General features: G+C 37.3%; 7 protein-coding genes and 1 pseudogene across 11 annotated transcripts; 4 read left to right on the top strand and 4 right to left on the bottom strand.

Annotated features, from left to right (window-relative positions):
• The first annotated feature begins 9,745 nt into the window (after positions 1–9,745).
• a1cf (apobec1 complementation factor) lies at positions 9,746–20,432 on the top strand. Of its 3 annotated transcripts, none has more exons than XM_059531798.1 (12): positions 9,746–9,894; positions 12,653–12,796; positions 13,206–13,340; positions 13,549–13,679; positions 13,763–14,001; positions 14,269–14,433; positions 14,818–14,915; positions 14,998–15,277; positions 16,391–16,584; positions 16,685–16,821; positions 18,478–18,620; positions 19,205–20,432. In XM_059531798.1, the coding sequence occupies exons 2-12, from the start codon at positions 12,698–12,700 to the stop codon at positions 19,342–19,344; spliced, it is 1,761 nt and encodes a 586-aa protein (XP_059387781.1). In that variant the 5' UTR covers positions 9,746–9,894; positions 12,653–12,697; the 3' UTR covers positions 19,345–20,432. The 3 variants fall into 3 exon arrangements, with proteins under 3 accessions (XP_059387781.1, XP_059387780.1, XP_059387782.1); XM_059531797.1 differs by having other exon boundaries at positions 16,367–16,584; XM_059531799.1 differs by having other exon boundaries at positions 16,367–16,584; positions 18,478–18,629; positions 19,205–19,343.
• Positions 20,433–34,489: 14,057 nt separating this feature from the next.
• On the bottom strand, positions 34,490–71,760 carry sgms1b (sphingomyelin synthase 1b). 2 transcript variants are annotated; one of them, XM_059531791.1, is made up of 6 exons: positions 71,600–71,760; positions 46,457–47,249; positions 40,537–40,654; positions 37,105–37,258; positions 35,828–35,994; positions 34,490–35,742 (listed from the first exon to the last, which is right to left on the bottom strand). In XM_059531791.1, exons 2-6 carry the CDS (start codon positions 47,068–47,070, stop codon positions 35,569–35,571), a joined length of 1,227 nt encoding a protein of 408 aa, XP_059387774.1. In that variant the 5' UTR covers positions 47,071–47,249; positions 71,600–71,760; the 3' UTR covers positions 34,490–35,568. The 2 variants fall into 2 exon arrangements, with proteins under 2 accessions (XP_059387774.1, XP_059387775.1); XM_059531792.1 differs by lacking the exon at positions 71,600–71,760 and adding an exon at positions 47,753–48,138.
• On the top strand, positions 60,478–80,028 carry LOC132122004 (alanyl-tRNA editing protein Aarsd1-like). Of its 2 annotated transcripts, XM_059531796.1 has the most exons (4): positions 79,010–79,103; positions 79,226–79,280; positions 79,379–79,473; positions 79,769–80,028. In XM_059531796.1, exons 2-4 carry the CDS (start codon positions 79,248–79,250, stop codon positions 79,905–79,907), a joined length of 267 nt encoding a protein of 88 aa, XP_059387779.1. In that variant the 5' UTR covers positions 79,010–79,103; positions 79,226–79,247; the 3' UTR covers positions 79,908–80,028. The 2 variants fall into 2 exon arrangements, with proteins under 2 accessions (XP_059387777.1, XP_059387779.1); XM_059531794.1 differs by lacking the exons at positions 79,010–79,103; positions 79,226–79,280 and adding an exon at positions 60,478–60,984.
• Positions 80,029–82,189: 2,161 nt separating this feature from the next.
• g6pc1a.2 (glucose-6-phosphatase catalytic subunit 1a, tandem duplicate 2) lies at positions 82,190–84,564 on the bottom strand. The gene is made up of 5 exons (XM_059531789.1): positions 84,277–84,564; positions 84,093–84,202; positions 83,883–83,991; positions 83,652–83,767; positions 82,190–83,131 (listed from the first exon to the last, which is right to left on the bottom strand). The coding sequence occupies exons 1-5, from the start codon at positions 84,504–84,506 to the stop codon at positions 82,629–82,631; spliced, it is 1,068 nt and encodes a 355-aa protein (XP_059387772.1). The 5' UTR covers positions 84,507–84,564; the 3' UTR covers positions 82,190–82,628.
• A 7,321-nt stretch (positions 84,565–91,885) lies between these two features.
• Positions 91,886–96,215, top strand: LOC132121850 (glucose-6-phosphatase catalytic subunit 1-like; annotated as a pseudogene).
• A 4,961-nt stretch (positions 96,216–101,176) lies between these two features.
• ptges3l (prostaglandin E synthase 3 like) lies at positions 101,177–106,122 on the bottom strand. The gene is made up of 8 exons (XM_059531793.1): positions 106,103–106,122; positions 103,108–103,475; positions 102,835–102,948; positions 102,541–102,607; positions 102,185–102,283; positions 101,806–101,895; positions 101,613–101,672; positions 101,177–101,517 (listed from the first exon to the last, which is right to left on the bottom strand). Exons 2-8 carry the CDS (start codon positions 103,134–103,136, stop codon positions 101,509–101,511), a joined length of 468 nt encoding a protein of 155 aa, XP_059387776.1. The 5' UTR covers positions 103,137–103,475; positions 106,103–106,122; the 3' UTR covers positions 101,177–101,508.
• LOC132122000 (histone acetyltransferase KAT7-like) lies at positions 104,592–114,877 on the top strand. Its single transcript, XM_059531790.1, has 14 exons — positions 104,592–104,797; positions 105,197–105,344; positions 106,117–106,362; positions 106,543–106,625; positions 106,843–106,926; positions 107,207–107,305; positions 107,473–107,583; positions 107,918–108,109; positions 108,226–108,315; positions 108,484–108,624; positions 111,950–112,043; positions 112,828–112,974; positions 113,084–113,190; positions 114,099–114,877. Exons 1-14 carry the CDS (start codon positions 104,783–104,785, stop codon positions 114,198–114,200), a joined length of 1,659 nt encoding a protein of 552 aa, XP_059387773.1. The 5' UTR covers positions 104,592–104,782; the 3' UTR covers positions 114,201–114,877.
• LOC132121849 (protachykinin-like) lies at positions 114,742–117,583 on the bottom strand. The gene is made up of 6 exons (XM_059531598.1): positions 117,469–117,583; positions 116,891–116,987; positions 116,628–116,660; positions 115,326–115,376; positions 114,882–114,953; positions 114,742–114,791 (listed from the first exon to the last, which is right to left on the bottom strand). Exons 1-6 carry the CDS (start codon positions 117,580–117,582, stop codon positions 114,742–114,744), a joined length of 417 nt encoding a protein of 138 aa, XP_059387581.1. The 5' UTR covers position 117,583.
• Positions 117,584–121,927: the final 4,344 nt, after the last annotated feature.

Here is a 121,927-nt window from a genome sequence, read left to right as displayed (position 1 = left end):
TGGTGGCCTATAAAACAATATTTTTACATTCAGCGAAATATGTTATCTCCAGTCTCTGAATGGAAACATTTGAGATATCATATTATGCATATTGTGGTCTTGGCTCAGTACCCAGTCATCCAAGAAAAGTTCAAGTTAATCTTTACAGACCCATTGATGTGAAGTATGGAAAAAGCTCTTGCTGTTCGACCTTATAGAATAAGATTTCAGTGCACAAAATCTATGTTACTGGGTCAGTTTTCCATTTTGACTTTATTAATTTATTCTCAGCAAAAACAGTGTAGCCCATTTTGTTTGTTTAGTTATTTGTCTCCTCCGTCTGACTGATCAGGTCACCTTGACTTCTGTTCTCTCTGCTCTGTTTATGTCACATGAGTGTAAACCTGCTGTGATTCACAAAATTTGAGCATGGCTGGTTATCTCATCCCAATGAGGTAATGCCATCCGCAGCTCTCTAGGGGAAGGAGTATCAGTTTTCAGGCAGACATTCAATGGTCTGACAGTCAATGGTCTTCCTGTAATGCATTTGATTTCTCTCATAGAAACTGTAGAGCGTTCCTAAGTGAAGACAGGATGTTGCAAAATCAATAATGTTTATGTCATCATGCGCCCCTTCAGCGGGATTTATCTAAATGGAGTGAGGAGGAGACGTTGCCTGAGCTGATGTTGCTGAGAGACTGTGATGGGGAAAGGAGGGGGCTGGGACTATTAACTACAGATTTACTCAATATGAATGCAGAAGAGCACTTAAAGGGATAGCTCACCCAACAACAACAAAAAATATTCTGCACCCTTATATCCTTTCAAATAGGCCATACACACAAAATGTGAAATATATTCAAATTTACATTAAAGGTTTATGTGACAATCATACCAAAATTTAAAGGAATTACATCACTTGCTCACTGATGGACCCCGCAGTGTGAATGGGTGCCATCAGAATTAGCGTCCAAACATCTGATAAAAACATCACAAAAATCCACTGAACTTCAGTCCATCAATTAACATCTTGTATGCGAAAATCTGTTTTTTTGTGGATTGCATCTGGATATGGATCTATTAATAAAGCAACTTTAAACGGTATATTCTGGCCAAAACATCAGTCCATAATCAAATATAACGATTCCTTCAGTTAAAAAAAAAATTTCACATTAAAATGTATCAACACATTTGTTCAGAACTGTTTTGGACTGTTTTTGCTTGTAAACTGTGCTTGATCTGTGCATATTTCTCTCCTGATTCAGGCGGGGGAAAAAATTCACATAAAAGAAGCAATATTATGGATAGAGGACTTGTATTTTAGCTGGGGAAAAAAAACGGTTTGGAACTAAAACATCTTAATGATGGTTTTGTTTCCTAAAAGCATGCGGCTTTTGTTTCCCAAGACATTAATTGATGGACTGGAGTGGTGTGAATAACTTGTGGATTACTGTGGTGTTTTTATCAGCTGTTTGGACTTTCACTCTGACGGCACCCATTCACTGCAGAGGAGTGATGTAATGCTACATTTCTCCAATTTTCAGATGAAGAAACAAACAAATCTACATCTCGGATGGCCAGAACGTGAGTACATTTAATAAAAAATACTTTTTTATTTTATTTTTTGGGGACAACGGAACCATAAGTCATAAATACTAACTTTGTTTTGGCCTGCAAAAACACATTATCCATGCTGCATTCTATTTGTATAGACAGTCCATTATGGGTTTTCTTTCCTCTTTGGAGCTTGACAGGCATGTGTGAAATGTTGAATGGATGAAAACTGCATGAAGATTATTCAAATATTCTCCCCATTATTTGAGAATGAGTATGATTTGAATACTGATTTTGAACTATAGTCTTATACTGTACATCCTATAAAGAGTCTGAACTATTCTTATGTTCCCCAGAGAGACTTAAGGAAAGAACTACTGCTGAAAGTTACCACGATGTGGGCATTATTTGTTATTTTGCAGCTTTTCAATGGGACTTCAATGACAGGGATTTGTTTATAGGTCAACACCCTCACTCTGATCCCCTGTAGTGGAACAGATTACTTCCATGGTTGTTATAATTGCCAGGGGATGAAACTTGTCTTTTCAACACCTCTCTCATCCGCTGAATCCGCAGTGCTCGGATCTCACTCCTGCCAGGATGTAACTCTCAAGTGCCCTCACACAAATTCCCGGAGACTGGACCCAGCTGAAAAAACTCACAGAAAATGATGCCTCTTTTCTACAGCTGCATTTTTTTTTATTTTATTCCTGTGGTACAAATCTGAATTTTCAGCATCATTACTCCAGTCTCCAGTAGTGAAATTTCAGCTTTGAATCACAGGAATAAATTACATTTTAAACTATATATAGAAATAGAAAACAAACAGGTATTTTACATTTTAATAATATTTCATAATACTACTCTTTTTTTAATCAAATAAATTCAGCTTTGTTAAATATAAGAGACTTCTTTCAAAAACATTAAAACATTTTGACAAGTAATATTTTCTAACGTGTGTGCGTGCGTGCATGTGTGCGTGCATGTGCGCGCGTGTGTCTGTGTGTGTGTGTGTGTGTGTGTGTGTGTGTATGTGTGAGACAGAGAGAAAGAGTAAGAGTGTGTCTTGATGCTGTGCCAATATTGTATGCAAAACAATCATGCCAATAAATCTGAAATTCAAATGTAATTTTTTGCCTCACAGAGCTAAGAAAGAACAAGTGGTTTGACAGCAGATGGTAATTCTAATCTTAACCCAGCATATGTGTACTTCCACCTCCAAAACTCAGCCCTCAGGCTGCAGAGATTTTCAAATTCATCAGAGGTCCTTCAGTGTCTGTCTCAGTCCCCATCATCATATCCATAACCATGGAGCGAGTGTACGGATGAAAAGGTCAGGGCACTTGTATCATACTGGTTTCGACAAAGCAATAAGAAACTGTCAGGAGAGATAAGCATCTGCACAGTGCACCAGAAAAATGGGGAGAACCTTTTGAGGTATAATATATATATATGATACATTGAATGGTACATATAATAAAACATTGTTTAACCAGAACTGGAACAACTTTGGATGGTAATGACATAGTGATTATTAGACACATGACCATTGAGCAGCCTGGGGTGACTTTTACAGTCTTAAAGGGATAGTTCACCCCAAAATGTAGTTTCTGTCACCATAACTCATCCTCATGTCATTCAAAAATGATTTTTTTTTTTTTTTTTTTTTTTTTTTTTTTTGGAACACCAATGAATATATTTTGACAATTCTCTATACTGTTGGACCTCAATGACTTTCACTGCAAGTCAAGTCAAGTCTAATAAAATCAAATAAAAATTGCACTTTATTCAGTTCAGTTGAATAACAGCGTCAATGTTGAAAAGTTAATCGATTATAAAACAAATTCAACTGAGCTACAAGCAGCTCTACAGAAAGCAATATTATTCAGATCAATTCAGTTCAATGTTGATTGGATTCATTATTACCAACAGTGTCAATGTTGCAAATTCAGAGTAGAAAAAAAGAGTAATTTCCCACCTCAATTCAGTAGAAATTTGTTCTCATCTGATAGTGTCAGTGCAGCTGAATCAATAAAATTCATCTGAACTGCATGCTATATGGACAAAACAGTTAAACGCTGTAGATTTTCACTACATAATTACTGTGGCCAAAAGAATATATCATAACATATGTGTCAGGATATACACTGGAGACAGAGGTAGTTGAATTTAACACAGTTTTTATTATTTCAAGTGTGTGTGTGTGTGTGTGTGTGTGTGTGTGTGTGTGTGTGTGTGTGTGTGTGTGTGTGTGTGTGTGTGTGTGCTCTTGTTTTTGTGACATATCAGGACACAACTCTGTATAATGACATGGGTATGACACAGGTATTACAAGGAGAGGGTGACTTATGAGGACATAACCCATGTCCCCGTTTTTCAAAACGCTTATAAACCATACAGAATGAGTTTTTTTGAGAAAGTAAAAATGCACAAAGTTTCCTGTGAGGGTTAGGTGTAGGGTTGGTGAAGGGCGATAGAATATACAGTTTCTACAATATAAAATCCATTACGCCTATGGGATGTCCCCACTTTTCACAAAAACAAACATGTATGTGTGTGTGGCCCATGAATCACACTATTGCATACACTTAATAGAGACTAAAATGTGAACCATTTTAAACTAACTTGCAGTATAGTGTCAGTCAGTCAAGAAATTATTTTATTTTATGGTATTTTATACATTGATCAAGGCTACATCAATTAGCATTGCATTATAAATATACATTAATCTTATGAAAAATACCCAAGATGGCTTGAAGAACAAAAATGATCCATACTGTCGAGCTGTGACTGTTTCCTACACATACAGGTTCTTTTTCAGCAACAGGAAAGCTGGACGTCTGGTCACCCTAGTGTGTGTGTGTGTGTGTGTTCTTGTATATGGTTTATGGGGACACAAATATCTATAATGACATGGGTATTACAATGTAAACATGGTTTATGTGGACACTTCCTGTGCCCTCGTAAATCAAATGGCTTAAAAAAATACTAAACAGTGTTTAATTGAAGTTTTAAACATGCATTTTTTCCTTGATGGATAGAGGTAATATATAGGGATAGAATATACAGTTTGTACAGTATAGAAAACCGTTACGTCTATGGAGAGTCCCCGTAATATACATATGCGTGTGTGTGTGTGTGTGTGTGTGTGTGTGAGAGAGAGAGAGAGAGAGAGAGAGAGAGAGAGAGAGAGAGAGAATTAAAAAGCATGGTACACACTGCTAGAAACATCATACAGCGCTCGCTGTTCCTGCCAGAATTCAGGGAGTTTATCTTCCTGGTCAACTTCAGATAGATCAACAAATTGGCTTGTTCAAACACACACACATCACAAATTCAAACCGATGGCTCACAAACTTTTTAGACATGTTTAAAAATGATCGGGAGGTTGGGAAGTGCTCATAAGGCACTCTGCTCGGCTCATAATTCCTCGCACATGATACAAGCCGTGACCATATGAGCACACATGATTCCACACGATTGAAAAAAATTGCATGCGAACTCGTACGACAGCAAAAATTGCACCATGTACGCCCGCCCTAAGACACATTAGCCGCTTTCACACTGCACATCGGACCCGGCAAATTGCCGGAACAGTGCCGGGTCGCCTTCTGTGTGAAAGCAAACATGTCCTGGGATTGATTCCGGGACTGATACCGAGTCGGGGACCTAGTAACATTGTCGGGTTCAGTCCCGGAACAAGCGCTGCGTGAACAAAAGCCAGATCTAATGCCGTGTGGTAGTGATAACGCACGACTCTTTTACCAGGTATTCTTTTACCACATTCTCGCCGGAAAAATATATGCAAACTGTAATGAAGCAGAGACCAGTTAGTTCCTCACTTTCCGCGCTGACGCCGAGATCGTTCGCTAGCTTCAGTGAAAGTATAACGTGCCTAACGTGCCTAACACCTCTCTGCTCTGAACAGCTGGAAGCCCAGCAGATTGAGCATGTTGTCCGGGCGAGCGTGATTTCACCAAGTACAACATGTTCCTGGATCTACATCCTTGTTGATCCTGGTACAACATTCCAATCAACCAATCAAAATTGTGATGTAACTTTTCAGGAAATATCTGTTTTAGGCTTACAACCACAGTTAGGTGCTTCTCCACCCTTGTTAATCAACTATCATTTCCCACTGATTTTAGGAATAAATTATGGGTAAGTTTAGGTTTAGGGGTAGGGATTGGGTTAAGTTTATATTTTTGGACAATAATGTTGATCCAGGATCATCAGAAGATGTTGATCCAGGAAGAAGTCTTACTTGTCAAAATGCTTCACTCAGACCAGGTTTTAGTGAAGCACAGTTTGAAAAGTCCTTATTGCGTGTGAGGAAAAATTTAAACTTGGATGCACAGTCCGAAAATCGCACGTTCTGAGCTTCAACAGGGCACCAGTTTCCCTCTTCTGCATCTGTCCACGCGTATGAACACCACCACTGTACCTCCGAATAGAATGTCCAACAAAACATCCGAACAATCAATCAAAAATCTGAAAAATATTGTCTGGGATGTGTTGCTTAAGGTCATCTCTGGTAAAATGTGTAGAAGAATAACAAAACACAGAACAAACCAAAACATCAGAAGAATTGCGAAGCTCAGCATCCTGGCTGCCATTTTGTCAGGGTTTGGCAAGGGAGGACCAAGATGCAGAATTAATGTGGAGAACGGAGCTTAATAACAAGAATGAGAACAAACAGATGAGGAAGGAAGACAGTCCACACAATAGGGGAGGGCACATGACAGGAGAACAGGCTAGTCAGGGATGGGGGTAGCTCCAGACTCTGTGGCAAAAGGAGACTCAAGGAACCACAGGCTTGGCCCTGTGAATGAATATGAATGAATAATGAATGTATTAATATACACACAAAACAAATGTTTTTTCAGCCAATATGTTTCAAAGAAAAGCATTGAAGGTTTATTTATTTGGCTAATCAGCATAAATAATAATTCTACAGTTTTAAAATAATTATATTCGACATATTTATTAATAACTGCCCATTTTACAGAAATGTGACCCTGCAGAACAAATCCAGTCTTAAGTCACTAGGGTATATTTTTAGCAATAGCCAAAAACCCTGTATGGGTCAAAATGATCAATTTCTCTTTTATGCCAAAAATCATTAGGATATTAAAGGCAGGGTAGGTAAAAAAAATGTATAAAAAACTTTTTTTCCAAATTTGTTTAAACTTTATTTATATATCAATACATAATTAAAATGTAAGTACTCTGAAAAAGAAAGTATAAAAATCGAGTGTCTGTAGACCTCTCACGACTGTTTTAAAGACAGCTCATTATTTCCATTCACTCCACCCCCTCCCTTCTGGGCTCCTATAGATTATTTATCGTCTCTACTACGGCTCGCTAAGTAATGTTATGTTAGCTATATTACGCAGCTACGTGTGCTAATGACACATGCTTCATGAAAAAATAAACAAAAAAATATGTATGATCAAAATACAAAAAGAAAGATTTACCTGTCCAGAAGAAATAAAGTCATCAAGGAGTCACTTTTCCACCCCTTGAGTTCCCTCAGTTCTCGCCATCGCTGGAAAGCCACGCTGATATTAACTCTCATTTTATTTCTTTGTTTATCCAAAGACTTTTTGTTCATTGCCTTTTCTTGTACTGTTACTGTCTTCCTTTTTTGCCTGGTTTGCCTTCACTAACTGCATAGGCTGGTACTGTGAATTTTGCTTGCTGTTTCTCTGCCATTGTTTTGGTATTCCTAGGATCCGTGCCTGTTGAATTCCTCAAATCAAACGTGCACGCGCAAGTGGGCAGGTCATGTGTAGCAAAAGGGTGGTTGCCATGGTTGCGAGAGAGTGACAGTCGCCTAAGCCAATCCTATGTTTCGTCCCGAAATGGAAATAATGAGCTGTGTTTAATACAGATTAAACGGTCTAGAGTCACTCGATTTTTATACTCTTTTTATCAGAGTACTTACATTTTAATTATGCATTGATATATATAGAAAGTTTAAACAAATTTGGAAGAAAGTTGTTTATACATTTATTACCTACCCTGCCTTTAAGTAAAGATCATGTTCCATGAATATATTTTGTAAATTTCCTACCGTATATATATCAAAACTAAATAGCAGAAAAACTGCAACTTAAAACTGGTTTTGTGGTCCAAGATTAAAGGTTTAGTGCAAACATTGTTAATTCTCACTTCATGCTCATATTGATTTAAATCTAACATTATATCTTGTCTAGCAGTGGTCTACCTACACAAGTTTTAATATTTTGATTCTCCCGAAGGTCAGATCCAATCAGAAAATTCTACATTCATCAGAACTCCAAGCAGCTCCCATACTACTCTCCACTGAAAATGAATAATTTCCTGTCTATCATTTGTTGGAAATGGTGAAAGGCTTAAAATTCTGCATTGTATGGCTTTAGAGGACTACTAATATAACTCATAACTCACATGAATGACTTTTATTGTGCTTTATAGTGCCTATTTGGAGTCTGGCAGCATGAAGACATTCTGCCCAGCATCTCATTTAATGTTTTATGGAAGGAAAATAATACTGGGTCAGAGTTTTAGGTGCACTAATTTGTTCAAATGATGAGGTCCCTCTGACATTTTGCTGACTTACTTCCTGCTAAACTTTTTTCAGCCATAGAAAACCATTTCTTTTTTTTCTTATTTGTACTATATCAGGAAGGAGTTTAAAATAAGGCCAGTTTTCACCAAAATAGTTATTTTGAAACATTGCTAGCTTCAGAGCAACATCAGAACTTAATATATGCAGCTCATAAAGTGCATATTAAACATATTAAACTAAATTATTTTATTTAGAAGAAAAACATATTTTGTTACTGCATCGATTCTCTCCTCCCAGTGTATAAAGTGTCAGCGAAGGTCATCCTGAGGAGCACAAGCCATAAAGAAGAACACCACTAATGATGCAAGACAAACTGGACACTCTCAATGGAATTCATAAGCGCTGCCTGTTTAATTCAGAAAACAGTTACATAACACAATATGGAGAAAAACACACACTTCAGTTAAATGGAGTTGTGTGAAGCATTATGGTGGGATCTTGAGTGTGTGTGTGTGTGTGTGTGTGTGTGTGTGTTACTCTTTTTGTAGGCGGATGCTGACAGAGCTTGAGTAAAGAAAGCCCAATTTGCACATGGACCAAAGAGAAATCAATAGCACTCTGTAAAAGAAGCATTTTAAGACTCAATAGCTCTCAGGCTTTTTGCTGTGCTGCTTTCTCTTTGTCGCTATCTGTGGAAGTGTTTTCAATATATCTTAGACTATATGTCTTTCCATAGCCACATTTGCATTTAAAGAGGCAAAGAGTTGTGTGAATCACTGAATGAATCACCGGTCGCCACTCTGATTGGCTGAACCTGATAAAATTAGAAATAATGCCCTTATCCACCCCATTTCCTTCAGCTAGCATAGGTGCTTTCCTTCACAAGGGGGCGCTCTTTCATTCACCGTGCCATTTTGCTTGCTAAATCTGAATCGTGATTAAAAGTGCTAATAGAAATATAAAAGCTTTTGGTCTTCAATTCACATTTAGTGAACTTCACAGATGTCAGTTAATGCTGTATTCACATGAAATTCAGGTCAGACTCTATGTAGTGCACAGCAGAGTTTGTCGTGAGAGCACAGGGACCATGGGACCACTTGCCCATATCAAAGTCAAACAAACGAGTCGGGAGGCAGCAAACACTGGGCCTTGACAACAAGACATCAGCAGTAGCATGTTTACTTTGTCAATACCTGGTGTAGAAAGAAAAGTAAGAACAATCTAGGTGGTAAAAACTGAAAAACAAGGCAAATTTGGGTGATTTTTTTCTTCTTCCAGACTTTTTTTAGACTCTCCAAGGCTCAAGGTTACTAATGGTTTTGTTACTAAAATATAAAGGCAGCTAAAGGCTACATAAAGTTGAACTGCTGAGGCTCACCGATACAATTTAATCTCAGGCCCCTTGAATTCAAGTGAATATGTTAATTTAAAGTTTATCTGTGCATTTGGTTGGCCTGTATCTGTATTTGGCTGAAAACAAAAGATCTGAAAAAGAAATATATCAAAATCTATTCATATTTGTGACAAAAAAAGAGCAGTACAAGTGTTCTGCAGCATGATCTCTGGCTCAGGAGTCTCCCTGCAGCGGGCGAACTGTGATCGCTGTTCCTGGTCAAAGGGCTGGCCTACAGAGAGGCAGAGATAGAGCTGGTTAACATTTAACCACGCCAGTTTGTAAAGCAGCCCCAAGACAGTGAACCTTTGGAGTTTGATATGATGTGATTACAGAATCACCCCAGTGACACGTTGCCAAATTCAGCAGAATGAGGGTCTAAGTCTTCCGGGTGGTGATCTCTGAAATTGCTCAGGTAAGTTGCTTCTTAAATACCAAATTATGATATATAAGAAGCCTTGTCAGGTAGCGGCAAGAAAACGGCTGTGTTGAAAAAACGCTTTGCTCATTCATACAGCTCTGTTGCCTGCATTTACACACATTAATTTAACTAATTATTTTAGCTAAATTTTAGCAAAGATATTTCGATTTTAAGATTCAACAACACAAACTCTATTATGATAGTGTTTATCAGTGTTTACAATGCAGAAACGAATCATGTCATGTTGATTTCAACATGAAATATATTGACTATATATTCAACATGTGAATTTCAGAATAGTTGTAAGAAGGTCAGCTGTAACATAAACCCAGAGCTAATCACTGTTTCAATATGGTACTTCTCCAACATACAGTATTTGTTAAACATGGCATACTGAACCTCACAGATGGTGTTTAACAGCAACACAGTGTACATGTTTGATTGGGGTGGGGGTAAAGTGCATATGATATTGTTTTAGATTTATGGTCTTAAATACAGAGGCAGGCAGCAAACGTAACATGCAATTGAATCGCAATTACAAATATGATATTCCCTGCAATAGTGCTGCCATTTCTGTCCAGCAGAATGGCCTTCAGAACATGTTTATTTAGCTTCAGTCAACATGGGCTGAAAAGCAGCCATAGATCCAGGCATGATAAGCGCACATCTAGTTATCTTGTTTATGCAAACGGTAACCAGGCTGTCCAGAAGAGAGCAGTGGATGGACTGCAGACTAATGGAGACCTTTCCGTACTGTCTTAAAACGCTCTCTTTAATGGATTCCTAATGTTCTGCCATCTCTCTTAAATCCCTGACGTTTGAGCTTCAAGAAAATCAACATTTGTGACCCATCCTAAGGGGTTTTGGTCTCATGCACTGGATTGAATTGAATAAAAGGCAGATTTGCCACCTGCAAAGCGTGCAGTAATAGCATCTTGCTCAATGAGTCATCTGTGACAAGTCCTTTCAGTCTAGATAAACTCTCTGTGCTTTGCACAAGCTACTGAATTTGCAGAGGTGAACACATTAGCGCTGTCATTGCTGTTGAGATGCATTGTAAAATGAATAAAACTAGAAAAAAGAAAACTACAAAGAATTTAAAAGAGCACACAGACTCCCAGGGGCATCTTGCACCTTTTTTAAGGTGGCACCGATAGCAGTCCTTGCTTACTCGATGCAGTAGGCAATATAAAACTTGAAAAAAGTATATTTGATCAACTAAGTGTTTATATATATATATATGTATATATATATATATATATATATATATATATATATATATATATATATACGCCAAATAAAGGCAAGCTTGTGTCCATCTTTTTTGAGACACTTAGAGACAATGATCATTGTACCACGGTATCATCATTGCTGTCATGATTACATGCAGATACTGGCGAGCTTTTGAAAATGACTTATCACCTTTGACCCCTATTTTGCACTCACACTCCTTTGTTGTCTTCAACATCTCTCTTTGATCAAGTGAAGCTGAAAAAGACAGACAGATAGAAACTTCACTGATGATTTTAAAGACCCGTGGCCATGTGATTCAATCACGCTTGATATTTCATCTCAAAAGAAAGAACAATCACAAGGGAGATCTTGATATTAGATTGAGGTAAATGGGAACTTTTGCTTAATTTTTGCTTCAGACTCCTGCTTGCCCATTTTTTTTTCTCCTCGGAAAAAGACATAGTAATCTTGCGTCTCCAACGAGTCTCCAAAGGGAGCTCAACAAGTGTGCTCAGATTTGCTCAGTCTGCAAAATAGAATTTTATGTGAATTTAGTATCAACAAATAAAAAAAAAGAATAATAATTATCAGAGCAGCTATTTACATACTTAGTTCAATAGTTTAGTAATTTTATTTATACAAAGAACTCTCCTAAAAGAGACAGTTTGAAAAAGAAGACATTATTTTGTCTTCTAAGACAGTATAATTTATATGTATAGTTTTCTGTCTAAGCAGTGCAAGTCAGTGGTATCCAAAGATTTTGCTCCCAGCTTTCACTGTATTTCATCGTACAAAAAGCGTTATACACATATTTTGTGTTCCACTGAAGAAAAAAGGCCATACAGGTTTGGAACGACCTGAGATTGAGTAAACGATGACAGAATCTACATTTGTGTATGAACAATCACTTTAGTCTCCTGTGCTCTGAGCTATTTATAGATCACTCTTCTGGTTTAATAATATAATTATGCTTTTATATTTTCTATATTATGATTGAGAGAAACAACATGGAAAAAAAAGGTGTGAAATAAAGGTGGGACACAGATGTCCTCCAGTTGAAATGTATGTGACTCAATGATTGTCTGCTGTTTTAATTTGCTCTCTTCAGTTAATAATTACACCGCGGTCCTTGACCTGGAGGTGGGGGAAATGTTTTTCCCCCACTTTTTTGCCAACGCTGTCCAGCAGATAAAAAGCCAATATATATCCTAAGCTTTCTCATGCAGTTCAAACAGACTTTGATCAGACACACTGATTAAATTAAGATGACAGATGCCTACTTTAAGACCAAATAATCATGTTTCTCCTCTTTGTGATAAATTATATAAATTAAGAAAAATTGCTATTTTCTAATGAACTAGTGTTGTTCAAAAGAGCATTGTTAGGACATATGAATTTCTTACCTTTGAACCTATCTGTGAGAAACATGTCTTGGCTTCTTATCATGTTCAGATTTAAAGCAGGAGTATACTATCTTGCCCTGTAATTTATGTCTGTTTGAACTTTGATTTAATTTCAGTGAGCACCCCTAATTTTGCTGATTTATTGCTGATAATCACTCACAATGGAAACCAATCAAAAATGCGGGGATGGACTGACTGGCATGCAGAAAGAGACTGCGCTGCGTGATCTGATCGAGCGCACAGGATATCATATACACCAGGTAATAGTTACCACAGCCTCAGGTAACCGGACAGGTGCCACTGTGGCATTATGGAATACGAACACTTGCTTTATTTGACTCTTACTTTAGACGGAAATTCAGTGCTGCTGGACCATAAGATCCATTTATTAGATTTTTTCATTACTGGGGATAGATCTGTGTGGTTGTCTTCAGCAGTTTTTAGTTTGTAATATACTGGCACCATCATGTGGTGAAAATGGAAAAACTCCTACCTTTCCATCTATGAAAAAAGCAGCATACGTCTATAGATCAGTACAATGACTTGTCCATTCCTGAGGTCTACTGTATTGTAGTAGCATATGCATTTATGGTTTTACTTAGTCCACATCTCAATGTGCACGTTAATTTGTGATATATTAGAGAGTCATCACAGATGATTTCTCCTCAGGAAAATGGCCAGAGGAGGTATGGTGGTCCACCTCCTGGCTGGGAAGGCCCACCTCCAGAGAGAGGTAGTGAGATTTTTGTGGGAAAGCTTCCTCGAGACCTCTTTGAGGATGAACTGGTGCCGCTCTGTGAAAAAGTAAGGGGAAAGTGGATTTAAAATAAATCAATAATGAATTAAACAGCTAAGCCTGTTCCCAGAACAAACAAAAAAAATGTATTTGCTTTGAAATTTCAGTAACTTTTTTTATTTTACTGTATTTTTTTACTCTGGGATATAAACAATCTTCCATAGATATTTCAGTGTGGAGTAGCCTTAAAACTGTTACACTTACCTGTCTTTGCAGTTTGGCAAAATTTATGAGGTACGGATGATGATGGACTTCAATGGCAACAATAGAGGCTATGCATTTGTTACCTTCTCCACAAAACAAGAGGCCAAGAATGCCATGAAACAGCTCAACAACTATGAAATCCGGTGAGTCATTGCTCAAACTAGACTCTTGTAGACAAAGCAAAACCAAAAAAACTGATGGAAAATTCTCACATATCTTCACACAGGAATGGAAGACTTCTTGGTGTGTGTGCAAGTGTAGACAACTGTCGTCTGTTTGTGGGCGGTATTCCAAAGACCAAAAAGAGAGAAGAGATCCTGGTGGAGATGAAGAAGGTGACGGATGGTGTCATGGATGTCATAGTTTATCCAAGTGCTGCTGACAAGACCAAGAACCGAGGTTTTGCGTTTGTCGAGTATGAGAGCCATAGAGCTGCCGCCATGGCCAGGAGGAAACTTCTGCCAGGTAACACCCAATACAACGAATAATTTAAGCTACATCACATTATATACTATACCAATGGTCTTATCTAAAACCATCACACTTCTGCTTCAAATGTTCTGACATTTTTAAAAGCAATCAAAAATCAGTTTCCAGAGCCAGACAAGATTTTATTGATTTCCCACATGCTGAACTCATCTTGAGTTCAAAGATATTTAGTTCATTGCCCAAAGAAGATGAGTGAGAGATAAAAGACGAGCCACTGACATGGTTTTCTCTATCTCTTTCCAGGGAGAATTCAGCTGTGGGGTCATCCTATTGCAGTAGACTGGGCTGAACCTGAAGTAGAGGTAGACGAGGACACCATGGCCACAGTGAAGATCCTCTATGTTCGCAATCTGATGTTGCCCACCACAGAGGAGACCATAGAGAAAGAGTTTAACAGCATCAAACCTGGTGAGCTAACAAAAAGTCTCTTTAATATTCTGGTCTCTGGATATGCCTCAGTTCACTCCTTCAGTGAAAGTCTCTTTTTTTTTTTACTCTTTCTATCATATTCCAGGTGAAATTCGTAAACATAAGCACTTAGAAAAGTAATTGTGCAACAAGTCACATAATTAGAAGTATCAATCATGTTCATAAAACAGAAAAAGTCTGGATGGGTTATGCACCAAAGTTTACTTATAGGAATTGATATTTTGAAGAATTTTTTTTTTAACAACATTGGACCCCACTGATTTTCACAGTATGGACAAAAAATACTTCTCCGTCTGAACTCTTAATCATTTCATTGTTTTATAGGATTTTATTGAATTATTTACAGTGTTTACTAATCTACAGGTGCTGTTGAAAGGGTGAAGAAAATCAGAGATTATGCTTTTGTTCATTTCTCTCAAAGAGAGGATGCCATCAATGCCATGAATGCACTGAATGGAAAAGTAAGACGGCGTACAATCTAATTAAAACTCACTTGAATCATTCTGAAATTACGCTGTATAAAAAACTCTGATTTTCCTCCAGGTCATTGATGGCTCTCCCATTGAGGTCACACTAGCCAAGCCTGTGGATAAGGACAGTTATGTTCGGTACACCCGAGGCACAGGGGGTCGTGGCGGGACTGTGCTCCAAGAAAACTATGCTTACACCGTAGGCCAGATGTACGACCCTTCAGCAGCCTACCTAGGAGCACCAATATTCTACGCCCCGCATGCTTACGCAGCCATCCCTAATCAGTTCCGCTTCCCCAGTACCAAAGGGCACATAAGCACCAGGGGACTGGTGCACTCTCCCTCTGTGAGAGGTGGGTAATCTGATTCACTTGTTACAGAAATGTATATTTAAAGGTGTGACAATCATCCCCAAAGAAATCTCAATCAAGCTTGTGAAGAATCTGCTAAAAATGAAGTTGTTCTTATTGAATATATGAAATTGCTCTGATTATTGATGACCAAAAGATCCACTTCATATAATTAAGTATAAGAAACAAAATTAATGCAGACTAGGCCAGTCTACAATTATTAAAGTCAACATGAAACACTTTTAACATATTTACATTCATAATGTGACAATTATGTAAAAAAAAGACATTAATTGTTTGGATAAAATCAGAAAGTGGGTGTTACATATCAAAATGAAGGCAGGTCGCTGACATCCAATGCTGTTGGCCTATGGGCGTCCCGAGTTTGAATCCTGACTCGAGGGGGCGGGATCAGCCTCTTATCTCTCTTCCACTTTTCTTCCTCTTAGTTCTGATCTATCCTATTGTAATAAAGGTGAAAATTCTTTAAAAAAAAAAAAAAAAAAGGAGGCCAGTGGCTGAAATGATTTTAAATGGGATTTTGCGATGTTAGCTGAAAGGGAACATTGTTTCAGAGGGATTGTATCAAAAACAAATAATACAAACCATTTTTGCAATATAGCACTGATGAATGGTGCACAAATAGGGGCACAATTAAGTAAATCGAGAACATTTTTATTTCATGTTGACTTTAATAGACTACAAATTACTTATGTAAAGTTATTTAATTATTGTTTTATTATGGCAATTCAACCATATGCTTCAGCCATATCTTCATTTGCATGTGACCTTGAACACAATGTATTTTGCTATATTGTTCTTGATAGTTTGCTTGTCCTATCTAGCATTTGAATTTGTTATCCATGCCTGCATATTACAGTCCACTAAAAATATTTTAATATTCTGATGGGGTCCAAAAATCAAGTCTATCAAATGTATAAATTAAATGATCTTGCATGAATCAGAGATGCAGCATCTGTAATGTGCTGTCTTGGAATGTATCTACATAATGATCAGTTTCTCTAAGCATTGATTGAAACCCAGGTGATTTCTGGTGATTTGATTCGACTTAATGCCTTCTTGCATTCCTAGAAATTTACATGAATGTACCTGTAGGGGCAGCGGGCGTACGTGGTTTAGGTGGGCGAGGATACCTTGCCTATGCAGGCGTGGGTCGTGGCTGTGCCACGTACCAACTCAAGACAGACAAACGCCCCGACGACAAACTCTATGACCTTCTTCCTGGCATGGAGCTCACGCCCATGAACCCAGTCACTCTGAAGCCCCAAGGCATCAAACACGCCCCACAGGTACACTCATAGCCTCACTGAAAAGATCACTTGTGGATTTTAAAAGGAGGAATATTTCAAAGAAACATTTTTCCAGGGATGATTTTGCCTGTTCTTGCAGATCTTGGAGGATATTTGCCAAAAGAATAACTGGGGACAACCGGTTTACCAGCTTCACTCTGCTATAGGACCAGATCAGAGGCAACTGTTCCTTTACAAAGTCACCATCCCTGCTCTGGCTACTCAATATCCAAATATGTATGTGGCAACTTCAACCTCGACAATACACACATCATCACAAAGCAAGAACACTCGCATTAACTGTGTCACAAAACATAGTGAGCTGCCTAGATCATTCATTCCCAACCACATTCTTGGAGGAACCCCAAACACTGCAATGTTTGCATGTTTCTTCTGTTAGACAATCCCATTTCATGTCTCTACAAATGCAATTTTTTCTTAAAAACTTTTTTCCACTTTTTATGTCATTTCCAGCAAGAAATTAGTATTATAGTGGTTTAATATATTTGCTTTGTTATCAGCAAAGCTCTCTCTGTTTTGCTGTAGATCTTTAAACCTTTATGCTGCCTCAGAAGTCTGTACCTTCATGCACAAACGCTGCCTGCAGAGTCAGTTGCCTAAGATTTTGGAAGCGGCTTACACATTTTATATGTATTTGCATTGCTTTGACCATTCTCTGTAGATCTCAACTTCTTGTATGTCACGATTGGTCTGCATTTACTTTTAAAGGCATCCATCTACATTTAAAACTTTCGGAATGTATTACTAACACATTGTATTTTAACACAATACACTAGAATATAATATCTGCTAAAGTTCAGGGGTGTCAAACTCAGAGTATAGCTTCAACCTTAAAAGGATAGTTCACCCAAAAATGAAAATTCTGTCATTAATTACTCACCCTCATGTCATTCCAAACCCATAATAATCTTCATTGTTCATCTTCAGAACACAAATTAAGGTATATTTTTGATGGAATCTGAGAGCTCCATTTTGGGAAGTACCCCAGAACGTAATCAACATAATCAGTGTTGTTTAATAACTCTAATACTTAATAGATCTAATACAACTAATTGCAGAATAAATAATGTTATTATTGCTTCTTTACGCAAAAAGTATTAAAAAGTATTCTCGTTACTTTGCAAAAAATTACGGTTGAACCCCTGATGTCACATAGACTATTTTACAGATGTCCTTGCTATGTTTCTGTGCATTGATAGTATTAATATCATTGCTGTCTAGGGAGGGTCAGAGAGCTCTCAGATTCCATCAAAAATATCTTAATTTAAGGGTTTGAAATGACATGATTAATAACATAATTTTCATTTTTGAGTTAATTAACCATTTAAATAAACGCACCTGATCCAGCTAATCAAACCCTTCAGGTTTATTTGAAAACTAAAGGTATGTGTGTTGGAGCAGGTTTGGAACATTTGAGTTTGAGTCCCTGCTAGCGATAGTTAATAATATAAAAGGTATATACAGTAAGTAGTTGTGATTGCCAGTTAGGCCGTTAGAAATATGAGGCTATGAGAACGTAGAAATACGTGGACAGTCGGCGTGGATACAGTACGTGCATTACACAAGCGAGCTCAAATCTGTTATTTACGAGGTTACTTTCTTAGTTAGCACGGTGCCTGTGTAGACAGGTGCCAATGTAGCCATTAGACATCTAATATGCTCACAATGTTTTGGGACACAGCAATAAATTAGAACTTTTCAATCAGAGACGACATGTAGCAATGCATGATAGACACTGCACTTCCCAGCTTCTGTGAATGTAAACATAACTCACCTCCTCACCTCTATTCTTAATACATGAATCTACTTTGAGAAATCTATACATTTTCAACACAATATTTTACCACTGATGTTCTCTGTGTGTCCATTCAGACATCCGTTTACCCCTGCCAAGCTCTGTGCATCAATGGATGAGGCGAAGCTCCACGCGGCCGAACACACGCTGCAGATCCTCGGTGTTCAGACAGAGGGCGCTGACGCTTCCGCTGCTGCGGCCGTCGCTGCTGCATTCCCAGGTATGTGAGGTCTGTAAGACTGCTCCTTATTTTACTGTGATTCCAATTCTGTTATTATGGAGTAAACACATACCAGAACAATTATTTTAGTCAGTTAATTACTCTGTAATATGACTGTGGCATAAAAATATGTTTTAAACCTGAAACTCCCTGAAAAGAGAAATAGGCTATTAATAAAATTATTATATTATAATAGTAAATTGTAATAAAACTGATACATAATATTAATTTAGTTAAGTAGTACGCACTTATATTTAATATTTAAATGAAAATAGTAATTCCATGTCTCAGGGCTTCTGCAGTTTTTATGAAGGCAAATGTATGAATGTTTAAGAACTTTTAAAAACTAATAAAAATAAAAAATAACAATTGAGACCTGCAAAAACCCTGGTATTTATAGAAATATAGATTCTCTGTTTCTACTCTGGATTAATTATCCAAAACCCATCCATTTTTTATTTATTCATGTCTTTTAAATGAAGTGGTCTTGTTATCTGATGCCCACATAGTTATTTTACATAGTTATTAGCCCACATAGCCCACACAGTTATTTTGACCCGAGTCCATTCCTTTTATTTTCACAGGTTATGCAATTGCCAGCACCACTGCTACCCAGCTGAAACAGGCTGTTTCTCTGGGTCAGGACCTGACTGCCTATGCAACCTACGAGGGTTACCCTGCCTTTGCTGTGGCAACCCGTGGGGATGCATATGGAGTGTTTTAAAACCTTTAACTAACAGTCTCTGTAATGTCAATGTTCTTCTGTTCCATGTATTCTGTCATGTCTATAGGTTAGTTGTGATGGTATATATAGAGTTATGATAACATTATTTCTTCCCAGGTATTTTGAGCATTTTTGCGACATTGAAGAATATGAGTCATCTTTTGACTTAACTCAGGAAGAGGGTCGTCTGAAGGCAGCCAACAACTCAATCCCAAATGTTTCTAAAAATGTCACATTTTATGTTTTATTGCTGTTTTTAAGACTTAAATTCCCTTGATTTGAACATTACTTGTGTCATAAATTGTGGTCATCCAGAATGTTGACCCTTTTTTTATATAGAAATATATATATATCGAAATTCAGGCTGCACCATTGTTCAATGCTGCCTGCTGCCTTTGAACGATTGCCTTTAACAATGAATCATTACAATTGAATGTAATTTCGAAACACATAGGCCTAGTAATATTCCATTGTGCTAAGTTGTGCCAGACATTTACTTTAGTAAGTTTTGGTATTGTATTTAAAGTGGTGTGTTTTTGTGTTGGTTTTCTTTCAGTATTCATGTTAACACCAAAGTACAGAGAGTTTCAACAGATGAAACCCATTCATACTCTTTTGTATGTATCTGCATGTTTTAGGATCATTTTAGATATGGTTGACACTTTGTATCTGGTTCGTTTATTAGTAGTTTTGCTATATTTTATGAGATAGTTGCAGGCTTGATACTATTTTCCCACTTACTACATTTTCTAAGTGGAGAATGGAAGAGCATTGTTTAAAAACACATTTTTGTTAAATATGAAGATGCCTTAAAGGTGACAGTATTAAAGTTTGTGTAGCACTTAGAACTTATTTTTATACCTGACTTCGAACTCTGTTTGGAGGAACTTTGTTATGCGATCATAGAGTTTTTGAGATTATTTATTGTCTAAGTGATCGGCATCAGATCTGGAGGGAGAATTAGACGGGCATCATCAGGACAATAAAAAAAGCTGAGATCTTCATAGTGCTACAAAGAAAGAGAATTGTGAAAATATAATTCTAATAAATCAACTAACCATTAATAAATCAAATTTACTTCTTGACAAGTCTCCCGACTTTTTATGTATTTTTTTTTCACGTTTTAAAAGATCATGAAACCCTAAAACACATTTTTGTCATAATAAGCATATGTACAGGCTGCACATTCTGTAGTTCCTCTTCAGGAACTCGTGCTGCGTTCAGATGCTTTGGGAACGCCTTTAGCGTGACCACACTCTGAATCACATGTTTAATCAGTCCATTGAATGGGCGAGACGTCACGGATGGGCTGACGTAGCGAACAGAAAGCAATAAAAGCACATGCAGTGGAAACAGTGGCAGCTTCTGTCATTCAGTGAAGTGTTCTGTGTGCATGTCTTATTTACCATTGTCTCCAACAACTTAAGAATGCCTAAGTCAAAAGCTAAGACATATAAGGGCGGTGATAAAGGCAAACATCAGTTTAAGCTGTGTGTTCCTCCCTGCCCTTGATACATAATGGGTGGGGATATGCACTGCCTTTGTGTTGTTTGCCTTGGAGTGAAACATGCTGAGTCAGCTCTCAATGGGCCTGACTGTCCGCACTGTGAGCGCCTCTCGCTGCAGACACTTCGCTCCCTGGGGGCTCTCTTCGAGGAGGGAGCCCTCGGCAGCGTTCCTCGCAGCTCAGGCCCCACTGCTGCAGAGGCAGAGGGGCAGCGACAGTCACGGGGATCGCAAATGGATCTGCCGGAAGGAATGGAGATGGCGAGTCCCTTTCTTCTTCCTCAACCTCTAGATCCAGTGATCCAAAGGGTACACAGCAGCAGGTCAGGTTGGTGCTTGCCTTCACAACATGGCATTACTACAAGCCTACCAAGCGCACCTGCTGAAAGAGTTAGATCAGGGCGAGGAAGTGAAAGCTGTCAACATCAAAGAGCTTCGCAGAACCGCTGATTTATCTCTTTGCACCACGAAAAAGACTGCCAAAGCAATAGGGTGGTCTATGGCAGCCTTAGTGGCTGCAAAGAGACATCTTTGGTTGACCCTGTCAGAAATAAAAGATAATTTTTATAACAGGACAGTGTATGTGGATTTTTTTATTTTTTATTTTAGTACTATCACTGTATGAAAGTTTAAAGACAGTGTAAAGAACAACAACTTCAAGTGATTATGTTAATTGAAAACTCCGGGCAGCAAGTCCTTTAATCCAGTGAAACCTGATTACACAAAACGAGGCTACATTACAGTGCCTATTGATTTTTCATTCTTAATTTAAGATTTAACATTTTGACATGATTTTTCTCAGTTTTGAAAGTTAGGTTTGTCTCTGTGCTCAAAGAATTGAAAAAGCTGATATCAAATAAATCAACATTCAAACAAAAAACTTCAATGCCCTTTTATCAGTTCCAGTTTTGCTGACATGCTTACTGTGCTTTGCCTTTACATAGTATGTCAGACTGTCTAATCTAGAAATCCTATAGGGACCACACATGGATTTTAGCCCGAGGGTTGAACTGGCTATATAATAAATGATAAGACCTTGACTCAGCGTTTGTCTTATCGGGGATAACTCAACCTCTAAGTAAAAGTATAGTATAATACAAATGAATATGATAACATTAGCATTTAAAAAGCATAAGAAATGCCTCTTTCTTTAGCATGTACTGTATATCTGTAGGAAACACATTACCTCATTTCCCAGGATTCATCTGTATGAACTATTTCCCATGAGTTGGTGTTGTTGTGAAACCTCTCCATTGGGACAAAATACTTATCTCTCTGATATCATAATCACCACAGATTAGTTACATCTCATAAATAAAACAGCATGTTTTGCAAGAGATTATTGTACAGTTACTGCTACTAAAGAACTCACAACATCTCCAGACTGTCTCCGGTTTCCAGCTACAAATGTGATGGATGCAATTTCTCCCTTTAGAATAAGTTAAAGTATAGTCACATTTTTCACAGGCAAAAAAAGTCCATTGTCAACAGCATAAAAGTTTTAAAAAGAAGTCCCATTCAAACCAAGCATCTTTATGTTGGCCAATGCAGCAAAATAAATTTTTTTTAATGTTATTTCCTGTATTTTTTTCCTGAAACTCCCAAACATGTGGACTCCTATTTGAAATAATTGATTTTGCCCACACAATTGCACCAAATAATAGTAAATGTGGCCACACCTTTACAGTACTGTTTGTGAATCACAATTATTGACTTACCAGTTTACAGACAAGGTTAACCTGCTCTAAGATGTCACCAAATATGGTGTCAGCTGGTGCTACATCTGCCACCGGGTCCTTTACTTGATTAAAAAGTTTGTCTTCATCAAAGAAAGGGGGTTCAGGAGCTTTAGGCAGCTCTACTTTTGATCCCTGTGGAAGATTGTTTTATTCATGACATCAACCAGGCTGATTCAGTTCATCAAAATGTCCCAAATGACTGTAAGGCAGCGGAGAGTTATATGAACTATAGCTTTACCCATGACTCTGTAGCACTGGATATAAGTTCTAAATCACATCCACCTGATCCTCATCACCAGCCTATCACCGCAGCACCATAAAAGCCACACACACGCACTCAAACATTGTCCGGTCAAGTCGCAACAAGATCATTCCTGTATGCTTACTATAAGGACTAACTCCTCTTCTACTCTCTCCAGCAATTCTCTCCGAAGACCCAGTTCCCCAAGTGTGCGTGTGTGTGGCTCACCGTCCCTCCAAGAAGTCTTCACCCTACCTTCACGGATCCATCCTCATTGTCACTCATCACTACCTGCTCATCTGCTTGTGTCTGTGTATAATAATAAACATATAATAAACAACGCAACATGAACATGAGTGATCCGTAACAGATGACCGGACCTGCACCGCCAGGCACAAGCATGAGCCTCACGGACCCCTTTCAAGATCTGGTTGATGCACTCCGACGAACACTCATGGCAACACCAGCACCTCCTACACCAGCGAGCACTTCCGCCGACCCTGTCATCACTTCCTCACCTGCCGTTCATGCCAGTCCCATGGCCAGGCCGGCGCCCTACTCTGGTTCGGCGGAGGAATGCAGCGGATTCCTCCTTCAATCTTCGCTGGTCCTGGAGATGCAACCGCACTTGTACCCCACTGACCGTTCAAAGGTAGCCTTTATTATTTCCCAGCTGCTAGGTAAAGCACTACTGTGGGCAGATTCTCTCTGGACTCAAAATAACCCAGTAATCCAGTCTTATTCTAGCTTCATCGAACATTTCCGTGAAGTTTTTGGAACCCTGAGTGCGGTTGCATCTCGCTGCATACGAGGATACCATCGGACTCGAGCGATTCATCCAGCTATCCATCCGCTTCGCCACTCGTATGCAGTCGTGCTTAGAAGAGAACCAGGGCCAGTCGCATTCCTCCACACCACTCTGCCGACCAGAAAACGTCAGCCCCCCAGAACCAGCCAGTGAGCCTATGATCCTCGACTCCTACTGCCTCACTATGGCGGAGCGTCAGAGACGGCTGGTCCAGAATCTGTGCCTCTACTGTGCAGCCCCGGGGCATGCTATAGCAGTGTGCCCCGTCCGTCCTCCTCGTCCTATGGTGAGGGCCATTCTCCCTTTAAGATACCAAATGAAACCACTCACCACTGTTGTGACACTTACTGCCGCTGACATGTCTCTTCCAGTTTCCGCCCTCCTCGATTCTGGGTCAGCCGGCAACTTCATCTCCGGCGCCCTCTGCCGTCAGCTCAAACTCCCTACCACGGCTACGCGTCAGCCTACCAGTTCCACACAATCACCGGCAGGCCGCTAAGCAGGAAGTGCGTGCGCCATAGTGTGGGCCCCATATCCCTCCAAACTGGATTACTCCATCACAAGGAGATCCATCTGCTGGTTCTGGAGGAATCCACCGCTGACGTTATTCTAGGGCGCCCATGGCTGGAGCAGCACAACCCCGTGATTTCCTGGAAGACGGGCGAGATCCTGAAGTGGGGCGAAGCCTGTTTCCAATCATGCATCTCCAGTTGTACAGTTCCGTCCCCTGAACCTCTCCCAGTCTACTCCACGTCTATTGAGAGCTCAGTTGAAAATCAGTCCATCACCATTCCTCAATGCTACGCCCCCTTCAGCGACGTCTTCTGCCCTAAATGGGCCTCCAAGTTGCCTCCACACCGGTCGTGGGACTGTGCCATCGATCTGCTTCCGGGTGAACCAGTGCCAAATGGAAGGATATATCCCCTATCCATTACCCAAGGAGAAGGCCATGGAGGAATACATCAAGGAGGCGCTGGCCCAAGGGTATATTCGTCCATCTACCGCCCCTGCTGCTTCGAGTTTTTTCTTCGTAGAGAAGAAGGATGGAGGCTTGAGGCCATGTATTGATTACCGAGCACTCAATAACATCACTGTAAAATTCCGGTACCCACTTCCCCTCGTCCCAGCTGCCCTGGAACATCTCTGTGGTGCCACTGTGTTCACCAAGTTGGACCTCCTCAGCGCATACAACCTCATCCGGATACGTGAGGGGGAAGAGTGGAAGACCGCCTTCATTACCCCTACTGGTCACTACGAATATTGCGTCATGCCATATGGGCTTGTTAACGCCCCCTCCGTATTCCAGGATTTCAACCACGAGGTGCTCCGGGATTTCCTCCACAAGTCCGTCTTGGTATATATCGATGATATCCTCATCCATTCCTGGAGCCTGGCAGAACATCAACGCCATGTTGCGGAGGTCCTGCAACACCTGAGGGACTACCAGCTCTACCTCAAAGCCAAAAAAATTTCCTTCCATCAGCCCTCAGTGCAGTTCCTTGGCTATACCATCAATCGCAGTGGCATCCGGATGGACGAGGGGAAGGTGAGCGCAGTCAAGGATTGGCCCACTCCAACCACCATCAAAGAATTGCAGCGGTTCCTCGGCTTCACCAATTCTATAGACAGTTTATACGCAACTTCAGTACCATCACCAGTCCTCTTACCAATCTCCTCAGCCAGAAACCTAAGTCTCTCTCCTGGACTCCAACTGCCACAGAAGCCTTCTTAACCCTTAAACAGGCCTTTACGACGGCCCCACTCCTGGTCCATCCTGATCCCGATCGGCCCTTCGTGGTGAATTGAATGCCTCAACCACCGGAGTGGGAGCGGTCCTATCCCAGCAGCAGGGGAATCCCAGCCGCCTCCATCCATGCGCCTTCTTCTCCCAGAAACTCAACCCGGCGGAGGTAAACTACGACATCGGAAATCGGGAATTGCTAGCCATCAAACTAGCTCTGGAGGAATGGAGGCATTGGCTAGAGGGAGCCAAACACCCATTTCAAGTCCTCACTGACCATAAGAACCTAGAATACCTTCGAGTAGCCAAGAGACTCAATCCCAGACAGGCCCCCTGGGCGTTATTTTTCACCCGCTTCCAATTCACCATCTCGTACCGCCCAGGGGTGAAAAACGTAAAGGCCAATACCCTATCAAGATGCTACGCTCTCAAAGAGAAATCTGAAACTCCAGAAACCATCCTCCCAGAAAATATCATTGTCTCTCCGATTACTTGGTCTTCTGACACTCTTCCTCCAGCCGAGCCTCCTACCAACACCCCGCCGTGTTGCCCACCGGGACACCTATACATCTCCAGGACAAGGCGCACCCCACTCATCCACTCCACTCATACGTCACTTGGCACTGATCACCCGGGGGTCAATGAAACCCTCTCGCTGCTAAGGGAACGCTTCTGGTGGCCAAACATGGCCTCGGATGTCAGGAGGTACGTGAGTGGATGTACCAGCTGCGCCATGTCCAAAAGTCCTCGCCATCTACCATCTGGCAAGCTCCATCCTCTGCCCGTTCCTAATCGCCCGTGGTCACACCTAGGGGTGGACTTCATTACTGACCTCCCGCCTTCAGATAACAATACCTGTATTTTGGTTATAGTGGATAGATTTTCTAAATCCTGTCATCTTCTTCCTCTAAAGGGCCTACCTACAGCCATGGAAATGGCTGAATTACTGTTCAACCATGTCTTCAGGTACTTCGGCATCCCAGAAGATATCGTATCGGACCGAGGCCCCCAGTTCATCTCCCGGGTGTGGAAACCCTTCCATTCCCTCCTAGGTGTGGCCATCAGCCTGTCCTCCGGGTATCATCCTCAATCAAACGGGCAGATGGAGAGGAAGGTCCAGGAGATCGGACGCTTCCTCTGTACCTTCTGTCACGGCCACCAGAACTCCTGGAACCAATTCCTGGGGTGGGCCGAGTACGCACAGAATTCCCTCCGCCAACCCACCACCGGACTCACTCCCTTCCAGTGCGTTCTCGTTTACCAACCACCTCTATTCCCCTGGTCAGGTGAACCCTCGGATGTCCCCGCCATCGACTACTGGTTCCGGGAGAGCGAGAGGGTCTGGGACGCGGCACATCACCAACTTCAGCGGGCACTTCGCAGACGCAGGACGACAGCCGACCTTCGCTGATCCGAGGCTCCTAACTACCAACCCGCTCAGAAGTTCTGGCTGTCCACCCGGGACATCTGCCTGCATCTACCCTGCCGCAAACTCAGTCCCAGATTCATTGGCCCATTCACCATCACCCAGCAGATCAATCCGGTCACTTACAAACTCCAGCTTCCCCCTGAGTACCGGATTCACCCCACATTCCATGTGTCACTCCTTAAACCTCACCATCCTTCTGTCTCTCCCTCCACAGAACCTGGTGAAGCCGAAGCCTCCCCTCCTCTCCTCCTAGATGACGGCGCGGCCTACACAGTCAAGGACATCCTGGACTCCCGGCAGCGGGGTTGGGCAGCTGGAATACCTAGTGGACTGGGAAGGTTGCGGCCCAGAGGAACATTCCTGGGTCCCACACAACGACATCCTGGATCCCACCTTACTCGATACCTTCCACTCCACTCAGGAGCGGGCCGTGGGGAGGGGGGTACTGTCACAAACACGCCAGGTTCCACCTCCACACAATCACAATGCACACCCTCACCGGAGTTCTAAATCACATCCACCTGATCCTCATCACCAGCCTATCACCGCAGCAGTGTGTGGCTCACCGTCCCTCCAAGAAGTCTTCACCCTACCTTCACGGATCCATCCTCATTGTCACTCATCACTACCTGCTCCTCTGCTTGTGTCTGTGTATAATAAACATCTTCATTCGGTTACTCCTCAGCTTCCCGAGTGATCCGTAACAGTACTGTAAATACCATGACTTTTTTATGTTATGTTTTTTCAAAGTGTTTTCTAGTATACACACACGGTACTCTTTATATGTTGTATATAAATTTGATGTAGTGGGTGTAGATGTCACAGACCAGCAACGACCACTTCTGCATTAGCCAAAGACTTTTTATTTTTTTTCTGTACCCCTGAACATATTTAAAAATAAAAGTTTTTCAGTAACACATTGTTTGAAGAACAAATTCTCACTATTATCTGGTTGCTTATTAGTATGTATATTACTACCTTATCAGCTGTTTATTAGTACTTATAAAGCACATATTAATGCCATATTCTGCATGTCCATATTTTAAATCTCTTAATCCTATCCCATAAAACTTAAAAACTACCTTAATACTAATAAGCAGTGAACTAGCAAAAGTTGTAGTTAATAGTTTATTAATAGTGAGAACTGGTTTTAAACAAACTGGTCAAAGGTTTGGGGGAAAAAATGATAAAGAGTAATAAAAAAAAAAAAAAAATATATATATATATATATATATATACACACACACACACACACACATGCACATTTAAAAAAAAAAAGTTTTCAATGTAATTAAAAAATATTTTACTCCTGTGATGCAAAGCTGAAATTTCAGCAGACATTTCTTTAGTTTTCAGTGTGTGACATTCCGTGTTTGTTTATATGATAGTGTTAGTTGTTACGTACTGCTGTGTGCTCTTTCTCTGTCTCTCCATGTGTTACTGCTGCTCAACCAGGTGCAGAGGAGAGAAAGGTGATCACTCGCACCTGCAGCTTATTACTGTTCAGAGATTGCAAGCTCAAAAGCTGTTCAACATTCCTACCACACTGAAGCTCGATTTCCAGAGTGCTGTACTTCTCGCCTGCCCTGTGTTGCTCTTATTGTTGTGTCGGAGATTGACATTGTGTAAAACGTACTCAAGATACAGCTTATTGTAATTTATAAAATTATTTTATTAAAAAGTTATTTTTCATTTTAATTACATAACATTACATTTTAAATACAAAATTACTATTACTGTATTTTTGATTAAATTCGTGTGTGTTTGTGTATGTATGTATATATATATATATATATATATATATATATATATATATATATATGCAATGTGTACAGTTTATGTGTATATTTATCAACTGTGATGATTGAAATGTTGTTGTTGTTGTAATTTACAGTAACATTTTAGAATGGACCCCAGGAAGACTAGCTGATTGCACAGATTTTCAGCTAATGGGATCCATATAAATAAACAAATATGATTAGATATGATTAAAGCTCATTAAAGTTTAATCCCAGGAATCATAATAGTAAAATATGTGGCACATGCTGATTTTAAATCACAATAAAATGGCATATAAACACTGCAGTATTGGAAATAAATTATATTTAAACCCAGTCACTAACTAGTGAAAATATGCCAGAAATGATCATAAGGAGAAAATCTTTTATTATATATGCGAGCTCTTTGTACAAATTTGAATCTCTCCGATTTTTTTAAATCTATATTTTATCTAGAAATTTGATTTAATCATTCTGAAAAAAAGGTCAATTGGTGTACCATAATGAAATAAAAGAATAATAACGATACAAAATCCTGATAATTTTAATGTAATATTTCATAAAAATAAAAAAATCTAAAAGATTTTCAAAGTAGAAAGTATGTAAAAAAAACTACTTTACAAACTTATAGGGCTTATTAATAACAATCTAGTACTATATATTCATAATTTCTAGTGCTATATATATTATATTTTCTAATAAAAATAATAAATAAATATTATTATTAACATTCTTTGTATTTGTGAAATGTACTAGCAATTTTCCTTCACTGGGTCACTGACAATGCATGCGTGTGTGTGTGTCTCATTCCGTTAGGGTCATTTATATATATATATATATATATATATATATATATATATATATATATATATATATATATATATATATATATATATATATATATATAATGACCATTGTCAATGACCAACATGCTATTATAAGAGAAGTGCTCTATGCAAACTTTTCCCGTGACTACAAAAGAAACCCATAAGTGTGTGTGCTACCTGTAACCTCAGTCTCTTAGAGACCATGCCAATACTGTATCTGCAGTGATGAACACCACTCTTTTACTGCCATCGTTCACAATGAAGGTTTGGCTGAACAGACTGCTCAGTATTACCGTAACCCATCTTTTCCACAAACAAAAAAACTAAATTAGCATTCACAAAAATCTTAAAGGTCGTTGACATTGATATCCATCCTTTATCATCACATCTGATATTTCATAAACATTATCAGTCACTAACAACTGATGAATATCAATTTCCAACTGTAAGGCCTCACCAATAATCAAACAGAACAGCTGGAAATAGTCAGAGTTAAATCAAATAATCAAAATCTAAGAAATCAGCTGAACAGAAAGAGATTGAGAGATATTAAACTGACCATAGGCAGCTCGACCCACACCAATCAGATAAGAGTTCTCTGGAGGATGCACTGATGGGCTCAGCTCCTCTGGAGTCACTTCCTCTGGTGCACAAATAATTCAAAACAGACACAATATGATTTTTCAATAAGCTTATGAATGGAAACAATTACATTGAGATTCATAAGTCTGAGTAAAAAAATGTCTTAAAGTAAATCCTACATCAAGTAATCTGCACTCCTCCCTAATAAAAAATAAATAAATTAAAATAAATATTTCAAAATATTAAATGTATGTATATAAAATCATATCTTTTACATAGGTCTTACAATGTGTAAGTGCAATACGATGAATACATTATAATTTACAAGCTATAATTTTCTTGTAATTAAACCATGCGAACAGCTCAGAATTATGTTAAAACATGTAATTACGTTTTTCTGAATCTAGTTTGAGGGCCAGGACTGTTATTAACCCCACTGAGACTGCTGTCATCAAAAGGAAGAGAACTATAAGGGGGATCTCCAGACCGTTGAGCCGACAGCTCACCCTCCTCTGAGACACACACACAGATGCTTGTCATATAAAATATATACACATATAACACACTAAACAACTCAGATCAGATATGTAAGAACATTGTCACTTAAACACAGAAAAGCAAAGATCAAGTGTGTGTGAAGTTTGAAGCAAGAATCCATATTTCTATGTTGCTAAATGTAATAAAACTACACTTCAAATGTTTGGGGTTGATCTATTTTCAGTCTAATATTTTAAAATAAGTTTTTTTCTATTTTTATATATTTTTAAATGCTATGTACTCCTGTAATGGAACAGTTGAATTTTCAGCAGCCATGATTTTAGTCTTCAGGGTTCACAAATCATTCAAATATGCTGATTTGCTGCTGAAGAGGCATTTATTCTTGTTATTAATATCAGAAACATTTGTGCTGTTTCATATTTTTAGGGAAAAAATCATAGGTTTTTTTAAATACAAAGCTCAAAATATCAGCATTTATTTGAAATAATAATAACAATAAAAAACCTTAATAAAGTAATAATAGTACATTTTGATCAGTTTCACAAACCATTACTAAATTAGAGTAGTAATTTGAACTTGAAAGTTTGACTTATCATAAGTTTACATACCCCTTGTAGAATATGCAACAGTTGTTGAACATCTATGCAATAACACAACATACTAAAATTCAAGAGTATGTAAAATTTTTGAACTGGTTTATTTGTGTAAATTAAGTCAAATTCGGTTTACTTTATGTAAACATCTCTATGTGAAACTGCTTATTCATTACAGTACTAAATAAAAAATAACATGCAATTTTTATGGTCTCTCTTATTCTGTTTAAATTATTAACATTTTGCTTATTCTGCAAAGGGAAACATATTAAGAATAATATGAAACAGGTGAAACATTTTCCCGCTTTATATAATAAGTGGAAAAAGTACTTACTCTGGTCTCAAATTCACAGAAAGGTGTAGATTTTGTGCAGAGGAAAAAAGCAAACAACATGTGGAACAAGTGCACACTTATAGTGTATAGAGCTCAATGACAAAGGTAATATTTATAGTAATATTTCATGTTGACAGTGTGAAACCAAACTCTCAGATTAGATTATAATTTGCATAACATTAGAGATACAACAGACCATATCAAGACATTCATTTTAACTACAGAGAGAATTTACAGTAAATAATAAATGTAAGAAAATAAATACAAATGTTAAGAGTACATTCACAAAATAAATAAATAAATAATAATAATAATAATAAATAAAAATGATAAAAGATGCTGAATGCTTTGATATCTTCCAAGGTATGAAGTACTTCAATCTAGAAGGTTCAAAGTGAGATGCAGCAAATAAAATTCATTATTGCTGTGCAAAATGGTGTAAATATTACTAAATATCTATAATAGAGCTTTCTTGTCCTGTGTTAAGCTACTATATGCTTTTCATCATGTGTATACTGCCTAAAAATTTAACTAATTTAATTACATAGTTACTTTTTATTGAAAGTAATGCGTCATGTTACTTTTTCTTCCACACTTTTTCATTCCACTCAACTTTCTGTTAACATGCTTGGATACAGCACTCTGTGAACAGCCAGCTTATTGCCAATACATTTTTATGACTTACACTCCTTGTGAAGGGTGTCAATGATTGTCAGAGACCATTTTGAAGGCTCAGGAAACCTTTGCAGGTGTTTTGAGTTGATTAGCTGATTGGCATGTCACCATATTCTAATTTTTTGAGATAGTTAATTGGTGTGTTTTTGTTAAATGTGAGCCAAAATCATCACAATTAAAAGAACCAACGATTTAAACTACTCCAGTCTGTGAGCATTGGATTTATTTAATACATGAGTTTAACAATGTGAGTTGAATTACTGAAATAATTAACTTTTCCTCTACATTCTAATTTACAGAGAAGCACCTATATATATATATATACAACCCGAATTCCGGAAAAGTTGGGATGTTTTATCAATTTTAATAAAATGAAAACTAAAAGACTTTCAAATCACATGAGCCAATATTTTATTCACAACAGAACATAGATAACATAGCAAATGTTTAAACTGAGAAAGTTTACAATTTTATGCACAAAATGAGCTCATTTCAATTTTGATTTCTGCTACAGGTCTCAAAATAGTTGGGACGGGGCATGTTTACCATGGTGTAGCATCCTTTTCTTTTCAAAACAGTTTGAAGACGTCTGGGCATTGAGGCTATGAATTGCTGGAGTTTTGCTGTTGGAATTTGGTCCCATTCTTGGCTTATATAGATTTCCAGCTGCTGAAGAGTTCGTGGTCGTCTTTGACGTATTTTTCGTTTAATGATGCGCCAAATGTTCTCTATAGGTGAAAGATCTGGACTGCAGGCAGGCCAGGTTAGCACCCGGACTCTTCTACGACGAAGCCATGCTGTTGTAATAGCTGCAGTATGTGGTTTTGCATTGTCCTGCTGAAATAAACAAGGCCTTCCCTGAAATAGACGTTGTTTGGAGGGAAGCATATGTTGCTCTAAAACCTTTATATACCTTTCAGCATTCACAGAGCCTTCCAAAACATGCAAGCTGCCCATACCGTATGCACTTATGCACCCCCATACCATCAGAGATGCTGGCTTTTGAACTGAACGCTGATAACATGCTGGAAGGTCTCCCTCCTCTTTAGCCCGGAGGACACGGCCTCCGTGATTTCCAACAAGAATGTCAAATTTGGACTCGTCTGACCATAAAACACTATTCCACTTTGAAATAGTCCATTTTAAATTAGCCTTGGCCCACAGGACACGACGGCGCTTCTGGACCATGTTCACATATGGCTTCCTTTTTGCATGATAGAGCTTTAGTTGGCATCTGCTGATGGCACGGCGGATTGTGTTTACCGACAGTGGTTTCTGAAAGTATTCCTGGGCCCATTTAGTAATGTCATTGACACAATCATGCCGATGAGTGATGCAGTGTCGTCTGAGAGCCCGAAGACCACGGGCATCCAATAAAGGTCTCCGGCCTTGTCCCTTACGCACAGAGATTTCTCCAGTTTCTCTGAATCTTTTGATGATGTTATGCACTGTACATGATGAGATTTGCAAAGCCTTTGCAATTTGACGTTGAGGAACATTGTTTTTAAAGTTTTCCACAATTTTTTTACGCAGTCTTTCACAGATTGGAGAGCCTCTGCCCATCTTTACTTCTGAGAGACTCTGCTTCTCTAGGACAAAGCTTTTATAGCTAATCATGTTACAGACCTGATATCAATTAACTTAATTAATCACTAGATGTTCTCCCAGCTGAATCTTTTCAAAACTGCTTGCTTTTTTAGCCATTTGTTGCCCCCGTGCCAACTTTTTTGAGACCTGTAGCAGGCATTAAATTTTAAATGAGCTAATTAAGTGGATAAAAGTGTAAAATTTCTCAGTTTAAACATTTGCTACGTTATCTATGTTCTATTGTGAATAAAATATTGGCTCATGTGATTTGAAATTCCTTTAGTTTTCATTTTATTAAAATTTAAAAAACGTCCCAACTTTTCCGGAATTCGGGTTGTATATATATATATATATATGTGTGTGTGTGTGTATACAAGTTCTATTTTTGGCAAATGTAAAAGCCCTTCACCAAAATTGGTGAAATGAATAAGCCTCAGGAAATGAAAAAAATAAAATTAAAATCACATCAGTATTTCAGTCATTGGAATACTGATGTGGAGATGAGTCCATATGAGTAAATGCATGTTCACATTTAGTCTAAAACTACAGTAACATCATGATCACACAGGGGACACAACATCTCTGCACTTAATTAATAGAGAAACATTTTATTTCACTATGTAAATTGCACTGTAACAATGACACCTTAAAATAAAGTATAAAAGAAGCAATTGTCTACCAAAATAATTTAAAAAGCCTTTACATTTTTAAAACTTATTTTTATATCATGACAAATATTGATAATTCAGACTGTCTATATGGACACTTGTCACACAAAAAAAATTATCAAATAATGAAGCAAAGCTGTTTTGTGCTGATATTTTGTAATTTATTTGTTTGTCAATGGACACCTCCTACTATTACGTCTTAATATAGCAGCTTGTTGTATTGGATGGTCAATGGGGCAGATCATCTGTTTCAGCTCATGGAGAGGATGGATAATTTTGTCAGTCAAACACAGAACTGAAGAGACCCGGATTTCAGTCAGAATCATAAAGCACCAGCTGTCTGAAAGACAAACAACATGCCAAAAAACAATTCCAGAAACAAATACTCAATATAACAGAACAAAGACTTAAATAAATACATTCGGAGAAATGGTAATTGACAATGAAATTAGCTTTGCTGACACGGTCATGGAAATACACTTTCAAAAGGAACAGTATTGTTACATTCGAGCGACGAGGTGAGTTCTGTTTCAAGCATAGGTGGTTCAAAACACTGAAATTGTCTTTGAATAAACATAAAAACATTACTACAGTTGACTGTCAGACCACTGTTCGCAATTAACTATTAAGGCACTGAGGAACATTAGATTTTCCAAATGATAAACATCATCTGTAGCTCTGGATGTAAAGAATTAATTTAAAAAATAAACCTTTTCTGACAGCAAAGTGTTGTTTAGCAGACAACTAGAAAAATGCAAGGCTGTACAAAACTGATTCTTGTTCCTTCCAAACAGAAAAATGCACTTTTTATAGTTTGTCAAATTGCTTACTTGAGTTAACAAAAAAAAAAATTGCTTGAAAAGATGGCTTTGTGCCTGTAAACAGGGGCAAAGATAATGAAGATACAAATAAATAACTTGGCATTTAGTTTGCTCTTTCACATCTTTTGTGAATTTTGTTGGTGCAATGTAGGATGATGCTATGGGCCAACACAAGCCCAGTAACACAAAATCACTTACAATGGTTTCTTCTAAAGCCATTATTGTTTTCAGCCCTATATGTGCTAAGTTTTACATCCAAAAACCAATCCTGGGAGGACATCACAGGGGAATGAGATACTTTGGATGACTGGTTTTGTTAATTAAAGGTTTTAGATACAACTCCAGGCTTGTTTCGGCACTTTAGGCACATATTCCAAATGTAGCATTTGCACATTGGTCAATCTGAGTCTATTCGTGTGTACTTCACATGGCCCCAATGCAGCGATCGCCATGAGAAGGGCTTCTGGAAGCTGCGGGGGACAACGTCGAGAACGTTGCTTTCCAGGTACCGGAAAAATCGGTACCACCATACGTGGGTGAAAAAGTTGGTCTGGGACGTCTCTTTGAGAGCCTAGAAAAGATACAGATGTAGAAGGTTTAAATAAACCATAAATGGGTTGATTGAATGGAAATTTTAGCCAAACAGACAGACGTACTTGTTGGTTGGCCATTGTGTGATACCACCAGAAGAGACGTGTGGTGATGAAGTAGGCCACGACAACATCAATTGTGTAGTGGTCATGAGCAAGAAGGATGCAAAACACTCCTATTGCACTCAGAGCCCAGCAGCCCCAGTGGTACCACCAGAACCTTCTAGGAGAATCTGTGAGGAGCAAGAAAATCAGGGGTCTTCAAATGTAGAACCTAAGATTTTTAGTCTACCTAATAGATAACTAATGGCATAAGACAAGGGTCGGCAACCTTTTGACCAAATTTTCTTATTAAATGCTCTGCCACTAAAATTAAAATTATATATATAATTATATATATATATATATATATATATATATATATATATATATATATAAATTCAGTGTCTCACTGATTAATTTAATACTTAATAAAATATATGTAGCCTCTTTCCGATATATCACAATGTTTTGGGACTGAATATTGATAAACATGAATTTGACCCCTACTGAACCACTGTAGCATGAAAAATGGATGAAAAAGTGAAACTTCATGCAAGTACAATGAATATATTTTGTATGAAAACAATCTAGAGTAATATGCATGTTATTTTGTTAGAAAAGGAATATATAGGTTTCATAAATGTAGATTTTTTATACATATTTTGAATATCGTGTTGAACAAGATAAGTTAAAATATATTAAAATCTATTGATTTTAATGGAATTTAATACACATCTAAAAATAATTCTCAAATTATGTTTTCTTATACATTTTGTGCTATATATTCAATATTTTTTTTTACGTTATATTAATGGGCTTTTATGCCTTTAATGGCCAGTACAGTAGAGAGTAGACAGGAAAGCATTGGATGGAGAGAGGGGAGCGGGATCGGCAAAGGACCTCAAGACAGGAATCAAACTCGGGTAGCCCCGATCACAGTTGCGCTATAGCGGCGCACTAACCACAAGGCTTAATTTGTTTTTTTGCATCAGATTTGGTTTCCTGCAGTTTATGTATAATTAAAAAATTTTAACTTATTTTATAATGGAAAAAGTAAAAACATGGTAATAACAAAAATATAACTGTGTAATAACAGTTATGTTTTTCCTTTTTTTAGCTTTCAATCCACCTGATCCAAACAGACCCAGGAATGCTAAAATCATCTAAAGCAATAAAATACTTACACTTTTAAATGCATCTCAATATCCAAATACTTTTTGGTACCACTGCATAATCAAAACTTGTGCTTCAACTGTCCACTAGGGGACGGTGTTGTCTCAGGGTCAGTGTGAGGTACTCACACTCCTTCGTGAAGAGATAAGTTAGGGTGAGCATGACCGTGTGGCCGCTGTACAAATAGTCTCCACACATGTTGTGAGAGCCTGTGATGGTCAGACCTCCCCCTGCAATCATTTTCATCACCCGCCGCATCTGAGATTCCCAGTCACCATACAGCTGCCAGAAACAACAAACGCGCATTAGCATTATGACATACATGTCTAGAGCATACATCAACAAATAAGCCTTTTGATACATACTCAACATAAAAGCAAAAAATGTTCTTGGTGTTTCTTTCCGGGATTTCTTTCAGCAACTGCATTCAGCAGGAAAGCAGATATTCTAATAACAAGAGTGAAAGAGTTGCTGGGCTTGATACGTTTTTCCTGCAGGCCCGTGGTGTGTATTTCCTGCCTTGTGTAGCTAGTGTGTGTGTGTTCACTCCCCATCATCGACCATATTGAGTCTCTCTCTCACACAGTTGTGAAAGGATCACCAGTGGACTGTCAGCATGGTAACACTAGAGGAGTTCCTCTCGAAACAATCATTTCATTTCACAACAATATTGCTCATTTTTCTGGTACATGCAGATTTTTTCTGAAGATTCATGCAATCCAGAAAGAGGGCCACTGATGGGGAAAACAGTTCCTTATTCTTTGCTATGGGGAAGTTGTGGCCTAGTGGTTAGAGAGTTTGACTCCTAACCCTGGGGTAGTGGGTTCGAGTCTCGGGCTGGCAATACCAGGATTGAGGTGTGCTTGAGCAAGGCACCGAACCCCCAACTGTTCCCTGGGCGCCGCAGCATACAGTGAATGGCTGCCCACTGCTCTGGGTGTGTGTTCACAGTGTGTGTGTGTGTGTGTGTGTGTGCACTTTGGATGAGTTAAATGCAGAGCACGAATTCTGATTATGGGGGTCACCATACTTGGCAGTATGTCACATCACTTTCACTCTTATGTAGAAATTACACATTTTCAAAAGTTTTCACTATTTGACATTTATTTCCTTTATTTTCTTATTTAAACCTTAAAGGGATCCCTGGGTATTAAGACATGTATAGCTTAATATAAAAATATATGATGTCTCGTATTGAAATATGTAATAGAAAACCCATGAAAGATATGTTATTTTTTTTAAAAATCGACATTGTTTTTACACTATGGGGGGGGGGCACAATTATTTTATGTGCACAGTACATTCTGTGTTGATGGCGTCAAATGGTTGCACTTGGTGAGCTACTGGTGCTTTTTACCGTGACAACTCAGAATACACAACTCAAGAAAATAAAATACTGATATGATACCACATTGTGCGGCTTTGGGTTGTAATTTTCAGTCAGAGGGCAACAAGACAAGGTAAAAAGGTAAAAACTGTTAACTTGAATGCACTGTAAGTAGCTTTGGATAAAAGTGTCTGCTAAATGCATAAATTTAATTTTTAAATTTAAGACAAACACTATAAGACTTCACTGATTTCCTAGCGATAAGAAGAGGGGAAAAGAGTGGAAAGATGCATGTGGATGAATAAAACTTCCTAAAGACCCGCTTTTTTTTTTATCTCTACTTCAGCCCCGATGTCTTTGAGGAGTTTCTCAGCGCGGATTTCCCTCCAGATCTGGGGCATTTAGACTCCTTGTGGGGAAAAGCAGATGATACGGCATTTGGTTTAAGCCTATACTTAGATCCATCACCACATGTAAGCTCTTTCAGTAGCTGTAGTCATCATATCAGTATTTTATTTTTTGAGTTTTCTATTCCGACTTGTGTTGTGGTTACACAGCAACAGTAAGCAGCAGTAGCTCACTGAATGCAACCATTTTACGTCAACAGAATAATGGCGCCCCCCATAGTCGGCAGCCATATCACCCTGGAGCCCAAGACTGGTTTCCCACTGAAGCTAAGCAGGGTTGAGTCTGGTCAGTACCTGGATGGGAGACCTCCTGTGAAAACTAAGTTGCTGCTGGAAGAGGTGCTAGTGAGGCCAGCAGGGGGTGCTCACCCTGTGGTCTCTGTGGGTCCTAGTGCCCCAGTGTAGTGATGGGGACACTATACTGTCAACAAGCACCGTCCTTCGGATGAGACATTAAACCGAGGTCCTGACTCTCTGTGGTCATTAAAAATCCCAGGATGTCTTTCGAAAACAGTAGACGTGTGACCTCGGCATCCTGGCTAAATTCACCCATTGGCCTCCGACCATCATGGCCTCCTAACAATCCCCATATCTGCTGATTGGCTTCATCACTCTGTCTCTTCTCCACTAGTAAGCTGGTGTGTGGTGGGCGTTCTGGCACAATATGGCTGAATATGAATCAAATTTGTACGGAACTTTTCAGACATTCACAACCCTAAAAATATTATTTAAACAATATTTTATTCATTATAAAGCAAAGAGAACAAAATATAATTCAAGTAATTTTCACACTTTTTACAGTAATGGGAATAATATGGTCTTGCATGACGGTAATGATCATAGAAGTAAAATTTGCGCTTAATTGTTATGAAAATATTATTATTATTTATTTATTTTTTATTTTTTTGCATTAGAATAATGAGAATAATATTTTGTTGTACTAATGATACTTTTTGTAAAATTGTCCTAGTGAAATTATTATTAAAATATTGATTATAATTATTAATATATATTAACATATTATTCATATAACAGTAATTAGAAACCAATATTTGGGTTTAAGGGTGGACCTCCATGCTTATGTTTTTTCCTAAACAAACTTACATTTCCATATAAATCCCACCATACAAATTCATACGAAATCACCACCTTGGTGGTTACTTTTTCTCATGAGATGGGGTTGGCAGATCCCATAAAAGTAATGCAAATTACAAATTTTGAAGAAAACAAATCCTGTCAACTTCTTTCTGACACTATACCCCCCATGCCTTCCTCAATATAAATGGTTTGCCAGAGCATATAGAAAGAAAAACAGATGAAAATAGCACATTTTCCATGAAATGCACTCTGTGCAATGTGAAATATGTCCCTTTGTGACCTCTGCTCTGAGGACATTTATAGAACACTGACAAATACTTCACATCAACTGCTCAAAACATACATGGTCACCTCAACTATCCTGTTACACTACACTTCCAACAATATTTCACATATAAACAAATAACATTCTGTAATCTGTCCCAACAATGGGACATTATACAAGTACAGCTTCGTTCATTAAAGGAGTCAGGACACTTACATAGTCTATGCCTGAACGTGCGAATCACGAACAAGATTTTAATCACACTTCTATTTTTACAGCTTTAAAGGGAGTTCTCTATCCTGCTCCACTGTTTTCTAAATATTTTGGGTGAATTATTCATTTAATTGGCCAATACGTCTACATGTTGAGCATTGCAAAGTTAGTTGTGCTGATTATGATTATTAACAATACTATAAATAATATGGGAATGGGAAAAACAAAAGAGAGATGTTGTTGTTTTTACCTTAGGAGAGCATTTGAAGTGCATGCCAGGCACAGGAAGAGTAGTAATGTACATGGTGATGCACCTGTAGAGGTAGAGCGTCCCGACTATGAAAAAGAAGCGTCGACCTACAATTGATCTGTGAAAGGAAGATGTGCTGGTTAAATATTTTAACCACACTACTGCCAAAACACATGTCCAAGCAAGTCATATTTTACATTTCACCCTAAAATTAACAGACATAAATAAGAAATTAGGGTTAAGGGTTAGTTCACCCAAAAATGAAAATTATGTCATTAATGACTCACCCTCACGTCGTTCCAAACCCGTAAGACCTCCGTTCATCTTCGGAACACTGTTTAAGATATTTTAGATTTTGTCCGAGAGCTTTCTGTCCCTCCTTTGAAAATGTATGTACGGTATACTGTCCATGTCCAGAAAGGTAATAAAAACATCTTCAAAGTAGTCCATGTGACATCAGAGGGTCAATTAGAATTTGTTCAAGCATCGAAAATACATTTTGGTCCAAAAATAACAAAAACTACGACTTTATTCAGCCTTGTCTTCTCTTCTGGGTCTGTTGTGAACGCGCTTACAACACTGCAGTGTAGTGATGTCCGGTTCGCAAACGAATCATTCGATTTAACCGGTTCTTCTTGAACCAGTTCACTAAATCGAAATGAATCGTTTGAAATGGTTTGCATCTCCAATAAGCATTAATCCACAAATGACTTAAGATGTTAACTTTTTTAACTTGGCTGAAACTCCCTCGAGTTAAAATAAACCAATATCCAGGAGTAATTCATGTACTCAAACAGTACACTGACTGAACTGCTGTGAAGAGAGAACTGAAGATGAACACCGAGCCGAGCCAGATAACGAACGAAAGATTGTCTCGTTCTCGAGTCAAGAACCGGTTGCATCGGTTTTCGGATCACCAGTACACTGAACCGAGAACCGTTTCTGTCGGACACGTCCGATTCGAGAACTAAGGAGCTGATGATACTGCGCATGTGTGATTCAGCATGAAGCAGACTGACACACAGAGCGTCTGAACCGAACAGATTCTTTTGGTGATTGATTCTGAGCCCAGGTAAATCGAAGGCTTGAATGAAGGGCAACCATCGCCAATGACGTCATTATGTCGAGCACAAAAGAACCAGTGAACCGTTTTTTTCAACCGGTTTATTGAATCGAACTGTCTGTATTCACTTGTTCCACTTCGTGGAAAAGAACCGAACTTCCCATCACTACTGGTGATCAAAAAACCGATGCAACCGGATCTTGACTCGAGAACAAGTCAATCTTTCGTTCGTTATCTGGCTCGGCTCGGTGTTCATCTTCAGTTCTCTCTTCACAGCAGTTCAGTCAGTGTACTTTTTGACTGCATGCATTACTCCGGGATATTGGTTTGTTTGAACTCAGAGGGAGTGTCAGCCACATTAAAAAAGTTAACAGCTCAAGTCATTTATGGATTAATGCTTATTGGAGACGCGAACCGTTAAACCGTCAAATGATTCAGTTAGATTTGGTGAACTGGTTCAACTGGTTCACTTAGAAGAACCAGTTAAATCGAATGATTCGTTTGCGAACTGGACATCACTACACTGCAGTGTTGTGAAAACACTCACAACAGACCCGGAAGAGAAGACAATGTTGAATAAAGTCATAGTTTTTGTTATTTTTGGACCAAAATGTATTTTCAATGCTTGAACAAATTCTAACTGACCCTCTGATGTCACATGTACTACTAAGATGATGTTTTTATCAGGGCTTGAAAACGAAAAGAAAATTCAATCGGTTCACTCCGAGCAGAATCGATATTTTAACGTTTCTGTTCCTGCGTTCCTCTGAATTATTACCGTTCCGAAACCGGTTCGGATGGAAAAAATACCGGTTAATAACATTATTTTTTAAAAACAATATTATGTGTCTATAATTTCCTAATTACAAGTAGCGCGCGTCGTTTCTATATGCAGGCTTTACAGTTCTTACCGTGCACTAGGTCGTTGGCTTTGTTGGAAGGAGGACACCGACAGGGAGCTCGGCAGATCATAACACTTGATTTATTAAACATGAAGAGGTGAACATTAGGAATTAGCCACATCTGATTACACAGTGTGCGTCATCTCTCTCTCTCTATCTACCGCTCTAGTGATGTGTCGTTCGTGAATGAATCGTTCTTTTTGAACGAATCTTTTAGGTGAATGAATCATTCTCGTTCACGCAATCCACTGACTCATATTTCTCGTTCAGTGAAGTTCCTCCCTCCACAGCAGCGCGGCGCTATTAGCAGTGCATGCGCAGCTCAGTGAACCGGGTAGCTCCGTGAACTGTTTCATCCTGTTACTCAACCTCAAGCCAATAGCCTTCGAGTATGAGATGTGACAGAGTATGTGATTTGTTGAATGTAGTGAACAAATACGCCCTTCACTGGACGAGTTTCATATGAGTCTGAACTAGATCTAGAGACCTTATCGTTCATGAACGAAATGACTGAACTGGTACCCAAGTCGTTCGTGCATGAGTTGAATGATTTAGTACATCTCGTTCGTGAATGAAATGACTGAACTGATACACATGTCGTTCGTGAACGAGCTGAATGAACGGATACATGTCGTTTGTGAATGAAATGAACTGGTACATAGCTTATCTTGTTCGTGAACGAAATGAATGAGAGTAAACCGGGTTAGTCTGCCATTTAGCATGTCAATCTCGGAAAATGCAAAGCGCAGTTACAGGTACTGTGCACATACGCTTGTTTTGATATTTTTGGCAACTCCACGTTTAATCCCCGATTTATGAATGTGAATATATAATATACAAACTGTCTTACCAAACAATTAAAATGATGATTAAGCAAGAAAACCTTGTGCTTTGTTCATCTGAAAAACTTAATTAGACTTTATATATTGAATGCGATTATACACATTTTAATAAAGCCAGATAAGTTTTTGTAAAAAGTGAATACGTTTGTTGACTAAAGACATAACACACGACACTTTTTTTTTGCCACCTGCTGGCATATTTTGTGTAATACGAAGAAATGATCACTGAATGAATCAGTGAATGATTCTGAACGAATCATTTTGGTGAACAAACTGAAAATGAACGAATCTCTTGAAAGAATCATAATTTCCACCCCTACCTCTCATAAATGCGCGGAGTGTGCGCAGACTAGTCTCTCCCGTGATTCTAATCGCGGGTCTCTGTTCTCCCTATATTACATTCATATCTTATTTAAAGTTATAGAACATTAATTTTAACCTTAAATCTCACTCTCTACAATAATAGTAATGTAATAATAATAAAGTACAGCGTTTTATTTACTCAAAAAGAAAAATAAAAAAATAGAGATCTAACGTTAAGTCAATAACCCGCTGTGGTTAGTCATCTTTTCTAGATTTTGGCCAAATGTAGGCTACTAAGAAAATAAATCTATCAACACTAGATATTAAAAAATATTTTTATAAAAAAAAAAAAAAAAAAAAAACGGGATGAAAGATTGTGTTTTGAAAGTGAAAAAAAAACTAAAGTTGCGGCATTGCATTTTATTAGCCCTATTACTTTACGAAATAATGAAGGCTAAAATGCCTGTAGTCTAAAGCAAAATGTTTACAAACATTCTTAAAACAGCTATTAGTTTCTCTCGAAACAAAACAAGTTTAGGCTATAAAAACGTCAATCCAAAAACAAATTAATTTAAGCTGAAGCTGATGCCTGCATCTCTCATCCGGCACGAATCCAAATGTTTCCATGTTCCCGATGTATCTGGATGCTAAAATATTATTTATTATATAGTGTTTGTACTTTTATCTACATAAAACATCATCCTTCAAATCGGCTTTATCAGCACAGTGAGGTGCGGTCACTCTGAACGCAACATGTACAACGGAGCAGTCTAACTTTTTATTTGTTTCTTTAACTCGATTTTATTTTGTTAATGTACAGGCTTTAATAAAGCAAAATGATTTGTCAGCGCGATGGTCATACCAAAGCTGGTTGATTATATAGAAGCAAGACATTATTCAAAGCTGTCAGCTTTTGCAAAATAATTAAAACTGGAAAAGCTTTTGCAAAATAAAGAAAACTTCTCTCTGCAGTTTCGTTTTCCTTTCCGAAAACTTTGGAACGCGTCACAATGAACCGTTATTTAGCACACTTTTTCTTTCATTTCGTTAATCTGTCAATATGATTTAAGTGAAATATATTTAGTGTATATGCCTATATTCCTCTTTTTTGTAAGCCTATATGGGTTAATTTTTCAGTTTTCTCCATTCACAGAAGTGCTGCATATGTGTGAACTGTTGAATTCATTTCACACTACCCTCAGATAATCTCTAAGTGTGGTTCATTGCCATTGAGACTTGCCTATGATGAGTTCACAGCTGAGCGGACATTTCATTCGCTGAAGCATTTGCATTCACATTTGCATATGCGTACTACTGGAATTCGTGATTCATTGACAGCAAATTTCAAATATTAAATGGAACGATTAAATAACGTTATTAACCGGTTAATGGCCATTTAAAATTTTAGATTCTGTTCGGAACTATACAATTTTATTTTGTTTCTGTTTCTGGTTCTGTTCCTGTCAAAATTTCGTTCGTTTCCGTTCCTTGAACCGGTTCAGAGCACTGATTTTTATTACCTTTCTGGACATGGACAGTATACCGTACATAGATTTTCAATCGAGGGACAGAAAGCTCTCGGACTCAATCTAAAATATCTTAAACGGTGTTCCGAAGATGAACGGAGGTCTTACGGGTTTGGAACGACATGTGGGTGAGTCATTAATGACATCATTTTCATTTTTGGGTGAACTAACCCTTTAAGGTTTTTAATTTTTAAGGTACAGTTACAACAATTAAGCACATTTTCCCATCAAATTCTCATTAATATAATTTGACATACAGACATTTAACATGATGATTCTCAATGATGATTCATACAGTGAAATACAAAGTTATTTACAGATATTTATTTAAATTTACACTACAGTAACGAGAATAAGTTTTTGCATTATGGCAATGACCTATGAGGGGGAATTATCCTCAAGCATTAAGTAAGATTTAATTAATATTTAATTCATATTACAGCAATGAGATCAAAATATTGTATTCATTGCATAATGATCATTAAGTTAAAATTGTGGTTAATTATGAAAATGTAACTTAATATTTTATTTGCAAATATTATTTTTATTACAGTTATGGGAATATTTTCTTGGATTAATAATCTTTGTTGTGAAAATGTTACTTATCTGTAATTAAATAATATTGTAAGAATACGTTTCTCATAAAACAGTAATCAGAAGAAAAGATCACTTGTTTTGCATTACCATAATATTATAGTGAAAATTGCGTGCAACTGTAACAAAAATATAATTTAAATAAGACATTATTCCTGTAACAGTAATCAGATGAAAATTTTTTTGCTTTACTGTAATGCAATAAATATTCTCATCACTACAATGCAAAAAAAAAAAAAATTCTTTCTGATTACGGTTGAATTTCATAAATAATATATTATTTTAATAATATTATGTGACAAAGAAGCACAAAACATTACTGTAATACAATATTCTTATTACCACAATGCAAATAAATTAAATATTTCTTCTGATTAAGGTTGAATTTCATGAATAATATATTATTTCAATAATTTATTGAATTAAGCACAGTTAAGCACAACTTATTACAGTAATGCAATAAAATATTATTCTCATTTAAGTTAAAATGCTTAATTGTCATGAAAATAATGTCAAAAATCAAAATTCTCCCCACTGTCTTTAAGCAAATTATTTTATGCACTTCTTTTAAATTTGTGTAAAATATGCCTGTGACATTACAGGATTTATGAGAATCACATGTACAAACAGCATTCATGCAAGACTCTCAAATGATTCACATACACAGTGTGTGCTACTCAGAAAACTCACTTATGTTTTAAGAGACTCAGCTGTATAATCCACAAGACCATCAGTATCATTCCGTTGATCTCGCATATAGTGAAAGCCCACTCCACTCGATCAAAAAAGTCAAAGAACTTGTCAGGGAGAGGTGGAGAATCCTCCTTAGGAGGCACACGTTCATGGACAACAGAAATAATGACGGTGGTCAAGACGAAGCAGCATAAGGCATAGACAAAAGCCACGGCGGTCTTTCCCCACTCGGGAGGAAACTGTGGAGAAGCTGGTTCTGGTATGGGAATCTGCACCAGTTCCTTGTGGAAGCCATTCACCATGCCATTCCGGTGAGCCTTTCCGGCACTCCCAGCATTCCCGTTATGATTCAACACCATGTGCCCGTTGGCATGTCCATTCTTGTGGACGTCGATATGATGCTCGATCTTAAGAGTCTCAATCTTTTCCAGAAGCAGACGACCACCTTCCGACGAGACCCTGGAGAGGGGTGACCTCTTGAAGTCATCCGTCGTAAGACTTAACAAAGCCAGTCCATCGTAGTTTCGTAATGGTTCAGAGTATTCCTGCAGGCCCTGATCGGTGAGCCAGAGTGAGACCTCCTCCTTTGACCACAATGCTACTTTATTCATATCACCCCTTGACCTTGTAGAAATGTAATGGAGAATCTGACATAGGCACACACTGCTATGAAACACAAAGTCCTTCTCTGACCATGCTCATAAAGGGCGTTGGGGAGGAACGGCTCACAATTTCCAGAAGTTTAATCCAAATATGATTCACAACTAAAGCCTCTTCAGAGATGTCTCTCCTGTAACAGAAAAGACAAAAGTGCGTTATTCAGACAGTACTCTACAATTCTGTATTTTATTTTCTTTGTAAAAAAACCAATTCTCACTATTAACTAGTAGCTTATTAGCATGCCTATCATTAACATATTGGCTGTTTATTAGTACTTAGAAAGCACATATTCTGCAGGACCATATTCTATTCATCTACAAAACTAATGTCAAGCATTTAAAAATAAATCTTTAGTTCTTACAGTATTTCACATTAGAAATGAACTAGTATACAGTTTTTAATCACTATCTGCTAAATACATAAAAAAATAATAAGAATTTAAAGCATTTGAGAATAAACATTTAGACCTTAAATATCTTGAAGATGAGAAATAAATTCAGTCCAATGCGTTCTGACTAGTTTTTACAGGCAAACGCATGAAAACCGTTCAAACAGTGCAACAACGTTGCATAGAGGTATATGCGATATGACAAAAACAGACAATGGTTAAAAAGCACGTGTAAATGTACTCACGAGTTTCACTTTCCTTCAGAGTTTAGCATAATTTCCCGTCACACTAGAAACTCTTTAAAAGAAACTTTTCCAAACTACACAACATCGGAGCCATACAGTCAACACAGGAAAGTGAACCGCTAGAACTGCCTGCTATATTTAATCTTCGTCTATTTACAGAAAGAAGCACATTTAGTTCTCCGAACGACTGCGAGCTGGAGCAGAAACACACCGACCAGGACCACATGCATCGTCTGACTGAAAGAATTCCAGGAGCTCTTGAGAGTTTCCATGGGTGTGGCAGGACTGTTTACATTACAGCAGTAGGGGGAAGGGAGGTATCTATCACACACAACATCTGGTTTGCATTAGTAAGGATGTCTGCCATGAGTTCACTGGTTACCCCTACATAAAGATTGTTTTGAAACTGTGAAAAACTTTATCAAAACTCTATCTGTTGCTTGCCCAAGTAAAACTGCAGGGCATGTTGCCATGAGTCAAAAAAATAAAAAAAACACAAGAAAAACTACCCCTAGGTCTCTATAAAAGGGCTCTTCAGGCTTTTTCATTAGTTTAAAAATAACAATAGTCAGTGGATTGTTTGTTTAAAACTCTTAATCCAGGATATCACAGTCCCTAAATATCGCAACTTCTAAAAGGTTGTTCTCTGATTTTCAACCAGCTTTGTACTTTAGTATTATTATGAGTAAATTAACAATGTGTAAAGTCCACAAGATGTCACCTTTTATAACTTTTGACAGCTCCAGGGCTTTTCTGACAACTACAGATCGTACTTCTGCATCTTGTAGCCCTGTTCACTGATCGAGTGCATTATGTTTTCATATATTAATACACCAATTAAAAATAACTAACTAAATACAAATTCACATAAACTTTTAAAATTCACAACTCTAATTGAACATTTCTTTAAATTATTTGTTATGTTATTTAATGGAAAACCTTTTATTTTTGGCCTTTCATTTACACAACAACACCATTTTAGCGGTGTGAAAATTCAAACTTTAAAAAACAGGTTTTAAATCATAAGTATTTGAAAACTTGTGTTATTCACTTCACATCACATATTATGTGTTCATTCTATAGGGCCCTGTCCCAAATGGCGCACTTCATGTGGACTTTTGGTCTCGTAGACTTAAATTGCGCGTGCTCGCCGAGTCTATGAGTCTATAGGCCGTCCCATTCATTATTTTAACGCTCTGAAGTGTGCTCAGCAGCGCCCCCTTTGTACCCTTGAAGCAGTATTCCGTGAAGCCCGCATAGATGCAGGCTCCGCACACTTTAACTACCCAGGAATCCTTGCGAAATGCCAATCAGAAAACAGATGGGAGGAGATTTCGCTCAAAAGCAATTGATGACGTGGCTGAGAAGAAAATATTTAAGTGTAGGTATCATTACAGTTTTTATGACCTAGGTGTACATTTTACCTGTTGTTACCTACAGTTTATACAAACATTATGGTCATTGACCAGTGGTTGATATCTCAAACATAATAATAGCATGTTGAATAATACGATCGCATTATGATTCATTAAATAAATAGAACTGAATGTCAGGGCTTTACTGAGTCATATGTAAACCTAGTATTTATATTTAAACCTGTAAATTCATCTGAAACTCACACACATGTTTATTTTGTGTTAAAATTTTAATCTTAGTTCAAACTGAACATTAAGTATTATTACAACTGTATACATTATTTAAATAAGGATGTATTATTTGTCTAATGCCCAGGTGGCATAAGCAAAAGCAACCAGACCGTTATTTCCGGCGTGACAATCGAGTCTGTCCCAAAAATACCTCTCAGTGCGCCCTCGTGGGCTCGCGCCAAGGGCCCTATAGGTCTGCACTACATGATGTCACCAAAGTGTTGACTCTGAGGAAGTCCACAAGTCCGGAGTATGCCATTTGGGACAGGACCTAGGAATGTGCATAGATGCGAAGTGTTAAAAATGTGTCTTTACAAAGTGACATCGCCAACTACTGGCCTGGCAAGCAAAATATGGCATTTTTAGTCATTCAGGTCCATGTGAATGGAGTTGTTATGACACAGGAAAAGCGCCAGAATCTTTTCTCTACCGGTGCTAAGGTGTGGCTAGACCAATATGTGGGGGTGCTAAGAAAATAAGTTATATTGATGACGTCAGAGTTTCTTCATAAAGAAATGGGGCTAAATCGGGCTATTAAAAATTGTGCCGGGGCTATAGCCCCCCTAGCCCAGGCGTAAACCCTTAAAGGCATCAAAGACACGTTCCGTATGAAAACTAAATGGAACACAGTTTGTCCCATATCTAAGGCATATGCTGTATGACCAACTAGAACATACCTATAAACAAACTCTAAATTGAGAATTAACCATTCTTTTTTGACAAGTGCTTGATTTGAGAACATAGCCGTTCGAGGGAGGCTTTAAGACCAAGTGGAATCCTCCGCTGGCTGGTTGCTCTTGCTTCACAGCGAGTGGGACTCTTGCTAACGGAGTTAGTTTTTTTAACGTCCAAGTTTCGACTTCAGCAAGTCAGTTTGAGCGAATGCAAATAACGTGATTCCAGCATCCAGGCACGTAAGAAAACATGCGTTTTACCTGAGGGAAGATGTGATCAATAAGGAAAGTCATCTTTCTCTAACGTGCACCTAGATAAAGCAATTTACTGTATTCTTAACCTTGAATATCATTCTTAAAACAAAATGACTAATGAAGTGTCAAGTACCCAAAGCAGTCCATATTCATACTATAAGTTCTCTTTTAGGGAGGTAAACAATTAATCGATGATCGGTTAATTGTCGATAAGAGATGCAATCGATTAAGGCTGTCGATGGTCGGTTAACCGATTTAATGTTGGGCTACAGTACGTGCGAGCGGCTGTGAGTGACGGTGATGGTATATAAATGCATCATCATTCATTCATAATGTACAAATTAAGCTTTTAATGTGATTTAAACTTTAAAAATACATTACAATAGAAACAATGCAAAAGTTCTTCAACATGAAAAGCAATAGAAATGTAGTAACCAAGTAATTTTCATCAGATAACTGCGCTGTGCAGGGCTGCGGGACACAGGCCAGATAGTCTATTCATTCCTACAACTTAATTAGTTCCAAAGACTTAGTAATTTGTGGCAATTGTCCATGTTTCATTAATTTTGTTCCCTAAATAACCCATGATTTAACTGAAATAAGAAAACAAATTAATAAATTGAACAAATCCTTAATTCATGAAATCATTAATTTCCCTTCCCATGTTTAGCCTACCACACACAGTAGATGCGATTAAAAGTGAAAGATGACAAAATAAACATGCGAAATTAGAGGGTTAAACTGTGAAGCTTTAAGAAAAGAAACAATGCCTAGATGTTATGGAATTTGTGGAAATTCGTGACCAAGCCGCAAACCAGAACAAAGCCGCATAGCCTAAATGAAGGCTATATCTCGAACGGCATCCAGAGGCAAAGTCACGATCTAACATTTTCCTAACCCTATAAGAGCACAAATCTTCTGTTTTTATTGTGAGTGTGCACAAATGAAAGTAAACACTTTTGCGAAAAAGGTTTTTTAATTTTTTTAATGTCTAAGCCGTTTCAATCGCAACGGAGCCTGGTGCACACGTATATTCTAGCGATTCAAACTTACATCGCAGTCTGTTCATTATCAAAATAAAATACAGTCTATGCATTTAAAAGGTTACACTGGTCAGTTTAAATAGACCGTAGTATACCGGTTCACTCTGCTGTTATCCCAAGGATGTTTTTGCTCTTATGAAGACGATAATCTTTTTCGTCTATGTGCGAATGTCTGTTAAGTAGTTTACATTATGAATAATAGTTTAACATTCAAATACATTGCGAATATGGAAACATTTGGATTTGTGCCGAATGAGACATGAGCAGTAGCCTAATCTCCAATTAAATCTAGCCAAAGCCGCGCTCACTCATCCTCGTATGCACGCACGCACTGTCATGATCTAATGCACTGTATGCCGGATTTTTAAAAACAACTAGTCTAGGCCTACCAGAATGCAAAAATTCAAAATCAGACATTTTCTAGAACAGAGTCCAGCAGGATCAAATTAATGTGAGCAACAGTGTTTTGTTGCAGCAGCGCCGATGAAAGTAGTTCACTTAATGCGCAGCGCAGTCACACGAGCGCCACAGTTACGTTTGGAATAATTTTATTTTAAATGCCATCATGTCAGTTGAAAGCATTGCAATTGTGTTTTAAAATACAACAACGGGCACCACAGAACCATTTGAAGAGGCTCGTTCAGCGGTCTCCGTGCCAGAAAACAGTCAACAAAGTAAATAACCTCAAATGAATGGCGCGCTCTCTTCATTTTATCAAATGATCATAATCACATCTATTCATTTTATAATCCTGCTACTAGCATTTTATTCAGACTAAAACCCCATTAATTCAAGTGAGAAAGCGTTTTGTGTGTGTGGCTTTTACACATCCTGTCATGGCAGTGACTGTTGCCTGCAATAGATGCATTTTGCAGAATTATGGTTAACGATTAATTGATCGTTAATTTAAACGACAATCGATCATGGAATTAATCAATATTTTACATCCATATTCTCTTTAATTGAAAAATATGCATTTTCATATCTATTGTAGAAGTCCTTCTGTAGGCAATATTAAACACACCCATATCAGAAGTCAGAAAGAGCTTTATTGCCAAGTATGTTTGCACATACAAGAATTTGTTTTAGTGTCACAAGCTTCCAGTATACAACAACAACAACACAAAAAATAAAAATAAGTTTGAATAAAATACTTGTATGTATAAATATAAATAAAGTGCACACACAAAACTGATAAAAATGTAAAGGTGTGCTATAGATAAAATAATGTAAAATATGATAGAATAAAAAAAAATAAAGTTGTAGGGATGAACTAGGATGTAAATTGAGAAATAGTATAAGGTTATAGCACATATTTGTATTGCATAATAGGGAAACATTTTACTGTTCATGAGGTAGACTGCCTATAGCCAATATGTATAAAGTTTGGGATCAGTTCGATTTTTTTTTAGAGTTTCTTATGCTCATCAAGCCTGCATTTATTTAAAAAAAAAAAAAAAAAGAATGAACAGCACTCTTCCACCCTCAATACCCATGACTGAAGTGGCCTTGAGCAAGGCCCTGAAACCCCAGTTGCTCCCCGAGCGCTGGATCTATAGCTGCCCACTGCTCAGGTTGTGTGTTCACAGCATGTTCACCACTTACTGCTGTGTGTGTGCACTTGGATGGGTTAAATGCAGAACACAAATTCCGAGAATAGGTTACTATACTTGGCAAATGTCACGACTTTCACTTTCACTTTCTATTTTAATATACTTTAAAATATAATCCATTCCTGTGAAGCAAAGCTGAATATTCAGCATATACACTGTAAGCCAGAACAGTACTACTAGCTTATAAAGACTGAGGTCACTAAAGTTAAAATGTCTTGCTGAGTTAATCCACCTTAAAACTATTAATGTCTATGAACAAATATGTATTTTTATGTTTGTATGCCTCAACATTTCTGAGTGAATACCGCTGGTTCACTCACTATTTTTAAGTCTACTGTCGATCACGTGATATGACGTCATGACGTGCTGCCCTAACTGACGTTACCTGAAAAATCTATCCAAGATGGCTACCCTCTCGAGCGACGTGGTATCAAGTAAGAAACAACTTGTAAGTAAACCAAAATAGTTCAAAACTACTGTGCTTGTTGTAATATTGTAAGAATATCATATTATACATGATGTTTGACTGTTAGACAAGGTTATTTTTAATATATAAGTTGCAAGCGCGGGCGCGATTAGTTACCGTTAGTCTGCGTGCTAGTTCCAGCTAATATCGTATGTGTAAGTTACTGTTAATGTCGTGGCAGGGCAATTATGTTAACGTTAGTCAATAACTCTTTTCAGCAAGAAATAGTCCTTCTGTATTTGAGTGTGTTGCTGCTGTTTGTGTTAAGCACCCTACTCTGGTAAATTCAATGTGATGTTATTCCTACATGCACCCAAATGAGTTAAGTTAGTGGCTAACGTTAGCTGTAACTTTTTACTCAAACAAAGTTAAGGTTATAGACATAGTAGTTACCGAATGAACTCTGCAAGTTTTTATTTAACCTTTACAAATGTCTTTTCATTATAGGTTGACGTGGAAGAAGTGTAGTGAGCATCCCCCAAAATCAAGGTGACTCAGTAGTTTAGGCAGTAACTGTTACCCTTTTTTCACCATTTCTTTTATTTGGAGCCACCCTCTTTAAGTGGAAAAAACATGGTTTCTGTGTTTTCAGACAATTCATTTAAAAGTGTAGAATGAGCGGACGCAGACACACTCTGTGTGATTTCATAATATCGAAGCATAAAGCAGATAAGACCCCACCTGTAGGGGACTTCTTGCGGAAATGGCTGGCTCTTCGTATTGAATCACAGGTAAAACACACTCACTCATTTCTCTTTTCTGCCACTGTTCACACATATTTATATGCCACATTTTGAATATGTATCACATTAAAATGGAACAGCAAATGCCACTATTCACTGTGGGTAAGAACTATCACTTTGCATGTCACCATGTTGCTCAACAATGTATTTTAATGGAACATGTTGCATCACAAATGTGTTTTCTGTTGAAAATCGAGTATTAGTCTTTTTATATAATTATGTTTGTTTGTTTTTGTTTTTTTAGCTTTGTGCTGAGTTCCAACACATCACAAACGTCAATCTACGAAGCCAGTTCTATGCTGTGCTTGACCAACATACACCTGGACATGTGGCCTTGTATAGGCAGAAGATGGCACAAACCGGAAAGATATCAGAGGTGCTGCATGACATCTTAAAGCTTTATGAACACCAGGTGAGTTAAAGATGAACTACCAACTGGACAGCAGGGCCTCAGTGTGTCATTGTCTGTCTAACACTTTTCCAAAATGCCATGAAATGTGGTCAGCACATCCATACTGAAAGAAGAATGAAATCTGTTATATTCATTTTTGCTTGTTCTTCCAGGAACTGCACGATGTCAATATGAAGCATACTGTAGCCCTTCGTGCCCACCCGGTATACCTGCGTGAGGAGGGCCCACAGTTCTTCAAGACTTTGAATGTAAGTATTCAGTATATTCACAGAACTATTAGTATCTCTTAGCCACTTAACTATATCTAGTTAACCCTTAGTAAACCTTGTGTGTAGGTGTCATTGTAATGGTAAATGGATTGTACTTAGAGTGCACATGGATATACAGTATGTGCATGTAAGCATACATATATGTAAAAGCCCTAATCTCATGTAATCCAAAACCTTAATATCTCACAAAGCCCTGACCTAACTTCACCCAGACCTGGAGAAGGCTAATAATTTGATTGACCTTTTGGCTTAACCTCTCACGAAATAACACACATACTTACGCTCTCTCTCTGTAAAAATTACTTAAAAATACCTTTTATGAGATGCTGTACATTACATATATTAATACAGCACCCACTACTATGTAATACCTAACTCCATATTAATAGCCTGTTTAATACTCCGCTGCAAAATACCTACCTGGGTACATGTACCTATTAAATGTGAAAGTGACATGACATTCAGCCAAGTATGGTGACCCATACTCAGAAATCGTGCTCTGCATTTAACCCATCAAAAGTGCACACACAGAGCAGTGAACACACGAACACACACACACACACACACACACACACACACACACCCGGAGCAGTGGGCAGCCATTTATGCTGCGGTGCCCGGGGACCAGTTGTGGGGTTTGATGCCTTGCTCAAGGACACCTCAGTCGTGGTTTTGCCAGCCCGAGATTCGAACCCACAACCCTAGGGTTAGGAATCAAACTCTCTAACCACTAGGCCACGACTTCCCCAAATAACAACCATGTATGATATTTTATGATGGGCTGTAGAATAGAAAGCTGTAAATACTTACCTGTTATTCCTACCTGTGGATTGTTGGCCTGTAGAATAGTTACTTGAGATATACCTACTATATACTGTACTTACCTGTTGAGTAGGGCTGGGTATCGATTCAGATGTTCCAGATCGATTCGATTTCGATTCACAAGCTCTCAAATCGATTCGATTCCGATTCTCGATTCGATTTCGATTTTCGATTCGATTTTCTATTAAGACCGACAGATTAAAAGTTAAGACCGACAGATTTCGGTCCGAGCCCGACAAGTACATTTTGATTGACAGCTTTTTAAAAGCCCGAACCCATTTACAGCCCGACATTATTCAAATGTACACGTACGCAGCTCTTTTGCCTTTTGTCAGGAATGAGTCATTTTACATGGTTTAACATAATTTATACATGACTAACGTAATAGGCCACTTGGAAGTTTGAACAAAGAAATAAAATAAGTCCTCTGTAACATCTCAGCATTCTATAAATAGCCCTAGGTATAGGCTCATTTAGCATATAAATAGGCCAATGCACCAATAAATACAAGTCTTTCTTTAAAAATTTAATTAAGATAAATTCTAAATTAAGATGGGTATTTGGCAATAACGAAATGAATTAGATAAAGGCTCTGCCGGATTTGCTTCGCCATAGCAGCTGACATAATAAAATAATAATGCCAACATTAGCTTATATAGCCTACTCTGTCTACATTATGCATTTAAGACTCAAATAATATTTAGTTATTATTTGAAAAACATTTTACTCACCAAGATTAGGTAAGGCCTACCTGTTTTTGTGGAGGAAAATGATTGAATCCACTGTAGATGTCTTCAGCGCGCTCCTGCGCTCACTGATGGTGCGTCATTATTCACTCATTATTCTCATTATAAACAAGGTCAAAACTTTTCCAAACCTCATACTTTGCTTTAGTTGCTGGTGCTACAAAAAAACGTAATTGTCAGAGGAAAGCCTCCGTTTCATCTACTCAGCATACATTTTCGCATCTTTCTCGCGCTAATCGAAACACATTACATGACCGCTCATTTACCGCACAAGCCCAAGCCCGAGCCCGGCCCGATTGGCAATGGGCTTCTTCACACTGCCTGAACATGTGCAATTGTGCTTTTGAAGACTACTGACCACGCGCACCTGTCCGCGCGGTCGTCTGCTCAGAGCCTCGGTACACACTCTCCGATGGCGATGTTTACATCATGCCTGCCTAGCGGTCCATAGCGGACTCGCGGTGAGTTGCAAAAGTTGTGTGTGTGTGTGTGTGTGTATGTGTTCAGCAAATGGTGGGCAGCATTTGAATTCGTGACGGGCCGCGGGTTGAGAACCACTGCTTTAAACTGAAGGAATGAATGACAGGTTCGTTGGTAACATCGCACAAGGCACATAAGAGGGTGACATCTAGTGGAGAAGATTTGTAATTAGATTAACGCTAATCTTACGTTCAATGTCTGTGGAAATAAATATGGGAAAAAAACGATTCATGACCTTTGAGAATCGATTTTGAATCGACCACATTTTAAAAAACGATTAATCGAAAAATCGATTTTTTCACCCAGCCCTACTGTTGAGTAATCCCCTGTAATATACACTCTTTCATTAGGTACACCTGTGCAATATAATTCAATCAAAAGTAGAAATATCGCCTTTCTGACAATGTCAACAAAAACTGAAAATTTATAAAATTCATAAACGTAGAATTCAAAGGAGAACTGTTGTATTGGATTGAATTGGGTTACACACGTGTACCTGATGAAGTGGCCAGTGAGTGTACATGCAGTTGTTGTGTTTCTTCAAGTTAAAGTCCAAATGAAATCAAAATTGACCCTATTTACTTTGTTAGCATTTATTACTAGTCTTGTTCTGTAAACTTAATCCATGCAAGTTAATACACAAAGAAAAATTGTTTGCCGTGGTAATCTTGAAAGTCTGTAAAGTTACTTCCGGTCTGTAATGGCGTTCCTTTTCTGATGATGCAGGTTTGATGGCTTGGGTTGGGAAATGCTTAACCACTCCCCTTAAACCATTAGTCTGCTATGAGCAGAGGAGAAGTGATAGAGTAAAACCCAAACCTCTGTTCAATATTCCCTTTCACTGGGAAATACGTCACAACACTGGAGAAAAGTAATTTGTAATTTCTGGTTCACATGGACTTTAACCTAACAGTTGCACCCTCTGTGTCTTTCAGGTGAGCCAGGCATCTTTGACACTCCTGTTGCTCTTGTCACATCGGTAACAGAGGAAACTGAAAATCCAGTTCATTTCAGTCCTGCAAGCATTTCTATTGTTGTGGAAGACGATGTTTTGATGAGTGATATCCCTAACTTGGCTGATGCATTTGCATTGTTGCCTTGGGTTGATGTATGCATTGCATTTGGACTATCCCAAGATAATCATTTACACTTTTACATTCATCCAGAAAATCCTAATGGGTCTTGATGATGGTAAACCACTTAAACCCTGCCTACTGAGTCTCAAAAATACCTTTTAAGGCAATAGTAGGCAAATCTAACGTTGCTGTTTATATTTATGGGTTGTACACCAACTTGGTGCTCTGAATCTTAAAGCAATGTGAGATATGCCTTTTTTATATTTTGTTTTTCTACAGGATAGATTTGATGTCTTGATTTTATGTTTTGATAAAAAAAAAATTTTTTTAACTTTTTTTAAAAATATATTTTTTTATTCCATTTACACTTTGATGGTCATGGCTGTTACTAATGTTGTTTTAAGAAATCAGGCCATACGTTTTATTTTAAGCACTTTAAGATGCTCAGTTCCTGATTATCTTGTTCCTGTTTGATATGAAGAGATACATTTGTACACAAACACACAGCAAATGCACATCCATACACTAAATGAGTCTAACAAGATGTTAGTTATATTTGTAGCTAGAGCAGCATGTAGGTTTTCATTACAACTAAATATTTCACCAGGTAATTTCACTGGTTAACACACTTACAGCTATTGGGTAGGTGGTGAAACTAGTCTGTGACTTGAGTCACTTAGAGCATCATGGCACATGGTTAGACACCTCTGAACTCTTGAGCTAGAATTTATTACAAGAAAAATGCTGTTGATGTTCTGACATGATTGTATAAAACAGATTTATATTTAATTAAGTACCATTGGATCAAAAGTATGGAGAAACAAAAAATGTGAGAGTGTTAATCAATATTTTTAAGCAAGATGCACTTTAAAAAAAATTAAATAAAATTAAAATATTTAAATTTGATTAGATAGTAACTTTTAAAAAAATCTAACTTAAAAAAATTAAGTTAATTACCTCAAAAGTTATTACGTAATCGGTTTCTACAAAAGTTTTGAGTACTATGAATTTATTGGGGTTTACAGTGTACTCCAGACTTTGGTGTCACATGATCCTTCAGGAATTAGTCTAATATGCTGATTTATAATCAATGCTGAACATTTTTTATATTTTTTCAGGATTCTTTAAAATCCTGTTAAAAAGTTAAAAGTATTTATCTTAAAATAAAATAAAAATTCTCTCTTAGAATACTTTTATTCAGCAAGGATGTGTTAAATGGATCAAAAAGTGATATTGTTAGAAAAGATTTATATTTTGAATAAATTCTGCTCTTTTTAACTTTTTATTTTATTTATGGAACCCAGGTTCCAAAAAATATTAAGCAGCACAACAGGTTCAGCACTGATAATAAATCAGAATAAGAATGATTTCTAAAGGATCATGTGACACTGAGGACTGGAGTAATATGATATTATATTAACATTATATGATAATACGCCAATATTAGAAATTGCAATATTTCACAATAGTACTGTTTTGTTTCTGTATTTTTGATCAAATAAATACAGCATTGATGAGCATAAGAGACTCCATCTTTTAATTATTTAATAGACAGAGGAACAAAGGAGTTCTTAAAAAGGTTAAGCCTACACTGAGGAATTCTGAACCGTCTTCCCAAAGGAAGAAGTTGGTATTCAGAGTGAAGGACATGAGTGGGGTCTGAAATAATAATAATTACTATTATGTCTCCTAATTTTCTCATCAAAAAGAGTCTGAAGTGTGGGATGCTGCTTAACTCCTATAATTTTTATATGGCTCTCTGTGTTAGCTGAGTAACCTGAGCTGTCTTATGTTCACTGAGATTGCCGAACCAGGCTGAGAAGCCGTGTCAAAGAATGCTTTCGATTACGGCACCCAAAACCCTAAACCTAAGAAGAAAGTATAGTCGCTGTTGGACCCTAGTACACCTTTTCCACCTGAACACTCCATGTCAGTTTACGGTCAATGTGAATGCCCAGATAACTGCAAAAGTCCACCTGGGCTATATCCTAACCATTAATTACCACTGGTGAGTGGTCTCCAATGGATTTGGGGTCAAACATCATCTCCACTGTTTTCTTTGTGTTAATAATAAGGAAATGTTCATCACACCACTGAACAAATTTCTGAACCTCATGTTTGTAAGTTACAACATCTGATGTTCCAGATATGAGAATGAGACCTAAAATAGCTGTATCAGTACTGCATTTGCATTCATTAGTGTATAATGTGAACAGAACTGGAGAACTGACATACCCCTGTGGGGCGCCAGTACTGATAATCAAATTCAGACAGCATCCTTTTCACCCTGACCTGCTGACTACGATTGGAAAGAAATGAGTGGAACCCCTTAATAAAAAATGGGATGACATTCATCTGCTGCATTGTTTTTTTTTAAAAGAATGTGAGGCTGCAAGGCGTTATAGGCTGAACTAAAATCTACAAACAACAGTCAAGCATAAGCCCTGGGATTCTCAAGATGTTTAGTCACTAAGTGCACTAAACTGTTAATTGCATCATCAGTACCTCTCCGATGTCTATATGCAAAACTGATAGGGATCTAAATGTGGACCTACTTCCTGTTTTTATTAACTTCCTGTTGTTACTTAAAGTAATGCTTGACTTCGTTAACAAAAATGGAATGAAATGTCATTAATTAAAAAATTTGAAATTTAGAAATGTCTAAATGCGTGTTACAAAGCGTGTGAATAATTCATCCTTGATTTCTTACAAAAACATTTTTTACATCATACGTTTAATCAAAATAAACCTGCCCCCTACTGCAAGCTCACATTTATCTGCCTCGACTTTTGAAGACTACTCCCACATCTCAACATCCAATGAACAACAACTAAATAGAACAAAATCCATGCCCACCATTTTTTAATAGTCGTCTTGGATGTGCATCACCATACCGGAGAAAAGATCAGTCGCTGTTCAGCCCACTTTGCAGTTTATTTGGTATGAGAACAATCTACATAAACACACAGACACTGTTCAACAGACATGTAAAGTGACCAATAATGGTTAATTTTGTTTACATGCAGGGTAGGGATGGTAGATTTGTCTGTAACTAAAGAAATTAACCAGTGTGGACAAAACACATTCAAACACTTCAGTAGTCTCTGTGTATTTCTATGTATGGAACTTGTGCTCTCATTTCCGGGAAAATCATAAATCAAGTTACAAATGTGTACAAGAAATAAAGGGAGGGGTTCTTATTTCAACAACGACACACACTTGCAAGAGCCTTGCTTCCTGTCACAACTTGTTGCTGACTGCAAGCTATAACCATACAAGAGTTGTTATAGCTATGAAAAACCCATTTTGCAGGAAACAGCAGTATATATTTATATATATATATATATATATATATATATATATATATATATATATATATATATATATACTGTATATATGATCAAATTAGGGGTAAAGAAAAGTACTAAATTTGATCTGAAATTATTATTCTATTCAAATCGCACTAAAATAAAAGAATATAGCTCACCATGCAAAAATTATATCAGAGAGTAACTGTGGTTTCCGGTGACATTTTTCACCGCCACAAGCAAACGAATATAATATATATACATATAATAATGTATATGTTGAGCATAAAACATTTGAGGTATGCAATACTGATAACTTTAAAACAAGTTGTAGCAAAGAACATTCTTTGGAAGAACATGAAAATGTTAAGTGATACAAAAAAAAAACAAGCAAGTAAAAGTGGCTCTTTTATGTGGATAGAGGCACAATAATTGAACTTTGTTTACAAAAAAACAAAACAATAACGAAATATCAAAACATGAGGGGTATGTCAGCCCATAAAATTGGATTAAGTAAAAATTGGAATGATCACATAACATTTCTTCCATGTTTTAATTTTAATAGTAAATCCCCATTGTTTGCCAGAAAAATAAAGTTTGCTTCATTTTCAAACATCTGCAGTTTAATTTAACCGTAACTCATAAATTATAGAATAACTGTAAAGTCACCAAAACTATAATGTAAAACATTCTGACGTATGAGAATCATTATTTTTCAACCAAGGTGCATCCTGGAATGCTTTTTATACAGTATTGAAGGAGTTCACACACTTCTTGACTGCTTTTCCTATAAGTAACCCCTCCAATTTATTCATTTCATGATGATAATTAAAGAAGAAAAGACCACATGTAAGTTTAGGAAGTTGCTTCATTCTGTAATCCGTAGCAGTGAATAGGCTAAGGTTCATCAGAACTAACAGTACTCATACCATGTGATTGCAAAGCAGTTGCTATAACTAATCCTGATTTTATTTTAGAAATGATGCTAGGTACTCATTTGAGCATGGCAAACACATCACACTTTCAGTAAGATAATATTCAAACTGAAACTTTCTGTAAAAGGAACCTCATAAAAATGAAAATCTGTAGATCATATGATTTCTTTAACCCATCTATTGAATTCAGACAGCCTTTGTTAACTGAGGTGGTTTTAAGTTACTTAACAGTTTCTCCTTTGCAAAGCAAACGAGGTGTGAGACTGAACAAAACTCCCATCGGTATTGTGTATCAGCCTTTTTTTTACCACTTTATCTAGATTTATACAAGAATGTGGTCAGAAATTTTTTGAATGGCCCACTGAGTTTAAAAGATAAAAATTTGAAATTCTGTTTTGATAACTGCAGCTGTAGCCACACAAAGCGCAAAACATGACATAAAAAATGACATATGATATTTCAGCAATTAAATACCTATTTTGTGGCAAGTTTTTAGTTCTCTATCCCAACGTAACTGTCTGAGACATTAAAGGAGACTCAACAAAGTTCATTCAAAATTTAAATTCAATCATCATTTACTCTCATGTCCTCATGCCTTAATTCCATTAAGCAGTCAACTGAGTTCACAAAACTGTTTTGAATGAATTAGAATGAATTTGTTTTATTTATCATTTTTACTTAAAAAAATTTATTTGCATCTTGTTTCTTAAGCAGGTATATTAGTCTGCTGTCACTTTAAGACCTAATACACAGACCTATACACATAAAGATACACATCTGTGTTTACATGAATACTTGCCAAAGCTGCTATTTAAAATAAAAATGATAATAATAAACTTTGTGTGTTTTTGCGTTAAAGTTGACCTTCCCAAACATTTTTGTCATAATTGTTGATGAAAAGGTCAGTATATTTTTGTCATTCAAAACAAGTTTTCATTAAGTTATTGTCTCATTTACATTTGTGACAAAAATTTTGTAGACAAAAACTATGGTGGAAATTACGTCAATTAAATTATCACTATATGTGTGTGTGTGGGTGTGGGTGTGGGTGTTTGTGTGGGTGTGTGTGTATGTATTATAGCTATATACAGCCCGTTTTCACCGCCAGAGACAGAGTGACATAATCCCATTCATTTTCAATGGAGAGCTGGCTACTTCCGGCGACACGAGCGACAGTGACCATTGGCGAAGGTATGTGGATGTGTCAAGCGATGCGAATCAAGCAACAACAGTTCAGAATATCTCCAAATTTATGCAAATAATCAGTGAATTTCACGAGCGACAACCAATTGGAGTGAAGTCAGTGGATAGCACGTGATTCATCTGCTGTAGTGGAGTGTTATGGGGTAACTAGGCAACCAGTAGTGGGAACACCCAGAAGTGACCTCAATTGCCAGCCACAAGCGACAAGCAGCGAAAAAATGCTGGCGGTGTGAACGGGGATTTACACAGTGTCTACACCGGACGCGTGTCTTGTGGTGCCATGCTGCATCAGCTAAAGACGGTCTACACTGGACGTGACAAAGCGACTGTTGAAAATCATTAGAAATTTGTGTCAGCACATCATAAATAGAAAGCAGCAGCAGTTTACTGTCAGGGATTTGTGGTGTCACGCTGCGCCGCATCTAGTGTAGACAGCATCACTGATTATAATGAGTTATATTGATTGATCTATATATTATGAATCTCTATTATAGATCAGTGGTTCTATAGTATTTTGACATGCCAATCAATCGCAACATTTCACTGTAGACATCGTCTGATACCAAATTTGAAGACATCGCCCTATCCTAATTATTAGGATGAGGGATATAGAGCCTTATGAATTCCTTTTTCTTTTCTATTTTTATTGCTTTTTTATTATTTAAAAAGCATGTCTTAAAAGCAAGTGTTCCTGTAGCTCAATTGGTAGAGCGCTGCGTGATCAAGCGCAAGGTTGGGGGTTTGATTCCCCGGGAACACATGATATGTAAAAATTGATAGCCTGAATGCACTGTAAGTCGCTTTGGATAAAAGCGTCTGCTAAATGCATAAATTTTATTTAATTTTTTAATTTAATTTATGTCTAATTAATTAAAATCATGAAACATATACATTTTCACATCAATTTATTTAAAGTTTAAAGGGGTCATATATGAAGTTATTTTAAGTTTTCCTTTCTCTTTGGAGTGTTACAAGCCGATTGTGCATAGATAAGATCCCTGAAGTTGCAAAGACTAAAGTCTCAAAACCAAAGAGATATTATTTATCAAAGTTAAGGCTCTGCCATCCCTCATAAAACGGCTCATTCAAACACGCCCCCACTTGTCTAAGTCACTATGTGGAAATATTTACGTAATGCCGCCCAAATGTTCACGCAAAGAAAGAAGGTGTGGTTTCAGTAACCACAGTTAATGTTGAAGCGGTCATGTCAGGGTGATGCTGTGTGTATTTAGGCGAAAGCAAAAGCACTTTATTTGGCCTTATGAAAGTAGATGCATTTAGGAATCTTTAAGATTACTTACAACAGAACAGCAACACATTTTATGGACGACTGAATCAGATTTCGTGAACCTAGGAGAAGAGGTCATTCTGACTTTGCTACGACAATCTGGCGCTTTTGAATCAGCTATTGTATGTTTTGTTTTTAGTTTATGTATTTGCTATTGACTGTTCTAATGCTGAGTTTTGAGCTGTGTGTGTGTGTGTTTGTGTGCGAGACAGGGTCAAACAGTGGAGTCAGCTGTCTTAACCGTCTGTGGCTTGTTTTCTGCAAACACATACGAGCTTCATTAATGTGTCTGCCATGTGACTCTGTTCCCCTTTCAGGCTTGAACTGATGGTAAGTAAAACAAAGGAAATTAACTGTATTTAGATTTATTTTGAAAGCTGAAGCTCACGGTTATGGAAAGGGGCGTTACATTTCCGACGATTGCTTGTGGTGTTTCGGCCAATCCCAGTGCACTGGGTCAGTTGTCCAATCAGAGCAGACTGCACTTGTCAGAAGGAGGGACTTTGTAGAAAACGATGCGTTTGAGAGAGGCGGGACATAGAGGACCTACAATAATGTACAGTATTTGAAAAATAATGTTTTTTTTTTTTTACATTAAAGCATGTCAGCATATTCTGTTACACCAAATACACAAAATAATGATCTTTAAAAATTCATCATATGACCCCTTTAACAACAATTACATACACAAAAAGAAAAATGACTAGATGGACTAGAAAAATAGAAAGCTAGTGTTTTAGATACTTTCTCCTGCTTCCTGCACACATACCAGTATCTTCCCACAGATCTCATGGGAATGCAGACCGATGAATCACCAGGCCCATTCAAACAAATAAAGACCTCAAATGTTCATGTTAAAATGTTCATTGTTCACTCTGCAGCATTAATATTCTTCACGTTCCTGGGCCAAGCCTCCATTCCCAATACCAAGATACTTGTTACGCCACATGATCTTATTTCTGTAGATATGTGTGTGTGTGTGGGGGGGGGGGGGTGGGGGTCAAAGTGGGGCTCATGAGTGAACTGCAAGGGATTGATTAGTATGCTGATGAAAATTAAAACTAATTTGTATTTTGTACATTTACCTGCATTTAATCCTCAGGGGGTACATCAAGCAAATATGTTAGGTTTGACAAAAGCTATTTTAGTTTTAAAAGATTAATGGCTTTAAACTTTTTTTGTTTGTTAGCAGTGTTACATTTAAATTTCTCTATTTTAGATTTTGGATTTTGTGATTAGTCAATGCATGATTCACTCACTTGATATGGGAAATGAGCTTGCAAAATAAATATCCAACACTGACCAAAACTTTAAAAAATTATAATGAACATAAAAATATATGTATCTGTAGGTATGTAGGTAAATATGGCTGATTACCATTGTTATATGGGTGAATATATACATATACATACACACACACACATATGAAAGTCTGTATTGCATTGTTTTGTTCAATATTCAACTCTAAAACTAAAACTCAGAATAAAATGGCCAGCAGCAGTGCTGTTGGGGAAGGACAGGCCACAATAGACCCATTGAGTCTCTGAATCACTCTCTGTCTTCTCAGAAACTCACACATTCCATAAGCTGAAACTAAATTAGCATTACCAGCACGTCTTCACACTAACAAACAAGAGCACAAACTGGGAAACGCCTTGATTCGAGCAGTTCAAAAAGTCAGATATCAAAGTGGGAGGTACTGCTTTGTACAAACACATTTCTCTTCATGCTTGACTTTGCAATGTAAAACAGAGCAATTAAACTTGCACTTAAAACAAGTAACGCACACACACATAAGCATCATTACATGGAATACAAACATGCGCTTTCAAAAGCAAAGGATGTTTGGATTTTGTGTTTAAGTTCCTACTCTGGTTTGATTCAGGCGACTACTATACCCTGAAAATGTAATAACTTAACTTAATAAATGTAAAAAAAAAGACTTACTGAGGAAACTGCAATGTCTATTAAACGGCTCTTAAAATAAGTGCTCTGTGACTGAAAAAAGGTAGAATTAACAATTAATTGAAAATAAGTTTCTGTATATAACAGATATCATTTCCCACCATTTTTACAAATGGTAATTTCCCCCGATCTTATTAAATGTGTCAACTTTCACATCAAATTCCTACAGTAGCTGTTTCCATCCAAAGATTCGATTTAAACTTATGTGCAAAGCTGGAATATCGCATAAAACATTTGCGAATAAAGCACCATTTCCATTCACCGAGACAAAGAGAACAAAATCGTCTTAACACGTTTTTACATTTTAGGTTTATTATTGTTGTTTATGTGTTGAATTTAGCTTTTTAAAAAGACGCTGCAGAGCATGACGTCATATCACGACTGTTGCAGCATCCAGACGAATTTCACATGCTCAAAGTGTTGTGTGACTGTGGCTTAAGAAAACTAGGAAAAGCCACCGAATATAATAATTTTCAAATATGATAAATTCCTTGCGCCTCAGAGTGAGCAGCCAAAACACAATAATTGCAGTCATTGCTTTTTGGAGGTAGATGCCAGGTGTTTGTGAATGCAGTCATGTAAGACAATTATACATAAATACTTTGACGACAGACTTTGCTCAGGCATTTCAGAATGACCATGACAACATACAGATGCTGTGAACGAGATCGGTCCACTGCTAGTTAAGTTATCCCGTCTCATAGCGCAAAGTCACATTACTTTTTACAATGCACATGGAGGAATTAATTAATTAAATTAAATGTGTTTCCATCATAGTTTATTCACATTTTTTCTTACCGGATAAAATGTTTATCCTACTCATTTTTAGAATTTATGTGCATCTTGGTGTTTCCATCCAGCATTTGTTTATAGATGGAAACAATTAAAATAATAAGAAACTGTAGTTGTCACCATTCAAATGAAATCAGTATCAACAAACTCCATCTTTCCACTGCAAAGGAAACACAGAAGCTGCATCTGAAGTGGCATTAGATGTATTTACACAGAATATTTAATAAAGTTGAAGAGCCATAAATGCATTTACACCTCATTTTTAAATGCATAATTTATTATTATTAATTAATTAATGTTTTAATGTTATTAATGTTTATTGAAGATCAATGTCTAAATACTTTTACTTCTACATACAAATAAGAAATTTGGGGGGGAATATGCAATGTTTTTAAATATGATACAAATGACTCTTTAAATGAGTGAGTCATTTATTCAACCGATTTGTTCAAACGGCGGATTTATTCAGAAATCAGGCAAGTGACTGTCTTTATGAATGGGTTACTGAATCACCGACTCACTTGATTTGTTTAAAAACATGGATTCATTCAGTAAAAAACACTGCTGTGTTGCTCAGAGACACACAACTTGTGTCTAAAATGGAAGTCACTTAATTTTAGATTGCTGTTTATTGAACTAGGCTACTATTGTATAAAATCAGTGTCACATTGCAATCGCGTTGATATTGCAAGCATCTTGGTCATGTAATGTTGCTTACCTAAATCCAATATTATAAGTAAATAAAAAAAATCTACCAAAGTATGCATCCATAACTTTCTGTGTGTGCTGTTGCGCTCATTTGTTTTGAAGTCTCTCTCTTACACGTAGACTGCGCAAGCCTATTCTGGCACAACAGAAAAACATTATCAGTCGCTGTTTACACAATGCATTTTAAATCAGAATCATTCTCATGCAAAACGACATGTTTAAATGCAGATGTGAGCGTATGTGTGATGTCGAAATGGACCGGCTTGGAATCGGCAGACTGAACAGCCAGTCACCTGTCCAGGCCGATCATCTGGAAAATCTGCTAATTGCCCAGTCGATAAGTGCATCTCTAATAATTACCCTAATAGCCAACACTAACAATATTGACAAGATAGTGTAACAAACTGAAAATAAATTAATTACAAAGTCACAACAATAATAACACACACACACACACACACACACACACAGAAAGTAGGATTTACTTGAAAAAAAGCTTTTCCTTTAGAAATTGCTAATTAATTTCCCAAACAATTACAATGAAACACTGAATAATGGCATTCTTAAATATAATGACTGAAACAGTACTTTCTTGTAAAACATACTCCAATAATCCATTTCATTTACTTAAAAATATTTTTTATACTCGTCCCCATAAGTGGGATTTAGCACCACATATACACATCTCATGCTTTAAGTGGAGTGTGTCAGCAGCCAACCATCCACAGCCGTTCGACAGCACTATACTTTCCACAGTAAAAGTCTATATTAGGAGCACATGTCTTCACACAGTGCACATGTCTCATATTTTCCATAAACAGCCTGGAGCTCTTGGTTATATGAGTGTCAACAACCACAGAGAGAGACTATACAGGACAAAAACAAGCATGTGAGCATGAGGTCAGAAGACACAAAGTGCATCTTCATCAATACTGCTAAACCATTTTTGATGATTAGAAGTAACCATTTAGACTTACTGCAAACTTGTGATCATTTTGTCTTGAATTCCACTCTGTCCTCTTTACACAAACTGACTTTGTATACAACAAGGAAACAGCTTTATGCAAAGTTGAATAACTTTCTGCAGAGAAGACATTTGACATGCAAATAGCAGATTTTCACATTTATGTATGTCTCTACTTGAGCCCCCTTGGGACTGGAGCCCAGCTGCCGGCCTTGTGTTTCCAGTGACTTCCAGAGTACACACACCTGATAGACATCCAATTACCCAGAGATCACCACAGGCCCCAGTCTTCCCACCAGCTAATAAATGTCTCCTGCTTAATTCTAATTACATTTAGTCATTAGTCATCTGAGAACGCCTGCACTGAAACTATCTAGACAAATGCAGCATTATGTCAAACCTACAAAACCAGAAACACCCTTTTCGTCCTGAACCATACAGATTATATTTCAGCAAGCTAAATACAATACATGTAAGATACAAGAGGAAAATAACATGACATTCAGTCAAGATTTACACTGTATATAAAGAAATAAATAACAGAAAATGTACTGCTAATTTTCTGCCAGGAAATTATCCTTTTTTTTTTTTGACATTTCTGAGAAAACACCAAGCAATCAAGCGCAAACTTCAATACTGAAAATTCCTTCATGTTGTGTCCTATTTTATTTGATTTTTTTAAATGTTATTCAAATAAATTATTCAAATTTATTATTCAAATAAAATTTTAAATGCATTGAATACAAACCTTTTTTTTATTGGCCAATTTAATTTCATTGTACACTTCTATTTTTACATTTTCATCGTTACAACCTGCTAAAATAAGATTTCAATTATTAAAATTAGTTAATGTTTTTAACAAAATTAACAAAATAATTTTACTAATTAATCTTTAGAGAATGTATTGATCTAGGTTAATTTTATTTTATGAATATAATACTGTTCAGGTAAATCATGTTTGTTCATAATACAATAACAGATATTACTTTACATAACTTCAAATGTAAGAAATGTATGGAACCATATCTTTCCGGTTATTTCTGTTGTGACTTTGCTCATAATTAAAGCTTTAATAATACTAATAATTCAATACAATTTGTTCTATTAGACAACATAGCATAGATTAACTTGCTTGTTACATTTAAAACTATTTTATTTTATTTATTTATTGACAAAATAGTATAGCGCGTATATATATATATATATATATATATATTATATATATATATATATATATATATATATATATGTGTGTGATTTATTATGAGTGTTGGAAACAGTTCTGCTGTCTAATATATTTGATGAATAAAAGGTTAATAAAACTGCATTTATTCAAAAAAAAAATCTAATATATTCTAATAATATATTTTCTTTACTATCACTTTTTATCAATTTAACACATCCTTGCTGAATAAAAGTATGGATTTTATTTAAAAAAAGAAAGAAAAAAAACATAGCTTCTTTTTTTTCTTTTTTTACTTTTTATTCATCAAAGTATCCTAAAAAAGTATCACGTGTTCTGAAAAAATATTAAGCAGCAGAACTGTTTCCAACTTTGATAATGAATCATCATATTAGAATGATTTCTAAAGGATCAGGTGGATAATGATCCTAAAACTTCAGCTTTGCATCACAGAAATAAATGATAATTTAAAGTATAATAAATTTAAAAACAATTATTTTAAATTGTAATAATATATCACAATATTACATTTTTTTCTGTATTTTTGATCAAATAAATGCAGGCTTTATGAGCAGAAGAAAACTTCTTTCAAAAACATTAAAAATAGTAATGTTTCCAAACAATTGGTCTGTACTGTATGTATGTATGTATGTATGTATGTATATATATATATATATATATATATATATATATATATAAACAGGGTTCCTACAAGATTACTTTTCCAATCAAGGAAAATGACTAATCCCTGATATTGCCAGGTTTTTCCATGACACAGTAACCTACTGTGTAGCCAGGCCTTTTCTGAGATCTCATCAAACAAATTTGTTTAAAATAAAAAGGGAGAATCAACGTCTAATAGTCTTCTACATCTTAGTACCTCAAAGAAGAAGTCGTAGTATCCCTGATGATGCTAGTAGGCTAACATTGGCATCTTAAGAAAGATTACAACATTTAAGTCCCAAATATCATCCTGCCACCACTCGAAAACGAAACATGAATCAAAAATGTCCACTTTTATGCATACACTTGGCAACAGATGTGACAACAACGTTACACCAGCATGCATGTATGCATTAAACTAGAGCAACTGTAACGTTACGTAATCTGACCAACAGAAAGTTGCGAAGATCAACAGATGAATCATTGTATCCGCTGCTATCGCAACGACATTCAAATGTTCGAATCTAAGATGAAATGCGCGCGACGTATACAGTAAACTGATAAGTTTAATGTAATGCAGTCGAAAACCTTACCACGAGCGCTCGTCTTCACAAACCCACTGGATGCGTGTGCCTTGAGCTTCATCTTAGAGAAACTTTTCATCTGAAAAGCCAGATGTCTTGGAGAGTCTCTTGGCAGCTCACCACGCATATGTTGAGAGTTGCATAGGAATCAGTGGATGGGTTATTGGTAACAGAAGCACGTAGAAACCAAAGGAGGTTTCTATGGAAGCAGATTAGACTCAATAATAATTTCCGCAAAAAAACGATGCACATGCATATACCAATCCACATGCATGAAAATCAATTTACGTGCACTAAAAAAAGAATAAATATTCATAAAAACGTTTCACAAATGCAAACCCGAATTCACAGATATACAACTGTGTACAAATATTCTGAATGTTTAAAATTCATGAGTTCATCATGGACTGTGAATGTGTGTGAATTGCCCTGAATTTGTGTGTGTATTTTTGCAGCGAATTCCTCCCACACTCGTAATTTTTAGCCAATCAGACCAACCCATAGAAATAGCTCTGTATGAAGGTACTCTGGACCAATCATAACCTGCTGTGGGCGTGCTTACATGTATGTTACGTCATCAGCGCGAGACCACAGTCAAATCGCGGTTTAGCAGAGTAGAGTTTGTGTAATTGGTCGTTTCTTTTCAGTTAACTAGCCTTGTTGTGATGACTGATGAGGCAATAGGGGTACTTTTTAACTGCTCTTGACTACGCCACTCCAATTTTGTTTGGGTAGGAGACCTCAAGTCACTAGAGGGTTTCTCCCGCTCGGCTATCCAATTAAATGAATGAACTTAAGGCAAAACTACTATAAAATATAACATCATTTTATTAAATACATGGATTCTGGTCTCATTTTATTTCATTTAAAAGCTAGCCAAACTTACAGTTGAAAGATGGCAGTACAAGTGACTATGGAGGGTAACACTACTTCAAAAAAAAAAGAAAATACACACAACAAATGAATAAATACAATAAACCCCAAAAGAAATTACAAATTTCCTACATAGCACACTACGTGCACACATACAAACCAAAACTAGTTCCACACCTCACTGGTGTATAAATCAAAATAAGTATATTCCCCCCATAGTTACTATATTTAAAGCTGTAGAAGATGACCTCACAAAATAAACTATAAAGAAAAATACAACTGGATAGTTTCTAGGCCATAAAAAAAATTATAATAAAATCACAAAAAAACATAAACTAATTAAGAAACAAAAATAAAGGTAAGGAAAACAGTGGTAAGTTGCACCGAATAAATCAAACACTTCCAGAAGCCACAGGAAGTGCAACAGTCATCAATATCAATTGCTCAACATAGCCACAACATGAGGGCCTTTAAGGCAACTTCTGTGCAGTGTGTTGCAATGGTAACTCGTGTCCACCACTCATCCAGTTAAACCTTATCAGCATCAAGGCATTTAGACCACATGTCTAAAACAATTCAACAGAGCTTGTTCTCCCAGCGAGCGACCAAGATTCAAGATTCAAGATTTTTATTCGTCATATACACAATTATATATAGCATATATAACCAGCAGTGAAATGTGAGTCAGGTCCGCTCCATGGACAGTGCAATTATTAAAGAGAACAACACAGATGAAAATATACATAAATATAGCTATGTAAGAATGAAATAAAAGTAAACAATAAAAATATAAGAATAAAATATAAAAAAAGATGTATATTGTAGAATTAAATATAGAACGCAAAATAATGTGCATGAAAGTACACAGTAGTCTTAAATATTAAGATACACAGGGATGTACAATGTGCATTATACTGTAGTCTTAAATATTAAGATACACAGGAATGTACAAGAGAAAAATGTGCAAACAGGTTGACACTGTCAGTTTGTCTATGCGAGGCAGTGAATGATGAATATCTTAATTATAAAGTTAATATTAAGTGGAGACATGAAGATGTTAAGAGTCTGGTTTTGAGTTTAGGAGCCTGATCTTCCTCCTGAGTCTCTCGGTTTTTGCCATCAGGCTACGGAAGCGCTTACCAGATGGCAGCAAAATGAAAAGATTGTTACTGGGGTTGGTGGAGTCTTTGATGATTTTAACAGCTCTGCTTTTGCAGCGTTTGAGGTAAATGTCCTGCAGAGAGGGGAGAGCAGACCCTGAGATGCGCTCAGCTAAGCGCAAAACTATCTGCAAGGCTTTGCAGTCTTGACTGGAGCTGTTCCCATACCACACTGAGATACACTAAGTCAATACACTTTCTATTGCCCCTGAATAGAAAGTTTTCAGGATTGCTGGTGAGACCCTGAATTTCCTCAGCTGTCGCAGATGGTACAGTATTTGCCTGGCTTTATTAACCTGTGTTTGAATGTGAGTAGTCCAAGTCAGGTCCTCGGAGATGTTTACACCAAGGTACTTGAAGCTGCTCACCCTCTCCACAGGGGTCCCGCTGATCATAAGAGACCATGCCAAACAATTCAAGCACTGCCACCATTCCACTCAAAAGGAAGTGGCATATTTATAGGGAAATTACTCCCTATACAGATACCCTCAGCAGTGCCCTCTATTGACTTGGCTACATGTTTTATCTTTGCATGCTTACTTAAAACTTGGAAGTAAAATCGGGCATTTAAACACACTCCTTAATGTGACCAGTGTAAGCCAGCGGCTGCTGTTTAGTCCAGTGTGTGTTATGATTTAATATTGATCGATTCTTATGTTTATTCAATAAATAATCATTATTAACATGGATACCATACCAGAAAAAGCATGCAATTCAATGTGGACCAGCAACTTTTTGATTACCCACATTCTTCGAAATATCTTCTTTTATGTTCAACACAAGAAAGAAATTAATACAGGTTTAGGACAACGTGACAGTGAGTAAATAATGACAGAAATTAAATTTTAGGGTGATATATCCCACTAATGACAGTAGGCTGCATGTTTAATAGACCTACTGTCCCTTTAAGACCTGCACACATCTAGAAGTTTCATTTGGAACTGAAACTATGTCATAACAGTCATTTTGCAACTCATCCATTTGGTCAGTTTCAACATATTTTTTTAAGTAATGCATTATTACTACATTTCTTTTAAAATAGTACCCTATGACTTTGTACATGTTAAGGCGTAATACTTTGTATGCATTGTTTTTTTTTTTTTTTATTCAAAACAAGTTAGTTGTTACAGTTGATAAAGTTTTCTGAATATTTTGGGAATTAAATGTCTACGAAATGACCTGACCATGATAAATTGTAATTTGCCTGTGAGTCTTTAGCATTCTTTTAAAGTACATTTCATGGCCGAATGATAAATACATGTAACACATTATGTGGGGGCAGCAGTGGCTCAGTGGTTCATGTAGGTTGTCTACAAACCGGAAGGTTGGTGGTTCAATCCCCGGCTCCACTTGACCAAGTGTTGAGATTGAGTCCTTTGGATGGCCATGGGGTCTGTTGAAAGCGCTATATAAATGATCTCTCTCTACCTTCAATACGATGACTTAGGTGCCCTTGAGCAAGACACTGAACCCCCAACTGCAAACAAATACAATTGTTGCTTCTCAACATCATCTTGTATATTGTAATTTTAAAGATTTTTACATCAAAGCTCAACACATGATTAAACATTAACAATTGATAATCACAGTAATAAAATGTGGGGAAAAAATAAGTAAATGAATGTTGATTACTGTAAGAAATTAATACATAAAGGTAAAGTATATAAAAGAGATAGGAGATTAATGTGCAGGAAGAGGACTGTAACTCATCCAGATGTTGTGCCAAAGTGTTTAAATCCTGAAAAATGCAAGGAAAACAATAGTGTGTGTTAATTAAACACTGCATCCTGAAGTGTAAGCACACTGTTATTCATACACTGAGTTCTCATGAGGTCTATTCATCTTTATATAAAACTGTGATGATGACGGCAGGGTCAGCGCTAAGTGGGAGCTAAACATTGGCCACATGCATTGCTGAACAAAAACAGGGCAATGAGCAGAATTATCCATAGCAGCAGCTGGCTTACACTGGTCACATCCAGTTATAGATACGCCTATTTGAAATTTTAAATATTCACAATTTTTGTATACAGTTAGGGTGAATTGTGAAATGTATTTTATGAATGTATATATTTATTTTGTGCATTTGAATTTGCTTATGTGAATATATCTATTTGTTGTGCACATGAATTGGTTTTCATTGCATGTGAATTGGAATATGCATGTTTGCATCGTGTCTTTTGCGTCAATTATTATTGAGTCTAATCTGCTTCCATAGGTTTCTGGGTTTTGTGTTCAGTGACCACCCTGGAGGCGGGGCGAAACCTCCAGTTTTGTGTGGAAGTAGGGGGGGGGGGGGGGGGGGGCAAAAAGAATGAGAATAGGAAAATCGAAGTCGTGCCATATAATTTAACAATGAGCTGTTGTCTACAGTTGAAGCAGTTATTGATTGTTTTGTTGATTGTTGAGAATACGGACTGCATTTAGGCCTTAACTTCCCTTACAAAAAATAACCATGGTTTTATTATAGTAAAACTGTAGTAACCCATGGTTTTTTGGCGTGTTGACTACCATTTGTATAGACACAGATTTACTACAAATACCAGGGTTAAACTATGGTTAATTTAGCAAAACCATGGTTAATTTGTGGTTACCATGGTTTAACTATAGTAACCATGGTTTTTTGGTTTTATTTGTAGTAAAACCATGGTTAATTTTCATAAGGGTTTTTGCATTATTATTGTTGCATATACATAAAATCCTATAATAAAATAAATATATCAAATTAATACACGTGGCATCATGGCTGGACTGGCCATTGGGCATACCGGGCATTTGCCCGGTGGGCCGACGTGCTTTTTGGGCCGATATATCTCATACTCATACTTTTTTTTTTTTTTTTAACGGCCCATAAAATTTGTACATCAACGGCCCATTCATTTTGTTTTGTTTTGCTTAATTGGCGGCGCTGGGTCTGTGCCGGTGTAATGCATTGTCAAAGTCAGTGTTAGTTTTTTTTTCTGACAGACCAGCCCAATGAAACATGTAGATCAGCGGCCCATTGGCTCTTTTCTTGATTGACACTGGGCTGGCCCAATCACAACTTTAAACGAGTGAGCGAGCGGCAGCAGTGTCAGTGTGTATCTGTAAAAAAAGATGGAGAAGAAACGCAAGGAATGTGCAGATAAATAGCGTGAAAAAATAAGAACCAGGCCCTTAAAGCAGACACTGTAAACTGTGTCAAAATATATGTTTTCTGACCTTCATCAGCTCCTGTGGCAGATGATAATAGTGAGGACGGAGGATCAGGAGAGAGATGAGAAAGTGTAGAGCCTGCGGTAAGCATAACTACTTTCAAAACACTTAGGCCATGTCATGAGTGTAGATTATTTCCACATCTGCATAGTTGACGATTACCGCAATTCACTAGAAATTTAATAAGAGGCGTTTGTAAACCATGTTTTCCGCCAAAATAAAAGCTTGATGCAGTTTGCGTCAAAATAAAAGATCATGTGCTTATCTCTTTCAAGTATAGAAATTTGTACAACTAATTAAGAAAGTTTCCTTTATTTTTTTGTGCATTTGTTTTACAAAATATGGCTATTACTGTCATTGTATTAATATTATAACTATTATTATGTATAGGTGTAATGTAAATAGACACTGTAACTAAAAGAGGTTTGAATTTTTCTTTGTTTAATTTGCACACTGAATATGGGTTGGAGCTTTTAATTTTGAACTCTCAAAGTGCACCAGATTAATGAATTTAACATTAAAATGCACAAAATTTTGGTCCCCTAGAAGGACCGAGGACACACAACCATAGTTTTAACAAAAATCCTGTAAGAAACACTGGTATTGCTATGCCAGAGCCGCTTATAGCTTGTTTTAGGATTCACCGCTGTGGAGTATAGTTCAACTGTATTAATAAATATAAAATTTTGACTTATTTCATCTGTTAACTCTCACTCGTTCTTATACTCACTCATTACATGGCATTAGTGGTTTTAATGAATAGGAGTTGGTATGCATATAATTAAGGGCGTGCAAAGATGGGTGGTGTTTATGATCATATAGTGGGCCGGTCTGGGCAAAAATGCCCGGGCCGATTTTTTGTCCCAGTCCAGCCCTGCGTGGCATGCATGCAACACGCGTAGTGTTATTAGTGCTGAGTAAATTCGTGTCAGTACGCCGCATTTAAAACACTTAGATATTTAATCAACTTTTACAAAAATGCCTGCAAAGAAAATATTAATCTACAGGTGTGCATTTCGACACAGAACAATGACACTAACATATTTTAAGATATGACAGAGAAAGATATTTTCAGTTGAGACAGCTCAAACATGCATTTTATTCTGGGACTCTACTTATTCCCTGAGATACGTTATTAGGCTATGTAATTTGTAGTCAACTGCGACACCTTCTGGTCAAAAATGTTAGAGGCTCCTCACGGAATACTAGGAAAAAAGACAACAATTTTCAACACTGTCAAATTATTTGCAAGATTATAGTTATTAGAAGTATACTGGTGGGGGGGGGGCATTATCCTGTAAAGTAACATAACAAGAAAAGTACTGCGGTATGGTAGCTTTATGGTAAAACGTCTAACATTGATAAATCATTACGTTACATTCATTTATATACTCACTCAGCCGTGATTTAGACACCAATTAAATAAAAAAACAAGAATAAACAAAATTCACAACACTAATACACACTGAAAACAAATACTGAAGTAGGATTTACTTGTGGGGAAATGCAAGGAAACGATTTTCACTCAGTAAATTCCACAAATAATTACAAAAGAAACAACAAGTAGCCGAATTAGTGACGTTTTGAGACTTTTATTTTGAAAACAGTGGCCATGTTTTAACTCTCGATTGGGTTTACTGTAGCAAATACTACGAAATGACTTTTTATAATGTTATGATATTTCACTGCATGTGTATCGCCAGACCACTGCATGTGGAACATTATCTGGATGAGTGAACATCTCTGCAGTTTACAATGACAGCACATGTCCAGCAGCAGTGACAGCTGCAGAGATTAGACATATATTTATGAAGGCATAACCCTGTGAAGGCAAAACTAGGAGAAATAGTCAGCAGAAATCAAATTAGACAAAATGTAGCACATTTCTTTTCTTGAGTATCATGTTTGATACATCAGGGTTTTATGACACATATAGTATGATATAAGTGAGAATATGGATCTTTAGTGACGTGTTGTTGTCGATTGGCAGCAAACCTTTCCCCCTTTTTCCTCAACAAAATCTCCAAATAGTGAAATATATATCTTTAATGATTTTAAAATATCCCATGTCTACAAATTCACTAACAAACAACGGTCAAACGTCTACAGAAGGTAACCTGCTGTGTCAATAAACAAGGATCAATCTTGGATTTATGCAATTATTAATCATTCCCCTTTATGTTCCTCTGACAGAGTAATCTAATTATCCTGAGGGAATGGGCTGTTCCTATAGCACAGAACTTCAAAAACAAAGAGGACAGAGGAAACTTCTTCAGCTAACACAAGTGTGTGATTGATTGAAAGACTGTCAGCTTATTCTACTTCCATGTCCTTATGTATTTTTGATTACATTTCCGATATTCAAAAGTTCAATCCAAGTTGTTAATAAGCCTTGTTGTTTTCACAGTGAAGATGGTGATAATGAGTTCATGAACATCATCGCCAATGAAATTGGATTTCAGGCGAAGCACATCTATTATTCATTGAGCAGCATGTATACGTGCATTGCTAGACTGGAGATTGGTGTGTAGTTTATACTCTCACTGCTGTGTTTGTGTAGGACACGGTGATCTTTCTGACCGTGGGTGAGGAGAAGGGTGCAGGACTGTTCCTGCTCACTGGGCCTGAGGATATGGTCACTGAAGTGGGACCTTGGTAAGACCAATCCTAATTTATTCCCTTTCATTCCGCCCATTTTGAACCCTGTTATTATTATTATTATTATTCAAGAGGCAGCTTCATCTGGCCAAGTACTACCAACAGACAAAGACTGTCTGCCTGCGTGTAAAGTGATTTTCACATCTCAGATAGTTCATACCACAATAATACACGGACATGGAAAGAAGTGTTCATATGACATGCTTTCCCAAGGTTATGTTGTGCACTGATTCTTCCAGTAGGTGGCTGTCTTCTGAAAGGTATTCTCCTGTGTTTGTGTCTTCGTGTGCAGGGTGTCAGAGCTGCTGCAGGGTAAAGGAGCAGGAAAGGCTGGATGTTACCAGGGTAAAGCCAACAGTCTGGTGAAGAGAGCAGAAGCTGCGGATTTACTGAGGGAGCACATCTGCAAACTCACTGCAGGAGAAGAATAAAATGACCACAGACAGTCATGGTGATCCAGAACACATGCATCAGATCAGAACTAGACTGCTTTGTTGCAGTTTACACTGGAAGTGCACAATACGTTGCAACACATCACGATGCACCTTCAGTTGATAGTTTCCATGCTGTAGATTTATTAGTTATACTGTATGTCATACTTCTGACCAAAATCTGCTATCACTTATGAGAAAAAAAAAACTTAATTACCCCTTTAAACTTAAAATCTGTCTGTGCCAACTTTAGCAGCAAGAACTGATAACTACAGATCAGTCTATATATATATATATAGATGTGACTTTTTTAGCTGGTAAAAATACTAGTGTACTAATAATTTTGGCCACCACTGTATATACAAATGTGTGTTCGCTGTATACATGAATTATCCTGAATCACTTGCCTTTCATTTAGATCTGGAAGATAATTTCATTGCATTTTATCTATGTGCTGCACTTGCATCATAGGAGGAAAGAAATGTAAGAAGTTTAAATCTATGCTTGAAAAGCTCCTGTCTCAACATCTCAACAGGTCTCTTCTTTGAGGTTGGTGATGTCGTTCTGGACCATTATGTCAACAATAATCTTGATTGTCCACCTGAATGATCTCAAACTTAAATTCTGAAAAATGTTTGGACATTTACTGTAAGTAACAGAAGTTGGACTAAACTTCTGGAACTAGGAGGACTAAACATCTGTCATCAACAATCACAGTCAGCTTCTCTAAAGGAAAGGCCATGATTTTTACATGGTCAATTGGGGAAATTCTGATTTGATCTGAAGTTCATCTGCACCGTCTACCTCTCTCTCTACGTCTCTCAGTCCATGTCTTCTTACAGTTTCTGCTCTTGCTCTTTCCACTACACTAGTGCCCTTCTCTCTAGGCATCTCTTCTCCCTTTCTTTCTCCTCTCCACTTTTCTCACATCTTTCTCTCTGCTAATCTGTTTACACTCTTCATCTTCTCACTCATTACACCCCTTTCTTGTTATGCATATAGTGCATCAAATATCTATGCCCTTTTGAACATTCTGTTGACACTAAGACCCAATCCCAATCCTATTTTATACTTTATACTTTAAATACTGAATTGCTTCATTATATTTTCCAGCAACAAGAGGATACAATCGCTGTTTTTAAGTAAACTCTTAAAAGAGAAACACACAGACGTGCATACACGCAACTTCCATCTCTCTCTCCTCTCTCTCTCTCTCTCGAATTGGCAATATTTGAGAAAAGGGTTTAGCGATTTCTTCACTGAACAAAATTATAAATGCGCAACATTTTTTTTTTTTGCCCCCATTTTTCATGAGCTGAACTCAAAGATCTAAGACTTTTTCTATGTACACAAAAGGCCTATTTCTTTCAAATACGGTTCACAAATCTGTCTAAATCTGTGTTAGTGAGCACTTCTCCTTTGCCGAGATAATCCATCACCTCACAGGTGTGGCATATCAAGATGCTGATTAGAGTTCACTGTTTTACTGTATTGGGGGGTCCGGTGGTGGGGAGGGGTTGTCCGAAAACCGGTCAGTATCTGGTTTGACCACCATTTCCCTCATGCAGTGCAACACATCTCCTTTTCATAGAGTTGATCAGGTTGTTGATTGTGGCCTGTGGAATGTTGGTCCACTCCTCGTCAATGGCTGTGTGAAGTTGCTGGATATTGGCAGGAACTGGAAAACGCTGTCGTATACGCCGATCCAAAGCATCCCAAACAATCCCAATTCTATCCCTTAGCACTTCCTCTTTTCCTTACCCCTCCGTTTTGCACTTTCACATGAAGGGGTAGGGGTGTCTCGATTCTCTTTTGGTTGGAGGGGTAGGGGTAGTGGATGGGCCAGACAGCCCTTCAAACAAAGGTTTTTTGGGACTATACTTCAAACGAAGGGGTATGAATTATCTCGGTAACATGGCTGCCTGAGCAAACATTAAATACATAGATGTAATCCTTTTTTTGGCATTAAAAAAGATTTAAATGAAAAGTATTCATTTGTTTTATGTTACATTCAATCATGAGTTCATATTAACGGTCATGTTACTCAAAGAAATGCAGAAAAATCGCTAATGTTTGCTAACTTCAGATATTCTACTGACTGTAAGTAACTTTGCAAATGCATATGGACTTAGTCTACCCCTAACCAGTCAACTAATACTTTACTAACATTCTAATGAGAGTTATAAGACATCTAGGTGATCTAGTCAACAGAATGTGTTAAAGGGACCATAGAAATAAAGTGAAACCAAAAATGCAAATAAAAACAACAATACTAGACAAGATATATTTTCAGTGTTTTATTAAAAATGACCTAAATAATTTCCAAAAATAAAATATTACAGAAAATACTTAAAAAAAAATACACCTCTTAGGGAGGACAAAAATTGTCCTCCTATATACATATACTGTAGTTTAGAATTTCAGTTCTCAAAAAAGAACTTATCACTTATTTTGTCAAATGACAGACCTTTTCATGTAGATCCAAAGGCACTAAAATATAAAAACACTACAGTTCTTTATCTCACACAATGCACCATTGTAATGTGTAATATAACAGTGCTTTAGTTTCTGCATCCCTTAGTTAGAAACACATTTAAACAGGCTAGTTGTTCATTGGCAGTGTTCCTTTGACTGATGGGATGAACTATGGAAGACATGCTAGTTTGAAATACTGTAAGTAATTGTGTAGTTGCTCACAGTCAGTTCCAGTTCTTTCTCAGCTTAAAGCTGTTTTTTGCTTTGTAAACCAAGGGCTCTGGACATGCAGTATGGGATGATGCTGACCGTGACGAGGGGAACGGTGGCGCTCTTGCAGAAAGACAGCAGGTAGAAGAGGGCAGCCGTGTGTGAGGGAGGCTTGATGGTATCGAAGAGATGCAGCAGAGACAGAGAGGTGATGATACAGGCCATCCTGACTCGAGCGCTGCTGCTCTTCTTGCTTTCGGTGTACAGCGGCGAGTGAAGGCCGAGTCCCAGACCAAACAGGGTGCCCATGTTCCTCAACAGGCTGGCGAACGGCGTGGTGTCCAAGTGGACCCAGGCTGGATTGACGCACCATCGCTGGGCTTTCTCAAGCGTCCACAGCAGATCCACACCCAGAGCTTTGAGCAGCAGGTACAAGCCCACCGCAAAAGAGAGCAGGAACACTGTGACATTGAAGTAATTCTTTAGACTGGCACCGTAGATCCATTTCTGTCTGTTGAAGGCCTCGGCAACAATCATGCCTGTGAAAAAACAAGAATAACTATATTAATTCTCAAGAATACATTTACACATTTTTTGTGCTTCTTCAGTTTAACAGGTATACGACAAGTCAAAAATTTACAATAATTAAAATTTTTAGTACATTTGAAACAAAAAGCCTCATATTCTCACCAAGGCTGCATTTATTTGATCAAAAATATAGATTTTAATATTGTGATATAAGCATTTACTATTTTAATAAATCAATAAAATGATTGATTTCTGCATTGATGTCAAAGCTGAACTTTCAGCATCTTTATTCCGGTCTTCAGTGTCACATGATCCTTCAGAACAGATGCTGTTCAGTTAATGAATTAATTAATGAATTTTAATGAATTTATATTATAATGGTTCTTATTGTCAGTGTTGAAAATATGTTTTTGCAACTTAATATTTTTGTGGAAAAATGAAAAAATAAATGAAAAAATTAAAAAATTAAAAGCCCCTTTAGGAATCTTTATATTTAAGAGTATAGAAATGATGATTTGTTGAGCTGTCTACCTGAAATAACTCCTGCGAAAACTTGATGGGGGAAATGAGCGGCGATGAAGACCCGAGAGAGACAAACACAGACCTGGACCGTCCAGAAGAGTGTCCAAAGTGAACCACGTAAGTATCTAGAAAAAAAAAAACGATAGTACATCATAAACATATTGCAGAAGCAACTATCTATTTTAAAACAAACACAAAGTAAAATAACCTATATAAATATAGTGATAAAGATTGACTTACAGGCTCTTAGATGAGGATTTCTTCTCTTTGCTCAGTATTATGGCGAGAATTGAGGTGACCAATGTGTAGTAAACACCAGCAGCGCCCATAGCGTGACCAGACGGGCTTCCTGCATCAAGAAGCAGCTAAGTGAGCAAAGTGCTCTTTTGATGTGTGATAAAACAGGTTTTAAGTGGACCAGTGTGGTACTTCTAGAGGAGAAAGACGCACCTGGACCGGTCTCACAAGTCATGGGATACTGCTCAATATGCGGTGTTGAGCTGTTGATGTAGTAGGAAGTCTCATGGACCCACCAGTATGGACGTTCTCCAAACAGGATCCTTAAATAGATGAAAGGAACAACATTAGATTTCAATTCATGATTTAATTTGACAGTAAACTCTTATTTGCTTACCATTTGAAGACCAGATTGAGCCAGTCTCCTATCACAGCCACCCAGATGAGCTTGATCCCGACTGATTCTTTCAGATGGAACCAGATGGGAAAGAAGATGAAGAAGGTGTTCCTCAGATCTGCCGCAAAGGAGATGAAAAGAAACCATCCTTGGGCGTCTTTGTAATGGGTCTGCAGGTATTGGGTGCTACTCACTCCAAACCCGTGCACTGTGTCCATCACAGCATTCATGTTTAGACTTTCTCTTCGGCACTATGTGTTGTAGAGCTCGTCAAGAGTGATAGTCCTCCAGCGCCTGCCTCTGGTTTTTATACTAGCAGGCCCACCATGTCAACGCATGGACAAAGCGATCTTTGAACCTTGCACATGTGTAATAAAACACAGTGGAGCAAAAAAAAAAAAAAAAAAACCATGAGTTAAGAGCTTGTTTGTCCTGTCAGAAGAGATAACGCACAAACAAGTTCATTAGAAAAAGGATTTAGAAAAGACGTAGCAGTGACTCATTGAACTCATCTGTGACCTCAGAAACACGTCCAGCCTCAGTCAACATCTATAACTCTATTTCTAAATAAATATGTGTGTTGTGTGTGAATATATATATATATATATATATATATATATATATATATAAATGTACATATACAGTGTGTGTATATAGCGAGAGAGAGAGAGAGAGAGAGAGAGAGAGAGAGAGAGAAATTGTGTGTTGTGTGTGTGTGTGTGTGTGTGTGTGTGTGTGTGTATAAAATGTTTACTAATAATAAGATATGTAAATATATGTTAATAAATGTAATCAAAATCTATATTTGCATAAATTATAAAACATTAGGTATACCTGATATTTGTATTAATGACTGATTCTTATATATAAATAAAACATAAATGTGTTACATAAAGAATATTAATCCTGATATTTGTATTATGCTATAATTTCCCTGCATATTAAAATAATTCAATGTATTTAGATTTTTACTGTAATGTTAAACTTAAGTATATATATATATATATTTTTTAAATTGGCATAAAAAACTGTATTACAAGTTTACTTTTTTTCAATTTAAATAATAATAACAAGCTGTTTATTAACTTACTTATTTATTTTGTTTGTTTGTTTATTTCTTTTTTTTAATAGTATTTGGGTCTCTTTTGTTCCCAAAACAAATGTGTTGCAATTAATCTATAGACCTACGTCATTCTTGACTTTTTGAAAGACTAGGTCAAAAATGTACCAAAACAATTCAGAAGATATTATTGGCAGTCTGGGAACCTGTTGCTCTCAGATAGGCATTCTTTTGACTGCTTACATAGGCACATGCTGATATATATTGAACTGGTTTGTTTACGTGTGTTACATAAGTGAATTAATCATTACATTGATCAGTGATGCTTAAATGACAAGTTAAACTGTAAGCAATGCAAGGCTTTTTGTTGGTCAGTTCTAGCTGATACTTGTGGTGTTTGCTTGTCCTTCCAATTGCATCTTTGCATATAACAGAATAGAAGAAAATGATAGCGGAGTACTCTCTGCAAGGGTGTTGAACTGGTCTCTTTTCAATTCAAGTCAAAAGAGCCCACTCCCATGTTTCTATGATGTTTAGGCTTTGAAAGGAGAATGGGCCCTCAAGGGCTTGTGGGGCCCCAGGACCATGTGAAAACGTACTCGGTTACTAACGTAACCTCGGTTCTCTCTAGAAGAGGGAACGAGTACTGCGTCTTAGCTAAGACGCTACGGGAAAAGTCTCTTTTCACGAAATACTGAAGCAAAAAATTATCCTTAATTTTGAATTTTTGTAAAGCGCATTTGCAGCAGTACACAGCCATAGGCGAGATGGCTCGCTCGCTCATTGGCTGCTCTGCGGCAACTGCACAGCCTATCGAGCGCAGGCTGATGCAACATGCGCTGATGCGCTTCGCTTCGGCGATGAAATAAATCAGGTGAGTCAGCCTTTTCGAGCTCCTTTTATAGGGTTGGGCCACTCTTTTAGAGGGAACTGAGGTTACGTTAGTAACCGAGTACGTTCTCTTACGAGAGTTCTCTCGTACTGCGTCTTAGCTAAGACACTACGGGAACCCCATGTAAAACGCCGTGCGCGCAGGGATCACACACCAATAAACCTGAAGCAACGCCCAGGATTTACAGTGCACAGTCACCCGAGGGACTCACAGAGAGTCCAGGACAGGAGGGGGGGGCCCTCCGTCCCATATCTAGTAGCACCCGTGGATGCGGCAATATGACATCACACAGTCGAGGCAAGGCCTGACCAATGTGGCAGTGCGGGTCTTACGCAATACTGCCCATATAACAGTCGGCAGCGCATAACGCTCACGAACTCAGAATTCCCATCAGGGCCCTGATTCGACTATACCGACAGCAGCCTTGCTTGCAAGGCGGGAACCTCCAGGTTATAGAACCTGATAAATGTAGACGGCGAGGCCCAACCTGCCGCCATACATATATCCTGCAAGGAGATCCCAGTAGACCACGCCCACGACGAGGCGACGCCCCTTGTGGAGTGTGCTCTGACGCCCAGTGGGCACTGAAGGCCCCTGGAAGCGTAAGCTAATGCTATGGCGTCAACTATCCATCTGGATAGAGTCTGTCTCGAAACAGCCATTCCCTTGGAACGTCCACTGAACGAGACAAACAGCTGCTCAGTCTGTCAAAAGACAGCAGAGCGAGACACATAAGCTCTTAAAACCCTAACAGGGCAAAGAAGACTCGAGTCTCCATCCTCTCCTGACACCGACAGGGCAGATATGGCAATAACCTGAGCCCGAAACGGCGTGTTGAGGGACTTCGGCACATAACCGTGCCTAGGTTTGAGCATGACCCTTGAGTCATTAGGCCCAAACTCCAAGCACGACTGGCTCACCGAGAGCGCGTGCAGGTCACCCACACGCTTCACTGAAGCGAGAGCCAACAAGAATACTGTCTTGAACGACAGATGCTGGAGGCTAATCGATTGGATAGGCTCAAAAGGGGGACCCTTCATGGCCTCCAAAACCGCCGCGACGTCCCATATAGGGACTGACGGAGGTCTGGGAGGATTCAGCCTCCTAGCTCCTCTAAGGAAGCGGATGACCAAATCGTTCCTTCCTATTGACTGACCGAGCGCTGTTTCAGAAAACGCTGCGATGGCCGCCACATAAACTTTGAGCGTGGATGGGGCTCTGCCCTTATCCAACAGCTCCTGTAGGAATGAGAGAACCTCCGTCACCTCACAACTAAGGGGTGAACATCCCCGAGCTGTGCACCAGCTGGAGAACACCGACCACCGTTGAGCGCCCACACATGGAGGGACCACAACTCCGGTTGAGGGTGCCAAATCAAGCCCCTGGCCTGCGAGAGGAGGTCCCTCCTCAACGGCACTGGCCACGGGGCGATGTCTGCTAACTGCATCAAATCTGAGAACCATGGTTGGTTCTTCCAAAAAGGTGCTACAAGCAGTATTGAACATATCGTTTCTCTGACCCGTTCTATCACCTGCGGAAGGAGGGAGACGGGAGGGAAAGCATAAAGCGGGCAGCACGGCCATCTCTGTGACAGCGCGCTTTCATTCTTGGAAAAGAACGCGGGGCAGTGAGCATTTTCGTGGGACGCGAAGAGGTCCACCTCCGCCCTGCCAAATCTCTCCCACAACAGCCGGACTGTTTGTGGGTGTAGAGACCATTCGCCCGTGGGAATGTTGTTTCTGGACAGCCTGTCTGGTCCCAGATTCTGTAGCCCAGGCACATGAACTGCCCTCAGCGAGCGCAAGTTGCGCTGAGCCCAAACCAGGAGGCGTTCCGTCAGCCTGTACAGGTTTCGGGACCCGAGACCGCCCTGGCGATTTATGTAGGACACCACAGACATGTTGTCCGAACGGACTAAGACGTGGCGGCCCTTGATTCGGGGACAAAAGCGCGTCAGCGCGTTCTCCACTGCCAGCATCTCCAGACAGTTGATATGTTGGAGCTTTTCCCATTCTGACCACAGGCCAAAGGACGGTCTGCCCTCGAGCAGCGCTCCCCATCCCGAAGTGGAGGCGTCCGTCGACACCATCTTCACTTTCGAGGAAGTCCCCAGGCTTACACCTGATTGGTACCAGTAGTTTGCTGTCCAGGGTTTCAGGGCTGTAACGCAGCCCTGATCGACCTTGAGACGCAGTCGACCAGATACCCACGCTCCGCGCGGTACCCGCGCTTTCAGCCAAAACTGCAGGGGGCGCATGTGGAGCAGGCCCAACTGCAGAACTGGAGATGCTGAGGCCATGAGACCCAGCATCTTCTGACATTCTCTGAGCGAAACGGTCGCGCCGCAGCGGAGAGAACTCGCTGCGCGCTGAATGCCCAATGCGCGCTGTGTTGACAGCCGCGCCGTCATGGAACGTGAGTCCAGAGCTATACCCAAAAACAGTATCGTCTGACTGGGGTTCAGCGAACTCTTCGTCCAGTTCACACTGAGACCGAGTTTCTCGAGGTGATCGAGTAAAACGGCCCTGTGCTCCACGAGCTCCGCTCATGATTGAGCCAGAATCAGCCAGTCGTCCAAATAGTTCAGCGCTCGCTCCTCTCAGACTCAGAGGCATGCGAGTGCTGAACTATTTGGATGACTGGCTGATTCTGGCTCAATCACGAGCGGAGCTCGTGGAGCACAGGGCCGTTTTACTCGATAAACGTAAACGTACGAGGAGCTACGGACAAGCCAAATGGCAGGACTGTAAACTGGTATGCCTGGCCCTCGAAAGGCGAATCTCAAGTATCGCCTGTGACTTGACGCTATCTGTATTTGAAAATACACGTCCTTCAGATCTATTGACATGAACCAGTCTCCTCTGCGAATATGCGCGAGGAGCTTCCTGGTCGTAAGCATTCTGAAACTGCGTTTCACCAATGCCTTGTTCAGCTGTCTTAGATCCAGTATGGTCCTGAGACTCCCGTCTTTCTTGGGCACTAGAAAGTATCTGCTGTACAGCCCCCCCTCGCTTTGAGCTCAAGACACAGGCTCTACAGCCCCTTTGCTCAACAGTTTTGATATTTCGGCCCGAAGTATGTGTGCTACTTCTGTTTTGACCGTAGTTTCGACCCGCGCTAAAAAGCGCGGAGGGCGTCGAAAAAACTGTAGCAAGTAGCCTGTCTTTATAATGCCTAGCACCCAATCCGAAACCCCTGGAAGCGCTGACCATGCATCTGCATGAATGGCTAAGGGCTGGATGCGAAGCGCGCTCTGTTGACTGGGCAACGGCAGTGCTTGGGTGCGCTGCACCATGGGCGTTACGCCTGTGGCATTTGAGGCGGGGAGCGCGCTGATCACAGCGGGCAGATTGCTCCTCCTCGACCCCGTCCCGGCGCTTAACCGATTGAGGGAGGGCTGAGCGGGTCCCGTGGGACTCGTGATGTCTGCGAGTAACTGTGGGCTGCAAGTGTGCACATTTACCGTTTTCGGCTCGCTGTCTGCCTGGGCAGAGTGTACGTGCACAGGTTTCATTTTTACAGAAACCACGCGCCGTGTGTGACATATGTTTGTGGGCACTGAGGAGTGGGCACGTTTACTATGTGGCGCGCGCGACCGACCTGAGTCGATCTTATGGGCGCGAGCCCTGTGTGCAGGGCTGTGCTTACATGTGGAGATGGGCACTGAGGAGTGGGCATCGTCACTACATTTATAGCACCATCGGCCGTGGCCGGAACACCAGAAATAACACTCTTTTCGGGAAATATCTGGGTAGCTGTGATAACGGCTTTTGTGTGCAGGCAAGCGGGCACTCGTGCAGGCTTGTGCGTTGCAGAAGACGCTGAGACAGTCACAATTCTTGGAACTGCAACAGTGGCGCGCTTGGGTGAGAGCTCAGCCGCAGCTGAACTCTTACACCGGCGCTTTCCTAGCAGTGCTAGGATGACTTCGGGGCTTCCGGCTTCACCGTAATCCTCTGCCGCGGCTCCCGCGGCGCAGGGCGACGGCTGGAAGAGCGAGAATGGGGTCCCGAGCTGCGTTGCTGATGCTGTCGCGATGAAGCAGCTGGAGGCGGTGGGTGTGACTGAGAGCTTTGTGGGGCCGGTCTAGCGCAGCTCGCTGCAGAACCGGAGCGCTTTGCCAGGAAGTGATTAAACGCTTGTGACGCTTTCTGATCCTCGACGAATCTCTCGACAAACTCGTTGACAGACGATCCGAAGAGGCCAGCAGGAGTCAGCGGCGCGTCGAGGAACGCAGCGCGCTCAGACTCTGCGATGTCCGAAAGCGTTAGCCACAAATGTCCCGCTGAGATGCCTATCAGACGGCGCTTGCTTCCTTCGTGATCCAGCGATGCGTGAGCTTCACTGAAGAGATGAAAAATCAGGGGAGTCAGCCTTTTCGAGCTCCTTTTATAGGGTTGGGCCACACCCGTTTCGGCGGGAAGTGGCATGAAGGGCGCGAAGCGCCCTTATTGGTCTGATGTTGCATCAGCCTGCGCTCGATAGGCTGTGCAGTTGCCGCAGAGCAGCCAATGAGCGAGCGAGCCGTCTCGCCTATGGCTGTGTACTGCTGCAAATGCGCTTTACAAAAATTCAAAATTAAGGATAATTTTTTGCTTCAGTATTTCGTGAAAAGAGACTTTTGCCCGTAGCGTCTTAGCTAAGACGCAGTACGAGAGAACTCTCGTAAGAGAACCCATGTGAAAAAGAAGTGTGTTTAACTGTATTGAATGTGCACTTATAGTGTATCTAAAATATTTAAAGTAGATTATTTTACACATTATTTTAAGGTATCCTTGTTACAGTGTAATTATACATTTAAGTACTGAGTAATATTAATGAACTACGTGTACTTACTATATGATTAGGGTTTGGCTTGCATGTAATTATGAATAATTTATTGTTATTATAACAGTAAGTACATGTAGCATGTAACACGGACACCTTAAATTAAAGTGTTACCAAAAAAATTACTTGCAGATAATATAATATTAATGAAATATAAAATCAATGGCCACTTAATGGTGCACTTTTTAATGACGTCAAATTAAAAGTTTTACTGTAAAAAAATGTATTGTTTTTGTGTACAATATATAAATTGTATAAATTGTATTTGCTGTGTTGTCTAACATACTAAAGCACATGTAAAGTAGTTGATTTTATTTTTATTGTAATTTGTTAAATGAGATTGCATTTCTTTTTTCACTTACAAACATATTTTAAATACACCAAATACACATTTCAATAGAAATTACATTCAAGTATATTTGTGTTTGACATAAATGTTTGACATTACGCTCAACTTTAACCATATTTCAAAGTCAATATAAATAATTATGAACTTGCATCCTATTTACGTTGGTCAAAAAAGCTCTCTCAAATTCAACTAATTGCATCTGAAATTAATTTAAACTATAATACATTTTCATTTAATTGCAAATAAAAATCCAATGAAGTGTCCAAATAACATTACATTCAATTTGTACACAAGTATATTATTTCAATAAGTACTATTTTTTTTTTAAATATGCAAAAATGAAAAAACTTTTTTAAAGTACACAAACACAAAATGTAACAAGTCAGAACACGAATGGATCAATGAATCTGTCCAACAGGACAGTATGGTTCATTCGTTTTCCCACGATCACAAGCCAGACAGAACCATTAAAACTAGATCATTTGCATTAAATGCATCATTCCAAAATGTGAATGCAGTGACATCACACTCCATGAAACCAAATACAAAACTAATCAGTATGTCCACTCAGCATTTTATCAGTATGTGTCCCATCGACGTTATTACAGGTGAAAGGTCCTGAAATCGAGGGCCTCTGAGTTCGCCAGTCAACATGCAAACAAAACCAATCCATCTAGCCTTGAATAAAGTCCAGCTAAAACAGAAAACCGGGGTGTGACGGCTGGACGAAGCCTGGCAGGCTGCCTGCGCATCTGCAGCTTGATCCCCATCCCTGTGGCTTGTGTCTGTCCTCCGCTTTCCAGGGTGACTGTCCCGATCTCTGACTGCAGAGATGGACCTGCTCCACAGCTGCGGGGTGAACCTAGCTGTCTATTTGCAGACGGAGTACTGGGACTCTGAGAACCTGTTTCAGTGGGTCTCCTCTGCGGCAGATCTCAACACCACCTTCTTTGTGTTTTTCGCCATTGGGTTTCATCTGCGCAGAGACGTGGCTGTCAAACTCATCTGGCTGGCTGTGGTTGGAGACTGGCTAAACCTCGTGTTGAAGTGGTGAGATTGCTAGTGAATTTCTGAACTAACATTAAGAAATGGCAAGTAACACATAAAATGAAACATGAAGTTTTAAAGTAGAAAGACTGAAATAGTATTTCCTTGTTTGTTTCATTTCCATCTTAAAAAAAATAAATAAAAATACAGCATAATAAATTGGTGTGTTATCAGAAATGTTACAAATTAAATATTGCAGCACAAAGAAATTGTCTTTAATATTTATTTAATAAATGACTTAAATATTAATATGTTTAGTATTAATAGGAATAACACATTTTAAATTGGTAATGTAATTAATATATTCAATAGTGCACCAATTTATAACATTGTAAAAATAATTTTTGATGTCAAGTAAACATTATTTGAAAATACTGTTTCTGTGTTTCTACTTAAAGTAAATCATTCTTTGAAAAATATTTTTTCACAGTGTAATAAATTGGTGAGTTTTCAAAAATATAAATTAAATATTGCACAAGGAAAACATAAAACACAGTTTAATGATTTATAATTAATTAAATCATACAATAATTTAAATATTAATGTTTGAAATGAATAGAAATATCTTGATAATTTAATTTATAATATTTCTGATAACGCAGTCATTTATTACACTGTAAAATGTATTTTTCAAGATAAAGAAAATAATATTTCTTTAAAATTATTTAATTGAAATGAATTATTAAATCATGCTGTATTTTTTTCTTTGTACTGCTATTCTCCCTCTGCAATTACATTTATAATTGAAATGATTTTATATGGTGCATTTCCATATTATTTTATGATATATTTATAGGGTGCTCTTCGGTGAGAGGCCATACTGGTGAGTGCATGAGACTAAGTTTTATGGCCCTATAAAATGTCCTGAACTTCAGCAGTTCTCCATCACATGTGAAACTGGACCAGGTATATTACAGTATTTATTGCAAGGCTGAAATACTTGATTTTTATTGGTCAATCTCACATAATAAAATCATTAAACCTAAATCTCTATTTCAAGCTTGGTTGTTTATTGTGAAAGTTATGACATTTGCCAAGTATGGTAACCCATACTCAGAATTGGTGTTCTGCATTTAACCCATCCAAGTGCACACACACACGCAGCAGTGAGAAGAGAACACACCGTGAACACACACCCGGAGCAGTGCAGCTATAGATCCAGCACCTGGGGAGCAACTGGGGTTTCAGTGCCTTGCTCAAGGCCACTTCAGTCATGGGTATTGAGGGTGGAAGAGAGCACTGTTCATTCACCCCCCCACAACTCTTGCCAGCACTGAGACTCAAACCTGCAAACTTCGGGTTACAAGTCCAACCCTCTAACCATTAGGCCACAGCTGCCCGCATTTGTTTCATTTGCAGTCAAAATTTGAATTGGTCAATATTGCTCAATAAAATAAAGACCAACTGAATGTACAATTACAATGAGTCTAATTACTTTGAGTATATGCTGTGCATGAAGTACAGCTCTATCTCCGAATAAAATCTGCTACTCTGTAAACCGGTGATTATGCAATTTAATCACGGTTGCTGTTCTAATCTTTCATGTGGAAACGGATCTGCCTCTGGTTATCGTAGCATGTCAGTTCAAGGGCTGCATTGAATGAAGTCAAACATATTACTACTAATATTACACATGCCGGCGAGGATCCATTCATTCTTGACCTGAATTAGTACCCTGGATCAATTAACAAGTCTCATAAATTACCTGTCCTGAACTGATATTTTATCTAAATGGCTTCTGGTATTTTGCCCAAGTTGGTTTGTTGGTCTTATCTTGTTAAAGCTGGATTTAGCTGGTGTCTAAAACTCCTCCAAACCAGCAGACAAGTTTTATTCATCTCTAATCAAACAACATTTGTTTTCCCACTCAATCAATGATTTGATTTTTTTTCACCACACAAATCATGCTTGTTTGGTTTTTTTCTGTCAGGAAGCCCGTCGGGTCACTCCATGGGTTCTGCGGCCCGCAGGTGTTGGGTATGTGATGGTTACAGCAGTGCTTTCCATTCTCACTGAAAGACAACTACCCCCTTTACATTATAGGTCAGTCTGAGAGATCTGTGCCTGATCATCTAGGTTTAATGCTTCAGTATTACACACATCACACAGTCATTTCTGCTTTCAGAGTTTTGCAGCTGATGCTCTGGATGCTTCTGGGTTTGGCGGAGTTACTGGTGTGCATGTGTAGGTCTATCAGCCCATTTTCCACACCAGGTCAAAATCGATCAAAAATATAATTCTTAGAAATGCAATCATTGTATTTAACATGCATATCATTTTCAAGAAAAGTTTCATCAGACTTTCTTATGTAAAAAGTAAAAAAAAATAATAATAACTGAGTACATACAAGTGTACACATCTCATTTGTAAAACAAATTGTTATAATAGATTTTTAACGTAGTGTAAATAAAAAGATGTGTATTTTTTTAGGTAGGTTGCGCCAGATTAAATTTTGCAACCAGAGTCAGAGTTGTTCTAGTATCATTGATATAATTAATAGCATTTTCTTTGTTCTGTTTTTCACTTTGTATTTGAATGTCTGTAAAGTTTTTATTAACCTTAAATTTCAGTACATCAAGTTAAACTAAATTGAAATTAGAAATGTTTCTTTATTAACCAGCTGAAATAAAATAAGTTTTTAATTTTAGTTTTGTTTCAGCTAATGTTTATTAACTAAAATTAAATAACTGGTTAATAACTATTAATCAATATATTTTTTTTTACTTCAGTAACAAAATGTTTTTTTATGGAATTAGTTTTTAAACTATAAATCTCAACTGAATGTTTCTTAAATAGTATGGAGCTGTTTTATCAAAATAATTTTCTTAGAAATAGTAATACAGTATTTTTTGCGTCTTTTTTTTTTGGCCCCCAAAATAACAAATATACTTTTAATTCAGAAATTAAAAACATGCTCATCTGAAAAAGATTTCATTTAAATATTTTTACACAGAAATTGCTAGTAAATTTCACAAATAATTATAAAAACAGCAAGTAACACTGAACATGTAAAAAAAAAAAAATAATAATTATTAGTACACTGAAATAGTCATTTTTTCATGTAAAACAGTACAATAATCTTTGTTTATTTACAATTTATTTTTAATTACAGTGTATAAGATTCAAGCCATGTTTGAATTGCATTTTTATGCATTTCTGAATTAATAGATCCTGGAAAAAATAAGCATCAGTATATTCACTTGACAGTGCATCAGTGCTTCATGCAGGATCCAGGCGCTCTCATGGCTGCTGGTCTTTTATTTCCAGGTGTAATTGTAGCAGAAACATTCTCCAGAGTGCAGTGGATCTACAGCGCTGGTCTGAGGAAGTACCTCAGCGTGACTGTGTTCCTGCTCTTCTTCACCGTGGGTCTCTATGTGCTTCTGAAAGCCGTGGGTGTGGATCTGCTGTGGACATTGGCAAAGGCCCAGAAATGGTGCGTCAATGCAGACTGGGTCCTTTTGGACACCACCCCCTTGGCCAGCCTGCTGAGGAACATGGGCACTCTTTTTGGTCTGGGGCTTGGCCTCCACTTGTCAGGCTACAGGAAACACAGCAGCGTCTCTTACAGGACAGGATGTATTAGTGTGTCTCTGGTGTTGCTGCAGCTTCTGGACAAGATGACGTTTTCCTCAAGTAACAAGTTACTTTTCTACTCTCTATCATTCTGCAAGAGTGCTGTGTCTTTGGAGCTTCCCACTGCAATCGTTCCATATTTCATAAAAAAAAAACAAGCATGTAGTGCAACATTTGTACATAACTGAAACATGCAGTTTTGTGTTTTAACTGCTAATGCAGTACTAATGCAAACATTTTTGCAGTGCACTCTTTCTAAAATACCTCAGATGGCATGTACAGGATGGGTAGCTTTGAACTTTTAGTTTATTGCATGCATTTTATTATTATTATTATTATTATCTGCATTATGAAAACCAAATGTCCGTTTAAAAGAGAGCGAGAGAGAGAATATATTTTAGAAATGTAGTTCTTTGAAATGCTGTGTGTATTCATGTTGGTTTAAAAAAACATATTTTTATAACATTTTCAAGAACATTGTATCTTTAAAGTAAAGCAGTTTTGTTAAAATAATTGTAAAATAATCAGTTGTTTAAACTTCATTCAAAAATGGAAAACAATTCATTTAAAAATAATAAATGACATGATAATAAAATATTTTTAGAAAAAATATTTAAATATTCTTTAATTTAATTATTTAAAATTCTATTCTTCTCCTACAGTTTGTCTTTTAGAAACAATATTTAATATGAAAAGTTGGTCTGAATTATGAAAGACAAATGTCCGTGTTGGGGAAAATAAAATGTTAAAATAAAAAAAATTAAAACATTTTAAAAGTGTACCTCTTAGAAATGTATTATATTTTATACCATTGTCAAGAAAGGTTTCTTGTAAATATGGCATGTGGTAAATCAAATAAAAAATAACATTATATATCTTGAATATATCTAAATATTGCAAAGAAAAGATGTAATACATTTCTTAAAGCAAGTAAAAAAAAACAATTTTCATCGATATTATCATGAAAAAAAATAGATGATTTTATTTTTATCTTTGTTTTTTTTATTATAAATTATAATATAAATTATATATTCAATAATAATAATAATAATAATTTATACATTTTTGGGAGTTTTTATATTTTTATTTTTTAGCCTGAACTAACCTTGCCTTTCATAAATGGTATTTTTCTGGTAATATCTAAAGAGGTTTATTGACCTTGACACACAGACATTTGGCAGACAAAAGTTCTTCAAATATTAATAAGCGATGAAGCAATTTAGTTAAAAATAACTTTGACTTGTGTCCTTTTATTGAGACTTCTCGCCCATACAGTATGCCTTTTAGAAACTTTTGAACATTGGTCTACATTATGAGACCCAAATCAATAGTGAAAGTTTCAAGATGTTCGTCCTCACGAATATAACCTGACTATGATGAGTTTATGTGGCTGTAATCATCTCTTAAACAGATCTTTTTTTAAGATTAGCTGAGCTAGTTGTTGGTAAGCCTTTCGATTGCGGTGCCTCCCAGCATACCTTGTTATCTGTGAATGCTTTTAAAGACGGCTGCTCCATTCACTAACTAACTTTCATTCACATCTTCTGTTCAAAGGTCCCTCAGTCATGCTCTGTACATATGGTTGTCTTCTGTACATTGTTCATATGATGGGGATTATATTATAGGGATCATTCTGGTCCAGGTGTGTGTTCACTGCTGTGTGTGTGTACTTTGGATGGGTTAAATGCAGAGCATGAATTCTGAGTATGGGTCACCATACTTGGCAGTATGTCACGTCACTTCAGCTCAAAATGTATAGCTTATGTATAACACTGCATCCGTTTGGAGCTATACATTAATCTATACCAAAAACTTCTTTTAGACAAACAATTTTTCACATTAGATTAGATCTATTTCTTACAAAGGGATATTTTAAAATCGGAAACTAAAACAATTTTTCAAAACTACCATAAAAATGATTTTGATTCTTTATCGGAACATTCAGGTTTTCTTAAAAAAAAAATGTATTTGCATTTGTTGGATTGGATATATATCCAATATGTTTCAGCTGTATTGCTTTATATGTTTAGATATATTTAGAAGTGCCTACATGCATTCATAAACGTATGATATCTCTTGGCATCTTTTTATGACTTTAATTACGGGATATCATCTCTTACCATTTTTTTTTGTTATCTGTTACCAATCTGAATGAATGCATGCATATCTTTCAGATGAACTTATACTGACTACTTTAACTGCACATGATGCTGCATAATGAAATAATAAATGTTTACAGTGTGGAGACAGTGTTTGTTTCTGGTTCACTCATACATTTCAAACTTATCACCAAAACCTGTCAATGTTTTCCAGGAGTCCAGGTGCAGGGGCTTCCTACATTAGTGCACTGTAAAAAAATGTCTTTTCAAATGAATAAATAAATGGTTACTGTAGTATATTTTACAAGGCAATACCATTTAAGTCTTTAAAGAATTAATGTTTAATTCATTGTGTTGCTTACGGTTACTTTGTAATTGTTTGTGCAATCCAATAGTAATTTTTGAATGAAAGTGTTTTAAAGTAAATCCTACACTATTCTTTTTTTTTTTTTCAGTGTGTGAAAAAAATGCAAATACATTGTATTAAAAAGTGGGTTTTAGAAAATTATTACATTTATTTAGAACACAAAAGGTTTTCTTTGCATTGTTTAATAAAGGTTACGTTAATAAAAACAGATTTTTTTTCTGAAAAACATCCATATTGATTATTTCTCTCTTCTGAGGACTGCTTTTGTTTAAATTATGTTCTTCTGTAAGGGTTTGTGAGGGGCGTCGTTGGCCAAAGTTCAGAACATTTTGTTTATGTGGCTTGAGGCCTGGAGAATCTGTCCGGCCCGTTACATCACAGACTGCACAAACATCCTTATCAATGTTTTTCACTCCTTACTGAAGGTTACAGGTTGGACGTGTGCCACACAACACTGTTCTGTCCCAAACAATGCACCGGTTGCTTTTCCGTTGGTCATTGGCAAAATAATAATAATAATAATAATAATGATAATAATTAAAAAAAGAGTAGTTCAAGTTAAAGTTATTTATATTAAATGCAATTAGTCAAACTTTAAAGTGCTTTTCGGACCCATTTATGTAGGACATCAGTATCTCTATATGTAATTTCATAATTACATCTATTGTTTTTGAAATCTGGTTAGTCTAATGCTCAATGTTATATTAAACTAAAATATTTTTTCATGTCAGTCCTATTGAAACGCAGGTATGTCATGTATTTTGCAACCCAGTCTCACGGCAGTTCGTGATTTGGTCACGTAATTTAATCTATTTATTCGTGGCAGGGGCACGTTTATTTCGTTATTTTCGTAATGACAGCATGTTTTTTAAACTAATGCAATCCAATTGGATGCATCTTTCGTGCAACGGCACGATTCTTTCTGCCAGTCGGGCTGCAGCAGAGAAGCTGTTTAATCAACATTTATTCACGAGATCTTGTCACAGTTTATACATGTGCAGTGCTGCTGCTAGCCATTTTGGTGCCCTAACCATAATTCCTGGTATTTTAATATATTTGTAATTGCACATTTCTATTAATGAAGTTGCTATTTAGAATTTTTAAATGAATAAATATCAAACAACAGATTTAGTATTTCCACAAAATATTAAGTAGCAAAAACAGTTTTTAACATTGATGATAATAAGAATCGTTATTAATAACTAAGCATCAGTAATAATCAATCAGCAAATTAGCAATTAGAGTGATTACTGAAATATCATGTGACACTGAAGACAGGAGTTATGATGCTGAAATTCAGCTTTGATCACAGGAATAAATGACATTTTTAAATATATTCAAATAGAAAATAGTTATTTCAAACGTTAATATTTCAAACTACTTTAAACACAAAGATATTGTTTGACTCCAGACAACTTGGAATATAGTGGAAAAGTTGGATTTGCTGCTTTCATGATGCTTTTATGGTGGCTTTAAAAGCTTAATTCCCCATTCGTTGTACTGTAAATGTAAATGTATTTAAAAGCACAATCAGCATATTCTTCCAAATATCTTCTATTCCATAGAAGAAAGAAAGTCATTCAGGTTTGGAATGAGACCGCAGAATTTAAAAATGCTGCAAGAAATCACGATACATTCGCATTGTAATCTTATGATATTTAGCTTTCACCTCAGCAATTATTCCCTACTTATCATTTTTTTATCACTGCAGTACAGAGTCTTGAGTGGGTCTCTTCCTCTTTGTACGCACCGATAGACAAGATTTGGCCAATGGACTTCTGCATGCACACTGATACCAAGAGTCTGTTAAAGAGAGGTATAAGATTAAAGACTGCTTGACCGGTTTTCCGCTCCGTTGAATGAATGATCTATAATAAAATGGCAAAGTCTTTTACATGCACACACACACACACACACACACACAGGTCCACTTGGCCTAAGTCGAGGGGGTCACCTTTGCCAGCTGATGTAGTTGAATGAACATGGCACAATTCTGCTGTATAAGAAGACTTGAGCAAGAGTTGTCCTCACTGACCTGCCCTTCTGTGCTTGCAGGAGCGCAGGCAATAGATTGCATGTTTTGGAATTTGGAACGGGGGGGGGGGGGGGGGGTTTAAACAGCTGATAAAAACATTGTAATATTATAACTTCCAGTCAAACTAAGAGTCCTCCGTTTAAAAAAAAATATATAAAAGTTTTCTCATCTGAATCAGGAGAGAAATATGCAAAGATCAAGCAACATTACATGTGAAAACTGTTCTAAACAAACATGTTGGTGGATACTGATGTGAGAAAACAAGAGGGGATGGAGTTTTTCACTATGGAGGAGTGGTGTGGATTACTTTTTTTTCAGTTGTTTGAACTCTCATTCTGACGGCACCCATTCACTGCAGAGAATCTATTGGTGTGCAAATGTAAAGCTTTGTTCTTATGCAAGAAACCAACTCGTACATCTCAGATAGCCTGAGGGTGAGCAATTTTCTAAAACAAAATAAATTTGGGGGTGAACTATTCCTTTTTACATATTTTACAAGATAATGATAATAATACTTTGATAAATAGAACATTTTATAATTTCGTTTTTAAAACTATTTTTAAATGTCTTACAGGTCAAGTTATTTATTTGGATAAGCATTGTATGATCCTTATATAAACAAACGCATATGAAAAATACCACTTCATCACAGATTTCAAACTCTTTAATATAGAAAACACATACATATGAAAAACATATTTAAAATCACAAAGAGAAAATACACATCGAATTTTGTTTCTGACAATGCAAGGATGAATTGTTTTGCAAGGATATAAATAAAATTAGAAACAAGATCAAAAACTAAATAAAATTAAATAAAGGTTAAAAAAAACATCTATGTCATACATATAAGTCTAGCTCACAATGTTAATGGCGGTATATAATGATAATTTATCAGGGCAATGTGACTTGGCTTTTACTGCTCATATAACATTTTAGAAAACTGTAATGGCTCATCTTGGGCATTGCATGGTGCACACTCAGTCACTCTGTAAAGAAGAAAAAAATGTCATATCATGACCTCAAAACTGAAATGAAATAACTAAAGTCTACATAATCATGTGATACTGTTTCAGGAACTTACAAGATCGTCCAGGTCATCCATGGCAGGAGGCTCTCCTTTGTTCTTCATTTCATTAAGCATCTGCATTTCAAAAGAGTTATTATATTTTACATTAAAAAATTGTTTATCTCAACATGCTTAAACATCCTGTGTCCGTGCAGATAAATGATAACAGGTGTTGCATCACCCACTTCAAACAGATGAAGTGACTTACATCCACATAATCTTCATATTCTGCCATGCCCTCTTCCTCTTCATGTTCCCAGTCCCTCCAGTTATCAAAGTCTACTAACAGCCATGCAGGCTGAAAAGACAAGGAAAAAATGTCAAGAGCACAACAGATAGAACGATAGAACGACAGACAGACAGACAGACAGACAGACAGACAGACAGACAGACAGACAGACAGATAGATAGACAGATAGATAGACAGATAGATAGATAGATAGATAGATAGATAGATAGATAGATAGATAGATAGATAGATAGATAGATAGATAGATAGATAGATAGATAGATAGATAGATAGATAGATAGATAGATAGATAGATAGATAGATAGATAGATAGATAGATAGATAGATAGATAGATACCTTTGCAAGATCTTTCTGGAGTCGAGGCCATGCCACATTTTCCTTCACTTTCCTTATCAAGACATTAATTGTCCGGTCAAAGACTTTCTCCCTTGAATCCTAAAAGATCAGTCAAGGGAGCTGATTAAGACAGCCACGGAAAACTTTGTGACATTGATGAAATGTCAAGACATTTAGCATCATTTACACATGCCATGAATCATGATGTATCGTCAAAACAAAATAAGACTTTAACATTTCTTCTGTTGGTTACCTCCAACAAAACACAATAACAGGTTTAAAAGTGCATGTAATATGCCATCGAAATACTACAAACGTAAGGGTTCAAATCACAAACTGAATGGTAAAATACTTACAGATTTAAATACTCGGTCATAAAATTCAATCTCATTGTAGATATTGTTGTCATCTATGTCTTTACAGCTGAAAAATAGGGAAATATTATACATTTTACACAGTTGCTTACTTGTTTCTAAATACATTATTTAGCTGATGTTATTAGAGAAGTAAAGCCCCCAATCTGAGAGTTTGTTGGTATATCTGAAAGATCTTAATGGAGCTATATGGGATCCCTATATGGGATATTACTGAGAAACACAAAAATAATAAAATATATTTGGTAGAATAAATATCAGAAATCATTTTCTTACCTTAAAATAATTTTCGTGTCCTGGATATCTACTTGAACATCTTTGGGGTTTTGAACCACAAAGTTGATTGTCAAATACTTTTTCCGGTCGTACCACAGTGTTTTGGCTGATTGACTAAAGAAAGTAAAAGAACCAGTTTAGACAAAATATGTCTGATCTAAAGTAAATAAAATAAATATTTTAGTCTAAGTGAAGAGTTCATTGCAAAAATTATTCAAAGGCATCAGCATGCGGCTTCTACCATTTCAAACAAGCCCTCATGTTCACACCTACCAGTTCTCTGGTCTCACAATCTTTGGCATTTTTATGTCCTGTAGAGTTGTTCTTGTAGTTCCCTGTGTAAATATTTAAACGGTTAATAGATTATGTGGTTTTCTTTACTTTTAAAAAGAAGACCTAGTTTTAAAGAAGACAGAACTGACTGGAGAGAGCTTAGTGTATGTCTGTGGCTGTCAGAGTGGTTGGCTCTATATTTAGGATGGATGGTATCAGCTGCTGGAGAGGAACACACCACTTCACCCCCTGCTCTTTCCATTTAAAGGCGCTGGTGGAACATTCAGGAAAATCACTGTCGTTTCTACCCTCACCCAGACCGTGATATTCCCTTTCACACCTCGTGCCTGAGGAGGAGGGGTGAGAATCTGACAGAGAAACAGATGCAAGATCTCAACCAAAGGTTTACTTGAGCTTAAAACATTTCAGTTTTGTTCACATTTTTGTCTTACAGATCAAATCTTACAGGTGAAGCTGAAAATCTGAACGCACCATATAGTAATTCAATTCTTTGCATATAGGTTTATTCTTATTACAAACAAGTTTTTTTTTTTTTGAGGATCTGTAATCTTGAAGGATTCTGGTGTTTCCCATAGAGCTGATGTTGCTGAATCCAGCTTCATGAATGTCATTAATGGCCTCGATGCAAATATTTAATGCGTCTGCAGCGCCATCTGTAGAATTTGTGTGGCCTACGTTATGTCGATATTTTACAAGTTTTTTTTTTTTAATTATTATTAATTGCAAGACAAAATAAATACAAATACAAAATAGCACTGCATTGACCTTATTGACAAAAAACGGAAAATCATTCTTTAAGTATAATATCAACATAAGCCTTAATAAACTTGTTATTCTTATTATTATCATTGTGTAGAGATTTAACAATAAGCAAAATCTCTGCAAGAAAGACATCAAATCTAGGTAATGTATTTGAGAAATTTTGATTTATGGATAAAAAAATTACAATGCAAATAAATTTGACAACAAGATCGACAACATGGTTACTACCAGAAAAATACAAAAATATGATATTTTGCAATGTGGAACCAAATTTAAACTCACAGTTACGTCTTTGTTATATTCTTTAAACATTTAAATAAAGCACTTATTTCACGAGAACATAAAGGACATTGATGTAAACATGAGAAATAATCTTTAAAAGAATACATTAGTTGAAAACAAATGTCAGTCCTTTTAACTTGTGAAAATAATATCCAGCTAGTATAATAAATTAATCACACAACATTACGTCTAAAACACATTTTCGCATAGCATCTATTCAAAAGGTTTTTGTACACACAACTTTACATCTTTGCATTTGACCAGTTGGATCATCTGCATAAAAAAATATATAAAAGAATATTCACTCTGAAATACTTAGATTTGTATATTAAAAATCAAGAAAAACAAGATTGATATAAACCAGAAAGTCTTCGTTTGAGTCAATCTAAAATGAATGCCCTCGCGTTACCCGGCGCCGCCATGTTTTTCACCCTCACGTCACTTCCGCTTTGGTCCGGTGTGGCGCGAGTCGCGAGAGAGCGAACAATAATTGGCGAGAAACAGAAACATATGAACACACAGCTGCTGCATTGTATAAGATAGCAGAAAACAAACATATCCGTTTGACAGATTTGTGAAAAGTACAGTGGTTGGATTAATCGAAGAGAACATGCCGCGGAGAAAGGTGAGAGAAAATACGAGAATTGGGTCAGTATGTTAACCCAGTCGCCTCAGTGCGGGCTAACGGCTAGCTCAGTGTTTATGTACATGTTAAGACAAATATAGTTTAGTTGTTTTGTAAATATTTAAGTTACATGTCAGAAGTATTAGCAGCTGACATTTTAACACATGAAAAGCCACCGAAGTGGCTCTAAAATGGGTTGTTTCCAGCTGATAAGCCAGTTAATTTAGCGGTTTGGCTTTAGGTGAGGATGTATACAAACAACCATTTCTGTTTGCTTTATACGCTAAATGTATGTTTTTGACCATATTTATGTATTATTTATGTCATCTTTAATTATAATATTTAGTCTGACTTGTTTAGACGTGCATAGTGATGTAACTGTTTACACGGTGTTTGCAGAGAACAGCAGGCAGTAGTTCAGAAGGGACTGCAGATTCTGATGACTCTGGAGATCACGAGAAGACCGACAGCTCCCACAGTGAAGCCCATCAGCGCAATAACACCCGTCTGACCCGAGCATCACTGCGCCTGAGCCAGAGCTCTCAAGGTAAAAACACACAGCTGATATATTGGCACCTCATACTGTTGTTCAGTAGATAGATTTAAGGCTTGATGATTTTCTTTAAAGTGCCAGTTGTCCAAACCACTTCAGAAACGGTTTTTTTTATATGCTTTGGATAAAGTATGTGTTAAAGTAAAACACCTTCAAAAAGCACATTGTTTACTATATGACATTTATGCCTGCAATGTTTCACTAGTGTTACTGCAGCTTAATGATTATTTTTGATTCTTTTAATTAATCCGAAAAAAAAAAAAATTTTATTTCTAGTAATTCATTAAAAAAAATGGAGGCTGAATTAATAAACATGAACATATCCTGTATATTTTGCATAAAAAAAAATGGAGGCATCAAGAAAATTTTTGTAGTTAATCAGAAAATAAATGCTTATTTTATATACTGTTATTGATTCAAAAAGTTGGAGTCTATAAAAATAAACATGAATATATCCTGTACATAATATATATATATATATACATGGTATACACTTCATAATGTAAATTTGAGTAAGCTTTTCAGTTCTCTTAGAATGTAAAACAAATCAAATGAATCTCTAAAAAAAATTGACCATATTTTCAGAGCAAGTAAACTTAAATCATTAAAAATTGAAGTGTTAACTGGCTTGAGAGATTATATTCTTTAACATAAAATATTACTGTGATGTATTTGTGCTTTTATTCATGAAAGTTACTGTTTGTATTAAAATCCCTACTGCCAGGTTTTTATGCTTTTCTGTTTGCACACACCTTAATGCATCTAGATGCTCCACCGGATGTGAAACAAGCAGCTGAGAGAGACGAGTCTCCCCCCAGGACACCCACAGGAAACGCCCCCTCTTCTGAATCTGATATCGACATATCCAGCCCCAATGCATCCCATGATGAGAGCGTGACTAAAGACCAGAAAGACTCTGGCAGCGATCCCTCCCATCGTCCAAAACGCCGCCGCTTTCACGAGAGCTACAACTTTAATATGAAGTGCCCCACACCTGGGTGCAATTCTCTAGGTAATTGCTCTTCAGATTAATTTCCTTTTGCATCTGCTTAATAATAAAATCCAGTGCTAATGGTTTACAAGGGCTTAATTGGAAAAAAAAACAATCTTCACAGTTTTATAAAACATTTCAAATTTGAATGGATCGTTTATAGTCCAGCTTTAAGCTAAAATCGGTGTTTCTTTTGTACAGGACATTTAACGGGGAAACATGAGCGACATTTCTCGATATCAGGATGCCCTCTCTACCATAACCTCTCAGCAGATGAGTGCAAGGTGCTTTAAGTCTGAAGTATACTTTGCTTTTCTGCTATATTTTCTATTATTTTTGTTTTGAATGTTTTTTGCATGGTCTGAGCTTTGACAGTTAAAAAAATAATTTTGGTCGGCCACTAAATTGCAATTTTTAATAAGCATTGGAGTTTTTGTCCTTTTCTGTATTGTTTAGCACGTTCTCTGTTGTTTATCTTTGTGTGCTTGTCATCCCTATCAGGTGAAAGCCATTGAGCGTGAGAAACAAGAGGAAGAGCGCAGTCAGGGGCAGAACGAGGAGAACAGACATGCTACTCGACATCAGGTGCTCGCCAAACAGATGTTCACTCAACACTAAACAAACATGACAGTGTGTTAATGCTCCTTAAGTGCATGCATGCAATTGTCCCAGAAAGACACTTATGTGAAGGCCTAACGTCAGCAGCGTGGTGCCTTCTATTTTTAAAATGATTTATGATTGTAAGCCATAAATTCTGTGGAGCACCTGACTTGTGAGCTATCCATTAAGAGATTTATCTGGAAGAAACTATGTACTTTTTAGTAAAAGTGGGGTGTAATTTTAATTTGAGTTTGCTCTTTCACAGGCACCAACTCAAAGACAAGTTCGATATAAAGAGAAGGTCATGGAGATGAGGAAGAGGAGGGATTCTGGACTGACAAAAGACCAAAAAGAAAAGTACATGGTAACAGTGTCCTCTGTGATATATTAAAATATCTATATATTACTTTTAAAAAATATATTTTTTTAATGAAGGTATACAGTGCCATTATATTTTATATAATGCTCAGGTGTTATTAATGATGTTTATATATGTGATCCATCTATGTTTGTTCTTTTTTGATGTATCAGGAGCACAGACAGACACATGGAACCGTGCGTGAACCACTCCTGGAGAACATCACCAGTGATTATGATCTAGAGCTCTTCAGGAAAGCTCAGGCCCGTGCAGCAGAGGATCTGGTATGAAAAGACATGCATCACTTCTGAAACAGCATAGCGTCAGTGCACCCTTTGGCTTAATCCCATCAGATTGAAAATAAAGACAATAGTCATTTTAAAATCTCATAATTTAAGTATTTAATTTACAGATATTAGGCCTATAGTGTGGTTATCTAAATTGCAGACATTATAGTGTTTGTGTGTGTGTGTGTTTTATTTGTTAAAAATAACCATATGATGGTTTACTGTTACTGTGGTGAAATTAATTGAGATTATGGTTTTACTGCCTAGTCCTAGATTTTATGTGTTATTTTAGCTTTGTGAAATTTGATGTCTAAGGTTTTGTTGTTTGCAGGAGAAACTGCGTCTGCAGGGTCAGATTACAGAGGGCAGTAACATGATCAAGACCATCCTGTTTGGCCGTTATGAGCTCGACACTTGGTACCATTCTCCCTACCCTGAGGAATACGCCCGTCTGGGTCGTCTGTACATCTGTGAGTTCTGCCTCAAGTATATGAAGAGTCAGACCATCCTGCGCAGACACATGGTATGAAATCCAAATTCCCTTAATAATCTTTGTTATGATTGCATGTCTAAACATTTAGTACCAGCTAAATCTATATGGAGATGAAGTCAAATGTGACGTTGTCATGATCTATGCAGGCTAAATGTGTGTGGAAACACCCTCCTGGTGATGAAGTCTACAGAAAAGGTTCCATCTCTGTGTTTGAGGTTGATGGGAAAAAGAACAAGGTGGGGATTGGTTGTTAATGTAATACATTTTTTGTGGCTGTATGAATACAAAGTTTTGGAGGTGTGTGTTGCTTTGTGGCATTGCCTGTTTTCCCTCTTATATCTAATTCTAAACTGTTGATGAGCTTGTTTAATAAACATGAAATTTATTAATCTCCGCCTCAACAGATCTATTGTCAGAACCTCTGTTTGCTGGCCAAGCTTTTTCTGGACCATAAAACACTGTACTATGATGTGGAGCCTTTCCTGTTTTATGTCATGACTGAAGCTGATAACACAGGCTGTCACCTCGTGGGATATTTCTCAAAGGTAATTAGCTGCTTGAGGCTACATGTTGTGAATTACATGATCACAAAAACATAAGCACCAAACTGTCAACTAGGGATGTCAAAGATTAATCAACAATCGATTCATTTTCAAAAAGAGATACAGTCGATTAAAGATATTCATGGACGGTTAAGCAATTTAATCTTGGGCTGCGTGCATTGTGTGGATGTGAGTGATGGTGACGGGTCTGGCTCTTTGGCAAAAATAATTCTGTAACATACGAATTACGCTTTTAATGTGATATAAATTTTAAAAGTACATTACAACAGAAACAATACAAATATCTTTTGTATTGAAATGTAGTAGCCAAGTCATGTTTAATTTTAATTTCCCCAGCAAAGTTTCCAAAATTGTGCGCATGAAACAATAGCTGCGTTTACATGGACCCTACTAATCTGAATGAACCAGACAAATTGCTCCACCAACTAAGAACGGCCATGCACCACCACCCACAGAATCGAGAAAGAGCTATCAATCTGTCAATACTTTCCGTGTCCGGGCCGGGTGAGGTTTACCGTGTTGGGTCAAATTAAGCCGCATGCTCCACTCCTGGTGGTGCCCTTCCGTCAATTCCTTAAAGTTTCAGCTTTGCAACCATACTCCCCCCGGAACCCAAAGACTCATGGTTTCCCGCACGCTACCCGGCGGGTCATGGGAATAAAGCCGCCGGATCGTGGGTCGTCATCGTTTAGGGTCGGACTAGAAGCACAATCAGAATAAAAAAAGTCACATATAACCAGGTCAATCGGATTGAATTGGCCAGATCTGATTCAGATTTCGATTGGATTGTAAGGGGTGCTTTATTCCTTTTTTAATTTGAGCCGGAGGACATGTAAACATTTGATAGGATTGAAAACTGAAACTGGAAAATACTGCGCATGTGCAGTGACGTAAAAATAGCGTAATGACGTATAACGTGCTGAATGAGCTGTTCTTCCTGATGAATAAAGTGTCATAAATGAGTGTCCTGCCATTATAAATTTCCCCTTTCGCTCAGCATCTGTGAAGTGGAGCAGCACAACGTCCCACCAGACTGTCATCCAAAGACGACTGTCACCTTTTCTGCTTTTAAAGTAAGCAGCACAGCACAACTGTTCATGTGCTGGTCGTCGCCTAATTAGGACCTGAAGTAGATAAATCTCAAAGGGGCTTTTTAAAACAATATGCAACAACAGTGGGGAAACTTTATATTAATGCAGCGTGCGCATGTCAAAAGAGTAAATCTGATCAGAAGCTTGTAACTTATAGACATTCATATCAACCTGATCACTTTATTTAGCATTCATGGAAACACTATGTTTCGGATTCATCAATCAGAATGAGTTCATTCCGATGGAAGCAAAAAGTGTCCATGTAAAGGTAGCTACTGAATTGTCTTTTTTTTTTTGCAGTGTTAAGGTTAATGATTAATGGATTATTCATTTAAACAGCAATCAATCATGGAAAGGATCAAAAATTGACATTCCTACTGTCAACACATTTGCATTTAATGCCAGTGTCCCACACACCAATTTGTAATCAAATTCTATAATAAGAGTCCAATCTACCATGACACATAAGGAAATATGTGACACAGATATTACAAAACCATACAAATAAAGTATTTATTTACGATATAAGTCAGGGGTATTCAGTTAAAGTTCCAAGAGGCAAGGCCTCTATATTTTCTTCCAAAAAGATTTTTAAATGGATTTTTACATTTAGATACATGCAAGGCCATATGCCTTAAAGATAACTAGCAGTTTCAAAGATTAAGTTCTATCCTAGCCAGAGTGGAGTGGCAACAATTTCCCCTTTGCGCTCAGAGCATTTAATAATCACTCCGCTCCAGATCCGCTCCGGGTTCACAATTTCCTGTTTCCACTCCGCTCCGCGCTCACTGATACCAGAAACACTCCGTCTTCGCTCCGTGGCTAAAGTATTTCAGTATGTTTGAAGTGTTATGTCCATAACATAGCCATATTAAAATAAAAATGAAAATAATAGGAGAGTTTCAAAGTGGCATAGGCTATTGTGTGCAAACTTTTTTACCTACCACATGCCAAACTAAAAAAAAGGTTGCCAGCATTAAAAGGTATAATTGCTGCTTTCGGCTCTGCAAATTTTGTTTGTGCAGAGTACATTTTTGTCAGTTATTTTATCTACAGATCGATGCATTTCTTACAGATTTCTGCTAATTCAAAATCAGATACAGATGAAGTAGCACTGTGAGATTACATTTGTTTGAATGCATTATTGCACAAGCGATTGTGTGTGAATGTGCTGTACCTGTTTAAATCATGCTTTAACTTGAAAAGGAACAGACAAACTCCTTGAGAAATAGCCTAACTTCCCACTCAGCTATTGCCGTCATTATAACCTACTGATTTGAGAGATCCATCTGTATCAAGCTATAGCTAAATATGTTTAACATGTGAATTCTTGCTAAATATGCAGTTATATTAAAGGCTGTTGGCATGTATTGCACTCGTGATGTAGTGGTGGTGGGGTGCTCTTGGAGTGAGTGAAAACCAAGACTCTTAAAAATTCCACTCCATGCTCTGCTCCTAGCCATCTAACAGCACTTTTCCCAATTATAATTGCATGATTCTTTGGAAATTTTCTTAGCCTATAGATTAAAGTCATACAACAGTCAGAGTCATAGGTTATAGATAGATAAATGGATAGTAAAAAAAAAAAACTTATTTACCACTTTTTGTGTTTCTGCTGTTTTATTGAAAGTAACCCATAATTTTGCTGCTCACCGTGTTTCGGAGCTGAAGACTTGAGTTGCTTTTAAAATAACCACGAGTAATTTTCCTCGATTCAAGTCAAGTAATTTCAGGTCGAGTCTGAAGTCTATAAAAATGACTCGAGTCAGAGTCAATAACTCGAGTGCCCATCTCTGGTGTGTGCAAAAACTGTTGGTAGCTGTAACAGCTTTGAGTTTAGTTTAGCTTCAGTGGGATGCTGCTTTAAGTAAGGGAAGTAGTGACTGATTGAATTTAAAACCGCTGTTTTGATCTTTGCTCTTTTCTGTTCTGAATATGTGAACGAGGAATCGGCTGGCATGGAGTGCCTTTCTGAGGTTCTAATTATGTGAGTTAAAGAAAAAATCTATACCAGGCTTAAGTGTTTTGTGGGGCTACTAACCAATTTTAAAGAGCATTTCACCCTGTTGAGTACCTAAAACCTCATGAACTGGCATAACATGCAAATAAAATGCTACGTTTATGAACAATAATGAGAAATACTAGTCTATAGTGGCTTTAGAGTCGAGACAGAAGAGTAATAAGCACACTGGCTAAATGCTTCTCCGTTTGTGCAGGAGAAGAACTCGTTCCTGAATTACAATGTGTCCTGTATCCTGACTATGCCACAGTACATGAGGCAGGGCTACGGCAAGATGCTGATTGATTTCAGTGAGTACCTGTGTTATGTCTATACGAGTTTACAGATTAGTGATATTGAGATCTAGATGGTAATCTAAAGGCATGTCTAATTAATCAAAATCATAAAACTTATACAATGTATCAATTTATTAAAAGTTTAGCAAATTTTTAGGGCCCTATAAATCTTTTTTTCCAGGATTATTATTATTATTATTATTATTATTTTTATGCTTCTGAATTCCGTTTTATTTTAACTATATTTGAATAACCATAAAGCATGTGTAGTTAGTCAAAATAATAAAACTTTAAACATTAATTTATTGTATTATAAAAATGTTACAATCATAACATCCATTCTTAAATGTAATCAAATGAAAATGTAACAATTTTATTGTTTTGACAAACAAAGTGCTGCACAGGTGGGTTACTATTAAATCTAAAATTTACTTATATTGTAAGTTCCAGTTTTATAACTGCGTTCTGCAATACCACCTGTGTTTTCAAGAACACAGAAATCATAGACCTCTATACATGACATCAGTATTTGCCCTGAAGAAGGCCACAGAGGCCGAAACATGTTGGCATGTTTTAATGGATAGCCAAGTTTTAAAAACGCTTGAGTGCCTCAGAACCACTGTTTATTTGGGAAACATGAGATCAGTACTTTGACATCATAACCATGTACATGTTAAAACTGTAAGCATTTCTATTGACGTTGGAGTTATGTCAGAACAGGTGTAGTTGTAATGACATTATCGCTGACGCTGTTATTATTCAACACGTGCATCACTGTCTTTGTTTGGCATGGTTCTAGGTTACCTCCTGTCGAAGGTTGAGGAGAGGGTAGGTTCTCCAGAGCGCCCTCTCTCAGATTTGGGCCTCATCAGTTATCGCAGCTACTGGAAGGAAGTGCTGCTGCGGTACATGTGCAACTTCAAGGGCAAAGAGATCTCCATCAAGGGTAAGATAAGTTGCCCCTGCCATGCAAGGGAGCATTTGTAGGCATTTTCACTGACATCCCTGTGAAATCACTGTGGGTTTAGCCTTGTTTCTTGTTTTGTCCTGTTCAGAGATCAGTCAAGAGACAGCAGTGAATCCAGTGGATATTGTCAGTACTCTGCAGTCTCTTCAGATGCTCAAGTATTGGAAAGGGAAGCATCTGGTCTTGAAGCGACAGGTATCAGAAAACACTTTTTTTACAATTTTTTTAACAGTACAAAATTGGCTTTTTTTCCCCTTCTAATATATATATATATATATATATATATATATATATATATATATATATATAACACTAACTTCTCTAATTTTCTATTCTATTTATTCCTTTTCTTTTTATGTATTATACAATTAACTACAAAAAGGCCTCTAACACTAGCTTTCTTTATTCTTTTTCTATCCTATCTATTTTCCTTTTATTAATTGTATAATACAAATTTTAAAAACCTTGCTACATGTACTCCGTTAAGCTATCAGAGACTTGTCATAGCACTTGTGTATCATTGCTGTTTTGTTGGTTTGATTGCTTCTGTTTTCCTCATTTGTGAGTCACTTTGGATAAATGATCTGCTGAATGACTAAACGTAAATGTATTTTATTATTGGGCTGCTATTTCCATGGACTGAACTGCGTTGATGATAATTTATTAATCTTTTAGTTATTTTTCTGCAAATTTTAAAAGCCAAAATGGAATTTTATTTATTTGTATTGTAAAAAAAAAAAAAAAAAAAAAAAAAAAAGGGAAGTAGTAATTGCATTGTTGTTCTTGCAGAAATATCATTGCATTGAAATAGATTTAAATAGACTTTTTGGTTCAATCATTTTTCAAAACAAATATTTTGACTATTGTTTGCATGTATGTTCCTGCTCTGTGGAATTATAACAGAAGATCAATGGCATTTCCCTAGCTTTTAAGTATTCATATTTTTTTGGGAAGCGTGCATAATTTTGAAAGGATAATATTGCATAAAAATGTAACTTATGTGCTGGAGAAAAACACCTCATTTCGTTTTTTTGTGGATGCTTTATATTAATTGTTTTGTTTTGTTTTTCTCTCTGGTTGTCTTCTGTTTCTGAATGGCACAGGACCTGATTGATGAGTGGAAGGCCAAAGAGACCAAAAGGGGCAACAACAACAAGACCATAGACCCCAGCTCTCTGAAATGGACCCCTCCCAAAGGCACCTAATGGACTTACACGTTACATTACTTACTGCCGTTATGTCTTTTTTTATGACTCCATCAACAGTGTCTTTGCAATGGCTTCAGCTGTTAGTGTCAATTTTTTGTCTCTTTTTATGTGCCCTTTTGTTATCTGAAATCTCTCTTTTTTTTTATACAGTGCTATTTATTTTTTGAAATCATGTTTTATTCATATTTTCTCCTGACAAATATAATCTGTGCCCCAGCATATATTTAGAAAGATTTTTTTAAAGCAAACAATTTTTTCTCATCAGTAGAATATAGTGAAAAATGAGACCTTACAAAAAAACGAAAAATTTGATATACACAAGTTTGTTCCCTGATTTCTTAGTGTTTTGTGAAAATGTTTTCATTTTATTGAGAACTGGGAAAAAAAATCATGTTTGATACAATTTGATTGTCACATTTGATACCTGAAGCAAGGCATTTACTTGCTTAATGCTCCCAAATGATGTTCTGATGAATTATGTTGGTGCCAGTTAAGAGTGGAGAATAATTGTGTACTGATTCACGGAGGCTAGTGAAGTCTAATAGAGCGCTGGATACTGCAGTCTGTCCCATTCATCTCGCACATCTGCTGTGTGAACAACAACATGATTTCACATTCATAAACTGCTGGTTTTTCATCATTTTTTGCATAAATACAGTTCTTCTTTCAGTGTTGTACCTGCTTGTTTGTTCAAATCTCCAGATTTGTCTATTGCTGTGCTGGTCTCTGGGATTGTTTTTCTGAAGTCACCTGCAGATTAATATGAAAATAAGTTTTTCACCATGTTTAAACTGTTGCAGTTTAGCCATTTTTAATTTACAGTTAGTCATTTAGCAGATGCTTTTATCTAAAGCGACTTGGAAATGAGGACAATAGAAGCAATCAAAACTAACAAAAGAGCAACAATATTCAAGTGCTTTGACAAGTCTTGGTTAGCTTGATGCAGTTTTTTTATTTATCTATATAATAAAAAGAAAATTAGATAGAATAGGAAAATAATAAAGCAAGCTATATTGTTAGAGGCCTTTTTTGTTGTTGTTGTTGTCGGATAAATAATTTACTAACACACATAAGAGGGCCTAAAAACATAACTGCTGGTGTACGAGCAGTGTAAAGCCATACCTCCTGAAGATCTCTTGCCCATCAGTCCCACAAACACGTCTCCCTTATGCCCTTTGTAGAAACAGAGCTAGTCTTTAATGCATGTTTTTAAATCAAGACATTTAGACCATGGCAAAAACTCAATCTGCTAGGATACAGGGTTTCTTAATTCGCCCTTCCACAATTGCAGGCATTAGAAAGCTTTTAAATAGGAGCAGAAAATCATTCAGTCATGGCATTTAATGTTGAATATACTGCGAACATTAATATCTCCCTATATAATATATGTTTGTGTTGTGTCTAATACAAATACCGAAACATCCTTAAATATTATTTATTTTTTTACTTGAGGTGCAAAATGAAAATATTGTCTTGTCTGACAAATTACACAAGTTTATGCTTAAAACAAAATGTGTTGTATCACTTTGTGTGAACACTGATGGTTAGACATTTGTGCTCGAAAACAACAAAATACAATACAAGTTATGTTTTCCAACGAAGTAATGCTAATACAACTTGATGTGTGCTCCTTAGACGTTTAAATTCAGAGAACATCTTGATACATTTCTCAGTTGCCTTGAATTTATTGTTTAAAAAAAAACTAATAATCTAAAATTTACCTTTATAAAAACATGCAGAAACCCTGGATGTAGAAATGCATGTTATAAACATGATATATATACACATATATATATATATGAGTACAGACCGAAAGTTTGGACACACCTTCTCATTCAAAGAGTTTTCTTTATTTTCATTACTATGAAAATTGTAGATTTACACTGAAGGCATCAAAACTATGAATTAACACATGTGGAATTATATATGGAATTCTATACATAACAAAAAAGTGTGAAACAACTGAAAATATGTCATATTCTAGGTTCTTCAAAGTAGCCACCTTTTGCTTTGATTACTGCTTTGCACACTCTTGGCATTCTCTTGATGAGCTTCAAGAGGTAGTCACCTGAAATGGTCTTCCAACAGTCTTGAAGGAGTTCCCCGAGAGATGCTTAGCACGTGTTGGCCCTTTTGCCTTCTGTCTGCAGTCCAGCTCACCCCTAAACCATCTCGATTGGGTTCAGGTCCGGTGACTGTGGAGGCCAGGTCATCTGGCGCAGCACCCCATCACTCTCCTTCTTGGTCAAATAGCCCTTGATGCCTTCAGTGTGACTCATAGTCATGAAAATAAAGAAAACTCTTTGAATGAGAAGGTGTGTCTAAACCTTTGGTCTGTACTGTATATATATATATATATATATATATATATATATATATATTATTCTAAGGAAATATTTAATTTGGATACTTGAGTGAAATTACCTCTTCGCTCCATTTTCACAGGCCGGATGACTTCTAGAACAAGGGGGAAAAATTAATATACAGTAGTTTATATATTAATATCACTAACAATTGTTGATATAATTTGTGAATGTGAATTATGCAAGAACAATTGAAATGCACTAGAATCATAAATATTTTGTTAATGCTTCTGCTTAATTGTAAAACTTTTTAGGTTTAATTTTATTTTAAATTAGACTCTTGTAGGTGTTTTGTACCCTGGATTCAGCAAAACCAAATCTTACCAGAGCGCTTTCCCATTAGTCCATAGAACTGATGAGATTTGGATCTCTTTAGTAGACTGGCCACTTGGCTGGCTAGTGTCTCCTCCACTGGTTCATCCTGTTCAAACAACCAGCGCATTTTGATTCGTGCTGTCAAACGATTCATCGTGATTAATCACATCCAATATATAATATATCTGTGTGTACTGTGTATATTTATTATCTATATATAAATATACACACATACAGTACATATATTGAAAATATTTATGTATATTTATATTCTTATAATATATATTAAATGTAAATGTATTTAATATAAATATAAAAACAATTCTTAAATGTATACATGCATGGGTGTGTATTTATATATACATAAATATACACAATACACACACACATATATATTATGTAAACAAAAACTTATAATTTGGATGCAATTAATCATTTGAAAGCACCAATTTTAAAGAATGCACAAAATTGCATGATTTGGTTTTATGATGGAAAAACATTGAAAACTATTTATTAAACATAACCTTTTTGATTACTTAATATATATTTGTTTAAATCTATAAAAAATAAAATAAAACATTTCTCACCGCCCAGTTATCTGAAATCCAGGGGTCTCTTTTTAGAGTAAAAGACAATCCTTGAACACTGCAGGCAAGAGCAAGTAGGGTCAGCATTAACACTGAGAGTTTCCAAATCTCCATAAGGAACCAAAATGTGCAAATAAAACAAGCTTAAAATACAAAATAAAAATTTTCCTCAGCTAAAAGATTTTCTCTGGCAGTACAGTCTGTCCAGCCAGCAGGAGGGTCTTGTGAAATTGCAGGTCTTTTTTGTTCTTCACATAGTGGCGGCGACATTTATAGCCATACGGCTGCCAACCCCCTCCCAGCTCTCAGGTCCCAAAACCAGCCTCATCACACCATCTCTGCCATAATCAATTCATATAATGCATTTCACGAGTTCACCCTTACAGCTAATCTGAAAGCGAATAGTAGGCATATTTTGGCGTGCTGTCCTGGGGGAGGGGTCCGGAGCGTAGCCCGAACCCAAATAACTCCCCCTATCCCTAATTTGGGATAAATAGATTAGAAGTGAAGAGTTGGGGTGGAGGAGGGATGCCGAAAAACTGTCGTTGGACAGGAGGTAGGAAGACTGGATATATATATATATATACAGGGCCGGATTAACCATAAGGGCAACTGGGCAATTGCCCAGGGGCCCAAGACCTCTAAAGGGCCCAGGGAAGCAAGGGCACGAGCAAAATACTGTATCTGGTAATCTCCCGCTTTATATTAAACAAACTGTCAACACGGGCTTTTGCGCTGCACAGAGAGACGCTGCGCTGCCTATGACTTTGAACGTGAGTTGAGAGCGGTTGAGAGTCAGTCTCATGCGGAATGACCAATGAAGAGAGGGCCTCAAGTTAAGACCCTCTCCTCATTGGTCAGTCCGCATGAGGTGTGTCAAATGTTACGCCGAGCGGGTTACGTCAGGCGTTGCTACAACAGATACAAATCTGACATGGAGAAGCTAAGTGGGAGCGCGAAGCGGAAATTAAAAAAGGAAAAGGACATCAGAAACGCAGAAAATTTTAAGTATATACCTAAAATAGGTCATTTCTTCACTCCTGTTAATGTTGCCGACAGTTCTGTTAAGTCAGCTTCCGTCAACGACGAGGACAACTCAGCTAGCCAGGACTTTTCTTCAAGATGCCAAATGAAAGCAAACATGCACTCCCTAATTATTTAGGATTAAAATTGTGTGTTTTGCCAGGTTTTGAAGTATTTATTTTTATCTTTCTATTTTAGCTATTGGACATGAACTTGTTAGTGGCCTTGATTTGGAAGATGTTATACACCAGTTTGCACAGTCAAAGTCCAGAAAAAAGCCATTGTAAGATGTGTTTGCCAAATGAAGGCATTTCAAATTCAAACATGCACTTCCTCATTATTTAGGACTAAAATTGTGTGTTTTGCCAGATTATGTAGCATTTATTTCTGTCTTGTCTTCTTCAGAGAAATTGACAGATTTCTAAATGTTTATGTAGCACTAAAATGTTTAACTGGTTAATTGTGCTGTGATATGTTGTTGTTCTATTTTAAAACAAGTTAAAATGAGCTTAGGATGAAAATGTTTATGAGCAGATAACAGTGATACTGCATTTTATTTATTTATTTTTTCCTTGAGGTTTCAGCTTTATTAAAATGCTGTATATTGTTGTGGAGGGATAACTGGCAGATTTCAAATTGTTTGTGTTGGACTAATAACTTGATTGCCTTGTTGAATTCTGAGGAGACAGGGTCACCCTGTCAGGGTGATTTCTGCTTAAAATGAGCTGAGGACCAAAATGTTTCTTGATGTGTTGTCTGTGGTCTTCTGTTATAGCTCTATCAATTCAATACATTTATATTGGGAATAAATGTTGTTAAATAAACAATGGTTTGAAAGTTGTTGCTTATTTATTCATTTTTGTGAAAATGGAGGATATTTCCCTCCCTCTCAATGTAGTGGGTCAATTTTACCAGATTATACAGATGCTGATGTGTTTTGTTTTCATAGCATTATATGTGAGTGAATGTCTTTGATAGGGGACATAGTAGTGCATTTGTAGTTCTATGAGCATTTAAATATTTGTAAATCAAAATACACCTGATGACAGTTAGAATTTGAAGTATTGAGTATATTTACTGTATATTACTGTAATATATTCTGTATATGACCATATTATGGTGATCCCGGGGTCGTGATGATGGGGCCCTTGAATATTGTTGCCCAGGGTACAACAAAGTGTTAATCTGGCCCTGTATATATATGCTTGTGTGCTAGTTGAGATGATTAGCTAAACTAGATGCACCTGTGCAAAATTGGATGATTATCTGATCGTGCTCCTCCCGAACTTTGTTAATAAAACCACATTTATTGCAAAATATTTGACGTCTACTTGACTTGAGTGATCAATGACACCAAATCCATTCCCAGGTGTTGATAAATCGACCCATTACACATCAATGAAGATGCAAAATAATTTATGAAACTATTTTTTTATTTGTTTTTGAATCCATTATTAGACCCGTTTATGGAAGATTGGTAGATAAGAATCATGGATATAATACAAAAATATATAAACAAATTATGAATTTAATTTACCCATGACAAAAGCAGTAAATCAAACTTACAATACAGCCAAATGTTTGAAATGACATAAGCAAATATTTGACCTCCTTTTCTTTGCTTGTAAAACATGTATATCTAGTATAGATGATATTACCCATTTCCAATTACATTTCTGACATTTCAATCTTTGTTTGCAGAGCCAAACAGAATGACTGGTGTATTATACTTTCACTGAGCTTGGCAAACAGTCCCTTCTTTTGCGCAAGTAGTAGTGACTAACTTACCAAGTACTTAATTGTTCAGTAATTTCTATTCATACAGTAAATTACATTTGATTCCCAGTAAGCAAAAGCCATTGCTTTCAAATGAGCCTGGATTTACAAAATCAGTAAACTCTAATTGCTCAAGTCATATTTTTGCTATTGGAGAAACTGCTGCTTACTGTAACTTGTCTTATTATACCACTTAGTCTGTGATCTATTAAATAATAGATTTAAATTATATATTTTGCCTAAGAGTGATTTAGATGGCTTGAAGTTGTCAGTCCATATGCATCATCGTTTAGCTCTGTTTTGTTTAACCCTCATGTTTTGTTCTGGAAATGTTGGTTAATGTTGTCTCACTGAAATAAAACTTACTGACTTTGCTCACACAGGGTAAACCAATTTCCCAAAATGACTGGCCTACAAAATATGTTTTATTGCTACCAAATATTGGATTCTGTCTTGATTTCTTTCAACTGCCACATTTTATGTTTGTTTTTTCTTCCTCAAATATACAGGCTGAGGAAAACAATGTTTGCGGTAAATCTAAATTGACGATACTTTGTGCTCTACAACATAGCCATAATGAAAACGCAGTTTTTGAAGTTGTTTGAAAGTAGTTTGAAATGTTTGAGTTATGAATGTGTGCAGTTAACTTTGTACAACAAAATGTCCAAGTATGGTCAGGTTGTTTACTAAAAAAAAAAAAAAGAAAAAACATTGGAAAATTTTGAGGCAACCTATGGCTTAAAGTAACATCCTTGTTGCGTATTAATCCCTAAATAATGCATACTAGCACCTTGCAGCATCTTATATAGTTTTGTGTATTTATGCGAGTTTGTAGCCCCCATAGTTAAGTGAGTGGAATTTCCTGTCATAAACATAAAAAAGCACTGTCATTGCAGTGGATCGCTCTACGCGTGTATTTATTGCCATTTTTACCATAAATACCATTTGAAAGTACTGCTCCACTGACAATTTTGTACCTTTGTTTCTGCGAGTGCAAGAGTAGGCTTTAAACTAGTATTAAAATAAGTACTAAATAAAATAAGCGTTTGATTACGTCATTGTCTGAGAATCTTTTCTGAGAGTAGGCTACATCAAAAGCTCAGTGCATTGTTTGCGTTCGTCTGACAATTAAATGTAAACGTTTTTTTTTTTGTAATTTTTTTTTATCATCATATCAAGCTTCACACAAACACCTCTCATTGATCCCTAGATGACACACAGGATTTGTGCTCTTTGATCTCAACACAGGTGCTTAACAAAGCAAGAAACCAATTTTCGATAATTTCACCTGAATGCCACTCATGTGCTTCCAAGCCCACAGAGGTCTAATGTTGAGTGCTGAATCAAAAAGATTCAGAGGCTCTTCATTTGCATATGAAAAAACTGCTTCATTCAATAGGGTCTGACAATGCTGACACCATATTACCATGTTATAATCAACTGTTTGACCATATTAGGCATAGATTTATGATGGAATAGAATTATACTAGTTGATCAGCATTATGAGAAAAATGTAAGGCTGAATTTAAGATTGTATATATTTGATGTATTTGAATTGCATAATACAATTTCCATCTATTAAGACTGCAGTATTTTAACAAAAAACAAACGAATAAATGTAAAGCATACACGAATGGAACAGGTAAGGATTTACATCGTT

Source organism: Carassius carassius, chromosome 40 (assembly GCF_963082965.1).
Source record: "Carassius carassius chromosome 40, fCarCar2.1, whole genome shotgun sequence".
Lineage (NCBI taxonomy): Eukaryota > Metazoa > Chordata > Actinopteri > Cypriniformes > Cyprinidae > Carassius > Carassius carassius.
This window is presented reverse-complemented; position numbering and strand designations above follow the sequence as displayed.

Coding starts and splice junctions, on each gene's coding strand:
- a1cf (XM_059531797.1), top strand. CDS start 12,698: ATGGAAACCAATCAAAAATGCGGGGATGGACTGACTGGCATGCAGAAA. Junction 14,002..14,268: donor CAGGAGGAAACTTCTGCCAG/GTAACACCCAAT, acceptor ATCTCTTTCCAG/GGAGAATTCAGCTGTGGGGT. Junction 15,278..16,366: donor GCACTCTCCCTCTGTGAGAG/GTGGGTAATCTG, acceptor TTGCATTCCTAG/AAATTTACATGAATGTACCT.
- sgms1b (XM_059531791.1), bottom strand. CDS start 47,070: ATGAATAAAGTAGCATTGTGGTCAAAGGAGGAGGTCTCACTCTGGCTC. Junction 40,655..46,456: donor CTGAGTCTCTTAAAACATAA/GTGAGTTTTCTG, acceptor TTCCTTTCACAG/ATCAATTGTAGGTCGACGCT. Junction 35,743..35,827: donor ACACAATGGCCAACCAACAA/GTACGTCTGTCT, acceptor TATCTTTTCTAG/GCTCTCAAAGAGACGTCCCA.
- LOC132122004 (XM_059531794.1), top strand. CDS start 60,940: ATGAGAACAATCTACATAAACACACAGACACTGTTCAACAGACAT. Junction 60,985..79,378: donor AGACACTGTTCAACAGACAT/GTAAAGTGACCA, acceptor GTGTTTGTGTAG/GACACGGTGATCTTTCTGAC. Junction 79,474..79,768: donor GTCACTGAAGTGGGACCTTG/GTAAGACCAATC, acceptor CTTCGTGTGCAG/GGTGTCAGAGCTGCTGCAGG.
- g6pc1a.2 (XM_059531789.1), bottom strand. CDS start 84,506: ATGAATGCTGTGATGGACACAGTGCACGGGTTTGGAGTGAGTAGCACC. Junction 83,992..84,092: donor GACTTGTGAGACCGGTCCAG/GTGCGTCTTTCT, acceptor TTCTTGATGCAG/GAAGCCCGTCTGGTCACGCT. Junction 83,768..83,882: donor AAATCCTCATCTAAGAGCCT/GTAAGTCAATCT, acceptor TTTTTTTTCTAG/ATACTTACGTGGTTCACTTT.
- ptges3l (XM_059531793.1), bottom strand. CDS start 103,136: ATGCCAAAGATTGTGAGACCAGAGAACTG. Junction 101,896..102,184: donor TCCAGAAAGATCTTGCAAAG/GTATCTATCTAT, acceptor TTGTCTTTTCAG/CCTGCATGGCTGTTAGTAGA. Junction 101,673..101,805: donor AATATGAAGATTATGTGGAT/GTAAGTCACTTC, acceptor TTTGAAATGCAG/ATGCTTAATGAAATGAAGAA.
- LOC132122000 (XM_059531790.1), top strand. Junction 108,316..108,483: donor TTGATGGGAAAAAGAACAAG/GTGGGGATTGGT, acceptor CCGCCTCAACAG/ATCTATTGTCAGAACCTCTG. Junction 108,625..111,949: donor TCGTGGGATATTTCTCAAAG/GTAATTAGCTGC, acceptor CCGTTTGTGCAG/GAGAAGAACTCGTTCCTGAA.
- LOC132121849 (XM_059531598.1), bottom strand. CDS start 117,582: ATGGAGATTTGGAAACTCTCAGTGTTAATGCTGACCCTACTTGCTCTT. Junction 116,988..117,468: donor GGATTTCAGATAACTGGGCG/GTGAGAAATGTT, acceptor TTGTTTGAACAG/GATGAACCAGTGGAGGAGAC. Junction 114,792..114,881: donor AGATTTGAACAAACAAGCAG/GTACAACACTGA, acceptor TTGTTCACACAG/CAGATGTGCGAGATGAATGG.